This window comes from Podarcis vaucheri, assembly GCF_965113315.1.
Source record: "Podarcis vaucheri genome assembly, chromosome: 10".
In the NCBI taxonomy this organism is placed as follows: Eukaryota; Metazoa; Chordata; class Lepidosauria; order Squamata; family Lacertidae; genus Podarcis; species Podarcis vaucheri.
Genome location: NC_138748.1, coordinates 16314395 through 16458573, shown reverse-complemented (window position 1 = coordinate 16458573; position 144179 = coordinate 16314395). Strand labels below are relative to the sequence as shown.

Here is a 144179-nt window from a genome sequence, read left to right as displayed (position 1 = left end):
ACGGATTTATTAATCATAAATCAGGACAAAGAAACATGTTGTCTCTTTGTCTTCTCAGAGAGACAGAGAAAAACAAAAGTTATATACACAACGGAAGTTCCCAGCAGACTGTGCTGGAATGTAAACAGACATGTGACACGTAACAGTTCCATGTCTGCTCCTTAAGGTGGAATGGAAATTTTCAACGGATGCAGCCTTCATCGGCCCTAGGAAGGATCCAGAGTGAGAGGCTAGAGGGGAGAGGGATACCTAGAGCTTCATTTCAGCAACACCTTTGCTGAGTTAAGACGACCCATGGACATTGCTGTACTGTTGCTTTTCTGCAAATAAAGAGCTAATTGCCTTCCATGCCTTCCATGTGCGTTCCTGTGGGTGACCTGGCTCCTTGACAGCTCCTTGACAGTCTGTTAGGATTGCCCTACCACCCTCAGCCTGACCTCAGCTTGTACCCACCTGCCTGCCTTGTCACATCCAGACCAGGTGATGGTAAGATTGGCTGTCAACATCCTTCTCCTTAGTCTTGTTGTTGCCATGGCACAACTCAATATGGAAGAGGATGGGCACAAAACTAGAATCAGTTGGCTCTCTCTCCACCTACTGTCATTCTCTCTGCCTTCTGCCCCACCAGTTTGAGTGAAGTCACGTTGCCCCTGGGGGGCTCGCTAAGATCTCGTCCCAGTCCTTGGCCCCTCCCACAAACCCTGCCTTCCTCCATGCTCTACCTGAAGCCCAGCACCTTTCCGCTCTGCATGTAAGCTGAAGGAAGTTGAATAGTTCCTGAAGGTTCTATTTTGTAATACCCGATCAGCCAAAACATGGGCTTCATAACCTCCATGCAATATAGATAAAGACATACGTCTCCTAAAATGCTTACAAGATAGTGAGAACTGCAGGCACACAGCCCTTCCTGAAACAGAAATTTCAGAAGCTTTATAATGAAGGAATGCCTTAATAGAAATGGCAAGACCATACTTTCGCTTAACAGTGAGCAACAGATGCATGCTAATCTTATCGGTCTGGATAAGTAAACACAGGTTTCTTTCCTATTATTGCTGTTTTATTGCTAAGGCTGAAGCCCCTACGGCCCCTAGGAGTTGGCTCCTGTGTGCAACAAAATGCAGATACCTTGCAAAATTCACAGTTTTGTAATACAGTTCTCCAACCACAATATGTATACCCAAAACACCATGCATTAGGGGAAACACACACACAAAATGTGTGTTGCAATGCACACAAAATGTGCATTGTATTGAAAATGAAATAGAAAATGCATTGCATTAGGGGAAACGGTTTGCAAAAAAGCATTGAATATACAAAATTATGTACCACAAAATGTACACAAAAATTTATGAATATTCATGCAGACTTTAAATAATAATAAAAAAAACCACGAACACATTTGGAAATGCAGCAGACTGAACTTAATCCTGGAGAAAGAGAAACCAAGAGCAACTGAAATTGAAATATTCACACATCCCTGGTGAGAGGCAGATGCAGTAACTTTATCCTTACAGCAATGCAGTGGAGAATTGCTATTTAAAACAATTTTAAAGGAGATGGTCAGGGGAAAGGTATATATTCAAAAGTAAGGTGGGATTGAAACCTAAGAGAAATATGGATTGTGAATACCAAGTGGCAAATGTAGGACATTTACTCATCTTCAGGATGTTAGTCAGTGTTCAATTACTCCAGCTCTCTCCATTCCAGTAAGAATGTGAAAATAACAGGATTTCCAAACACACTGCAGACATAGGAGAGCAGGAAAGGCACAATGTGGAACTCTGGATTCTGTTCCTTTTGGCCAAATGAGAAGTACATGAATAATTCCGTAAGTGTGAAATCAAAACAGAGCTTTGTAGCCTTTGGATATGACCGGCATTCATGTTTAAGGACCTCCACATATCCAGACATAACTGTAAGCAAGGAGAGGCCTAGCATGGCACATCACAGAGGCACAGCAAGATATTACAATTTCACAAATTCAAAGAGAACAGTTCGGATAGATAGTTAGGCATGTGTCACTGGATTCTTCTAGACTTCAGTTCCTTTTGCGTGTTCAGATCTTTAAACCTCCCCCTCAAATAAATTCAGACAAGACTAAAATTTTGGTTTGGTTTTTGGCAGAATTTAGGCCACAACTTTATTGATTACAGCAAGTGAGTGGTTGCATAGGCTCTGGTTAGACTAGCTCCCTGCACCGTTGCAGGTAGCGCTGACCCAGGGCACCAGCATAGGTCAGCCTAGGGTGAACACCAGGATAGGCGGAAAGCCAGGAACATGCTATGTCCAGATGTCCCCCTGGACTCAGGCACAGGCACAACCCCCTCACAGGGTTGACCAAACCATTGAATCCCTGGATTCTTTAATGGAATACCCTTCACATAGGGATGGCAAGAGCATTCTCCCATCCCTATCACCTGAACCAGAGCCTATCCACAACCTTGCAAGTTGTGATGATTTGCTACGCGGCAGGCAAAACCCAAGTGGCACCAGCCAATCAGCCATGTGGGGAAAATTCCTGCCGTGCCCCTGTCCCAACAACAGACGACACACGACGGCATAGCAAGGTCAAGCACACAAGCCCTAAATATAGGGAGAGGTGGGCGGGTGTTTTGATTCACGCACTGAAAGAGGAAGCTCTGGGTCACCGAAAGAGGAAGCTCTGCATAGGTATATATAGGTCCCTTGATCTGTTTAGCCTGCGTCCCATTGGCCTGATTAAACCCTGCATCAAGGGACCTACCAATCGGGTGTTGTGGCTATCCAATCTTACCCACCCACAACACAGGGTTTGGTTGCCAGGTCTCACCGCAACACGCACCCTCTTTAAGGGAGGACCCGATTTCCCATAATTTACATAAAACCCCAGACAGATACATAATCTGTTTGAGCTGGGATGTATTTGTGTTTCATGAGATTTAGGCTGCCCAATCCTCTATTAGGAACCTTCTCTCCCTTATGCTCCAAGACTGCTTCACCTGAATTTTGTGTTAGGAGCTGATGAGTTATTCCTTTGTAGCCTTCTGCAGCCTGAAGGAGAGAGAATGAATGAATACTATAAGTGTAATTGATCATTATTCATACTGTATCCCACCTGAGTGCTTGAAATAAGGCAGAAAACTCAAGTGGATGCATAGTGAATAATAGAAATAATTTACACCTCAGTTTAAGACTACATAACCATTTCATACGCGGTGACACAGGGCCAACAGCTGCTGTTATGGCCTGGTTCAGAGCTGTCAGTTAGGTCCACATATTGATTTGTTACTATAATGGTTCTGCCCTAGTGTCACTCACCTCTATTCCCGAATGTATTTATACAAGCCTAATTGAGAATGAGAGTTTGTTTAGGTTGGAGGGGGAGAAAGAAAGAAAGAAAGAAAGAAAGAAAGAAAGAAAGAAAGAAAGAAAGAAAGAAAGAAAGAAAGATGTGTGTGTGAATTAATGTGAGGAGAGAGAGGCATCTGAACTAGACAAGTGTGGGGATCTTTTTATTTTCCACCTCATAAGGCCAAGGAATTGCCAGTTCCTTCCTTCCTTCCTTCCTTCCTTCCTTCCTTCCTTCCTTCCTTCCTTCCTTCCTTCCTTCCTTCCTTCCTGTAACTGTGATCCCTGTGTTGTTGTTTTTTTAAAGCAAAAATTGGCACTCAGTGTGGTTTAGAGTGAAAATGCACACAAAAATACCATGATAAAATTAGCTACCAAGGTCTTGGTAGCAGCATAGAAAGCTCTGTACGGCTTGAGAGCAAAATAGCTAAAAGACCCTGTTGCCCCTTATATAGCCAACTGATTGCTGAGCTCTGTGGGATAGGGCCTCCTGCAGATACCATCTCACCAGGACCTCCATTCCATACAATGCAGGAAAGAGGCCTTGAGTGCTGAGCATCTGCCCTTTAGAATTCCCTACCGTATAAGATAGATGCTTCATCTATTATCTTGCACCTTCCTTTCCCAACAAGTCTCTTAAGCAGAGATTTTTATTCCGGTCTTATTTGAAATTGTTTTTATACATATTATTTTGCTGGTTCTTCTTTCTTGTTCAATTGCTCCCGGATGTTTAATGGGAAGAAATTCATGAGTGAAATAAATCATAGAATTGTAGAGCTGGAAGGGAATCCCAGGGGTCATCTGGTTCAACTCTCTGCAATGCAGGAATCTCAGCGACAGCATCCATGACAGATGGCCATCCAACCACTGCTTAAAAACCTCTAATGAAAGAGAGTCCACTATGTTCCAAGGGAGACCGTTCCTATGTCGAACAGCTCTTACTGAACAATTCAAAGTTATGCATGGGAGTTATGGATAGGAAATGTCTCCTGGCAATTGATGATACATGAAGGAGCGTCTCCACCCCTATTGTGGAATTTATAATAATTCGAGTTATTGTGAGTTACCATGCATATGCAGGTCATCGTTTCAATAATTCATTTGCAGTTTATGAAGCATTTCTGTATCCTTCTGCTGTGCTGAAGAAGAATTCCACGAAACAGTGGGTATATCCGGAATCACTGTTCCCTACGTCTGTTTGCGGACTACTTCGGCCGCGTTGGACGTCATAAAACAAAGCTTTACGGCTTGTTTTCACCAGATAAGAATCTGACCCACTGCTTCTTTCAAAGACTTACATAGTCTACAAAGACTTTCAGTGACTTATAAGACTTTCATTTGGTTCTATGTTTTCAAGAGAATCCATCAAGAGTGCATATTTTATGGCTTTCAGAGATTTATAAGATTTCTGTTTATTTGGTTTTGCAGAGAGTGCATTTCATATATTTCATACTGTTCAATGTTCTGAATAGATTATATAGAGTTTATATTGACATCGCATTGTTGTACTTGGTCATCATGTTGCCTTGGATATTACTGATAATTGATTGCAACACAGGGGTTTAAGTGTTTGGTTGCCTTTGAGAAGCGGCACTTTAATATTATTTGAGCTGCCTTCTCCTTCTTTGCATCCTGAGCATCTCCCACAGGACTGGACTATGAAACAACAAAAAGCATGCTTTTGGTTGTTTTGTTCTGCTGGTCAGATAACCTGAATGTGTGAACTGCAGAGGGAAATGAAGACAAAACCGAAAGGTGCTGTGACATTGTGCCGCAGCAATGAAACAGTGAAATTGCCTGTGGCACAGGGCAGCAGGAGGAATGACAGAGTTGGCTGGTTTCATGTCAGGATGTACAGTATTTGTGTGCCTTAAATTATTCTACACTAACAAGCATCTTGATATAGCATTGCAAGCAGAATTTTTTTTTGGGGGGGAGAAATGAGATAGGTGGCTTTTTAGAAATGGGGTGAGGGGGTTGGGGAGGACAACTCAAAATCAAAATAATCTACGGATAACCCAGCAGGTTGAATCGGCTGGAAGAGAACCAAACTTTCATCACTGCTTATTGCAGGATCAAAAATTTAATCATCAATAACTTCCACGACAGTGTCTCGTATATCTCACGGAGTTCACGTTCGTAGTTTGAGGGGGTCGAAGAGGCAAGCAGAGAAATCAGCTGTGGCAAATGAATGCAAAGTAAGGAGCCCAGTAGTTTAGCTCAAGGAAGATATAGATTTATGGCAAGGCAATGGTGAGCTGTGCAATAGCCTCAGAAATATCATTTAAAATTAATCTGATAGACAGTTTGACGGCTGTAGCAGCCGGTGCCATATTAACTAAATGAGGGGCACTATGCTGAATACTTTGGCTACCTCATGAGAAGAGAAGACTCCCTGGGAAAGACCCTAATGCTGGGAAAGATTGAGAGGACAAGGAGAAGAGGACAACAGAGGATGAGATAGTTGGACAGTGTTCTCAAATCTACCAGCATGAGTTTGACCAAACTGCGGGAGGCAGTGGAAGACAGGAGTGCCTGGCGTGCTCTGGTCCATGGGGTCACAAAGAGTCGGACATGACTAAATGACTAAACAACAATGCTGAACTACCTTCCCCCAGCAGGACTATTTAGTCAGAGAAGATGAGAACAGAGGCCAAGCGGAAGAAGAATGAGGAACAGAATGCAGAGGAGCAAAGGAAGATAGAGGAACGCATTGGGAGATGCAGCCAGAAGTGAGGAAGAGAATGTCAGAGAAAGGGGCAGGGAAATGAAACGAGAAATGAGTTAGTGAGAGGTTATAAAAGGAGACCAGCACATTTTGTTATGGTTTCTACAAGCAATAATAATCATAGCAGTAATGTAGTAGCATTGATACGCACCCATCAACTGCAGTTGTGCAATCACTCTGGCTGAATCCTGAATCAAATCAGGCGAATTCAGTTTGACCCACGATTCAGTTGGAGTGGGTTGAGGCCCGGATCCAGGCTGGCCCTGGAATTTGATTGGGGAGGCCCATGCGAAGCCCTACTATCAACCACATTTGTTCTCATTAGTAGATCTCAAGCAAGATTCCTTTCCAAGACAACAAAAGAGCAGATAACATTGACTTGTGTGGCTGATGGGTTTTTTTTGTGGGCTGTGGCTTTCTTTGGGGGGGGGTAAGTGTATAAGGGACCCGGGTGGCGCTGTGGGTTAAACCACAGAGCCTAGGACTTGCCAATCAGAAGGTCGACGGTTCAAATCCCCGCAACGGGGTGAGCTCCCGTTGCTCTGTCCCAGGTCCTGCCAACCTAGCAGTTCGAAAGCAAATCAGAGTGTAAGTGGATAAACAGGTACCACTCCAGTGGGAAGGTAAATGGCATTTCCGTGTGTTGCTCTGGTTTGCCAGAAGCAGCTTAGTCATGCTTTCCACATGACCTGGAAGCTGTATGCTGGCTCCCTTGGCCAATAAAGCAAGATGAGCGCTGCAACCCCAGAGTCGGTCACAACTGGACCTAATGATCAGGGATCCCTTTACTTTATGTGTATTCTGCCAGATGTCATTGACATAATAATGGTGGATTTATCCTGGACCGTTCATATCATTCCACTTTATTAGTTGTTCTGTGCTGCTTCCTCGTCATCGCAAGACATCCTTGCACCACGAAATCACCACCAACCCTGCTCTCCAACATTTGTGGTATGAAAAGCTGCAGGATTTCAGCAGGAAGCTAGAGGACATAAGATAACTGGTCCATCCTGAAAACTTTGCAGATGCAAAAGAAAACAGATCGCATATAACCACCCTGATTCAATCATGAGCACAAATCATCATAAATGCACAAATGATGTCTGGAGGGACTCTAGATAAAGGTTTGCAGCTAATACACTACCAACTTAAAGTCTTATTGTCTAGATTATCTGCAAAATAAACTTTGATGGCATAATTACAGATGCGATCTGAAGGCACTTAGGAGGCCACTATTAGAAGCAAAATTAACCCTGAGCTAACAAGAGGTTTAATATATGAACAATGAAAAGTAGTGATGTATGATAGCTACTCAAAATTGTAAAATACTTTACAGATGCAGTACACCATCCTTTTTTCAAGAAAAAACAGGCTGGAGAAAATAGAATGATTGGCTACAGGATTCCAGATTAGAAATAGTTATTACTAGATAGTCCTTTTAAGTTACGCGGGTGGTCCTGTGGGTTAAACCACAGAGCCTAGGACTTGCCGATCAGAAGGTTGGCCGTTCGAATCCCCGCGACGGGGTGAGCTCCCGTTGCTCGGTCCCTGCCCCTGCCAACCTAGCAGTTTGAAAGCACATCAAAGTGCAAGTAGATAAATAGGTACCGCTCTGGCGGGAAGGTAAACGGCATTTCTGTGCGCTGCTCTGGTTAGCCAGAAGCGGCTTAGTCATGCTGGCCACATGACCAGGAAGCTGTACGCCGGCTCCCTTGGCCAATAAAGTGAGATGAGTGCTGCAACCCCAGAGTCGGCCACGACTGGACCTAATGGTCAGGAGTCCCTTTACCTTTACTTTAAGTTGGGGTTCTCCAGATGTTGCCAGACTACAGCTCTATCGTCCCTGTTCAATGATCATGCTGGTCATATATAATGGAAATCCAATATCCGGAAGGCCAAAGGTTTACTACCACTGTTTTAAGATGATAAGGAATCAAACACTTACGAGATGGCATCTATTGATTACTAAAATTCTTGGGATGGCAAGATGTGCCTATGGTCGAGTAGTGTAAAAGGTGCCTCAGAAATCACAAGGTGCTGCTCAGAGGAGTGCCCAGGTTGTTGTTGTTGTTTAGTCGTTTAGTCGTGTCCGACTCTTCGTGACCCCATGGACCAGAGCACGCCAGGCACTTCTGTCTTCCACTGCCTCCCGCAGTTTGATCAAACTCATGCTGGTAGCTTCAAGAACACTGTCCAACCATCTCATTCTCTGTCGTCCCCTTCTCCTTGTGCCCTCCATCTTTCCCAACATCAGGGTCTTTTCCAGGGAGTCTTCTCTTCTCATGAGGTGGCCAAAGTATTGGAGCCTCAGCTTCACGATCTGTCCTTCCAGTGAGCGCTCAGGGCTGATTTCCTTCAGAATGGAGAGGTTTGATCTTCTTGCAGTCCATGGGACTCTCAAGAGTCTCCTCCAGCACCATAATTCAAAAGCATCCATTCTTCGGCGATCAGCCTTCTTTATGGTCCAGCTCTCACTTCCATACATCACTACTGGGAAAACCATGGCTTTTACTATACGGACCTTTGTTGGCAAGGTGATGTCTCTGCTTTTTAAGATGTTGTCTAGGTTTGCCATCGCCTTTCTCCCAAGGAGCAGGCGTCTTTTAATTTCGTGACTGCTGTCACCATCTGCACTGATCATGGAGCCCAAGAAAGTAAAATCTCTCACTGCCTCCATTTCTTCCCCTTCTATTTGCCAGGAGGTGATGGGCCCAGTGGCCATGATCTTCGGTTTTTTGATGTTGAGCTTCAGACCATATTTTGCGCTCTCCTCTTTCACCCTCATTAAAAGGTTCTTTAATTCCTCTTCACTTTCTGCCATCAAGGTTGTGTCATCTGCATATCTGAGGTTGTTGATATTTCTTCCGGCAATCTTAATTCCGGCTTGGGATTCATCCAGCCCAGCCTTTCGCATGATGAATTCTGCATATAAGTTAAATAAGCAGGGAGACAATATACAGCCTTGCCGTACTCCTTTCCCAATTTGGAACCAATCAGTTGTTCCATATCCAGTTCTAACTGTAGCTTCTTGTCCCACATAGAGATTTCTCAGGAGACAGATGAGGTGATCAGGCACTCCCATTTCTTTAAGAACTTGCCATAGTTTGCTGTGGTCAACACAGTCAAAGGCTTTTGCATAGTCAATGAAGCAGAAGTAGATGTCTTTCTGGAACTCTCTAGCTTTCTCCATAATCCAGCGCATGTTTGCAATTTGGTCTCTGGTTCCTCTGCCTCTTCTAAATCCAGCTTGCACTTCTGGGAGTTCTCGGTCCACATACTGCTTGAGCCTTCCTTGTAGAATTTTAAGCATAACCTTGCTAGCATGTGAAATGAGTGAAATTGTGCGGTAGTTGGAGCATTCTTTGGCACTGCCTTTCTTTGGGATTGGGATGTAGACTGATCTTCTCCAATCCTCTGGCCACTGCTGAGTTTTCCAAACTTGCTGGCATATTGAGTGTAGCACCTTAACAGCATCATCTTTTAAAATTTTAAACAGTTCAGCTGGAATACCATCACTTCCACTGGCCTTGTTATTTGCAGTGCTTTCTAAGGCCCATTTGACTTCACTCTCCAGGATGTCTGGCTCAAGGTCAACAACCACACTACCTGGGGTGTACGAGACATCCATATCTTTCTGGTATAATTCCTCTGTGTATTCTTGCCACCTCTTCTTGATGTCTTCTGCTTCAGTTAGGTCTTTACCACTTTTGTCCTTTATTATGGTAATCTTTGTACGAAATTTTCCTTTCATATTTCCGATTTTCTTGAACAGATCTCTGGTTCTTCCCATTCTGTTGCTTTCCTCTATTTCTTTGCATTGCTCGTTTAAGAAGGCCTTCTTGTCTCTCCTTGCTATTCTTTGGAAATCTGCATTCAATTTCCTGTATCTTTCACTATCTCCCTCGCATTTTGCTTGCCTTCTCTCCCCCGCTATTTGTAAGGCCTCGTTGGACAGCCACTTTGCTTTCTTGCATTTCTTTTTCATTGGGATGGTTTTAGTTGCTGCCTCCTGTGTAATGTTGTGAGCCTCCACCCATAGTTCTTCAGGCACTCTGTCCAGCAAATCTAAATCCTTAAACCTGTTCCTCACTTCCACTGTGTATTCATAAGGGATTTGGTTTGCATTGTATCTTACCTGTCCAGTGGTTTTTCCTACTTTCTTCAGTTTAAGCTTGAATTTTGCTATAAGAAGCTGATGATCTGAGCCACAGTCAGCTCCAGGTCTTGTTTTTGCTGACTGTATAGAGCTTCTCCATCTTTGGCTGCAGAGAATATAATCAATCTGATTTCGATGTTGCCCATCTGGGGATGTCCATGTGTAGAGTCGTCTCTTGTGTTGTTGGAAAAGCTTCCCCAGTAGCATGTTGGACACCTTCCGACCTGAGGGGCTCATCTTCCAGCGTCATAACTTTTATATGTCTGTTGTCTTTGTCCATGGAGTTTTCTTGGCAGGGATACTGGAGTGGCTTGCCGGTTCCTACTCCAGGTGGATCACGTTTGGTCAAAACTCTCCACTATGACCTGTCCATCTTGGGTGCCCTGCTTGGCATAGTTCATAGCTTCTCTGAGTTCTTCAAGCCCCTTCGCCACGGCAAGGCAGTGATCCATGAAGGGGTGCCCAGGTTAGTGTCTTTTAAAATTATTTATCTTATTTTATTTATTAAATTTCTATACCACCCTTTATCCAACAATCACAGGGTGGTTTACAATAGAAAAACACAAAAATACATAACATGGGAACAAAAGAAAACAATGACTTTTCCCCTTACCCCAGTGTAAAAGGCCATAGATTGGCTGATTAGCCAATGGGCTGGGAGAAGAAGATGTTTTTGTCTGGTGCCTAAAGATATGTAACCAAATCACCAGGGGATCCTACCTAGGAAGAGCATTCCACAAGCAGGGAGCCACCACAGAAAAGGCCTGTTCTTGTGTTGCCACCCTCTGGACCTCTTGTAGAGGAGGCACATGAAGAAGGGCCTCAGATGATGATTGTAGGGTGGGAGGAGGCCCACTCAGCACAACGGACCCTCTGAGTAAACCCATATAATATACCCACTCCTAGCTACGTGAAGATGAACAGAATCACGCCCAGTTTTCCAAGGTTCATTTCCTAAGCTCAGCATACACTTCAGATGAGGACAATTCCATAGGCCTCCATAGGCTGGATACATTTTCATGTGGTTTTCAGACGTGTAGAATGCGAATATATGTTTTAATCTGTTTTTCTATTGCTGTTTTTATGTTTTGATTGATTTACAGAGTTGTTTATGGTTCTTCACTGATAATTTTATTGTTCTCTTTGTAAACTGTTTTGAGGTTGTTGGTTTTTTTAAAAAAAACACAATCAAGTAGTGCAATTTTTTATGAAATAAATAAAATAAATAAACAAGTAACACTGTCGCCCATCTTTTTTCTTTGGCCAATTTACAAAGCGAAAGAGGCACCTTTAATAGCTGTGATCAAAGGGATTAAATGTGGTTTCTGTCTGACTGAGTCTGCTGACTTTAAGCTTTGTAGTACAGTATGGATAGGATCCAGAAATACGACACAACTTGGGGGTCACTTTGCCCAGTGAAAAACAGCAGTGTAACCGCTCTGGGTTAGTTTTAACAGAGAGCAGATTTCCTAAACAAATTAAGTGGCCACAGGATTAAAATGAACTGATGATATTGATGAAAACCCGCATATTTTACATAGAAAGTTTCCCCGGGGAGGAAAAAGCTCCCCCTTCTCCCTGCAAAAATTCAATTCTCAAGGCTCTGCGCCGATCACAATGTTGCCTTGAGCCTGGAAAAGCAGAACAATAGGACTGAAAGAGTCATGAATTACACTCATTCATCTATAAATGTCAGTGGTACCAGAATTAAATGCTAGCATTGTTAACTACTTTGTTGCCAGTAATCACCAAGGAAGCAATTATTTGTAATTATTTATATGTTTCTTTCAAAGACTTTTTTCTTCTTCTTCCAAGGACCAACCAAAGTGTTATTTGTTTATTGCATTTCCACCCCAATCTTCTCCTGACTGCCTTGCTCTCCCCCCTCATGGGTTTTTTGTTTGTTTGTTTTGTATTCTTTGCTGATACAGTGGAACCTCAGTTTTCAAGCGTCTCGGAAGCTGAACAATTCAGAACCTGAATGTCAAGACCCCAGAATTGCTTCCATTTTCGAACACACATAGTAAGTTGAATGCCTTCTGCTGCATATTTTCCCATTTTTTCAATGGATTTTGCCGACCACCCATTGTCAAACGACCTTCTGGAACAGAATACTTTCAAAAACCGAGGTTCTACTGTGAAATTAAGAAATACCTAGGCCATTTTACCGTGGAACCTCGGTTTTTGAAAGTATTCCATTCCGGCACGGCAGCAGCGGGAGGCTCCATTAGCTAAAGTGGTACCTCAGGTTAAGAACAGTTTCAGGTTAAGAACGGATCTCCAGAACAAATTAAGTTCTTAACCTGAGGTACCACTGTATGCCAAAATCCTAAATCAGCTCTCTTCCCACATTCAAAAGTTTAAAGCTGTCCTGGGTTGTTGTTGCTTTTTGCCAATCTGAGGCTGCACAAAGCAGTCTTGAGTCCTCAACTATCTAGGACAATAGTAGCCAATATCATTCCAGATGTTGTCAGATGGCAAGTCCCCTCAGCTACAGCCAGCATGGCCAATTGTCAGGGATGATGGGAATTATGATCCAACATCTAGAGAGCCCCACTTTAACTACTCTGAGTAAGTAAGGCTGAAGCAACTTGTGATATCCATCCGCAGCATTCATTTCCCCTCCTGGATGGACAGCCCTCGCTGAATTAAGGGACAGCTTGGTTCAGCAATATTCAACTGTTTTAAACTTTCCCTGTTTACTAAGGTGGAAACAATTTGGCTACTGATGTACTTGTAACTAAATTGGATAATGAGCAGAAGTTCTTAGCTTTGTGCACTTTCTAATTAATGGAGTGTGCAAAAGTGGGAAGGTTTCTCGTTTCATTTTTAAAAAAAGCATCATGCGTTAAGGGGGGGGGGAGTAATAGAAAATCTTTTCACCCAGAACAAATCAAAGGTGCTCAAGGAGGCAAGAAAAACAAGCCCTGCATAGACTCCCAACACAAATATTTTTAGCTGAGGAAACATTAGTATTAACAGTTCACAGCAGTTTGGTAATTTACCTTCTCACTTGTTGAAACTGTTGTCTCATTATCAAGCTTAAAAAGTAACCAAATTTAATTTGGGGTAAAATAATTTTATGGACTAAACCAGGTAATCACACATATTAAGTGCTAACACACCTTAGAAACAACCAATTCTCACAGATTGTAGTGGCGATAATATATCCCACCCATATTAAAATAATAATAATAATTCTAACAACATCAGCGGACAATAGCAGGATTATGATTAGGAAAAGGTGACAGGTTCGCCTTCTCCTTTTTAAAGAATTCTTTCCAAATGTGATTCAAATAGCACTGGGGGACCTAAACAATCCCAGGACATATAGGACTTAAAGTAAAAGCATCATTGAACTTCATAAAGGACAACAGGAAATAAGAAATGGTGTGTGACATATATGTTTCATCTAAGTACAGACCTGCCCTAAAGATATCTCTCCTGGGTGAAGTGTTTATAGCTATATGTACTAGGTGAAGTGTTTATAGATATATGTACTATGTACGATGGCTTCTACATATCATAGCCCCCAATGCTAGGGGCCTCTAATACCCATAGAGATTCAGAGGTTGAGGTTTAGGCTGCTCCACTGAGGGGGGAACCTCCTGTACTTTCTCCCATTCCCTATCTGCCAGAGGATATGGTTCTAACCTTGGACTCATAATATGGGTCCCAAAGAGCATCTCCAACCCAATAACCTCACAGAAGCCAATGGATACAGGCAAATACAGTGGAACCTCAGGTTACAGACGCTTCAGGTTACAGACTCTGCTAACCCAGAAATAGTACCTCGGGTTAAGAGCTTTGATTCAGGATGAGAACAGAAATCGTGCTTGCAATGACAGCAGCAAGAATATTATTGGCACAAAATTGGAAGCAAGAAGAATTACCAACAAAAGAAGAATGGAGGATGAAAATGATGGACTATGCAGAATTAGATAAACTTACAGGAAGAATTCGAAACCCGAGGGACCAGAGATTCTCAGAAGCCTGGAGTAAATTTATGGGCTATTTGAAAAGTAATTGTGATGAACAGATTACGCTAGTAGGTTTGCAAGAAGTTTTGTAAGATGAATTATTTGAAATATTGCAAAAAAGATAATGAGAATTTTTAGTTAAAGATAATTAAAGGTAATATGAAATTAAGAAATGCATAATAAGTGATAAGAATGGAAAATCATCAGAGGTGTTGACGGAAGTCCAAAAATTATAAGATGAGAAATTTTGTTGTATGAATGATAATTGGTATGTTAAAAATTAATAAAAATGTATATATATATATAAAGAGAACAGAAATCGTGCTCTAACGGCACGGTGGCAGTGGGAGGCCCCCATTAGCTAAAGTGGTACCTCAGGTTAAGAACAGTTTCAGGTTAAGAACAGAATGAATTAAGTTCTTAACCTGAGGTACCACTGTACCCTTTAGTAAACAGAGCCAGCACCTCCCTCAAAAGATAGGGCCAGTTACAGAACAGGCTTCCAAAAGCCTACAAAATATTTCAGATAGCTTCAGATGTCTGCAGAGGCAACATTCCTCTGTTAGTTGCAATAGGACCCAGAGCTCCAGCTGGCAGGACCCACCAAGAGCTGTCCGTGGTCCTGAAATCCCTCTGCTAAAGAGACATGACATGGGAACATAGGATGCTACTTTATATGGAGCCAGTGTTGTCTACAATGACAAGAAGTGGCTCTCAAGTTTCAGACAGTGAGCATTCCAGTCCTACCTGGAGATGCCTTGAACCTTCTATATGCAAAGCAGGTGCTCTACCATTTAGCTATGGCCTGACTTGGCTTGCCCAGAAGAAAGTCAGACTGACCGTATTCACCACCTCCCCGAGCCCCAAGCTTCATGAAACATGATACTATGCTTTAGAGTACCTCTTGCTGACTGTGCAACCTCACCCATTTTTATCTTGTTCCACTACCAACTGAATTCAACAATAAGTGGCCTTTATTTTTTTGCTCTTAATGGCGAAGCGACACAAAAAAGCCTTTTCCGGCATGGATTTAAGGTGTAAAAGTTACACCAGTTTATTTGTTGTGTGCCTGGTTGTCCTTTAAGAGGCTGCAGGGGAAAAAAACTGGCAATCTTTTGTAAAACTTTGTCCTAGTTTTGCCTAATTTTGAGTCACATTATTCTGGCTTCCTTGCTGCTGTTAAGTCATGTCCTTTTAGTTATTTTTTAGCACACCTGGAAGTGATTGAATAACAAATCTATGAATGAAGTGCATCAGGAACATAAATAGTTCAAAAAAACCTTGCATTTTTAATCTTAAGGACCAAGGGCAATGACACCACCACCCCATTCCTTGCCAGGTGAACATTAAATGCATCTTATGGAAACGATAGGTGTATTGTTCACAAATTCAATTAAGTTCTCTCTCTCTCTCTCTCTCTCTCTATATATATATATATATATATATATATATACTTCAAGATGGCCCAAATATAAAAGGTGGAATTCAGCCAACAAGCGTCATCAGAAGTCTTGTGTAATGGGTCTCACCTCCCCGCATGCCCCCCAAATTGGATTAGAGGGGCTGGAAGAACTTTCAGAATAGCACACAGAAGAGTGGAGAGGGAATCTTTCTGTCTGCCACACTATTCCTCCACAGGTGGAATGCTTGTATTCCACTCAAGTTGTATCCAGTTACTGAATGAAAAAACCCCTGACTTTTTCCACTTCTCTTCACTGTAGTAGTAAATAGATGGTGCCAGCTTAGTAGAGATTTCGCATAATACATGAGACAGCCAGCAAAACAGTCTATCAAATTTTCTGAAATTTGACTCAATTTATGTTTTTAATGAAAACCAGGAGTGAAGGGCGGAAATTATGCACCACACATTGCAAGCCTTCAAATTTATTGTCACTAATTCTGTAGCAAATTCTTACATCTCACCCCCTACAACAGCACCATCACTTACAGCAGGAATTATACACACAGACTGAGGACATACCCTTAGTGTAAAAAAAAAAAACATTGTAAAAAGAAAATAATGGAATTACAGGCAATACACCCTGACGTGAGTGGAAATTCCATGGATTGAACAGAACATAATAACTTAGTCTACATCTATGTGTTAGAAAGGAAATACCCATTGTAGAAATATCAAATCTTCTGACTGTACATTGTACATTGAAAAATTATGGGATTCATTTTAATAACGCAGGTTATTTCCTTTAGATATACAAGATTGAGAAGCCACTGTGCAGATATCTCTTGACTTCCAATTCAGTGCAATAATGTGCAACTAGAGGTATACAAAGAAGGACAGGCACCAAGAAGCCAGGCATACATTTGTAAATATAGTCTGCACTAGTGCTGTTTAAAAATAAAAATAAACAATTGCTACTCATATAGGAAGAGAGAATCAGCCTTCTGCTATCAAGACAAGTTATCGCCAAGAGTGCTATGCAATTATGACTCATTCAGTTTTGCAGTTAATGCAAAGAAACAAATGACGGCTTTCCTCATTGTGGAAGTAATTTGGTAGAGCCGTTAAAAAGCTGCTCAGCAAAGTATGAAACTCAAGTATTTTATACTATTTTTAAAATAACCAATTAATGTCCCATAAAAGGGGCTTCAAACTATTCTTAAATACTTCAAACCATATATTTCCATAAAACTTTTTTTTGGGGGGGGGGATAGGGAAAACAGTGTGCCTGGTTCAGCCTACGTTAAACAATTTCAAGTCCCGAAGGAGATTTAAGAATATGCTTCAACTTTTTCCCATTGAAATCAATGGGATTATTCGTATTTGTCGACCACTAATTGCTACAGGGGAACCGATGGCACAACTGCAGAATCATATGCACATTTACTCACAAGCAACTTCACTGTGTTCAGTGAAAGTTCTTAGGTTAACTGTGATTAGGATTCAGGCATTATTTCTTCCTCTCCTTCATTTACTTCCCATCTTTTTTCTAACACAGAACTGAAGGCAACATAAGTATGGCTCCCACACGGCCACTTATCCAGGAACTGACTAGAATCAGACCTCCATAGCTTCACCAAGGTGATGGCTTCATGGGCCATTCCCTGGGACAACAGAAACGCCTACCATAAGCTGGATCATTCTCAATGTAGTTTTTTTGTTTTAGCAGCCAAAATAATATCTAGCAGAAAATTAAATTAAATGATACATAGGAGTGGCTTCTGCCTTCCCTTCAGACACAGAGTGCTAGCACCATATATGAAATGATTTATAACTCCACATTGGCAGTACGTCTTTGTTTTTAGTGACTAAAACTTATTTCTCAAAGCAAATATGTTAATATGCAAACCAGTTTACAGTTGGCCTTACAGGACTTCCATTTGCTTCTCGTTTCTCAACATAAACTATGTTGAAATCAAATCAAATCGCAAAACCCGGGATCCCACTGAAGTCGACAGAGCAACCCCGACAGATTTTTGCAAGCTGGACCTGCATGTTGATCAAAAGGATGAGCTAACAGTGAGTCCCAACAGAGGCAAATGTGGACATCTCACGTCGTATAGTACTGAAAGGGGAGAGTTCAAGCTCTGTTGTATATTCATTGTCATTATCATCACTTGTCACGGTGGAGGACTTCTGGATGCACTCGTCACAGCAGCAACAGCAACACTCCATAAAGGCTCGGCTGAATGGTTTACAAAGACAGAAAAGGAGAACCGGAGTCACACAGGATTTGAAGAACAACAGAAACTGGCTAATAAGGTGCAGGAGGTCCATAGTCTGCTGAGAGACCCCCGTGGACATGTAGGCGGTGACAATATTGCAGATGTTTTCAGGAATGATGCAGAAACCATATAAAATGGTCAGAGCCACGACTGTGCAGTTCATCTGGCTTTCCAGCTGAATTTGTCGCTTGTTTCCCCTCGTACAGGCCTTCTCCACCTTTCGGATTTTCCTTGCCGTAACCAAAGAGCAAGTAATGGTAAAGAGCGTAGGCAAGCAGAAGTAACAGCCAAAATACCACCAGAGCCTCGCGCCGTCGTACGTGAGGGCTAAAACGTAGATGGTGTCAGGCAAGTGGGGAGAGATCTTCACCACGCACCTTTCCACAGGAGGGCTCCCACTGACTTCCGAGTTCTCCTTAGTCAATTGGCGCAGAACCACCTCAGGGAGAGCCAGCAACAGAGCCCCGACCCATATAACAGCCAGCTTGGCAGTTGTGGACGCACAGTTTTCAATCATCTCGTAATACATCTGCACGTTCGTGGCAGCACGGAAACGGTCTATGCAGAGGGCACATAACGTGAAGGTAGTTACTCCAAGGGACGCCACCTGGATAGGGAGAAATACAAAAGTGAGTTTAAATACGAACGAGGACTTGAAATATGCACCTTAATAGAGAGCAGAGACAGCCAATACGATGCGCTCCAGACTTCAACTCCCATCAGTCTCAACTCGCAGGGCCTTCTCGGTAGTGGCGCCCGCCCTGTGGAATGCCCTCCCATCAGATGTCAAGGAAATAAACAACTATCTGACTTTTAGAAGACATCTGAAGGCAGCCCTGTTTAGGGAAGTTTTTCATGTCTGATGTTTTATTGTGCTTTTAATTCTGTTGGAAGCCGCCCAGAGTGGCTGGGGAAACCCAGCCAGATGGGTGGGGTACACATAGTAAGATCATCATCATCATCATCATAGCATGGCCAAGAGAGTATGGTATAATGGGAGTTGTAGTCCACTAACATTGGGAGGGCTCCACTTTGGCTACCCCTCACTTAAAGGCATACAATATTCAGTACTAGATTTCAAGATGGCTGCTAGCCTGACCCGCAAGCCAATTATTTCTCTACTGTAGGAATATCTACCCTATTCTTCAACAGGCATAATTAACATACAAACTATGACAGACTAACACCAGCATCATCTAAGAGATCATGGCAGAGGGCATTGGCCGGGGCACCGCATGGTGGGGCACCGTGGAGCCTCTGGCCGCCCTGAAACAGCCAGCCATGGCTCGTTGCGACAATCTCTCAGCATGCAAGCGGCAGCACCGAGAGCCACAGTTCCATCCATGAGTGTGCCACTTCCTGCCCTCCACTCTGGAGATTTCTCAGGTTGGCGCTCTTTGTATTTGTCCCTGGCAGGTAAATAGAAACACGCTGCCCAAACATCACTGCTAGCCTATGGTTACCAGATTATTTTTTAAAGCTGAGTAGCAACAGGGAGTCAGTAGTGGGGATGGTGAGGCAAAAGACCCTGGGCCCAAGCACACATGCATATGGTATAAAGGTGTGAAGCCCTTCTTTCGCAGCCTGTGAAACATAAATGCCCAGAGTTTTTAAGAAACTGGGCAACGGCTGGCCAGCCTCCACTCCCGAGCCTCCCCCTATCAGTCAAAACAAAAGGGGAAGGGAACAGGAGATCACGCAAGACACATAATATGCGCAAAAGACACTTCATATGGGGACTTCCGGTGAGGAAAAATGGCGGGCACCACAGCAGCGAGCAGCTCCTGAAGCCAGCCAGAGCCAACTACGCTACCAGGCTGGCTCCGGGCTGCTGAGGCTGACACTGCCACGTTTCCCAGGGACAGATTTGCAAATCTGGGGACTGTCCCCTGGAACTGGGGACGTCTGGTAACCCTATGCTAGCCTGAACTTTTAGGCTTGGGAGACGCAAGCTACCTTTGCAGACTGCCAGGTGGGCACTGCGCCGTGCTGGGGATTTTTGATACATTGCATGACCAGAAGTTCTAAAACCGCTCTCGCAATTCGGTTTCAAGCGATATACTGATACACCACCCAGGCCTAGACCTTTTGCATGTGCTCTTATTGTTTACTCTATGCAAATTTCCCATTGGTTTTAATACTGAAAGGTGGCTCTTCCGAAGGTTGTTTTTTAAAAATAAATCTCTGTCAAGATGCACTGGAGCTTTGAAGGAATACAAACAGGAACTGCTAAAGATTTTTCTTCTCCCCCTATCCCAGAGGCTTGCATTTATTATAAATTAGCCCAGCATCCACATAGTACATCATTTTTTAAAAGAGAACACCCTTAAAATACTGGGCAGCTGACTGTAATTTTTTGCTTATTTAATGTTTGCTGAGATAATTAAGATTCCATAGCAGGCACATTTCAAAAGGAAGGCAGATTCCCATCATAATTTTGAAATATTCTTGTTTATGTACATCTCATAAAAAGTTCCGCAAGGACAGAGTGTGTAATTATATGCAATTATAGAAATGTATCCCACACATTGGCCTTCAGCATTTAATGGGCATATCTGATTGCTAAAAGTCAATATCCCTGCGAAATATGAGGCACTTAGGATAAAACCTGGTAAACTCTAGCTCAGCTGAGCAATTCTGATATTTCTTCTTGAGAATCATGGAGCCCTGCAATGAGAGACATGCTTAATTATGCCATAGCTGAAGAACGGTAAATATTTTTTTTTTGGTAGGCAAATCTATTAATTTGGTGAGTTAAACTGTCAGGGATACAGTCGGAGGAAAAAGCTTAGCAAACACAAACCAAATATGTAGTTTAATTGAGAAGGGGAAAACATATGCCCTCATTCTGAGGTAGTAAAACTTAGGTCAAAAGGATGGGCCAGTGCTAAGATAGCTAACAAATAAGTTGGTTGTGGGGGGTTTTTTACAACATCACGGAGCTACTAAAACAGAAAAAATTAAGTCTTGTAACCTTGGCTTCAAAACCAGTAAATTCTTAATAGCATATTCCCATACATTTAACTATTAGCTCAATTGACATCAAGGCCAAGTTGATTGACTCAGAGATGATTGAATCTCTCAGTTTCAGTCTCTGGGCTCTGAAACAGAAATTGCACAATTGCTTAAAACCTCACCGAGTAGTTCTTATGACAGAATGAGATTAATTTTTTTAACCCACTTCAAAAGACACGTTGCGAGTGATATACCAGTGAGCTGATGTAAATGCTGAAGTATATACCTACTATTGCTGTGCCCCTTATTAAAGTTTTGTGTGAAAGAAAGTCTTATCAACTGCAGTTTTTTTTTAAAAAAACCCTGTATTAATAATTGTCATCATTTCATTATATTGCATTCCTTTTTACAGTGGTACCTTGGGTTACATACGCTTCAGGTTACATACGCTTCTGGTTACAGACTCCGCTAACCCAGAAATAATACCTTGGATTAAGAAGTTTGCTTCAGGATGAGAACAGAAATCGTGCTCCGGCAGTGTGGCGGCAGCAGGAGGCCACATTAGCTAAAGTGGTGCTTCAGGTTAAGAACAGTTTCAGGTTAAGAACGGACCTCCGGAATGAATTAAGTACTTAACTCGAGGTACCACTGTATTGCTAAAGCAACAGAATCCAGCACCTTTGAATGCCTTATGTGCAGTGACTCCACCCACCTGCCTCAAACACAGCCTTGTAAATAAGTCCACAGAAATTACTAGCCTGCTGGCAGAAGAGGCAAGTTAGATGCTACTCTCTTCTGCAGTAGCCTGCTAAATTTCTAGGCTGGGAATAGAGAAAGCGCTCCCTCTCTTCTCTGCCAGCCCAACGTCCTGTATGGAATTCTTTCTTGCCTGTAACTCCTAAGATCACCCTTGAAGACAAAGCTGCCCTAATATAGTCAGGATTCTGAAATGTCTAGCACTGGATGAGAGCAAGGGAAATGTTTCATTAGAACACCCCTGACTCCCTTTGTTACAGGGACAGAGGAATGGGGCAGAAAAGGTCTAGGACAGGGGTAGGCAACTAAGGCCCGTGGGCCGGATGCAGCCCAATCACCTTCTCAATCTGGCCCACAGACGGTCCGGGAATCAGTGTTTTTACATGAGTAGAATGTGTCCTTTTAAATGCATCTCTGGGATATTTGTGGGGCTTGCCTGGTGTTTTTACATGAGTAGAATGTGTGCTTTTATTTAAAATGCATCTCTGGGTTATTTGTGGGGCATAGGAATTCCTTCATTTCCACCCAAAAAATATAGTCCGGGTACCACATGGTCTGAGGGATGGTTGAAAAAGGTTGCTGACCCCCGGTCTAGGAATCCCCAAAGTTCCATATTTTTTTACAAAAACAAGAAAGACCGGTTTGCATCCAGTTGATAACTACGGAGCTGTTACCTTGGCAGAATATAGTACAAGATTAGCACTCATTCCCATATTATTTGCAAACATTCTTTTGTGGAAGCAACAAATGAACACTAAACTTGCCCTATCTTCCATCAGAGTCCCTACAGTTAGGGAAACACCATGAAAATGGAATAAACTGCCGTGTGAATGCAGCCTGGGTTCTTCAATAAAGTTCACATCAACCATAAAATATCAACAAAATAAAACTGTGAATGCGCGCGCACACACACACACACACACGAATGAGATAGATTGGTCCACTCTTAAATTAGCACTTGTTCCAATGGTTTATTTGGGAACTGACTATAGGCCAAGTGAAAGTAGGAGACAGTTTATGAAAAGACAGAGTGGTTCGTAATTTAAACAAACAAAATAAATTGATTTAAACCTGGTTATTTTCAACCTTTTCAGACCTAGGACAAACATGTGTTTGGGGACCCATTTCTTAATTTTTTACCATATATTTACATGGTGACAAGCCAATGCCAACACCAGAACCCCCCTGCATGCTGAGTGAAGGTGTCTGGGAGGCAGAGAAATTCAGGGAGGAAGGACAGAAAGGAAGGTCTTCCTCCTCTGAGGGAAAAGAGTCAGTGGAGGTGTTGAAGAAAACTGGCAAGTGAGATGAAATGGCCCTTGTTATTTTTATTATTATACTACTAGCAACAACAAGAATGATAAATACATTGGGAATTGGAAGGAAGGAGATAAGGGAGGAAGGGTGCTAGAGGAGGAATAAGTGAATGTGAAAAGAACGGGGAGGAGGAATGAAAGAATCTGGCAGTTTGAGGGTGGGAATAAGGTGCAAGCTGAGTGCGAAAGGAGAACAGGAGACGAAATTACAGGATATTGGTAAGAAGCATGTGAGGAAGGGAAAATATAAAAGAAAAAGCTCTCTCTGCTTATAGTTTATGGATCAGCAGCTTCTGACTAAAATGGAGTGTCTGAGTCACATTAGCTCCAGGGTCTGCAGTTAAGGCTGAGGAAAGCTGCACTATGGAACACCTTGCCTGTAAGGAAAACGCTGTGGCAAATTTTAAAGTAAATTTCCAAAGGTGGATTAGATATCAGTAGAAAGTGAAGTCAGTAACTGCCAACTGATTTTGCCAAAATCTACCTCCGTGCCAGTATTCTGTGACTGTGACCATTTTGTGAGCTGTGGGTCTTTTCAGCCATCTCAACTTGGCCCTAGGGATAGAAGGGTTGAGGACCCCCAGTCTGCACTATGAATTGCCCCTTCCCAGTTCATTCGATATCGCATTTGTGTTAGACGTGGCCTCAAGAGCCAGTGTGGTGTAGTGGTTAAGAGCGGTGGACTCGTAATCTGGGGGCCCGGGTTCACATCTCCGCTCCTCCACATGCAGCTGCTGGGTGACCTTGGGCCAGTCACACTTCTTTGAAGTCTCTCAGCCCCACTCACCTCACAGACTGTTTGTTGTGGGGGGAGGAAGGGAAAGGAGAATGTTAGCCGCTTTGAGACTCCTTCGGATAGTGATAAAGCGGGATATCAAATCCAAACTCTTCTTCTTCAAGAGCGTTGGAGCTGCTTTCCCATTAACAGAGACGTGCTGCAACTTGCAGCTGTGTCTGTATGATACAACTATGTGGGGCGGGCCATCTTTTCCACAGAATTGGCACGTAGCTTACACACAGCTGGAGTGACATCTACAGGGCACCTAAGACCAGGGATTCTGTTGGTGGACTGGCTGCACGTAGATGCTTTGACCAACTTGCCAAGTTGGCGTCAGAAGTGGTACTGAGGTCTTGCAAGCTGTTGGCATACAAGCTCCTTCAAACTAGCATCATGATGCTATTGGTACTGTTGCCTTGCTGTTTCTGTGCTACAGGAAAGGCAGTGGTACAGGATCTGCTCTGCGTGTCAGAATGTGCCAGGTTCAATTCCCAGAATCGCCAGGTAAGGCTGGGAAAAGACCACCGTCTGAAACCCTAGAGAGATAACACTGAGCTAGAAAGTTGGACTCCTATGTACAGCTTCCGATGTTCCTTCTCAAATTTAAAGAGCAATCCTGCCATCCTCTACTGTGTAAACTCAGAAGGGAGCTTAATGCCAAGGCTAGCACAGGCAGAACTAATTCTGTAGCACAGAGATAACAAATGTAGCTTTTTTACTCCCCAAAAATTGCTGACCTCTGTTTTCTGCCAAGTCTAAGACAAATCCCTTTCTGTTTTGAAATCTCAACATTCAGAGTTTAAGCCCGATACAAGTATCTGTGGATCACGAAGAGCCAGCTCCGCTGTTACTTTTTCCGCACTCACATCTTTTATGATGCAGGGAGGGAACTGGGAAGTGAACAGTGAGAGACACAAGCCTTTCTAATATCTGAATGATCAAAAACAAATCTTACCAGCTGGTCAAAAGCTTGGCTGGCAGAACACTGGAATGCTTGCCAGGAAGCAAGGATTTAAATGGAACTTCAGGCTTTTTAAGAAAAGAAAATGTGCGACGTAGTATTAGCCAACTACATTAGCCGTGTACCTATCGATCTTATGACACACACAACTTGCCGACCTGTGCTGGAAGCCCAATCCAATTTTCTCTGCCAAATTCACTTTGAACCACTTCAACAAATACTTTAGTATTGTGGAGCACTGAGTAACTATGCTCCAGTCCTCCCCACATTGCAAAGGTGCCATGAGTAGGAAGTCGCCCAGAGTGGCTGGGGAAACCCAGCCAGATGGGCAAGGTATAAATAATAAATTAGTAGTAGTAGTAGAAGAAGAAGAAGACACAAAGCAATTTAAGTTAGAAGGTGGACTAAGGAAGTACACTGCTTCTGTTTGTATAACTGGTTGCAAGGAATTGTCTGGAGGCGGTTGGAGGATGGATGGCAGCTAACAGATTGAGGTTGAATCCTGACAAGACAGAAGTACTGTTTTTGGGAGACAGGAGGTGGGCGGGTGTGGAGGACTCCCTGGTCCTGAATGGGGTAACTGTGCCCCTGAAGGACCAGGTGCGCAGCCTGGGACTCATTCTGGACTCACAGCTGTCCATGGAGGTGCAGGTCAATTCTGTGTCCAGGGCGGCTGTCTACCAGCTCCACCTGGTACGCAGGCTAAGACCCTACCTGCCCGCAGCCTGTCTCGCCAGAGTGGTGCATGCTCTAGTTATCTCTTGCTTGGACTACTGCAATGCGCTCTATGTGGGGCTACCTTTGAAGGTGATCTGGAAACTACAACTAATCCAGAATGCGGCAGCTAGACTGGTGACTGGGAGTGGCTGCCGAGACCACGTAACACCAGTCTTGAAAGACCTACACTGGCTCGCAGTACGTTTCTCAGCACAATTCAAAGTGTTCGTGCTGACCTTTAAAGACCTAAACGGCCTCGGCCCAGTATACCTGAAGGAGCGTCTCCACCCCCATCGTTCTGCCTGGACACCGAGGTCCAGCTCCGAGGCCCTTCTGGTGGTTCCCTCACTGCGAGAAGCCAAGTTACAAGGAACCAGGCAGAGGGCCTTCTCGGTAGTGGCACCCGCCCTGTGGAATGCCCTCCCACCAAATGTCAAAGAGAAAAACAACTACCAGACATCTGAAGGCAGCCCTGTTTAAGGAAGCTTTTAATGTTTAATAAGTTATTGTATTTTAATGTTCTGTTGGAAGCCGTCCAGAGTGGCTGGGGAGGCTCAGCCAGATGGGGAAGGGGTATAAATAAATTATTATTATTATTATTATTATTATTATTATTATTATTATTATTATTATTACTATTGCTGCTGCTGCTGCTGCTGCTTCAGATCCAAGAATAAGCATGCCTTTATAACTATCGTTATTTACCAGTAAAACAAATGGCCATTTTGTGACAGCCCAGGTGTGTGGAGGGAAGGCCTGTTTGTTGCAGAATTCTCTCCTCAAAACCCACTTGGACAAATCCATTTGGCCCTATCCAAGCAGTTCTAGCCCTTATCTTATAATGGGGCAATGGGATGTACAAGCTGATCTTGCCCCCCTCTGGAGTGTCGTAGGCTCCACCTCTCTGGAAGAGCTGGTTAGTGAACCGAAGGTGCCTTACCTTTGCTTAAATTTCTGTGCAGCTAGGGAGACAGGCATGGAAGGGGACTCACCACTGAGCTAGAGGAAGGTGGCAGGCCTGTGTCATTTGACCAGCAGGGCTCTCAGTAAGATACTGTGTATCTCTCCATGAAAAGAAGCAGTCTGACCCTTAGCCATCTCAGAGTCTTCTGCCATCCACTGTAAGTCCCCCAGGTCATAGTTCTCAATATCTCTGCATATCACAGAGGGAATGACCACACCCTCCAGACACACACAAAAATGTGAATAATCCCTCAAAATGCATCGTACACCATGTGCATTTGTTCATGTGGCATAGGGACATTGAGGAGCCCTGGAAAGATAACAAGGAATGTACAGGGTTAAAGGTAAAGGGACCCCTGACCATTAGGTCCAGTCGTGACCGACTCTGGGGTTGCGGCGCTCATCTCGCTTTATTGGCTGAGGGAGCCGGCGTACAGCTTCCGAGTCATGTGGCCAGCATGACTAAGCCGCTTCTGGCAAACCAGAGCAGCGCACGGAAACGCTGTTTACCTTCCCGCTGCAGCGGTACCTATTTATCTACTTGCACTTTGACGTGTTTTTGAACTGCTAGTTTGGCAGGAGCAGGGACCGAGCAACGGGAGCTCACCCCGTCGCGGGGATTCGAACCGCCGACCTTCCAATCAGTAAGTCCTAGGCTTTGTGGTTTAACCCACAGCGCCACCCGCGCGTCCCTATGTACAGAGGTAACCCTTTACCTCGGGTTAAAAACTTAATTTGTTCTGGAGGTCTGTTCTTAACCTGAAACTGTTCTTAACCTGAGATACCACTTTAGCTAATGGGGCCTGCCGCTGCAAAATTTCTGTTCTCATCCTGAAGCAAAGTTCTTAATCCGAGGTACTATTTCTGGGTTAGCAGAGTCTGTAACCTGAAGCGTCTGTAACCTGAAGCATCTGTAACCCGAGGTAACACTGTATTACAAAATCAAAGGGAAGGTGGGGAAAGAGTTTAATATAGATAGGACATTTTTGATTACTTCTTCTACTATCAATTAAAATTTCCATGTGGCCAAGCCGAGAGTGTACTTTACACAGAGGTAAAACACTTAACTCGCAAAGGCAGTCTATACTTTAAATTTAAAAATGCAGATTCAGAAAACAATACAGGCAGCGACCGTTTTAGGCGCTTCTGATATGTGCGTCCCACCAAACCTGGAAGTGACCCCAAAATGTCATAAAAGGGGCGGAAGACAGAGGGGGCAGGGTGAGGGCAGAATGGGGTGTCCGCAGGCTTTTTCAGTGGCGTTTCAAATATACACACTTTCCCATAAAAATGTGGTCCATTGCAATGTAAACCCCGTGTAAATTGGGAGTTGCCTGCAATTGCAAAGAACATTTTAACAATATATAGCGCAGAAAGATATATAAAATTTTGTACTTTTTTTGCATGTTTTCATTACTAATTTTCTGCATAATTAGCGCCTACTCAGCTGTACTGATGGGTAATTAAAACACAAATAGCTGCACTGGGGAAAACGCAGTATTGTTAATTTGGATTAGTGAAGACCGCCCTAAGTAAAATACTGCACACCTGCTTATGGTGCAATTGGTTGGTTAACTTGCAGGCTCATAATCTGATCAACCTACTAGCAGATGTGTCTCTTAACAAGTACTGTTATGTATTCAGCATCAATAAAACTCTCACCAAAGGAGTCATTTATAGATCACTTAAGTTTGTGTGAGTGTGAGCCAAGGGGCCTTTATCAGTGGAAGTGGCCTGTAAATAACTACCTTACCAAACACTATCAGAATAGCATAATACCTTTAGAGTGAAAACATGCCACAACCATTTGTACCTGTTTGCAATCTATAATATGAATTCTTCCATGGATCTACTCTACAACAATTGATTGCAGCTTAAATGTTGCATGTTGTTGTTATTTTTTGGTTCTATTTAAGGCTGCAAATTTCATTCCACAGGAAAACTCCCAATGAAATCAAGGGCACACCTACATAGAAAATGCATCAAGGCTGCAGCTATGAAAAGCAATTTCTTGCAGTCTCTTACTAATTTACAATATATGCAAACTGTCTGAAGAACACAAACAATACATTTTCCAAACAGCATGGTCATTTTACTTGGTATACACAATTTAAACTGTATACAATTTTCAGTTGTTTTGTTTTTAAGCAGACTTCCCATTACACCACTAACAAAAGAGATTTCAAATGCAAAATGAAAATGCAGTATATGAATAATACTGTTTCCATAGTAAATTAAAGTTTGGGAATAAATTCAGGAGAAAACACTAGAAATTAAATAGCTGCTTTCCATTGTGTGTGGTTTTTTTTATTAGCTAAAGGCAAATTAACATAAAATTGGATTTTAAGTCTTTAAAGAGAACTCCTCTCACAGCAAAATGCTTTTGTTTATGGTCCAGAGACTTGACGAAACTAATGCAACAGAACAGACCACACCCAAATATTCCTAACAACTTGTCCCAAGTGGAGCCTAGAGATTCATACTGGAAACATGCCAGAAGCCCAAGGCCTTAATAAATCTTCATGATTTTGTGGCATGAAACGAACATGAAATCCATAATTTATTTGGCATGAATACTGCAGAGGTTGGGACAAGCTTGGTTAAACTCTTCATAAATCTTTGTTTAGACCTTCAAAAACATTGCATGGCTGTATTTTAGTAGTCTACTCCTTAATAAGAACTGACTCGGGCAGACTGATATAAAGATTTGAGTGTGGCTCTCACCACAAAGCTTCACCCCTTCAGCCAGCACCCATGACATACTGGTAATGAATGGATCTTTTGAGCATATAGGTAAGATGAGAGTTCAGGTGACCATGCCTACCAGCCTTCTTTTTCCTTCAAGGCTACCGGTGATGCTTGGGTGGGAAGCATTCAGGTGACTGAGCCTACCTACATGATAAAAATATCCATATATTACTGATGACATGGGAACTAGCCGGAAGGGAGAAATGGCAATCATACCTCAAAGACGAAATATGGGTTGGACTTCAGAGAACAACTCTTTTAACACAGCAGGATGAGAAGTGCTTGGCTCAACAGTTAAATTGCCAGTGATAACCCAATTGCTTCACCAGCACAGGAGCATGCAGCAACAGGAGCATGGGTTGAGCAATAGTGTGCTAGGTTACTGCCTTTGTACACTCTGGAGGCTATAGAACATAGGTCATTCATGGGAGTTTTCTCTGAATGAACACTGATCTCTCCCACAAAGCAGGATGGGAACCTCGCTTACTTAAGAGAGTCAAAGCTGGCAATTTGTCCAGCCTCTATTCACTTATAACATCAGACAGTCTCTTAAATCGGGTGGCTCAGAAACACTGCTCCAAGTACACCAGATTCATGGGGAAACTCCAATACAGGCTTCCTCAACCTCGCCCCTCCAGCTGTTTTGGGACTACAACTCCCATGATCCCTAGCTATCAGGACCAGTGGTCAGGGATGATGGGAATTGTCGTCTCAAAACATCTGGAGGGCCGAGGTTGAGGAAGCCTGTTCTAATACCTAAATGGGGCACAGTAAGCCCAGTTCTGCTTTAGCATGGGGTTTCCCCCAAAAAACCAGTTTTAGAAAAACAGAGGACAAAGAGGGATATGTTGTAATTAAGAATGATACAGAGGAAGTGAATGGGAAAAGATAGTTTACTCTCTTCTGTAATGTCAATCATCCAATAAATATTTATTGGCAGTAGGGTCAGGACAGGTAAATAAGGTACTTGTCATCCAACATACACAGTTGGCTTCATATCCATTGGTTTCCTGGAAATAATTGGTTGGACATGGTTGGAAACAGGATGATATGATATGAGTCCTCAGCATGATCCATTGGGACTTTTCTTAGAGGTGGAAAACTTGCAACTCTCCAGACACTGCTCAGCTACAGCTCCCATCATCCTTCACCATTGGTCTTGTTGGCTGGGTTGATGGGAGCTGGAATTCAGTAACATCTGAAGGGCTACAGGTTCCCCCATCCATATCTTACAATCTTAATAACCTAAACGCACCTTTAAAATATAAAAAGCAAAACACTGACCTTGTAAGGAACGGGGAGAGTTCGCCCACATCGTTGCAGGTTTACAATTTCATGCCACTTATTTAAACAATCTCTATACTGCTTTTCAGGATCCCAGATCCTCCCAGAATTGGCTTATGATGAAGAAACCACAACAAAACCAAACGTAGCAACTACACAGTTTAAATCCAGATATGGATTTCATTGACGATTGCCTGACAATGACTAGACCTACAATAAAGGAACACTGGCAGTTGTTATTGGGACATCTAACTTTATAAACAGCTCTGGTTCCACAGTGAAAAGGGATACATTTATTCAATACAGCTGTGTTGTATGAGGAGCGATGCAGTTTAGGGCTATACCCTAAAGGAGAGCATTTATACGTCACAAATCAAAGCTGTGACAGTTACAAGTTGTTGGGCAATGCATTTTCATGCCAGTGCGCCTCCCAGTACAACACGATTGGGAAGAAAGAGAGAAAGTTCACACCCACTCTTCCATCCCCATGCCAGTCAGATTTAAATACAATTCAATGAATAGTTTCATGCTTAACAAACAGGACCTCCTTCTTAAAATATAATGAGAAGTGTGTGTTTTTTATCTTTACTTACCCCACTGCTGTTAGTTAAATGGATATTGTCTTTCTCTCTCACACAGAGCAGTATAGCCTGCCAGAATTACTCTACAGCACTATCGGCCAGCTTTAGAGTGTGTGTGGTTTTTGTGTGTGCACACCCCAGTAAATAAATAAAACAGACAACCTGAATGGTGGCAGGATTCTGGCCAGCTGGCTGAAGGCCTGGCAGAGTATCTGTGCTCTTGCCAAGAAGCAAGGATTTAAGTGGAACCTGAGGCATTTAAAGAAAAGAAGACAGAAGCGTGGGATTTGGAACTAACCAGTTACATTAATAATGCATCCATCAGTTTGATGGTTTTCTGACTATCAAGCCACATCCTTCAGTCCATTACTTTCCAACTCGAGAATGAAAATATTTTTCATCTTCTGCAGTAAATCTGGCAAGAGCAAGAGTTATAGGCAACTTCTCTCCCCACATTATGTGTGGCTTCTTGAACATCAAGTACTTTCATATATAGTTGATGCACACATGTGAATACATGCATGTATTTGAATAAGATGTACCCTGATTCTATGTTCCTTTTTATTGTGAGTGCAGGATTGGCATCCTTTAACCGTGTGGTTTGTTTTGGTAGCCCGGTCCATCAATTAAAGTGGAATATTTGGATTTAAGCCTATTAAATACCAATCTAAATGTATTTATGTGGGGAGTCAGTTCAACTTAAAGCCGTATAACATATATTTCCAAGTAAGGTTTATTCAAACCACTTCGAATCTGCTTTTGAAATCAAATTGCAGGGGGTGCACAGTCCAAAAATTGTTATCCCATATTCCAAACACAGCTTGGCTTACTAAATGCCCTAAGCGAGTACAGGTAGCAATCCTTACATGCAGCGGAGAAGGAAGCCCCCATGCATGAGGATCAGAGCCAACTTCAATCGACTTACATTCACATCATGAGCTTACAATCAAGGTGCTGATCTCACTGAAGTCAACAGGACTACAGCAACTCAAAACATAAATACTCTCGCTGAACTAGTCAAAGGTGGGCGGAAGAATTATGAAGCCGCTAAGCACCACCTGAGTCAAATAAATAAGCAAGCGGAAATATTTCACGTCTCCAAATGAACATGACAACATCCAACCATTAGGTTATGAAGAACAACTGATGGGAGTGAACAGAACGTTCTTGGAAGAAGTCTCACCCCAGGAGAGGGATAATTCTTAACTAACTGTCAGCAAAAATGGGAGATCAAAGAGCAACAGGACAAGTGATTCCAGTCCGCGAAAGCCATTATGAGATTACAGGTTATTGCATTCATTGTGCTTACCTCGATGTACGGTACAATTTTGCAGGAGAAATCGTCCAGCAGCCACTTTTTGGTGAGCTCTTGAAAGATTACCAAAGGCAAGCAGAAAAAAATGATGAGAAAATCCCAGAAGGCTAGGTTGGCCAGCAAGGAGTTGGAGATGCTTCTCATGTAGTAGTTGTGGCACACGATGCACATCACTGCCATGTTGCCCATTATCCCAATGCCAAAGATCACTATCGACAGGCACATGACTGCGTAGGCACCATATGATTCCTCAGTCAGCGGGTAGAAAGGGTTCTTGACCCGGGCTGGTCGGAATGTACCATTCCTGAAAGAGCCAGCTGTGGATCCATTCAAAGGCAACGCCTGGGGGAAATCATTTTCTGGCCCAGGAGAAGGAGTCATCTGGCTGTCTAATGAGTCACTGAAGTTCCTTACAAGACTGTCTGTGAGAGCCTTGACTTCTCCTGATCTCCCTCCGTCCTGGGGCTGCCCAGCTCCCCTTTTGCTTCTTACATGCCTTTTGGAACGAATGCTTCCTGGGTCTCTACTGCTTTCCTTCTTCTGTACCTGTGCCCCAGGGAGATCAGAGTATCTCCCAACCTCCAAGACTACAGAAAGGTCTTTATTCAGCTGGCTCTCGCCACCTCCTTCCAAAGGGCCATCGGAACGATGTGTGGCTTTCCGCGGGTGAGTTCTTTGTTGGCCAGTTTGTGCTGCAGTCCAGCCCCTGGCACGATCATAATTCTCCAAGGGACCCCAGTCCCCCAAATCTCTAGCTGTAGCCTTGGATCTGGCTAAATGCCCTTTCTGCAGGGAAGCCCGAGCAACACTCCCTAAAGGGAAGCCCCCCATAGTCCTGGGTGCCACCACTCGCCAGGGCAGTGGAGTGGCCGCCTGGCACCACAATCCACACTCCCTGCCCTTTCTGCCAACATCAAGGCTATCTCCCTTCACTGGCACCTGGGGCGATGCTCCATGGGCAAAGGCAGACAGGGCGCCTAGAAGCCAAGCCAAGACAAGGGATGTCGTCTTGACAAGCTGCATGGTTTAGGGTCGGAGCTGGGTGCCCTCCAGTGCTCCTCTAGTAATACCCACTGCCCAAGCTGGTGGCGCTGCCAGTCACTCCCATTTCACCCATAACCTGGACCCAGGACTCCTTTCCAGTCCCAGCAACGCTCAGATGGGCACCACTGCCATGGTAAGAGAACAAGGGTCTAGAAAAACAGCACTGAGCTGACCTGAAAAAAATGATCCGGAGAATGATGGATAATAAACCATACGGTTCCTTCGTTTGCACAGGCTTCAAGTTCGACTCATGTCCTCAGCAAACGTATCCACGATTTGGAGACAGAGAAGAGCCCAACCTCACCCAGAAAAATAAAAGAAAGAAATCTCCTTGCCCAAGAGAGAGGGGTGTGTGTGTGTGTGTGTGTGTGTTTTCCACCCCCTCCTGCAGCCTCTCGGGACAGGTCTTCAAAAGTTGCATCAACCCCGATCGCGAATGGAGACTGCAAGCGCAGACAGTCCTGCTGGACGCGCGCACGGAAAGCCACCCGGCGCTCCGCCTTTCCCAGCGACGGTTGCCTGGGGGCGTTTTGCTCGCGCCCTCCCGAGATCGCCCTCAGCCGCTGGCCCGCCGTCGGGGCGCGATCCCCGGGGGGAAGCAGCGAGCCAAGCGCTCCATCGTCGCCGCTCCCAGCGGATGGCACACACGAGCGGGTGGGTCGCCGGCGCGCGCGCGATCAAGGCGCTCCGTGCGCCTCGGAAGGAGGAGAAGCCCAAAGGCTGCGCCGGGGAAGGAGCTGAGTTGGAGCTGCGGCGGCCACCGAACGAAGCATTTCAGAATCAGAAGAAGAACAACGAAACGAGAGCGGCTTCCCGCCCCACCGGCGCCCGCAAAGTTGCCTCGGGTAGCGGCGCCAAGTTGGCTGGCAGCGGCGCCCACAGCAACGTGTTGCTGCTGCTGCCTGCAGTCTAAGCGGCTGGGCGGATGGAGAGGAAGAGACCCGCCGCCGCTGCTGCTGTCCGTGCGCGGCTCTGGGAAGACGCTGCTCGGCTCGGCTTTCTTAGCTTGGGCTCTTCCCTCTCTCTCTCTCTCTCCCCGCCTCCGGGCTACCAGGCGCGAGCGCACGGCTTCCCCTGGCGGCTTACGCTCTCCTCCGCCGAGCGCTCACGCGAGCTCCCCTGCCTTGTGCGCTTTGTGGCGGCTTCTGTAGCGAGAAGAGAGGGGGGGCGGGAAGAGAGGCGGGCGGCAGTGCGCACGCGCCGCTCCCCCCCCCCCGTCCGGGGCGAGCGGTGCTTATCCCTCTCGCCCCAGATCCTAAGAGGAGCGAGCCAGAGGCGCCTCGCGGGCGTTTCTCTTCATGGTGCCTATTTCTCTCCCTGTCTCTCTCTCGGGCGGATGCTCTCCTGGGAACAGGGATGAAGGTGACATGTAGACATAGGGCATTCGACCCCCTCCCCCATAAAATATTTGAGGAGGCTGCCCATGGGCTTAGCCAGGGGGCAGGTGCCCCCCCAAATCAAGTAAATAAATACAAATACTTAACTAACTGACCAATTGTGTCACAGATAACTCAGTTCTACTCCCCCCCCCATACACATACCCCTAAACATTTTGTGAATCTAGGTTTGGCCTCATTGCAGGGCAGTATTTCAATATGAGTAGGAAAATGTAAAATGTAAAGGGACCCCTGACCATTAGGTCCAGTCATGGCCGACTCTGGGGTTGCGGCGCTCATCTCGCTTTATTGGCCAAGGGAGCCAGCGTACAGCTTCCAGGTCATGTGGCCAGCATGACTAAGCCGCTTCTGGTGAACCAGAGCAGTGCACAGAAATGCCGTTTACCTTCCCGCCAGAGTGGTACCTATTTATCTGCTTGCACTTTGATGTGCTTTCAAACTGCTAGGTTGGCAGGAGCCGGGACTGAGCAACGGGAGCTCACCTCGTCGCGGGGATTTGAACCGCCAACCTTCTGATCGGCAAGTCCTAGGCTCTGTGGTTTAACCCACAGCACCACCCGCGTCCTGTTAGTAGGAAAAAGAGAGTACCCCTAAACATTTTTTAATAAAAAAAAGCACTGGGTATGGCCTATTTTGGATAGCAGTACTGAGCAACGGGAGCTAACCCCATCACGGGGATTCAAACCGCCAACCTTCTGATCAGCAAGTCCTAGGCTCTGTGGTTTAACCCACAGCGCCACCTGCGTCCCCTTTGTATGGGGACTGATTTGTAAATCCAGGGACTGTCCCTGGGAAACGGCGATGTCTGGTAACTTTATTCCAACTGCAATCCTAACTTCCACCTCTATTTGTTCATAAGTTGGCTTCCTGAGTTGCATAGCGTTTATGTTTCAGTAGTTGCGATCCTGTAGTCACTTCAATGGAAGTAGGGACTTGCTGCTGTGTAAACCAGGTCGCAAACTAAGGCCAGGTCAGGCCCAATTGCCTTCTAAATCCGGCCCACGGATGGTCCGGGAATCACTGTGTGGATCACCAGCGCGTGGATCGCCAGTGTGCATGTTCTTTCCCTCTCACACGGTGGCAGCGCAGGTGGCGCCTCCTCCCTCCCTCCTCCTGGCTTCTCCCCACCCTGCCTAGAGGAGGAAGGGGACTGGGCTTTTGTGCACCGCTCGTTGTCCTTCTGCTGCCACCACCCCTGCCATTCGCAAGACACAGGAGCCATGGTTGACTGAGTGCCCATCTCAAGCGGCCGCCATTTAAAGCAGCCCCTCTCCAGAGCCCTTTCGCTCATCGTCCCTCGTTCATTTTTTGCCCTTCAAAATATAGTCCGGCCCCCCACAAGGTCTGAGGGACAGTGGATCAGCCCCCTGCTAAAAAAGTTTGAGGACCCCTGTTGTAAACACTCTAAAGATTGGGCAGATACAGTAAGATTTCCACTTCAAGGACATTTCAAACCCAGCTATTACAAATATTTCCTTTTTGAGAACACATTTCCTCCATAAATCATCGCCTAGCCTTCCTATTTACCATGGCTGTATTATATTGCCCCTCTCCAGTCCCATGACTAGATATTAAATACCCCCAAAATGTATCAGTTACTCCAGTTTCCTTAACAAGGCAGTGCCAATGCTGTACACAGGATGACTCATAGACCAGAGCATCACCTCTGGTGCCACATGACCCAGAAGTGCCATTTCCAGTTCCTCTCATCACGACCATGTTTTGTCTGTACAACGGGCTCAGGGCTGAGATACAGCAGAGAACGCAGCTATACGTAAGATAAATATAGAACAGCTTTGATCACTTTTCTGTCAGAAGGGGATCAGTGACGAAAACATAACATTTTGTCAAGACTTCCAGAGTTACACCAATGTTCTAATATTCTGCAGTACCGTGCTTTCTTGGAGACAGCAAAATCTATGGGATTGACTATGGAACAGGGGATACAGGGAACCAGGCAGAGGGCCTTCTTGGTAGTGGCACCCGCCCTGTGGAATGCCCTCCCACCAGATGTCAACTACCAGACTTTTAGAAGACATCTGAAGGCAGCCCTGCCCTGTTTAGGGAAGCTTTTAATGTTTGATGGATTACTGTATTTTAATATTCTGTTGGAAGCCGCCCAGAGTGGCTGGGGAAAACCCAGCCAGATGGGCGGGGTATAAATAATAAATTATTATTATTATTATTATTATTATTATTATTATTATTATTAATCTGAGAAAGGATTTTGCCCTTGAGAACTCATTCCTCAATAAGGCGCCAGTCTTATGCACTTTTACCTGGTATTGTGTTCAATGGGGCTTACTTCTGAGCAATGTGTTTTTCAGATTAAAGTTTTTTGATCGCATATCCAACGTACAACATAAAAACAAGATTCTAAAGAATCTCCTGGACTCCCCTCCTCCCCTTTGTTAGTCATTTCCTCCTGCATCTTTTATAATTATCCAAACCTTTTACATCTCCATTGCATCCAAAATTCACCGTTAAATTACAAGTGTTATTCCATCTGAGTAATGTGTTTAGGCTTGCACTATAAATGGGTTAGTCTGTGGGTGCCGTGTGACTCCTTTCTGTGCGTACAATGCACACTTTAACCCCCACCTCTGTTTGCATTAAAAAAAAACCCCACAACCCAGCAAGAAGGAAGCAGACAGAAATATACAGAGTGTGATGTGTGCTGCCTCCGATTTCTCTGTGCTCAGCTGGCATGAAAAGAGGTAATGATCATAATGAGCTTATGATGCTGCCTTTCCTCCAGGCTCCCAAAGGGGCTTTGCAAATACATATGATAAATGTGTGACTCTTTCCGAAAGGGTGCTGCCCTGATCAGCAAGACAGATCTCAGATGTATACAGCCTCCCCCCTGTACTGCTAATGTGAATGTACATCTAGATGTGCACCCCTGCTTTCAATGTGTTGTTCACCCAAGCCCCATGGAGGCTGGGTGATCCTTTTGATATGAATGGATATGCAACTCTGGCACCAGCCATTGTATTGCACAAATAGTTTTCTATGACTATAGCAGAATCATTGATATCAAGACAGTGGGCTTCCGGTTAACGGATGCAGGGTACAGTTTTATAGGGTGCAGTTTTGAAGGGAGGTATGGATTCATCCATTCCCTTTTGGTAAATATAATTTCACACTTTCCTATGCACAAGTATCCCACCTGTTTTTGCAACACCTGACGCAGAACTAATGTGAGCTATGCGATCAGCGTAGGAGGGAATCACATGACCATTGGGTTTTCCTGCACTAGTGAATTATTGCACAAACACCAAGAAAACAATGGAAGCTGCTTTCTCAAAGCAACATTGAAAGAAGCAGCAGGTACTAGTCTCTGGCTCTTATGCTTGTTTTAAGTAATCTAAAATCCCTACAGTTTTGATTCAGAGAAAGTCCATCTGCTAGGGTCAGAGGCACTTTTCATTCTATCTGGGAGAGAGAAGAAACATCAGCATAAATTATAAACTTCATTTCAAAGGAGCTGCTATTCCATCCCTTACAGGAGAGCTGGTTAACAAATTTCAAATTTAGGGAGCAAAATCTTGGCCAAGAGGGTTGTTTAGACAGGTAGAAAATCCCGTGGTTGATCAGAATAGTACCCTTCCTTCATCCCCACCATTCGCAGCTAGGAGATAATTCCAACAGAAACAGGTGTGGCGATTGTCAATGTTTACTTTTTCATCCCAAGTCCAGAATGGAAATCAATCCCTTGACTACAACCTGTATTCACTGTTGTTGTTGTTGTTGTTTTCTTCATTCTGCTAATGATATGCAGTTGATGACATTTCTCCCTCCTGTTTGCATTGTTTTCTTTGCATTGAAATGAATGGTGCAGAATAATGTAATAATTACATAATGCATTACACAATTAATTATGAAAAATTCTGCCACAGGGGACAGTGAGATGATTAATGCAGCTTTTCCCGGAAGTCAAACTGCAGTGAAAAAGAAACAGCACTGCATGCAATCAGCATGAGTCAGAACAGAAATCAGCATTAAGTACAGTGGTGCCCCGCAAGACGAATGCCTCACAAGACGGAAAACTCGCTAGACGAAAGAGTTTTCCGTTTTGGAGGTGCTTCGCAAAACGAATTTCCTATGGGCTTGCTTTGCAAGACGACAATGTCTTGCGAGTTCCTGCTGGTTCCCCCCCTTTTCTAAACCGCTAAGCCGCTTATCAGCTGATCTGATCAGCAGATAAGCCGCTAAAAGCCACTAAAAGCCGCTAATAGCGCTAATCCACTAATATTTCAATGGGCTTCTTCGCAAGACGAAAAAACCGCTAGACGAAGAGAATCACAGAACGGATTCTTTTCGTCTTGCAAGGCACCACTGTATGTTTTAGAAGGAATAACATGTTACTTATTGCCGATCACAGGAGTCGACTTATATGATGATCAAAGTCAGAATATGCTTCCATTATTCTCTGGGAGTTCCACTCATTGTGACAGACTCTCAGCCACACTTCCGGTAGTCTGACAGGGTACTGTGTTAAAATTGTAACATGGATATGTTTTTACAGGCAGCTATTGAGAAAAAGAGAGAGAGAGAGATTATTATTTATTAAATTTCTATACTGCCTTTCATCTGAGGAACACAAGATGTTTTATAATTTATAATACAAAAACACAAAAATACACACCATGATAACAAACAAAAGCAACAGTTTAAAAAGCCATAGATTGTTTAATTAGCCAAAGGCTTGGAAGAAGAGAAATGTTTTTGCCTGGCACCTAAAAATATGTAACAAAGGGATGAGGCGATCCTCCCTGGGGAGAGCATTCCACAAGCAGGGAGCCACCACAGAAAAGGCCCCTTCTCATGTTGCCACCTTCTGGAACTGTTGTGGAGGAAGCACACAAAGAAGGACCTCAGATGATGATCCCAGGGTCTGAGTCAGTACAAATGGGGAGAGGCGGTCCTGTTTTGTTTCCATGTAAGAACTAAATGGCAAGGAGATAAATGAAGGGAAGCAAATTTTATCTAGCAAAATCATCCCTTCTGACCTTGCTAGCATTGTTTACTAGATCCCTTCTTGTTCACATCTGTGTGTCACCCCTTTTCTGTGTTGTATAAATCACATTATATCAGAAATCACCCTGTTGTCTTTCCAGAACTGATATTTAAAACCTACCATCCTGCAATGTAATTTCACTGATTTCCATAGGGTTGGTTCAAACTAAGTTGATTGGCACTTGGTCTTGATGATATCAGTGGGTTGATCATCTCATTTATCTTGATTAAACTGAGTAGTTTATCCTTAACACAGATCTGCGGGTAAAATCTCCACAAACAATGTCTTCTTAGGATCTAACTGTAGATCTCAAGATGTATTTTTTCATAGGAAAACTCTTAATATATTTCAAACTTGAGTGCTTGAGATCTGTGAGAGAAAAATTCTCCCAAATACATACCCAAATAGGTTAATAATAAATCATACCTGAAACTAAAATTCATTTCTCTTTCTGCATGAAGTATGCTGTAATTCAGACTACATATACTGATTCGGAAAAAAGAGCATAGATTTCATAGATTTATTGAGCGGATGGTCCTGCTTATTGAGGCTTCAAATTCAGATTACCTTAGAAAAACCCACTAGTAATTTTGTTCATATAAAACTGGCAATTGGTCTTTGAGACAATCAAGATTTTACTGGTTCCAACTGGAGTGAAAGTCAAATCCACATTGTTTATATTTCCAGTTCTTACTGACCCTCCACCCAACAATTCCATCAATGATAGGGTTTTCTCAAAACCTGTTTTGAAAAGTATGGCCAAATGATCAGGGTTCCACATTCATAGTATGCACTTCTGTGATTCAGGTACAGATTGGGTTGCCATTTTCGAACTCCCAAATCCATTTAATCCATGCAAATTAAGGGCATGAATTTGGTCATTTCTCCCAATTGCTTAATATTTTACAGGAGCACAAGAGAAGAGCATTCTTTAGAACTACAGTATTTCCTCATGTTCAAAACTAACCACCTAATTAAAGTAATACAAATAATTAATACTTATTTAACCAATGTACTTCTCTGGGAATTGCTATGGTGTGGTGTTGCTTGTGAGATCTACTGTACTTGGTCCGAGTGGAAGAACTAATGGAATCTGGATGAGCAATTAATGTTCTCTATACTGTTTTTGAAATATACTCAGAGTCGCAAAGTGATTTCATGCTCTTTATTCAGCTCATAGTGGTGAGGAGGAATGAATCAAAGTCCCCTCACAGTATCTGCTTTATATACATTATTTACACAATGGGCTGCACATGATTGGCTAATTCCGGAATTCTACTGTAAGCCAATCAGGTTGTGGATTCACTTCTATCTGGAGCAGGATTGGGTGGTTCCTGCCAACCAATCATACTGCTGCATTGTTCTAGGACCAATCAGACTGCTGCATTCTGAATCCTATTGTTCTAGGACTAATCAGACTGCTGCAATTTGGATCCTATTGTTCTAGGACCAATCAGACTGCTTCAGTTTGGATCCTATTCAACTCAGTACATAACAGTTTTACTTCAGTATAGTGTGGAAAGCAGAAAATTAATGCTGCAGTCGTAGACACTCCTAACCTGGGAGTAAGTTTCCTCCCAAATCTTCCCTTTGCCTCTTCACAGTCCACCAGGGCTCAACTTCTGCATCTTACCTACATTTTGATTACTTGGAAACCAGCAAGGATTAGACAGGCTCCTAACATCTCGTGACCTCCCCTTTTTGCTATTTGTGTGATAAACAGCACAACTAGGCTACCTACAGTGGAGGGGGCGAGGGATGAATAATAATAATAATAAAATTATTTATACCCGGTTCAAAAACTGGGCTCAGGGTGGCTAACAACAAATTTAAAACACTTAATTGTAAAAACAACATAAAATACAGTATAAAAACATGAATAACAATAAAATGCAAAGTTCAGAAATCAATTCAGAAATCCATCTAATAAGCATTAGATAGTCACCAGGGCTAGCTGGCTGAATTGGTCCTACTTGGGCCAGCGAGAAGGCCCGGGGAGAATTAGCTGTGGGGTGTCAGAGTGGGTAATCTTCATAAAAGGGGAGGGAGAGGGAAGGGAAGGGAAATAAAAATCAGGCTGAATTCAAATTAAAGGCCAGGCAGAATAGCTCTGTTTTACAGGCCCAATGGAAGGAGGTTAAATCCTGAAGGGCCCTAGTCTCATGGGACAGAGCATTCCACCAGGTTGGAGCCATCACTGAAAAGGCTGTGGCCCTTGTGGGGGATAGTCTGACTTCCTTAGGGCCCGGGACCTCTAAACTATGGTTATTCATGGGCCTTAAGGTCCTCTGTGGGACATACCAGGAGAGGCGGTCCTGTAAATACGAGGGCCCTACCTAAGCTACAAAAATAGTAATGTCTGCTGGGGTAATAACCAACAGGTGATGGCTAGCAGCCAAGCAAGCAAACCAGGTTCAGATGTATGCTTGTGTGGCTCCTCCACACAGGGGGGTAGCTTGAGCCAACCAGGGTTCAGCCACATGTGGAGAACCCCTGCTTGTGTATATCAGTAAAGGTAAAAGGGTAAAGGTAAAGGACCCCTGGATGGTTAAGTCCAGTCAAAGGCGACAATGGGGTTGTGGTGCTCATCTTGCCTTCAGGTCTAGGGAGCCAGAGTTTGTCCACAGACAGCTTTCCGGGTCATGTGGCCAGCATGACAAAACCGCTCTTGGCGCAACAGAACACCGTGATGGAAGCCAGAGCACATGAAAATGCCGTTTACCTTCACGCCACAGTGGTACCTATTTATCTACTTGCACTGATGTGCTTTCAAACTGCTAGGTTGGCAGGAGTTGGGACAGAGCAACAGGAGCTCACCCCGTTGTGCAGATTCGAACCGCCAACCAAGAGGCTCAGTGGTTTAGACCACAGGACTACCTGCGTATACACATACAGCCCTGTCATAGTGATGCCAAATGCACATCACTAGCGGTCATGCGTATCATTCCAGCAGATGCGATTCTGCCCACTTTGGGCATTTGTGTATGTGTGTGGACGCTTGTGGGAGCCTTCCTAGTAGCTTCTACAGAGTGGGTATAATGCTTGATGGCAGGAACAGGTTCACTTATTTACTGAATAGTTGCTCAGAGGAATACTGCATGCATATTCCCCCCACTCTCCGATATCTCTGGAACTACACAACCCAAATCTAGGAAGCTTTTTCCTTTTCCTAATAGTCCAGCAAATGGACATGGGTGGCATGCCTGGAATCAGCAAAACCCCGCTGTCTAGGCAGCATGGCAAACATAGGAACATTTCCATGCCTTTCCACAAGCGTTTGGAACCACAAAGCTTTTTGAGCAGGCGTTATGCAGTGCTTGCACACATGTCAATTTATCTCATATCATTGAATGATGAGTCTCCTCTGATAACAGAGTTCTCAGGTGTAGATTATTCACTGCCTGCTGTCTTCTGTTTTTTTAATCTACATGGGATATTTTGTTCTGATTTTCCCATGTTACCAATTGATATTTTAGCATTGTTTACTTATTTCAAGACTCAGTTATACTGTTACCTTTTTAACACCACATTACTTCCCTCCCACCTGCTCCTTTTCCTTTCTTCCAGACCCGCTGGGGAACCGCACACCAATGCACCATAAAAATCTTTCCAAAAATGCACATACAGCGTTCTTATTTATCAACACCTCTTGTTTATGATATCCTTATCTGCCTACATGATAGCTCTCATGTGCAATTTGTATTCATTTTGTGAAGTGCTGCATCAAATCCTATATTAAAATCACACAGTGCTTTTTCTCATTTGTTGTTTCTGGGACTTTTTTATTTTTTAAAAGGCATTTACACTTATCTGCCACATATACTCTATCAATCCCTGCTGCCTTGACTCATTGATCCATTGTCCTCTAGATGGATAAAAGCAGCTTCATTCTCTTCCTGACTTCACCATTCATTCCAAGGTGGCTAAAAGTAGGGATTGGTTTTTTTAACACATCCCTATTTTCTTAGCATTTTCTAATTGATATTTATGTGTCCGGACCTTCTTTCTGCTGGTGAAGGCAAATCTTTAAAAGATGTCTGTTTTGTTTTCAACTGTTACTATGTCTCCTTGCTTCTCCTCATCCCAATATCCCTGATTGGTTTGTCTTTCAGGCCCTTGGCCAGGTTATGATTGTGGTACATATAGGTGTCCTCCTATCTACACACTCCCCTTCATGGGTCACTGCCTTGCCGTGGCGAAGGGGCTTGAATAACTCAGAGAAGCTATGAACTATGGCGAGCTGGGCACCCAAGATGGACAGGTCATAGTGGAGAGTTTTGACAAACCTAGACAGCATCTAAAAAAGCAGAGACATCACCTTGCCAACAAAGGTCCGTATAGTAAAAACTATGGTTTCCCCAGGAGTGATGTATGGAAGTGAGAGCCGGACCATAAAGAAGGCTGATCGCCAAAGAATGGGTGCTTTTGAATTATGGTGCTGGAGGAGACTCTTGGGAGTCTCATGGACTGCAAGAAGATCAAACCTATCCATTCTGAAGGAAATCAGCCCTGAGTGCTCACTGGAAGGACAGATCCTGAAGCTGAGACTCCAATACTTTGGCCACCTCATGAGAAGAGAAGACTCCCTGGAAAAGACCCTGATGTTGGGAAAGATGGAGGGCATAAGGAGAAGGGGACGACAGAGGGCGAGATGGTTGGACAGTGTTCTCAAAGCTACCAGCATGAGTTTGAGCAAACTGCGGGAGGCAGTGGAAGACAGGAGTGCCTGGCATGCTCTGGTCCATGGGGTCAAGATGAGTCGGACATGACTAAACGACTAAACAACAACAACAACAACATAGATTGCCAGATTGTTCTGATTTAAACAGGGTGTGCCAGGTTCATGCAGTGCTTCTTAGCCTTGCTTTCTGCAGATCTACCCCATGAGAAACTTGCACAGAGATCTGTTACAGTAAGAAGCCCTCTGCCCCAACCCAGAGGATGGGGAAAGACCGAAGCAGGGAAGATAACTCTCTCATTACTGGTAATGAAGCAGCTACATAGGAGTCTGCGAAACCCTTCCAGCTGTCTTTAATCATCATGTTTTTTGCAAAGAGGACTGAAATACATTGCATGAGCAACATGCTCTTCTGTGGCAGAAAATGACATTAAGCAGACCATTATCTCCTGTGGGGCATCAGCCGGATTTAACAAGCAGAAGGAAAACAAACATTAGATGTATACATTTAATTTATTGGTAAAGATGAATGTCCTGACTTTGCTAAAGGTCTATTGATTAATGACTTCCGACAGGCAGAGGCTAAATACCCAGGGCGTGTGTTGGGGAAGGTCTCCCTTATCGGAAGGGCTGTTGCAACGAACAGCTTTTCTTGGAAAACGGAAAGGCCGTAGCTGGGGTGGGGGTGGGGAATACTGAATATAGTAAGATACCAAAATTCATATTAATATTCCCAGTTTGCATCTTTGTAGCATATACTATGATAACGTTTAAAATAGAAATAAAAGTCATTTCTAAATTAAATGTCTGTGTTTGCAAATGTTGTCAGTGCGTGGTTGCTAATGGCGATGATCTCAGTATCCCATGAGCCAGCACTGCAGGAGAGCTGATTTCTTGGGGATAAGGCATTGTGCGCACTGCCTAATCTGTCAGAGCAAATCCATCAAGTTTATCCCCTGAGCACTAGATATTCTACCCATTATATATTGACGTAAATTACATATATGGGTATCCAATGCATTTCCCTCTTTCCCACTCCACAAATGTGCGCCATGCAGATTACATGGTGCACAGAACGTTCAAGAAAAGTGTCTAGGTCAATAAAATATATTGCATACAGTGATAGCACTCACAGATTTTCCTTTGGGCCCCTGAGGTACATAGGCTACCATGCATAAGTACCTGGGAGTAAGCCCCATTGAACACAGTATAACTTATTTCTGAGTATGCATGTGTGACAGAACAACTGCAACATATGAAGCCGTGCCACCCACACTGGCCAACAACACCGGCAGAGTCTGTGTGTGGGAAAAACTCCTGGCTGGCACAGCAAAGAGGCCAAAATTGGGCCTGTCTTCAGTAGTTTGGCTGGCTTAGGATCCAGATGTCAGGAATAAGCCAGCTCCAAGTGAAGGTTGGCAGCCAACTGCAGAAAGCAGCCAGGAACAGAGAGGCTTTGATTTTAGTCAGGCAGGGGAGAGCCGGCAGCTACAGACTTCGGCTCTTCCTGACCTTGACGGAGAGGCTGATAAGGCAGTTGCTGAGAGCAGGCTAGAACACAGCCAAAGCTTGCCAGAAGCACAGTCAGGTGCCAACAAACTCAGAGACAGCCTCTCAGACCCGGAAGAAGTTGGAGCTGATCCAACAAGTCCGAGTAGTTTGGGAATGGGAGGGTTGCTAGATAGGAAGCAAAACAAGAGACGTCAGGTTCATAAGTTCAATATCTGCTGGAGATGCCGGAAGGAGTCTTCAGAAGGGTCATCTTGCGTAATGATGCCGAATGCTTTGTTAGAGCCGTCTGGAGCTATCTGTTTGTTTTTGCAACAAATCCTCCTTTTTAATTAGCTACGCTTACTGTGTTATCAAGCTGGTAACCTGGACTCCTGAGACCAGAGGACCCTGGGCTGGTCTAACTCTGCCACCTTCCTTCCTCCATTTCGGAGGTGTCTGCTGGCTACAGCTGGCAGTGTATAGAGCTGGTGGTAGCTTCTCCCCACATGTACTTGCAGTGGGCTCCACTGGTGCTGTTCAACCGTATCTTAACCCCTCCCAGTGGAGTAGATCAGGGATTAGGATTATTAAATTGGGAGCAGGTGCACCAACTCCATGGGGCTGAGGTGTCTTTGGCCCCCTCAATATTTGTGGGCATGGGGTCGAGCCTTCTGAATGTTGGGGTGAAAAGGGGGTGTACCAGGGTGAAGCGCCATGGCCCTGTGCCTCCCCTTGTGATCACCAGCACTCCTTCCCAATTGTCAAAGGAATGCGCAGGACAAAGGTTAGACTTCCCAATGATTCGCCTCCTCTCATCTCATGCGTGAGACATCACATCCACATGACGGGCCACCTCAATGCTGGGCGCAACTCGGCATCTCTGGATGGGAGAAGCATGGGCTAAAGCAGCACTGGGGAGTGTCCTGCCTGCAGATCAAATTAAGCCCAGTGGCATCCTAACATGGACCATGAGGCTCTTTCCCTCAAACCGCACCCACCTGCCTCCCATCATCCATTTGTGACATCAGGAGCAGGGCAGGTAAACACTTGATTGAAAAGGAACAATTGATGGCTGAAAGCACATGATGCAGTAACTTTGCCAAAGACATCCTGCTCCACATCTGGTCAGTTTTTGAATGGGATCCCTGGGATCCCTATACAGTGCTACCTCGAGTTACAGATGCTTCAGGTTACAGACACTTCAGGTTACAGTCTCCGCTAACCCAGAAATAGTACTTCAGGTTAAGAACTTTGCTTCAGGATGAGAACAGAAATTGTGCGGCAGCAGTGGGAGGCCCCATTAGCTAAAGTGGTACCTCAGGTTAAGAACAGTTTCAGATTAAGAACAGACCTCCAGAACTAATTAAGTTCTTAACTCGAGGTACCACTGTACATACTATTGGAGTTATACCACGGAAGAAAGGTTTTCACCTTTTTGCCACAAGCTAATCAAGGGAGCTTAAGGATGAGGACTGTATTGAGAACAGGTATCCTAAGTTTGAATGTAACCCTCTATACTACACAAGTGGAACTGTGTCTCTGCCATTGGTTCAGGCGAAGTTTCTATCTCTCGTTCTTATCCCCTCCATCTACCATTTCAGGATAATAATACTTGCCTACCCTAGGATTGTTACAAGGAGTTCTGAGATAATACTGTTATTAGTATATGATGCATTCTCAAGGACAGATGAATCGCAAACTCCGTCAGTATTCTCTGTTGTACAGAATATCAATGAGCAGAGGGGAAATTACACGAACACGACAATGCTGTTGAAATCCTGACATCCAACTCCCGGTGTCTGGCCCACTGTCTTATATTTATAGTGTTATTATATTAAAAAACCATGAGGGCTCTTTGCTACCGTAGTAACAATTTTCTCCCATTGTTCCTTTCCCAGGCTTATCTCCCCTCCAAGTCTCTAACCATGCCAGCAGTCTTTAGATCATTTTCTTATTTTAGATCATTTTATTTATTTATTTCAGAGGACAAATCTGCTTTCTCAATGCACTGAGTTCTTGCAGCATACATGGTCAGGGACCTCCAGCTCTCTCCCATCTATCCATAGGACTGGTTGTGGGGTTAGTAACAACTGTGCTGCATTGCAAAGCTGGTTGCTCAATGTCAGCACTTGTCAGAACTAAGATTGAGTGAATTGCTGTTTCTCTCGCTTTCCCGTTTGTTCAGCCTCCAGTCAGAAATCTGCAATGTCTTGACAACATTCTCCATGAAAATTCTTCATAATTTTAGTGTGAATTTCTCCTGGTATACACTTTTGTATAGAATTTTACCTATTACAGTGGTACCTCGGGTTACAAACACCTCGGGTTACAAACACTTCAGGTTACAGACTCCGCTAACCCGGAAGTAGTACTTTGGGTTAAGAACTTTGACCCAGGATGAGAACAGAAATCATGTGGCGGCGGCAGCGCAGCGGCAGCCCCATTAGCTAAAGAGGTTAAGAACGGTTTCAGGTTAAGAATGGACCTCCAGAACAAATTAAGTTCATAACCAGAGGTACCACTGTATGCACCTTTTTGTAAATCAATTTACCCATATATAATGCGTTTTGTATATTATTTTCACCAATATAAGCATTCATATGCATACCTTACATGCAGTGCAAATTTCAAAGACTGACTGTGTTTTGGTTCACATCGTTGTTCCAGAAAGCTTGCATTTAAATGAAAACTGTTTTGAATTTCTCCTCCGTCCCTGGGCAGCACTTACCTTCTTCAGGAATGTTTAGTATTGCTTGGCTTTTAAATTGCAGTCCTCAACCCAGTGCTTCATCATTCGTCAACTTTTTCGTACTCTGAATTCTCATTCTGAGAAGGTGTGGGCTGCAACTTCCTTTCCCTGTCTTCTCCTCTCTATTACAGCCACACCATAAGACATTTTGCTTCAAGGAAGTGCCTTGGACAAACACAACTGCCCAATTCCCTCGGCAATGTCCTCTCACTGCATGCAGCAGTGACTCTAAAGGTAAAAGTAAAGGGACCCCTGACCATTAGGTCCAGTCACGGACGACTCTGGAGTTCCGGCGCTCATCTCGCTTTATTGGCCGAGGGAGCTGGCGTACAGCTTCCAGGTCATGTGGCCAGCATGACTAAGCCGCTTCTGGCGAATCAGAGCAGCGCACGGAAACGCCGTTTACCTTCCCGCCGGAGCGGTACCTATTTATCTACTTGCACTTGGACGTGCTTTTGAACTGCTAGGTTGGCAGGAGCAGGGACCGAGCAACAGGAGCTCACCCCGCCACGGGGATTCGAACCACCGACCTTCTGATCGGCAAGTCCTAGGCTCTGTGGTTTAGACCACAGTGCCACCTGCGTCCCACACATTCTCACCAAGAATCCTGGGAACTGTAGTTTGCCCCAACAGTGCTACACTTCCCAGAATCCTTGACAGAGTGCAGTTCTCAGAATCATTTTATGTGTTTAAAATGTATGGTGTGTGTACACAGACTTAAGCATATCCTTTATCCCTGACCTAGTTTTAAAGTGATGTAGTGCTTATGTCAAAACAAAACAAAAAACCACTCATCCTTTCCTACTCTACTTTCCACAGGGCAGCAGCCCATAATATTCCTAACCAAACCAAGAAAGCAGCCTTCCTGCAGCAGCAAGGGGAAGGGACACAGTGCAGACAATCTTTTTTGCAGGGTAACTTGCAGAAGATCAGAGAAATGTCATCTCCACTCCAGCCAACCAGGGTCCTTTTTTCTTGAGACGCACTAACTTGCTAGGATCTTATACTATCAGCCTCCCCTCCCCCCAGAAATGGCCAGAAATTCTGCCCAGAGCAAGCCAGAATTCTTGCATAGTTGCCTATGACAGAATCACAGGGAGATTATGGGTTCTTGTGCTTGAAAAATAAATATACAGTGGTACCTTGGGTTAAGAACTTTAATTTGTTCTGGAGGTCCGTTCTTAACCTGAAACTGTTCTTAACCTGAGGTACCACTTTAGCTAATGGGGCCTCCCGCTGCTGCTCCCTCCGTGCGATTTCTGTTCTCATCCTGAAACAAAGTTCTTAACCCAAGGTACTATTTCTGGGTTAGCAGAGTCTGTAACTTGAAGCGTCTGTAACCCGAGGTACCACTGTAAATAGATAAGAATATTCAACCAAAATAATGTTTACATTTCAATCTAAGCAATACATTTCAATGATGATTTCAGTTTTAGAACAGTGTCCTAAAAGAAAAGGGGAAGAAGAACAGCAACAAAGCAGATTTTAAAATAAGATCCAAGCCATTGACTGAGTTTATTGTTGTCGTACATCTGGAGTTCTTGACAAAAACCTCCTGTTGGATTCTCATTTTTATATAGGGGTTTTTGCCTCTTTAGCAAGATATTCTCTGTGCTCCTGCTAAGAGCATTTGGAGCTGAAATGTGTCCATGTGAAACGGTCTTGTGGACTTACAGTTAGAAACTGTGCTCAGCAAAAAAGAGGCTGCAAATCCCACTTGCATGGACTTGACCACTTCTGTCTAAGTGGATTCCTCTAAACGCCTGTGCCTCTTCAGTCTAGCTCTGTTTCAGAGCTGCAGCAAAGCATGTAATAACCACAGCAAGAGTTCATAACTAGGCTATGAGTGGCCACAATTTTATGTGCTGTGGTTGCAAAGTCACCCGTAGATAAGGTTTTATCTATTAATCAGGAATATTAACAAGGCATACTTCCGTTTGTAGGCGGTTCTGCATTTTAAATGCATTTTGAAGTTCTGTGAGTACATTTTGTGTGGCGTAGCAGAGCTTAGCAGCTGCAGAGGGATCTGGTTGTGTGGGAAAGATATATCATAAGGAATGTCCCACTCTGGGTTACAAAATACACGGGTCCTGGGAACACATTCTCAGATTATGGGGAATTTTAGAATTATTCAGCTCAGGACTGTCTGTGGTTGGTGCTAAAAAGCCCCACCTGTCATTGAGGGGAAGAAGAAGACTCATACATGTTTGAATATATTTGTTTAATCTTTGTGCTTTAGTCTGGCATTAGCATTTGAGGATAGTATATGTCACTTTTAGAATCTCATGCAGTGACTAAGAGCTGTTCGAGACCATAAAGTAATAGAAAATGTGTTCTCTTATAAGTCTTTATGGATCCCTATGCAGCCAAAACACTGTTATCCACTCACAAGAGGGATATATCACTAGCCTTGGGGAAAACACCTTGGTTTTCAGATGGAGTCTGAGGGAAAATTTCAAGAGGAAGGGCTTCAAAACAACCTAATGAGGAGTAATCATATTCAGTGGTCACAGTACTCTGTGTGTGTTTGTAATATAAAATGGGGTGGGAATGGAATGGAGTATTCTGGTGAAGGACTTGAGAGGAGCCTTGAACAAGAGCACACCACACTGCAATGATGTGTTGCAGGCCCCATTTGTGTATATCTCCAAATGCCCATTCCACTTGAAATCCTTTCATAGAATTGAGGACATTTTTCATGGCTTGCCTCTGCTTCATCTTTGCCATCCATGATGGAGCAGACTCAAGCACCTTTATCAACAAATGAAGTGGTTTTTTTGTAAACTTGTGGAGGAGGCTATACAGTCGTACCTTGGAAGCTGAACAGAATCTGTTCCGGAAGTCCATTCAACTTCCAAAATGTTCAGAAACCAAGGCGCGGCCTCCAATTGGCTGTAGGAAGCTCCTGAAGCCAACCAGAAGCCGCGCTGGATGTTCAGGTTCCAAAGAACATTTGCAAACCGGGACACTCACTTCTGGAGCCAAAACGTTCAACTTGCAAGGCGTTCGTCAACCAAGGTATGACTGTACATAGTTCTCTTTATGGAATCAATGGTGAACAGCTTTCTCCCTAACTGGAAAAAATCCAGATAGTACAATACTATGTGGATACAGTGGTAGCAAAGGAGAAGGACATTGCTGTCACCATCATCACCATTTCCAACGGGCTTCATAGGAATTTTGGGCACAGATCACTACCACCAGCCCTCTGTCTTTCTTACTGCAGTCACACTGGGTGAACTGCATCCGAAGGCAGCCTCTGACATTGTTCTCATTATTCTTAATACATCTAATGCTAGGAGGAGTCGTATCTGTGGTCAGAACACATGAACAATGAGCTTTGCCAGTTACAGTGTTACCTCGGGTTACAGACGCTTCAGGTTACAGACACTTCAGGTTACAAACTCCGCTAACCCAGAAGTAGTACCTTGGGTTATGAACTTTGCTTCAGGATGAGAACATGAAATCATGCGGCGGTGCAACAGCAGTGGGAGGCCCCATTAGCTAAAGCAGTAGCTCAATTAAGAACAGTTTCAAGTTGAAAACGGACCTCCAGAACGAATTAAGTTCTTAACCAGAGGTACCACAGTATTCATTTTTGCAAGAATATTTCTATTAATTCATTCTTCTCCTAACAAAATACATGGAATTTCAATTTTTTGGGGGAAAGGAAAAAATGGTCAATGTGTTCACATCACATTTCTCGGACTCCTTATGGACACTCAAGGTCTTTCTGTTTTGGTACCTGGCTAGCAATTTGGCAGAAGCCATCTGTTTCCATGGAGACTGGGCACACACCTTGCTATTCTTATCTCTATGTGTGGCTGAATAGTTCACCTTGACTATTTCATTGGAACAGCAAAAATAATAATGCACACGCACGCACACACACACAAACAAACACCATTCTCTCCTGCAAAGCCTTTTCTGCAACATCTGAGGTTATGCATCTCTGCTTTCACATTTATAACCTTTCTTTACCATCAGCGAACTGCTATGTTGTACAGAATGAAGACAGGAGCCAGGGCTGGTTTGCATGAGTCTTGCTGCTTGGATTTCATTCTGCTGTATATATGACTCCTATGTGTCATGATATATTTTGATAGTAAAGTGTGTGGGGCTATGAGATTTTTCTTGGCCAAGGGGATAGTCTTTCCATTCAAGCCAATAGCACTTTATTACCCATTGTTTGCAAATGCAACTAATTAACATTTCAAGAAACAGTTTGACAAGTTCTTACTTGTTGCATCCTGATAACAGAGCTTTTTTGTGTCTCCCAAATAAGCTGTTAAGTTCCAGCTTGTCCATGTGAGGGATAAGTCAATTTTTTAACAGAAAACCCTTAGGAATCATCCTCCTCATATGTACACTGAATGCATGGCTGATGGGCTGTGTAGCCAGTGTTACGGTGCTCATCTCACTTTACTGGCCGAGGGAGCCGGCGTACAGCTTCCGGGTCATGTGGCCAGCATGACTAAGCCGCTTCTGGCGAACCAGAGCAGCGCACAGAAATGCCGTTTACCTCCCTGCCGGAGCGGTACCTATTTATCTACTTGCACTTTGACTTTCAAACTGCTAGGTTGGCAGGAGCAGGGACCGGACAATGGGAACTCACCCCGTCGCGGGGATTCAAACTGCTGACCTTCTGATCAGCAAGCCCTAGGCTCTGTGGTTTAGGCCACAGCGCCACCCACATCCCTACACTAGACATGTATTAAACATTTATTTGCAAGACTAAGGAGTGTATTTAATTTTCTGACTCTTACAGTCTTAGAAACTGAATCTTGAAAATGGGATTGAAGAGCAGTAGAGTTCGCTCCATAACTTCTATGCAGTACCAATAATCAGAAAACATCATTAAGCCAGTTGTTCAAATAAAGCTTTAAAAACAAGGACAACCAGGGAACACATATTGAGTTGAAAAATCTCCATCCTTTTAAAACAGATTTAACTTATTGAAGAATCGAAAGTGGCTCTTTGCTCCTCTCTAGTGACCAAGGGTATTGATCTGCAAAAATTATGAAAGTTTTGATCTGCAAAAATTGTGAAAGTTTTGCCAGTAGTTTCAAGTTACAATCCCAAGCCTCAAAATAAAAATAAACAAGAAACAAACCTTAAAAAAACGATCCTTTGTGGGTCTGTGATTCTAGAATATATTCTAGAACATAGTGAAAACACGGGCTAACCAAGACATTATGTCACTCATTCTTAAGAGCTGGGATTTATTCAATTTTCACCTGTTGCTGTTGTTTAGTCGCTTAGTCGTGTCCGACTCTTCGTGACCCCATGAACCAGAGCACGCCAGGCACTCCTGTCTACCACTGCCTCCCGCAGTTTGGTCAAACTCATGCTGGTAGCTTCAAGAACACTGTCCAATCATCTTGTCCTCTGCTGTCCCCTTCTCCTTGTGCCTTCCATCTTTCCCAACATCAGGGTCTTTTCCAGGGAGTCTTCTCTTCTCATGAGGTGGCCAAAGTATTGGAGCCTCAGCTTCATGATCTTTGGCCACCTCATGAGAAGAGAAGACTCCCTGGAAAACTCCCTGGAAAAGACCCTGATGTTGGACCCTGAATTTTCACCTACTCGGTAAAAAAGGTACATTGAAATGAAATGTGCATGACATCACTAATAAGCTATGAATGAAAAAGTGGCACATACTTTCTAATGACTTTATAACTTACCGTTCATTCATAAGGACTTCTGAAAATCACACAGAAGCTTAGTCAGGCTTTTCTGATGAGATAAAGTGTTGTAAAATAAAGGGTGTCTCACAAAATATACATATTAATAATATTCCTTAATACCTATATAGATCTAGATAACCTCCCCGTGAAGGAATGACTGCTTTTCAGTAACATTATCAGTAACCTTCTCATACTGACCTAAAAAAAGCAGTGCCCCCAGTTGAAAAGGCATCTCTCCTGCTCTAGCAGCTTAACAAATGAAATAGGAAGCTTCAGCATAACTGCCATGCCATGGGATCTTTGCCTCACTTCTGAAAATAGGTTAGATATTAGGGATTTGTAGGTATTGCGAAGAAAACTTGACATTAGCAACAATCTGCCAAAGCCTGGGGCAAGATAACAAACTCGCGACCCACACATTCCACAAGCAAAATGGCTACTTTTCTGAATGATGTGCATGTTAAGGCAGTTGTGTGGTGAGTTCCCGCCTCCCCCCAGTAGGAATAAAGACACAAGACACCGTTAATGGGCTAAAATTGGCCACAACTTTATTGGTTACAGGTGATGACTATCTGGCTTCAGCCTGTTTGCTTGAAGACCGGGAAGGGTTAATACCGCAGGGGGAACCCTGCTGATGCACATCAACTAGGAACTCCCCCAGGGTCACCGCTCGGGGGCGTGCCTTAGGCCCACACCTCCATAGGCTTCAGACAGGGCCACGCCCTCCCGGAATCCTTTATCGGACTACCGTTCAATATCTGGGGGAGGTGATGGCACTTCCTTCCCCCCTTCCATCTACATAACAATACCCAAACCGAAGCAGCTGAGTGGCCAAAGAGGGAGATCCCCGGCTGCGCCTGCCTTAAATGGCACAGGCCACACACACCCCGGGCCAGCCAATTGGCTGGCCAGGGGATGACGTGGCCGAGGATTCCCCTAATCGCATGGAGGCTGAGAGCCAGCCTCCACACGCATGTCGGGGGCGTGAAGCCCGCAGCACCACCTCCTCCTTAGGTTGGAAGTGGCTATGTTAAAATATATCCAACAGAAGAAGTAGCTGCCTATCACTGTCTCTCTCTGTCTCTCTGACTTTCGCACCCCCCTGGGCCTGCTCCTTTGATGGGGGCCAACGTGGCCAAGGTCTAGGTATGCCTCTGAGCAGTGGCATAGCATGGGTTGCCAGGGCCCAGGGGGCTATGCGAAGGGGGTGGGTGGCAGGAAAATGTACAGAGTAACATTCTATTGCCTAACAGTGTCCACATCACCCAGGAGATTGCAGCAGCAGAGATAAAGAAAAGAAGAGTTTTCTGTTGTCTGGAGAGGCCATTTCCTGGTTCTCATGGAGAAACCATTTTCAATGGAGCCCAGTTATGGAAGTCCACAACTGAATTGAGGCAGCACTGGGTGTTGAAATATAATAATAATAATAATAATAATAATAATAATAATAATAATAATAGGTTTCTCCAGCCACTCTGGGCGGCTTCCAACAGCTTCCCTAAACAGGGCTACCTTCAGATGTCTTCTAAAAGTCTGGTAGTTGTTCTTCTCTTTGATATCTGGTGGGAGGGCATTCCACAGGGCGGATGCCACTATCAAGAAGGCCCTCTGCCTGGTTCCCTGTAACTTGGCTTCTCACAGTGAGGGAACTGCCAGAAAGCCCTCGGCACTGGACCTCAGCGTCTGGGCAGAACGATAGGGGTGGAGATTCTTCTTCAGGTATACTGGGCCGAGGCTGTTTAGGGCTTTAAAGGTAAGGACCAACTCGGAAACATACTGGGAGCCAGTGTAGGTCTTTCAAGACCGGTGTTATGTGGTCTTGGCAGCCGCTCCCAGTCACCAGTCTAGCTGCCGCATTCTGGATTAGTTGTAGTTTCCGGGTCACCTTCAAAGGTAGCCCCACATAGAGAGCATTGCAGTAGTCCAAGCGAGAGATAACTAGAGCATGCACCACTCTGGCGAGACAGTCTGAGGGCAAGTAGGGTCTCAGCCTGCAGACCAGATGGAGCTAGTAGACAACTGCCCTGGACACAGAACTGCCCTGCACCTCCATGGACAGCTGTGAGTCCAGAATGACTCCCAGGCTGTGGACCTGGTCCTTCAGGGTCACAGTTACCCCATTCAGGACCAGGGAGTTCTCCACACCCGCCCGCCTCCTGTCCCCCCCAAAACAGTACTTCTGTCTTGTCAAGATTCAACCTCAATCTGTTAGCCACCATCTATCCTCCAGCTGTGTCCCTAACAATTTTGTGCCTGGGGCAACCACCCCTGTGGTTCGCCCATGCTGCACCCCTGCCCCTGTGTGTACAGCTACAGTTTTTGTGGTTGGCCCAGAAACTCTACTTATTCAGCTTCTTGCTTAGGCTTTGCTGCCAGCTCGGGTTTTTCCACAGGTAAATCTGCACACACTGACCAAACTGTTTCCGCTGATGCTAAATTTTGTTATGATGGCCATTTTATACTTTCTCAGTCAAAGCTCTCTGACTAATGACCTTCCACCATCTCTCTATATCTGCCAGACCATTAGCCTATATTTATAAGTCAGTGAGAGCTAATAATGAATAATAATGTTAATTAGCTGGCCTATCAAAACATGGCCTTTTGAGTCCTCCTTCCTGTCCAGCATTTAAACTAGCAGGTCTAACTGTGAAGTAGTAAGGCCTATGGACAACTTGGAGATAACTGTAGGAGTCTACCTGACAGTTGCCAGTGTTTCTGAACTTTGTCATTGTTATCTGCCATTACGGGGCACCTTTGTCCATGGAGTTTTCTTGGCAGGGATACTGGAGTGGCTTGCCGGTTCCTGCTCCAGGTGGATCACATTTGGTCAAAACTCTCCACTATGACCTATCCATCTTGGGTGGCCCTGCACGGCAAAGCTCATAGCTTCTCTGAGTTATTCAAGCCCCTTGAAGCTGAGGCTCCAATACTTTGGCCACCTCATGAGAAGAGAAGACTCCCTGGAAAAGACACTGATGTTGGGAAAAATGGAGGGCACAAGGGGATGACAGAGAACGAGATGGTTGGACAGTGTTCTCAAAGTTACCAGCATGAATTTGACCAAACTGCGGGAGGCAGTGGAAGACAGGAGTGCCTGGAGTGCTCTGGTCTATGGGGTCACGAAGAGTCAGACATGACTAAACGACTAAATAACAACAACATTACGGGGCACCATCTTGAATCCAATTCCATACAAGCCCTGCTTTCACTGGAAAATGATACCAATACAAATTTAAAGCATAAAAAATTGGTCTTCTTTCTTGTGACAGCAGTGAGACATATGGTTGCTTCCAACTGGGAGGAGAAAAACGCTCTCCCACCACAGAAACTTTGACCCAGTACAATATAGCACTTATGGAATGCTTAACTCACCATTGGAGGGTGATAAGAGGAATAACAAAGAAATATGGGTTTTGGCTCTGTATGGGCTTGATTTAGATCGTTTATCAGCAAGAGTACAGTAATCTCCTTTCTGTCTCAGTTGCTGCAGCCACTATGGAGAAATTATCTTAATGCTTTAGATTGAAGTATAGCCTGCGGTTGTGAGCTGAATCTGTAATGTAAAAAGATTTTCCAAGTTTGCTTTGATGCCATGCAGAGGACTACATGCAAGCTTTAACATCTGTACAGGTATTTGTCTTGGAAGACAACTGTGTTTGGTAATTGTTTTTAAACATTTCAGTAAAGTTTGTAAAGAGAAAAAATAATAATAACTGACATTTGGCAGACTGCCCACCTCAAGGCTGGAATGCAAAGTAACAGGCTTCACTTTGAGATAAACTTTTAGCCTCTCGCTGTCGCACATTTCTTGCTCAACCTCGCCAGGGCAGGTTACAGCAGTACAAAAATGCAAAATTAAAATACTTTAGAACTATTTACAATTAAAGAACATCGAAGGTGCAACACACACACACACCCATATAAAGGCCAAGGTAAACATATTCAGAGTGTGATGAAAGCTATGCAATGGTGCCAGATGTACCTCTGGGGAGAGGTAATTTCACAGCTTACGGATTGCCACAGAGAATGCTCTATATTGAACCACCACTCCCTGAATTTCTGAGGTACTGCTAAATTAAAATGAAATATTTGTCAGGAAGCACAAGAAGCTCCACAGGTGGGTATTGGAAAACAGGTGGGTAGGGAGATATAGGTAAGAAAAATATATACAGTGGTTCCTCAGGTTAAGAACTTAATTCATTCCAGAGGTCCGTTCTTAACCTGAAACGGTTCTTAACCTGAGGCATGCTTTCGCTAATGGGGTCTCCTGTTGCCCCTGCGCTGCTGGCGTGCGATTTCCATTCTTATCCTGGGGCAAAGTTCTTAACCTGGAGCAACCACTTCCTGGTTAGTGGAGTTTGTAACCCAAAGCGTCTGTAACCCGAGGTACCACTGTATGAGGAAAGGGAAACTTTTTTGGGGGGGTGTCTTCCTTAAGACTGTAGAATTTGAGAACTCTCAGTGAGATCTTGACCTTCACCGTACTGAAATCAAATGCTCATTTCTAATAAAATATACTTGTACAATGTTTTCAGACAAGATGCAGCACGTAGGTTATGTAAATAGTTGAGCCCTGAAGGAAGGGAGGAGAAAGAACATAATGAGCAAACATTCAGGAATAAAATATATTTGAATTTTCTTCCCAGAAAAGAGCTGTACTCATATGCCTGTGGCTTTTTCTTCCTGAACAGAAAGCTGGTGCGATTTGATTAATCACATTTCTATCCTGTCCTTCCAGGAGGCAATGGAAGGTGATTTGCATAGGATTGCCAGAGCCTTGTGAGATGGGCTAGGATGAGCAAGAATCTGACTTGCTCAAAGGCTCTGGTGCTTTTCACAGCTGATGGGAGATTTGGTTTCACATATGCAGACCAACAATCCAGGCAAAACACTACCCTGATTCTCAGTGTCAAACTAGAGTCAAATAGCGTCAAAACAGCCATTAATTGATATGAGCAATTAATGTGTATTAAGAAAAAGGCATTGTGGGATGGCCAAGTAGGATTGGGACCAAAGTGGAGAGGCTTGAAGGAAGAAGAGTTTGGATTTGATATCCCGCTTTATCACTATCTGAAGGAGTCTCAAAGCGGCTAACATTCTCCTTTCCCTTCCTCCACCACAACAAACAGTCTGTGAGGTGAGTAGGGCTGAGAGACTTCAGAGAAGTGTGACTAGCCCAAGGTCACCCAGCAGCTGCATGTGGAGGAGCGGAGCTGTGAACCCTGTTCTCCAGATTACGAATCTACCACTCTTAACCACTACACCACACTGGCTCTCTTCTGGACTCACATCACCTGATGAAATTCACTTGATGAAATGTCCTGAACTGGCAGGACTTTGGGGAGGAGGAAGAGGATCCCATTGAGGGGTGTAGCTGGGAGTGGGTCACACTGGAGCAAGCTGGGGATGGAGAAGGAGAGGTTGGTGTAGATAGTAAAAAGGTAAAGTAAAGGATCCCTGGATAGTTAAGTCTTGTCAAAGGCAACTATGGGGTTGTCGCACTCATCTCGCTTTCAGGCCGAGGGAGCCGGCGTTTGTCCACAGACAGCTTTCCGGGTCATGTGGCCAACATGACTAAACCACTTCTGGCACAACAAAACACCATGATGGAAACCAGAGTACACAGAAACGCTGTTTACCTTCCCGCCGCAGTGGTACCTATTTATCTACTTGCACTGGTGTGCTTTCGAACTGCTAGGTTGGTAGAAGCTGGGACAGAGCAACAGGAGCTCACTGCATCGCAGGGATTTGAACCACCGACCTTCCGATCAGCAAGCCCAAGATGCCCAGTGGTTTAGACCACAGCGCCACCCTCATCCAGCGTAGATAGTACTCATGGGAAGAAAGAGGACGATGAGGGGCTAGGGGATAGTGCACAAGAAGACGAGCAGCAGCACCCTTTGCCAGAACCAGAGAGGCCCCCATCCCCATGAACATGGCGGGTCCTAAGACATAGCGAACAGTGGGTGGGGCACTCCAGGAAGCAGAGGCAGGCTGGGACCTGCAGCCTAGTTCTCTAGCTGGCCAGGTGGGGAAGGAGACATGTGATTCCTCAGCTGCGGCAAGCTGAGAGCAGGTGAGGGTCACCTGCCCAACCAGGCCAGATGCAGCAATCAGCAGGCACAGCATCAGAAGGCAACAGAGCTGAGATGCTGGGTCTGCTCAACTGCCCACATTGAGGGACCTCACCTGGGATTCTCCTTGGACCTTCATGGATTTCTACTTCAGGATTGACTCTGGTTTGCTGAACTTCTATCTTGGCTTACTTGGACTGACCCCAGACTACATTTCCTGATCTTTGGACTTTGCTTGTATGGATTGGCCTCTGGACTTGGAATTTCGTCTTGGCACACTGTCTGTCTGCCAGGTAGTCCAGGGGATCAGGACATGAAATTCACCCCCCAATTTACCTCCAGGGTGGAAGCTCTCACTAGACCCATTGAAAGCCTTTCTCCCAGGTCTAAGAACAGCATTGTGGTGTCAGGAGGTTTTCATCAGCACCATAAAAGGGTTAACTTCCCTCCCCCTATACTCCTGGTCTTGCTTGGAGCCCTGCCTGCCCCTCCATGGCAGCTATTTAACCTTCAAAAATGTGCATGTTAATTGCTTGCACACAATTAACATCACTTCTAGTATAGTTCTCAGTTGGAGTATCATAACACATATTGTTATTGAGAGATAATGTCTTCTTGCTCCACTCAGTGCTGTAATACTACGCATCTTCTCACTAAACATGGTTGTTGATCAGGCGTGTTCACACAGAGAGGCCCTTTCAGAAGTGCCTTGGGAGAGCATGAAAGCTGTTGTACAACCACAGAATTTCTACTACATTATTTCCCAGGAATTAACTGCCTCGGAGGAACAACTTGTCCATTACTCAATTGTCATAGGATTTTTGATTTAGGAGATGACATTTTCCACCTCTTTCCCACAATTACAGCTGCTCTGCTGGCTGGTTGGGCAGCAAGCGTGATAACAGCTATGAGGGGAAAATATAAAGAACGACTGAGCAACACAATAAATTCTGAAGCACAGACATAGGGTTGCTTGGTCCTTGCAAGCCCACAGGCTCTGCCTGTCACTAAGAGATCGGAGGCCATGTTTGAATGTGTGGCCTGTTTCTTTGATTCCTACTGTAAGGGTGGCACAGAAACAGGATTTCCCCTGTTCCCCAAATCACAGATGGGAAAAACCACCCCTGGCAGAAATTTTCATTTGATGGGACTCGATAACCCTACCTGCTACCTGCCAGAGGATATTGGCAGGATAGGGCCATAATTACTAACAATGGAAAGGGGGGAGGGAAAGTAGCTCAGTGGCCAGCCAGCACCGGCTTTGCCTGCCAAGCTTCTAGGAGGGTCATCATTAAGAGTTGCGCCTGGGAGAATCCAAGTCCTGAATTTTGGGTCCTGATGCCTTTATCTCTACAGATCAGCTGTGTGGTCTGCGCAAGTGTGTCTCAAGCAGCTGAACTGTTGTGCAATGGAGAGCACAGCCTTGTAAGTCTGAAAGAAGACCTTAACATGAAAGGAGAGGTCCAAAAAAGTGTGAGATGTAATATAAGCAGTCAAATACAACATTTCCTGTTTGCCTAGAGTGGACATGCAGGGGAATGTTGGTCCAGCCAGTTGAACTTCCTGTTACACCTGCTCTGAAGCATCCTTCCTTTGCATGTGACCAGGCAGGTGGGCGTGGCCCTTCCAGACCTAACAAAAGGGCCAGTCACGCAGCCATCATCCTCTTTCTTGTCTCTTCTTCCTCGTGATGTCATGTTCTCTTGATACTGATGTATTTTGCTGTCTGCTGGCTCTCAGCCACCAGGACATAGGCTCATTCCATTATAGGATGAACTCAAACCCTCTTCTGTAACTCTAAACTGAAGAACGCCTTCAGGGACCCAACTGTGAACTGAATGTGAGTAAACTTCTTATTACTTTTAAAAGAAGCTTCTTGTGTCTTTATTCTCTTTAGGAGGGATAAAAGGGGATTTACCAGGAACCAAACCCAATCTGAACAAAGCCAGATTGGATTGCTTAAGTAAAGCGATTCAAACAAATCTGCAACTAGCTTCCTGCTGTGTAAAAGGGGGAAAATGTACTCGGCTGTATGAATACACTCACTAGTGTGAGTTAGGAAGGATAATATTTAATCAATATATCCTCTCCAGCCACCCACAACATTCCCCAAAAAGGCACCATGTGGCAGCTGTAACACCATCTTAAGGAGATGAGAGAGATGGTCAGGCCAGGCTGGGCCATGAATAACCACCATGGGACCACTGTTCCCTTGCTCAATTCTTGTTCTCTCTCTCTCTCTCTCTCTCTCTCTCTCTCTCTCTCTCTCTCTCTCAGCTGAAACTTCCTAATGCTCAAAACAAAAGGCTGAGGCTCCTTTTTGGGAATTGTAGAGAGCAGAAGGGAGACAGCTTTCCATAAGCAGCTGCTCTTGATTAAACAGCAAGAAGTGAATTTTAACAGCACTTTTGTCAAAACACTGCCCATGCCACCCTATGCCTGCTTACTCAGAAATAAGTCTCGTTACATTCAGTGGGGCTGACTCCCATGTAAATGTGCATCAGACGTCTTATAGCAACATTAGCCACACAGGACAACCTTCCCCTGCACCTTATTTTTAAGATGTAAAAAGGGAATCTGTACCTAATGCTTGCTTTCCTTTGAGTACGGTGCATAGGATTGCATTCCTAACTACATTTCTATGGGTCTGTGTTTCAATTCCTGCTAGATCTGGTTGCTGATGGACAGATAATGAATATCCAGTATTTCCTGTAGAGAAATCTGTGCACATTTCTGTTGGTCTATTTTGGGTCTGCATGTGTGATGAACAAAAACAAACAAATAAACAAACCACTCTTCTTTGCTGTGAATCCAAACAGGTGGCTAACCGTTTGCAGAAGAAGGTGCGTGAATATTTAATATTTCATTAATCTCTTGTTGTTGAATGCATACTAGTCTTGTGTGTTGCAGTGTGTACCTTCTGCTAGTGCTTTTTGTCCACTCACTACTAATCTGAGCTGGAAATAATCTATCTTTTCTGATTTCCCCTTTCTGTTACTCTGAATCCTTTCTCTTCATCTGTCAGTATATACAGCCATTCTCTTTAACCTATCGCATACATACACACACACTTGTTACATGCTTATCTGCCTTTTGTAGCCAAAGGCCTTCCACCTTCAGCTAACACCCCATCTTAAATCCCTACCCCTCTACCTCAGCTCTTGTCTCTCTATTCGCATCTTCCATCTCCAAATCCACCCTCCACAATCTTCCATCGTTTCTCAATCATGCGTTTAAATCTGCTCTAGCATCTTATCTGTGTGTGCAGCATCATGTCTTATTGTTACAAAAGGAAGCACACACTTCTCTTGCAGCAAAATGTCATCCTACCTTATTCATAGGGGTGGCCTGATGGGTAAGAGCCTCAAATCTTTTAAGTACTGTACCTAACAGCATCACTGATTTCCAGGTTCAGTTCTGGCACCTCCAGTTAATAGGATGTGAATGTAGTAGGACCAGAATTCAGGAGTGACTCTTCTTTACTGGGGTCCCTGCAGAGCCATGGCCAGTCAGAAAAGACAGTACTAGGCAAACTGGACAGGCAGCCTGAACTGATATTAGGCAATATGAGAGCTTCCACCCTCCCACTGTTTATCTTGCTTTCAGAAAAAAGCCTGGTGAGCTCTTCGCTCAGATAAATTTAGAGCCCTTCTCATCCTCAGATCCCTTCTGAGATCAGTTTATTTAAACAGTCTTGCTTGCGTGTCAAGGCCCTGGGCCCCACAGTTCCCTTATATAATAAACACACGGACAGGAATATTTCAGGTTAATAGGATAAAATAGGCCACAACTTTATTGGTTACAGGTGTGAGCAGTTTGGCTTAGGCATTGGGTGAAACCAAACTACACCCTGACTCCGGCCCATCCGCAGGAAGTCTCACTAAGGGTAAACCACCAGTAGGGGGCGCCCTATGACATAGGTCAAATCGGGGCACCCCCAGGGTCCTGGGGTTGTGGCATGGCCATAGCTCATGTCCAGGCTTCGGACAGGATCCACACCTCCAGATCCCTTTAACAGGATACCCTTATCAAGGAGGGGCAGGCGGAAGCTACAACTTCCCCTTCCATAAACAAAGGCTTACCAAATGCCTGACCTCACAATTGCTACAAGGTAGGTGAAAAGCAAATGGCTGGAGCCAATTTGCCGAGTGGAAAAATTCCTACCCGGCCCCATCAATTGTTGGGAATTCCATTTCTCCCTTGCTGCAGATGTGGAGGATTGTTACATGTCACATGTCTGTTTATATTCCAGCACAGATTGTTGGAGTCTTGTGAGTGGAACATCCGCTCTTTATTGCTTTTGTGTTTTTTTCTGTTTCCGAGAAGAACGGCAAGGAGAGAAGCCATGTTTTCTTTGTTCTGATCTATGTATAATAAACATAGCTTAGACAGAGCCTAGGACTTGCCAATCGGAAAGTCGGCGGTTTGAATCCCCGCGATGGGGTGAGCTCCCATTGCTCGGTCCCAGCTCCTGCCCACCTAGCAGTTCAAAAGCATGTCAAAAGTGCAAGTAGATAAATAGGTACCACTCCAGTGGGAAGGTAAACGGCGTTTCCGTGCGCTGCTCTGGTTCGCCAGAAGTGGCTTAGTCATGCTGGCCACATGACCCGGAAGCTGTATGCCGGCTCCCTCAGCCAATAAAGTGAGATGAGCGCCGCAACCCAAGAGTCGGTTACGACTGGACCTAATGGTCAGGGGTCCCTTTACCTTTACCTAGTATCCACGCCTTGAGCCAGATCTGTTGTGTGTTTACTCTCCTGAGTAACATGTGCTCATGAGTGACTGATGGATCTCCGCAGCGGCAAGTCTGAGAAGGGGGACGCGCCAGCTGGGTCTTGTCCAGCTGGCTTTCCATCTGACGGTTCCAACATCAATATGGTGACCAACATATGTCCATAGCAAGGTCACTGTCATAGCAATGCATAAAAAGAGGGCGGGTGGGCTGGGAGATCCGGCAAGGAGGTGAAAGGAAGATGCCCCTAGCTGCGCCATAGCTTAAACAGACCGCAGCCATGCCCCTAGCCATGTCGATTGGACAGCCGGGGGCGTGACGCGGCTGGGAGTCCCCATGAAGCATCCATTCAACCTCCAGCAGGGTCACTGGGAGATCCTGGGTGCCTGGCCGCAACACCGCCCACCAGGGAAGGTGAGTAGACTTTCCCAATAACCCTTCTATCAGGTGTGTAAGCAACACCTCTCTTCCTTCAGTTAACCCTTCCCCTTCTCGACTCACAACTGAAGTAGCTAATCCCAGAAATTCTGGCTTTCCCTTTCTCCACACTGTGTTCTTTTTCTAAATATATTTTTTATTAAACAATTTCAATAGAACAAATTATCAATCCAAATAATCAATTACATTATTCCCCCCTTTTTATCCCCCCGTCCCTCCCTCTCCCCCCCACCAAAGACTTCCCTCAGCTCTCCTCTCTGATTTATTTGCACATATCATTCTCTGCAAGTTAAAAATTGTACACATCATTACCTTATCTGTCATGTATTCTATTAATAAATTTGTGGATGTTTATTCAAAACCTGCCAAGGAGTCCAAGTCATTTTGTTGTTTTTTTAAGTAGTTTGTAAAAAGTTCCTAGTCTTCCTTGAAGTCACGATTGTCCTTCTCATGTAGTTTATGTGTCAACTTTGCCAACTCTGCATAACTCATCAGTTTTTCTTGCCATTGTTCTTTCATTGAGATTTCCTCCTTCTTCCATCCTTGTGCTAACAAGACTCTTGCCGCTGTTGTGTTGTTGTTGTTTAGTCATTTAGTCGTGTCCGACTCTTCGTGACCCCATGGACCAGAGCACGCCAGGCACTCCTGTCTTCCACTGCCTCCCGCAGTTTGGTCAAACTCATGCTGGTAGCTTCGAGAACACTGTCCAACCATCTCATCCTCTGTTGTCCCCTTCTCCTTGTGCCCTCCATCTTTCCCAACATCAGGGTCTTTTCCAGGGAGTCTTCTCTTCTCATGAGATGGCCAAAGTATTGGAGCCTCAGCTTCAGGATCTGTCCTTCCAGTGAGCACTCAGGGCTGATTTCCTTCAGAATGGATAGGTTTGATCTTCTTGCAGTCCATAGGACTCTCAAGAGTCTCCTCCAGCACCATAATTCAAAAGCATCAATTCTTTGGTGATCAGCCTTCTTTATGGTCCAGCTCTCACTTCCATACATCACTACTGGGAAAACCATAGCTTTAACTACCATATATGGACTTTTGTTGGCAAGGTGATGTCTCTGCTTTTTAAGATGCTGTCTAGGTTGCCACTGTTGTAGCATACATAAAGAGATTCTTTATTTTTCTTGGCGGGTCTCGTCCTAAAATCCCTAGCAAAAATGCTTCTGTTTTCTTTACAAATGTCATTTGAAACATTTTTTTCAATTCATTGTATATCATTTCCCAATTTTTTTTAACTTCTCTACATTCCCACCACATATGATACATAGTACCTTCTTTTTCTTTACATTTCCAACATATATTGGACCCGGTCTCCACACTGTGTTCTTAGCCAGTGTGCCATAGCCTAGCTCTCTAGTCTTTAATTTTTCTGCTACTTCTTCCTCATCCTTGCTTCCTCCCTGCTTAGAACCCTCTCTAGTGCCACACCCTTTATCCTCCAAACAGCTAAGTTGCTGTGATGGCCTGGGAATCTGCTTCAGAGGCTGAACCTGAAGAATCCCAGCCTGCACAGGAGTCCCTGCCTCCAGAACCAGCTGAGCCGGGGCTGGGGCCTGAGCCTGAAGGGTTCTCGCCTGTGCTGGATCCTCAGGAGCAGACACCAGCTGAATCCGCTCTGGCTCCGGAGGTGATGGAGGACCCATTGCCTGCAGATGCTCCACTCTCAGCCCTGTCAGGGGAAGGTGAGGTTGCCTCTGGGTCCGGTAACCCTCCAGCCTCTCCGGAGCTGCAGAGGCTCAGGGCAGAGAGGGGGAGGGAACTAAGTTCCCGCAGGTAGAGTGCTCGCCTCCAGGCCAGGAGAGGCGAGTCACCTGTGGACCGGGGCTACCCTATGCCTCAGAGGAGATAAAGGCCAGCCCGCCCAGTCCCAGGTTGCGGGAGCAACATCACTGGTTACCTGTTCCTGCTGGCACCCTGTCCTGCTTTCTGCCAGAGTTCCTGACCACACCCAACTCCCTGCCTTGGACCCCGCTTCAGCCTCAGACATGGACCACGCCGCACGGTAACCTCCCCCGGGACCAGCACAGTTGCTTTCCTTCTCCAGTGGGGCTGTCCTAACCACCCCTTTTCTTTTTGACTGACCTCTGCAGCTGAGAGTGTAAGTGGAATGCAGCTCCAGTTCCTCCTGCAAAGGTAGAGCCAGTGTGGTGTAGTGGTTAAGAGTGGTAGTCTCGTAATCTGGGGAACCGGGTTCGCGTCTCCGCTCCTCAACATGCAGCTGCTGGGTGACCTTGGGCTAGTCACACTTCTCTGAAGTCTCTCAGCCCCACTCACCTCACAGAGTGTTTGTTGTGGGGGAGGAAGGGAAAGGAGAATGTTAGCCGCTTTGAGACTCCTTCGGGTAGTGGTAAAGCGGGATATCAAATCCAAACTCTTCTTCTTATGTTCGCTCAACCTTTCTGGAGAGTGACTTTTCAATCATTCCTCCGTGTATTCTGGGCTTGCTGCAGCAAACGAACCATCAATATTCACCCAGCCTCAGCCAGATAAATATTCGTTTAGTGCAGACTCCTTAATAGAGAAGAAAAAAGAAAAAAGGAAGGTTTGTAGTGGAAGACAGCACCTGCTTTATGCCACTGTAATCCCAGCTGGCTCCAGTTATTTTATGTCTGGTTTTAAAGTGGAACGGTGTAGAGAGGGAGGTTTGAAAGTAAATCAGATTTATATAGTTTGAGACAATGGAAACACATGGACAATTCGCACCGCCACTTCTGATGGAATAAATTCCTCACAGGAAAACTTTTAACTTCGTTTTCATTTCGGGGAAGAGAAGCGGAACAAATTGAGTGGGATCTCACCTAAAAATTGTCAAGACGAAATGTTAGCTTGGATAGGCTTTCTCCTCTATTGTAGCTTTAGCAATTTCTTACCTTGGGGGGGCAATGGTGGATTTCATTCAAATGCTTACCCCAAGGGAAAGGAGGCAGCAAGTCAATGTGCCTTTCAACAGAAACACAAATATGCTCTCAGAATTCCTGTTTAGGCATTCTAATGCTGTGTAGCGCACCTAGCTGTAGACTGAGCTGATAAGGCTCAACATTTTACTACTTGAGGCTGCAATTGTGTGCACATTTCCAACACAATCCTACAGTCCCTCAGGGAACATAACATCCCCAGAGACCTCCCTGGTTTCAGAAGCCTTCTGGCTACTGTGGGAAGGCCCACTGTTGTGGGTGGGGCATTCCTAGAGTGGATCAGGGGAGGTTTCAGATCTCTGGGATCCAAACCCATCCTACTCACAACACACACACACCCCATGAAAACCCCAAAAGCTCCCCACCCCATTCCCCATGAACAAGAGAAAATACACCTTAAAGCTCTAGCATTTCATGTGAGCAGAACAGACCCTCCCAGTGCCCCTACTTTCCAGGGGCAGTCCTGGATTTACAGAAGCTGTCCCGGTTTCTGATTTGATCCTGGAAGTTCCCACTTTTCCTTAAAAGGTAAAGGTACCCCTGACCATTAGGTCCAGTCGTGACCGACTCTTGGATTGTGGCGCTCATCTCGCTTTATTGGCCAAGGGAGCCGGCGTACAGCTTCCGGGTCATGTGGCCAGCATGACTAAACCACTTCTGGCGAACCAAAGCAGCGCACAGAAATGCCGTTTACCTTCCCACTGGAGTGGTAACTATTTATCTACTTGCACTTTGACATGCTTTCGAACTGCTAGGTTGGCAGGAGCAGGGACAGAGCAATGGGAGCTCACCCCATTGTGGGGATTCGAACTGCCGAACTTTTGATCGGCAAGTCCTAGGCTCTGTGGTTTAACCCACAGTGCCACCTGTGTCCTTTAGGATGTTCCTATTTTCATCTGAGAAATGTTGGAGCGCATGGAGTTATTTGACCTGTGAACCAAGGAGATAAGTAACTACACAACCTGAAGGCAGTAACTACACAACCTGTAAAGTAACTACACCTGTAAGTAACTACACAACCTGAAATCTGAAGGCAGCCCTGAGTAGGGAAGCTTTTTTTAAAAAAACATTTTCATTTGATTTTACAAATATAAATTTATAACCATACCTAATACACATGCATATAAAGGGATTACTCTGAATCTCGAGACTTCCTCCCACCCCCTTCCATGGCTCTTATTGTCAACAATTCCAACTGCATATTATTTCGTAATCTATATTTTATATCTCTCCATATTGTCCTTAGTATTTGTTACATTTACCAGTGAGATCAAAACCCTGCTAATATTTTCATCTGCTGACAGTGGTCTCCTTCATAAATTATAAACTTTCCCCATACTTTCAAGAATTTCTTGTCTCCTTAGTCCCTGAGCTTTCTGGTCAGTTTTGCCATTACAGCATAGGCCAACGGCTTGGTTTGCCATTCTTCTCTGCTAGGAAACTTTTTAAAGTTTAGTGCTTAATTATGTATTTCTATATGTTGGAAGCCATCCAGAGTGGCTGGGGCAACCGAGTCAGATGGGTGGGATATAATAATAATAATAATAATAATAATAATAATAATAATAATAGAAAAGGACATCCCTATTTTCATCAGAGAAATGACAGGGTAGAAAGTACACTGGACCTGAGATGGGTGTGCAGTGGTACCTTCAGGTTACATACGCTTCAGGTTACAGACTTCGCTAACCCAGAAATAATACCTTGGGTTAAGAACTTTGCTTCAGGATGAGAACAGAAATCGCGTGGTGGCAGCGAGAGGCCCCATTAGCTAAAGTGGTGCTTCAGGTTAAGAACAGTTTCAGGTTAAGAACGGACCTCCAGAATGAATTAAGTACTTAACCCGAGGTACCACTGTACTTATTTTTCCTCCTCACTGATGGTGTTGGGTGCAGGGATAGATACAGCCTATACTGTGCTATACTAAAGGTAAAGGTAAAGGACCCCAGGATGGTTAAGTCCAGTCAAAGACGACTATGGGGTTGTGGCGCTCATCTCGCTTTCAGGCCGAGGGAGCCGGCATTTGTCCACAGACAGCTTTCCGAGTCATGTGGCCAAACCATGACTAAACCACTTCTGGCGCAACAGAACACTGTGACCGAAACCAGAGCGCATGGAAACACCGTTTACCTTGCCGCCACAGCGGTACCTATTTATCTACTTGCACTTTGACATGCTTTCGAACTGCTAGGTTGGCAGGAGCTGGGACAGAGCAACGGGAGCTCACCCCGTCATGGGAATTCGAACCACCAACCTTCTGATCGGCAAGCCCAAGAAGCTCAGTGGTTTAGACAACAGTGTCACCCACCTCCCTGTGCTATACTATGTTGGTACCAGCAGAGCTGGGGAGCAGCCAAGTACATTTGCCATGGGCTTTGGAGGGCTGAGCTGGCCAGGCATGGGTCCCCAGGGACTGGCAGCTTTTCGGATTGAGTTTAAAATTTTATTCCAACAAGACTCTCGCCACAGGCCTCAGACAAGCTCTGCATGGGCCAGCCTATGAGCCCAAGCCCTACAGGGCTTTGGATTGGGCAATTTGCCCATCACAACTGCTCCCTACTCCAGTCTTGTAGGATTACTCTGTTACACCATAGAAGTAAGCTCTGCTGAACTCAGCACATCCGTGAGATTGTGTTGTCTGTCTACCACCTCATGCAGTCCAATTTGCTCCAAAACCTAAGCGATCATTTCCCATCGTGGTCCCATTCATCATCTTACAGTCACAGGGCTGACAGACAATTTGATGTGGTAAAATTACTATGAAGCCATTTTGTCCTCTCTGTTCTGTAACAGAACTGTCTCAGAAACAAACATGTTTATTATCATGAGTTGCCTGACATAGAGAGCAAAAGTCAGTACGATTAGCAAGGAAGATTTCTCTCCCCCTTCTCTAGTACCAGCCTCACTTATTTTACCACAACAGGGGGAAATATTTTGGCTTGCCCCGCAGACTGGCATTTTTCTTTTTTAACCAAAATGCAAAAGGAAGTAAATAAATATATAAACAAAATCAAAACATTGCTATGATGCACTCCTCATAAAACTCAGTGACTTACTGCAGCCCTCGCAGAAAAACAACGCCATGTCAGGCACTGTACATAAATACAATTTTACAACAGCAAAAACTGAGCATTAATCTGTTCCACAAGGCCATAACACTTTTTTCCTCAGCCGGTAAAGGCTTTAAATTGTAGAATGATATCGGAGTTATTTGTATGTAGATAATAAATAGCATTTGCTTCCATATAACATTTGGTGCTCAGGGAAAAGCAGAGAGAGCGCGAGTGAGTGAGAGAGACATATTTCTAGCTTAAAAACACTTTTAGCACTAACACATTTCTGATGTTTTCCCACAAAATTCAATATGCTCAATAGAGAAGCCAATTGAGCTTTAAAGAGGGTTTTGAAGACAATTTAGACTGGCGCTCAGATGTAGCAGGAAATTGCCCTGAAATAAAAAACCTATTTACATTGGCTTCAACAAGGGGGCCAGCGAAGAAAAAGCATTTTATATATATATAAAGAAATCACCTATCAACGTGATTGTCTTCATCTTCATTTCTGTTGCCCCTAACAACCACCAGACAACATGAACATGACCTATATTTTCTTATCGAAATTGCTTCCCTCTGTTTGTTGCTCCCAGATTGTCCATGTGTGCTGGGTTGTGGCCGCGGTTTTCTGAAGTGGAACGGCTTGCCAACAAGCAAAAAAATGAAAGTAGACCATTTGCAGAGGGGGGTGGGCAGGGAAAGGTACATATGATAGTAGCATAGAATCATAAAATCACAGGATTGTAGAGTTGGGAGGCACCAATGCAGGAATCTCAACAAGATTATACACAACAGATGGCCAGCCAACCTCTACTTAAAAACCTCTAAGGAAGTAGAGTCCATCACCTCTTTGCTGTTCCAATGTTGAACAGTTCTTACTGTCGGCAAGTTATTCCTGATGTTTAGTCAGAACCTCCTTTTTTCGTAACTTGAATCATTTGGTTTGAGTCCTAGCCTCTAGTACAGGAGAAAACAAGCTTGCTCCATATTCCGTGTGACAACCCTCCAGATATTTGAAGATGGCTATCATATCTCCTCTTTACCCGGCTAAACATACCCAAGTCCTTCAACCATTCCTCATAAGGCTTGGTTTCCAGATCCTCGACCACCATAGTCACCCTCTTCTGCACAAAGATTATAGACAGAGGTTCTGAGATTACACCCACAAGCTCCTTTAGTCCCAATTGTCACTTGTTGGACAGCACAAAAAGGAGTCTCTTTAATTTTGCTATTGAACATCAAAGCTTTAAATTAGGCTAACATTCTGTTGATGGTCATCTGTGGAATGCGAAAGCTTACTTGCATTTTGATTTGAAGGAATTATCCTACAACTTGGCTCCTACACTCGCTAAAAGGGTTTTTATGTACTTCTAATTAAATACTTCAGTATTTTGAAAGATGGAGGGAACTTTATTTGACAAGTGGATAATTAAAACAAGTAAAAGAAGTAAATTATTTGTTTGACAGTAGTTTCTGCTAGTTTGAAGGGCTGCACCAGATCTATTTTAATAACAATAATTTTAATAATGATGTTATTATTTATACCATACCAAGCCCATCTTTCTGGAGATTTGAATTCATTTAAAGTACCGTATTTTTTGCACCATAACACTCACTTTTTTCCTCCTAGAAAGTAAGGGGAAATGTTTGTGCGTGTTATGGAGGAAATGCCTACGGGTGGCATGCCTACGGATTTTCCTCCTCTAAAAACTACGTGCGTGTTATGGTCGGGTGCGTGTTATAGAGCGAAAAATACGGTAGGTATGTGTCCCCCTACCATCCCTTTTCTAGCTTTGGTTTAGCACCCTCCTTGCATCATTCATTTCTGTTATCAACAGGTTGAGCACTGCTTTCCTTTGGGGTGAAGACAGAGGCAAAGTAGGCGTTGAACAGTTCTGCCTTTTCTCTGTCACCCAATAGCATTTCTCCATCTTCTCCATGCAAGGGATCTACTACTCGCTCGATCTTCCTCTTGCTTTCAACATAGCCGAATAAACTTTTCTTATTATTTTCAACCTCTCTTGCAAGATTTGAAAAAGTGCATGTCCAACTACACTCAGCTATCCCTTAACTCTGTATAATGAAACCCAAGAGGACATGAACACTTCCTCCAAAGGTTCCATGTATAGTGGTACCTTGGTTTACGAACTTAATCCATTCCAGAAGTCTGTTCTTAAACTAAAGCATCCTTAAACCAAGGCGTGCTTTCCAATAGCAGTGGGGGACTCAATTTACAAATGGAACACACTCAGCAGGAAGCGGAACATGTTCTTATTCCAAGGCAAAGGTCACAAACCAAAACACCTACTTCCGGGTTTGCAGCATTCTTAATCCAAGTTGTTCATAAACTAAGCTGTTCTTAGACCAAGGTACCACTGTACTTTCATTTCATCAATAAGCTCCTCCCTGTTGGTGAGGCCCAGGTCTAAGAGAGATGACCTCCCTTGTTGTTTCTTCCACTGCCTTGGAAATGAATTTTTCAGCGAGGCAACTGAGGAATTTGATGGACTTTTAACATTCTCAGCAGAGTTTGAGTGCCAACATATATTGGGGTAGCATATGAAAGGAATGATTCGTTTTCAAGCAGCCATTTTTTGATAGAAGTGCTTACCTTTCATTTACATTTCAGATGATTGCTTATGTAAATATTTTGCCATCCCTCAATTTTCAGTTACTTGTGTGTGTGTCGATACTCAAGGTGAAGTGACTGTTCATTTCCAAGGCTGCCTAATTGATTGCATCTTATAAAGCACAGGAAATCTCTGATTATAAGCTTTTTTCGCATTTCTCTGAGGATTTGAATGAGAACTTTCAGTCCAGATTCACTGGAGTCAGTTGCCAGGATCCAAAAACCATGAAACTAGTTATGCGAGCCCACAGGGAGCTTTACATCTTGCTTTTCCTGAACAGTATCCTTGGCAAGCTGCTTTTGAAACTGAGAATATCAAAAACAAGTTTGCAATGTGGCACAGTGGTGGCCTATTAAATAATTCTACAGGGCTGGAGGACGCTCGTGTGAATCTAGAGTAGCTCTTTGGATCCCAGCCAATATGAAATATGATTAATGTGCTCCTTTATAGTCCAACACGGCCGTGTGGGTTTGGAAGCTTATATGCAGAGATTACTTTTACATCAATCAGTTCCAGGCCAAAAGAGCTTTGGGGCTACTTTTGGATGTGAAGTTATTATAGTTATGTTTACCTGACCTACTGGTGAGCTTTGAGCTCACTTAAATGTTGATGCCCAGTAGTGATGTATGGAAGTGAGAGCTGGACCATAAAGAAGGCTGATCGCCGAAGAATTGATGCTTTTGAATTATGGTGCTGGAGGAGATTCTTGAGAGTCCCATGGACTGCAAGAAGATCAAACCTATCCATTCTGAAGGCAATCAGCCCTGAGTGCTCACTGGAAGGACAGATCCTGAAGCTGAGGCTCCAATACTTTGGCCACCTCATGAGAAGAGAAGACTCCCTGGAAAAGACCCTGATGTTGGGAAAGATGGAGGGCACAAGGAGAAGGGGACGACAGAGGATGAGATGGTTGGACAGTGTTCTCGAAGCTACCAGCATGAGTCTGACCAAACTGCGGGAGGCAGTGGAAGACAGAAGTGCCTTGCATGCTCTGGTCCAGGGGGTCACGAAGAGTCGGACACGACTAAACAACAACAAATGTTGATGTATGCAGAATGAACTGTTGTCTTTATTGTTTTGTTGTAGTGACATGATACTTCCTATTACATATTGTTATGGGACACGTCTAGAAATGTCACAAGGAGCCATTGTATTGAAGGCCGCAATGAGCGATCACTGTGGTCCTGGAAGGAATCAATTTGTTGTCACTGAGCCATGAACATCCTCACCAAAATTGCCCTTCCTGCTGCCTCTGCCATTTGAATTAGAAGAAATTTACCATTAAAGCTGATGGCAATTCCCCCCCTCATTTGGAAACTGCAGGCCCAAGACCCAGTCTGGATCGCAACTACAGGAAAGGCAAAGAGTTAAAGCCCGCCCCCATCCTACGCCAGGGTCCCAATTCAGATTTCTGTTTCCTTTCCTTCTCCCCACCACAGCCCACACTGGCAATTTGCTGAAGGAAAAGCTTGCACTCAGGAGAAAACTATGACTATGTACACATAACAACAACAACTTGTTGGACTGTTGTTGTTGTTAATACCCCGTCCATCTGGCTGGGTTTCCCCAGCCACTCTGGGCGGCTTCCAACAAAATATTAAAAATACATTAAAACATCAGTCATTAAAAACTTCCCTAAACAGGGCTCCTTCCAGATGTCGTCTAAATGTCAAGATAGTTGTTTATTTCTTTGACATCTGATGGGAGGGTGTTCCACAGGGAGGGCGCCACTACCGACAAGGTCCTCTGCCTGGTTCCCTGTAGCTTCACTTCTCAAAGTGAGGGAACTGCCAGAAGGCCCTCGGAGCTGGACCTCAGTGTCCGGGCTGAACGATGGGGGTGGAGATGCTCCTTCAGGTATACTGGGCAGAGGCCGTTTAGGGCTTTAAAGGTCAGCACCAACACTTTGAATTGTGCTCGGAAACGTACTGGGAGCCAGGGTAGGTCTTTCAAGACCGGTGTTATGTGGTCTCGGCGGCTGCTCCCAATACATTTATATTTAAAGCACTTTTAAGCACCCCCTGAACCCTGGGAACTGTCAATTTCTTCTCACAGAGCTGTAATTCCCAGCACCCTTAACAAACGACCATTCCTGGGATTCTGTAGAGGGGGGAATTACTGTTTTGGCTGTATGCTAGATGTGCAGGCTATGTGGGGAACGCCACATACAGCTTTTGAGAGGTTTTGGTATCTAGCACAAACCTGGAAGTTATATACATATTTTCCTTTAGAGCAATTTCCCCTGCTGCTTCGGAGCTACAGGTGTGAAGGTGTCAAGACCAGAAGCTCTGTAAACAGAGAACTGAGAGGATCTTTTTGAAAGGCATTCCCTGTGGCAAGACGTGACTGGACTTACAGAATGATCACGCATGCTCGACAGTTCTGCCACTGTGTCTTCGCAAGTAAATAAAGAAATCTCTCTCGCAATGGATCGGTATTTTACAATTTCCACGCAAGGCAAACACCTAGAGAAATGATGCTAAGGCAGCTTCTGCTTCCATCTTGCAAGCATCACTTGGCAATAAATAGCAACAGGTTTTTCTCATTTCTGGAACTGTGATTTGGCATTCAGATTCTTCTTTTATGTTCCATTCTGTACGTCAGGTGGATTATTTGTGGAATGCTAAATTCTCTTCCTGATGAAAATGTCTAAATCCCATTAAAGCCAGCTGCCCACTAGGTGAAATTATGTGCAGGTATTAAAAGGACAAACATGCTCTTTAAGCTTTCGGTAATGTGTTGGTGCCCGAAAGCCCATCAAAAGGAAAATGCTCTGCATTTAGGCTGGCTGCCGTTCATAATATTTGTAGTCGTAATCAAATGTCCTTTACTGTGTGGTTATTTAAACATGGCACTGACGTTGTACACGGAAGCAGATACAGGTGTGCATTCAGAGAACCATTCTGGCTTCATTTGAGCATTTTTCTTCCTTTACACTACTGCTCAGTGTTGCATTTTGAATTACCCAATTCATCATTAGCTATATTAGCTGTTCAGACATCTTGAAATTTGCTGATAAGGTATACTTTTGCTCAGTGCTCTTTTTCTAAAAAATTGTTTAGGTGTACTCTCATTTTGAGTCAAGAAAATCACCATATTTTACTTCAAATCGAGGAAAATAAATACAGTAAATGGACAAAAGTTCAAAGATTCATAAAATGCTGAGGGATATGTATACCCCTGCATCCTCCCAGAAAAAAGCACTGCTTTTGCTTTTGACTTTGGGGTCCAAGTATCAGAAAGTTTGCTATTAACTGGCAATACCAAACACACATAGTTACTATTCACGTGAAAATTTCAGGTGTGGTAAGGATGCTTATCATATCACAAGGGATTCTTAGCCGAAGCTGCCCAGTTTCTCAGCATCCCAAAGCCAAAGACTCATGGTACAGGGGCACAGTGTTATTTTGCTGCAAGGCATGATGCCATTAAGAGACGTCAAAAGCAATTGTCCCCAAGGATGTGGTTGAGTGGTAAAGGGGTGGAACTTGTGCAAAAGTCCAGGAAATTTGAAATTTTGCCTTTGGATGGTAACCTCTCCCCCTTTTCTACAGTAGAAAAATGGGAATTTTCCAACTTTTTAAAATCATACAATAATGTTTTAGGACTGTGTAACTTTTTATAAAATGAGAATTACTAGAGTCTACTGACGTGGGTGGCGCTGTGGGTTAAACCACAGAGCCTAGGACCTGCCAATAAGAAGGTCGGTGGTTCGAATCCCCGCAATGGGGTGAGCTCCCGTTCCTTGGTCCCTACTCCTGCCAACCTAGCAGTTCAAAAGCACATCAAAGTGCAAGTAGATAAATAGGTACAACTCAGGCAGGAAGGTAAATGGCATTTCCGTGCACTGCTCTGGTTCACTAGAAGCTGCTTAGTCATGCTGGCCACATGACCCGGAAGCTGTACGCCGGCTCCCTCGGCCAATAAAGCGAGATGAGTGCCACAACCCCAGAGTTAGTCACGACTGGACCTAATGGTCAGGGGTCCCTTTACCTTTACTGAACATTATTTTCATTGCTTTCAAAGGCTGTGCCTATCGATGGTTGATAGTGTCACCATAACACATTAGATTTTTTTTAGATTATTTCCAGCCTGCTTGACTCAGGGTCCTGCAACCCTATTGTAGGCATGCTTGTTCGTCACTAAATCCAACTATATCCTGCAGGGTTTACATCAGGGATGGGGAAACTGCGGCCTGCCAGGTATTGCTGAACTACAACTTCCATAGTCCCTGCCCACTGACCATGTTGGCCGGGGCTGATGGGAACTGGAATCCAATGAATGGAGGTCCACAGCTTCCCTATCTCTGCTTTACAGTACAGAAATGCCATGCCACTTTTACTTATCAGGTCTCCAAATAAACAGTGTCTTTTTCTCCAAATTTCCCCCCTCCCTGGCCTTTGCACACTCCTCCCAAAGTGGTTGTTACTAAGGTACAACACTGGCTACGTGCGGAGTTTTTCCTGCAGCCAGGAAAGTGAGGAGGTGGCTGTTTCCCTTCTTTTACTGTGTTCTTCCTTCTCTCCCTTCCATCCTGTCCCATAATGCCTTACTGGCTCCAATTTTGCTGTGGTTTTTGCTAAACTAATCCATTTCAGAATACATTACTACACTGCTACTCATTGATTCTGGATTGTCTTAAAGTGAGATGACATGTAAACACACAATCTTCCCCTTTACAGGCAAATAGATGTTCAAATGACATTGATTCAAATAGAGTTTGCAGAGAATTGGCAAAGAGGGAGAGCTTCGTTTTTCTTTTTTTAAAAAGCTGAACACTGTCATGACGGAAGGAAAATATTGAATGAAGCTCCCACAGCCCAAGGCAAATCAGCCTATCTAAGGTGTTTTTTGAAAAACGTTGGCATGCATTTGCTTAGAGGCAAGTTTCTTTGAATGCCCCAAAGCAACAGGCTCCACAAGGAATATAGTCAGTAATGCCCTCTGTGTGAACTTGTCAATTGGAAGTGTAGGACACTGTGAAATACTAATACTAATAATGACCTTTCAGGCAGTATGTCTACATCAGCAACACAAAAATATTCAGCACAGATTAAAAAAACAGTTTTAACACAGTTAAAATCACAATCAACAGTATTTAATATAGGGACAAAAGCAAAGCGCTTGTGCAGAGGAGACAGAGCTCAGCAAAAGGTCTGGGTGAAAATATATGTTTTTTAATCTGTGCTGAAAATGAGGGTCAACAATGATCACAGTTGAAGGGGGGAGCTCCACAAATGGGGGAGAAGGCATTCCACCGGATATGTGGGTCATAAGCCACATAAGGCTTTGTATGTACGTTGAATTTGGCCCAACAGCATATACTATGCAGCAGAAGCGTTTTTTTGTCTCTACACTTGAGAAACCCATATGCCAGAATATAGCCCATAAGCCAGTTTTCTTCACAGGTGTGAAGCTGGTTTATGTCCTACTTCCCCCAGTTATTAATACATGTGTTGATAACAGCATGATTTTAGCGGGTGAACAGGGATTTGAGTGCCTATTTCAGTCTGGGCCCATGTAGTGATCTGGGTTTTCACTTCCCAGTGCATGCATTCAGAAGGAAAAACAGGCATTTGCAGATTGACAGAAGGATTGATGAACAAAGTTAGTTCTCAAATAGCCCCTCTATCTGGCATATAAGAATATGAAATATTATTAGTCCACCCGTCTACACATTTCTACATCAATAGCCTAGAGGAAAAAGAACCAACTTTCTTCCATTTACATGAACTTCCCCTTTTGGAGACCATTTTCATTTGCCAAGAACAACGAGATTACAAATCTAAGGTGAACATTAAAAAGGACATTAATTTTTTTTAATGAAATATGTTTATTAAACACATGCATATTTACAATATTGAACATCCCGACATACCCAAATCTTGTATTACACAAACATAAATCTGAAAAGGTTTAACAAAGTCAACACAAAACACACTGAATTGTATGCCAAATGATGCTTTTAAATAATCCATATAATAAAACACAAGAGGAAATAAGGTTGCACGCACACAAAACGTTTGCAACAGAAGGTAGCTTGCCTTGACAAGCTACGGTTGCTGTACTGAAATCCACTTAAGCTATTAAGCACAAGTACAAAGGAATAAATATTTTGAAATGAGCTTTTTGGACCTGATTCCATAGACATAAATTGTGCACAATTGATTTTTACTCCACTGATTCCACTGCAGCTCTGACCTACATTGGAGCTCTATGGTCTGTCCCATTTTCTTCCAACTTTCAGGAATGTTAGGTTTAGTCAGGTGCACAGATAATCTATAATAAATAGGACAGTCTGCTTGCATGGAGTTTGGGATTGTGGCCCTTGACTAATCCAAGCATTAAATCCCATTGAAATCAATAGGATTAAAGTGCTTGCAACAGGGCTAGATTTTAAGACCCCTCCGTTGCAAGAATTAATTTCCACCGATTAATTTTTCCTATTTCTCATTGCTTTTACAGTGCTGAGTAACAGATGCCTTGAGAAATATTGCCAGTCATACATTCCTAGGCAAAGAACTAAGCTCAAAGCCCTTATATTCAGTAGATTTGCAGTTAAGTGCTTTGGGGGATCAGAAATAATGTCCATTATAGAAAAAGTCCACAAACAACTGCAAGAACCATCTATTCTTAATTACCTAATAATAATAATAATAATAATAATAATAAAATAAGCCACATGATATGCATCAAGACAATTTTACAATGAAGACTATATTAAATATTTTACATGGCTCGGAATACAGTGTTGTAGCTGCCAGCATGTAATACATTTTAATAAGATACAAATCTTGCCCACTGGATGAAAACTTTGTGTGTTAAAGTCTTGCATGAGCATATGTATACCGAAGGTATACTGCAGATAGAGAAACCCAGAGCAATTTGTTTCACTCTAAGAGCCAATTAGTACAGTGACTTACTAGCCTGAAACTCCATGGCTCTAAAACTGGTTCCCAAATCAGATTATGCAAAAGAGAAAAGAAGATCAGCTGGAGTGTGTAGCCAACACCAAATTTAGCTGCCTGGGTCACGTGCAACATGATCTGAGAGGCAAACACAATTGAAAGTGCCATCACAAAACAGCACTTAGCTGCTAGGTATTTTGTGCTCATTTTGTATGTACAGAATAGTCCAGATTCAAATACTATTACTGTACTGTATGCATGCATGTGCCTGATATTTTTGATATTTTCTTATCTGTCTGAACGCGATGGCATTGTATTGTATGTTTCAACAGTGATAAGAAGCTAATCAAATCCTATCTGTATTGTGGCATAACCCAAAGCTTTTTGCACATGGACTATTGCACTGCAACAGTATTTTCTAATCAAAGACAGCCTGCTCCATTTTAGAGAATGGCCCCACACTGTGGCTTTTAAGATTGGCTCAAGAGTTTCTTTAAGGACTTTTCAGTTTCTTTAAGGACTTTCGTTTGACTCTGAAAGTCATGCTAGATTAGAGGATAGCAAACTAATAAGCTTTTTTTGAGGGGTCGGGAATTGTGAATTATGACTCGTGTGTGTTACCTGGAAAACTGCAAAGAATGTATGTGAATTTTCCATGACAAACAACAGTATATAAAAAAAAAAATCATTTTAAGTTATATGTTGATTCAGAACAAAGTACTTCTTTACACATTTAATAAAAAAGCAAACACCTTACAACATCCCCTGGATCGTTTATATATTCAAATGAAATCGGCAAACGTTACAAACCCTTAAATATTCCAAGTAGCTGGATATCAGACATCTTCAGCAATCGTAGTGTCAAAAACCCGATAGCAAATTTGCTGCTCTCTTCCATCCGTGACATAGTAGGATTTGATAAAACAGTCCAGCCATGGCAGGTTGTCTACAATCAAAAGCAAATGACTGGTTTTAATGGGCATTTTCTGTATTCAAGAATTGTGATCAAAAAAACAAAAGTTGTATAGATCTCGAAACATTAAGCATAAATCAGAATTACAGCAGTGGGACAGAAACAGTGGCACATATAATGGCACATACAATGTGGCTATAATCACAAGGGTATTCATGTAGCGTAGAAGGGAACAGCACCACGGACTGCAATGTCTTAACCAAGACACTACAGTCCACCTTGGAAGTTGCACGAAATCCATTCCAGAAGTTCATTTGACTTCCAAAACGCTTGGAAACCAATGTGCGGCTTCTGATTGGCTGCAGGAAGCTCCTGCAGCCAATCAGAAGTCATGTCGGACGTTCGGGTTCCAAAGAAAGCTCGCAAGCTGGAACACTCACTTCCGGGTTTGCAGCGTTCAGGAGCCAAAATGTTCAACTCACAAGGCGTTCGGGATCCAAGGTACGGCTGTATACATATTTAAGATGCCAAAGAAAGCACTTATCCTACTTCACGTGAAACAAAAACTTGTTTAGGCGAGTCATGAAAAATTCAGCTGGGCTTCTGTTTGAAGCACTCTGCATCGAAAAGATGTCCCTTATACATGAACCGCTGCCAAGTGAAATCAATGTTCCTGTGTTTGCTAGCATGGCAGATATTACTTTTCTCATTTCTCCCCCCCCCCCAAATTCGGCATAAAATCAATAAAGTGTCATGGTTGTTGCTGAGTCTATCAGATATTTGCACTATGCACAGTTAAATTCTGAAGGCCAGAATGTATTTCTCAAGTTCTATTAGGGAGGAAAAAAATCTCAAAACAATCCACAATATTCTCATACAATGAAACTGGGTTCAGTAATACACAGGCACAAGAAGCTAGCATTTGTCATCAACAAACACAAACAGTTTTAATTCAGAAGTATATACAGGCAGTCACATTCTCGAACGGGAAAAGGCAACTTTAAATTACTCTGGCAACCAATTGGACTAAATGTGGCTGGCAAATGTACAGAGGTCCTTAAGGCTTTATAGATAGTTTCATGAGGTTTCAGCATATATAAGAGAACAGAAGGGCCACTGAAGTATACCATCTGTGACTTCATTTGAAGACACCTTTCAGTGCTGCTAAAATGCCAGGCTGCTTTTTAAGGATACAGTTTAAACCTACCATGCTGTACAGAATAGTTATCCATTGTACCAAATTCTCTGTTTGGACTATTGCAGCCAATGGAGAAATTATACATCTATATCTTTAAAAAGAACAGAGCTACAAACCAGTGTAGTTTTGTTTAATTCTCTTTCCTACAGAGTGTAAAAATCAAAAAGATAAACTTATGTAGATTTTAATCATGCTTCCAAATTTATGATAAGTATCTCACCTAGATTTGTGCCTGAAGGGCAAAGTTTGTTCATGATCCTTTCTATGTTCTCTTGAAAAATATTATTGGTCAGGACTTCAGAAGCTGGAATTTGGAAGAAATCTTTCTGGAGAACAGGAAAAATATGCAGATATAATTAAATTAGTCAATAGATATTTGGCAAAGAAATGAAAATTACATGTAACAAAAACATGTTTTACACTTCATGTTTTTAACACAATGCAAATAATGAAAAACAGAAGGGAGTAGCATTGTTTATTCACATAAGCAGTCTAATATCTAAATCTGTGTTTAACGTTCTGGTATAACAAGAAGGAGCACCTTTTAAAAAACATCTTCACTTTAATCCAATTCATAAGTGAATCTAAATTCACCCTCTCAAAGGAATTCATGCCAGCCTTAGCTTTATTAAAATTCATAGCTAAAATAGAAATAATCTACCACATTTGTACAGGCTAGATCTTAATAAAACATGAATGTATGTCTCAAGTGTATGTTGAGCAATTTCTACCACCAATATGCCGTTAACTCACAGAATATTCTGTGGTCTCATCTACTACACTATAAACCCGCATATCAACACTTAGTTAAAAATAACAGAAATTACAGGTGCCAATTAGGAATATTTGGTATGAGTAGATGTAATCACATTATCTCTGCTTTATAGCTTCTATGTAATTAAAGAGTTCAGATTCTACATATTTTCAGAAGTTATACTGCTGTACCTTGCTGCAACACTTCAGCATATAAAGAACTGGTAAGTTAAAGAGAAATGAAAACATTTCCCCCTATAATTTTCATGTCCATCTATATGTAATAACCTTACTTTTGCATTTTTGTTCAAGCATGTCAGACTGACAAGTTTTTACATGTTTCCCACATTCCTCTGTGAGCGGGTTGACTGCCATTCTATCATTTTTTTATAGAACAAGAACATTTTTTCATCTTGTTTCTGATTTGGCTTTGCTTAAATTCCAACTAGGTAAAGGTAAAGGGACCCCTGACCATTAGGTCCAGCTGCGAACGACTCTGGGGTTGTGGCGCTCATCTCACTTTATTGGCTGAGGGAGCCGGCGTACAGCTTCCGGGTCATGTGGCCAGCATGACTAAGCCGCTTCTGGCAAACCAGAGCAGCGCACAGAAACACCGTTTACCTTCCCGCCAGAGCGGTACCTATTTATCTACTTGCACTTCGTGCTTTTGAACTGCTAGGTTGGCAGGAGCAGGGACCAAGCAACGGGAGCTCACCCCGTCGTGGGGATTTGAACTGCCAGCCTTCTGACTGGCAATTCCCAGGCACTATGGTTTAACCCACAGCGCCACCCGCGTCCCTCTTAAATTCTAACTAGTGATGGGCAAACTGTCCCCAAGTAGAAAGGGGCCACAAATTATTATTCCCCCCCCCCCGAGAATTTTAAATTAACACAAGAAGAGTCTGCTGGTTCATGCAATAGACCTATCTAGCCCAACATCCTGTTCTCATCGTAGCCAATCAAATGCTTGTAGGTTTACTGAGCGCAAGGACACACTCTCTTCTCCTGTGGCTTCTAGCAGCTGATATTCAGAAGGCTCTACTGCCTGTGACCATGGAGGCAGAACACAGAAACCATGGCTAGTAGCTATCAATAGCCCTTTCCCCCATGAATTTGTCTAATTTCTCTTTTAAAGCCATCCAAGTCTTTTAAAGGCCACCACTGTATCCCATGGCAGCTTCCCAAAGTACTTTTTTAAAGTAACTCTTTCTAGCCCTTTCCTTCAGCTGGAAAGGAAGGGAGGAGAGAGAAACTAAGAGAAAGAGAAAGGGGGATGAGAGAAGGATACATAAGGAATCAAGTACAGTGTGTGTCGCACTGTAGTTCCAGAATGGTGGCATGTCATAGCACCAGAGAGAGACACTGGGGGGAACTAAAATGACATCTGCTCCAAAATGTTTCAAATCGTGGGAAAGAAAAGTTAGCAGTCTTCCAGTGTCAAGAAGAACAATTGCTCAATTGCTTGTGTCCAGTATTTAGCGTTGGGGTCAGGCCCTCTCAATGTTGGGCCTGGTACGTCTGTTGCTGCTGCTGTATTTAATCTAAAAATCAAGGTTTGAAAGGGGCTATTTTCATCCAATTTCACATGAGCTTAACTAAAGCATTTTAAAACTAGATCATAGTTCTTACTGCTTCTACTGCAACTCTGCCCTCTCTCCATGTCGCTTGAGAGAACAGCCATATGCAAGCACACACTTATATTCAAACTGAACATTTTCAGAGTACAATGCTTTGGTCTCTTACGCAATCCATGAGATACACATTCAGGGTTCCTGTTCCATCGTCCAGCATAAACTTCATCACAAAGACATATTCAAGGGGCACAAGTCCTAAAGCTAAGCAGGAGGAAAATAAGTAGTTGTGTTTAGAGATTACTCAACACAAGAGAGGAATAAAAAGCTAAAAATATATTATCAGTGAGATACAGACAACTTAAACACCACTGTCATCCGCTGATTTATTTCTGCTGCAGAGGATTCCAGTGTGAATGAACGGCTCCCAACTAAACCGCTCCTTCTATTGAAGTGAATTGCGCAGTCATGTGCACACAAGCTATCTATACTGCACCTTCGTAACATAGTAACACGGCTGTGGAAGATGCTCAATAGCATTTATACACACAATTGCATCCATTGAAAGTTTTAATTTCATGTAGGCTTTATAAGCTATTTCCCAATAGCCAGTAGACATCTTGGGAGTGTCATTGTGGATTCATTTTGTTCTGCCCAGTTCCATTCCTAAGGAAATCTGAAAGGGAAAGCGCTACTGATTCTTTGGTAGAAGAATGGTCCCCTGCAGAGAACTGCTCTGCTACGTATCCCATTAAAATAACCCACCAATTTATTTTGTATAGCTTAAATACAGAGTCCAATGAAGATATGAACAGCCACTGAATTAAGTTTTCTGGTTCCATGTTAGTGTTTTAACACACAATTCTGGTTTCATATTTGTCACTGTTGTTGCTTAGGTAGATTACAGTGGGGCGGGAGAACAGAAAGCTGCTGGTTGTGTTTCGCCATTATGTCTTCTGCTAGGACAAGACTCGTACGAGTGAATATAGTGCAGGCATGGAGCAAGACAGAGCAATTGAGCTCCTCTTGCCTGCTCAAATGCAGATCTTTTGAAAGGTGACTGCTATGCAACAGAGAAACCAGGATTTGTTCTTATTTACATAAATCAGCATCAAGGTCATTTCTCGAGAACAAAAGCCACCCTAAATGGAACTTGTGATAATTTGTGAATAATTACATAAATCAACTATCAAAATCAGCTTCCCCTGCATTTATTCCTTGTGATGAAGCTAATCGTGCTTTATTTTACTTCCAGAAATTCGCGAATTCACATAACACACTTCCATGGGGGCGCAGCTCTACGCACAGAGACCGCAGCACGAAATGTGGGTTTGGAACCTAACCATTCCTGGAAGTCCCTTACAAAATAATAATAATAATGCTTACACGCCATTGCACTCTGCTATGGGGCTAACAGAAAAGCCCTATTACTTAATTCAGATCAAATTATTCTGCAGGATCTTTTTTGGAAGCATGCGTATAATAATAGCACTGGACTCTGTAGAACTTAAAAGCTACCTATTTTATTTCCTATGCATCAGGTGTCAGACTAATATGTATCAGATTGAGATTCAGCTAGGGACGTTCCTGCTCTTTTCCAGGAAAGCTCTGTACGCTAAACTCAAATTGCCTCTTGCAGGCGTAGAATTGTAGAGTTGGAAGGGACCATGAGGATCATATCGTCTGGTCCAACCCTCTGAAAGGCAGGAATCTCTTACCCAATGTAGGGCTCAAACATAGGACCCTAATTAAGAGTCTCATGCTCTACCAACTCAGCCATTTATTACATCTCAATGATGCCCTTATTTAAGCAACAAGAAGAGGCCTGTTCACAAAGGGGAGCAGGCTTTGAGCCCTGCCTAATATGCTGCTTTGAGTACCCTGAGTCAATCTAATTTGAGATTAATGTCAGAGACTCTTTATTCAACTTAATATAACTTTGCTCTCCTATGTGAACAAGGCACAAATGATGAGAGAAGCATCTTCAAAATAACCATTATTTTGGAATGAGCTGCAAGTCTTTCTCTTTCTCCTGGACTCAATAACTTTTTTAATCTTCAGATTTATGCAGCTTTCTCCTTACTCGGACATTACTGGGTGGTTTTATTTACACTCAGGACTTCTGAATAAAAAATAAGGATAATAGCATAATCTAACCTTGTGCTATGGTAGTGGGCTCCCACAATGGATCTTTCTGTGCAGCAAGGGGACTCAAGCTTGCTATCGCCTTCGGATCTGAACAGTGTTTGCACCTAATGTTTGAAACAAAACAATAGCATTAACTGTTCTGTATATTTAGCTTTTCTCAAAACTTGTCAGAAGAACATTTTCCTGCTGTTTTATAGACAGATATTTTATATGGCCTAGAAAAGCAGTAAACTTTAATGCCTTTTATAAGATACTGTCAACAAAAATAAATTCCTTGGTCAGTTGAACTGAAGAATGTCAGGCAAATTGATACATTGCTAAGCATATATTTTCCAAACACTGCTCTTTGTTGTTTAATGACACAAAACGGCTTCACACGATATAAGTAATAAATCTGGTATGGTACAATATGCTAAAACACGACTGAATTAATAATTTAACCACACCCTAACAAGTAAATAATTTTATTCTTTAGTACGTTGGCAATGTTAAAAAAAGAACTTAGAACATTTTTATAGCCATAAAAATCATCAACATAAAAATGGTGTTTGTACGTCTTAAAAAGAGAGCTGCAACAAAACTATTTTTCCAGGTAGGAAAAGTATGCAAATGCTTGTATAGCATGCTTTAAAAGACATCTTTTAACTTTTGATGACTGCAGAAAATAAACCAAGTGTTGTTAGTGTAGAGAAAGTAAATGTTATTGTCCAATATAATTGGGTCTAAGTCAAGATGAATTAAGACCGTGATTTAAGTTTCATTAGTTCCACTGACTTCTTCCCTTGTAGCAAGGAAGAATTTCTTCCCTCAAGAAATTGGCTCCATTGTTACCGTTTCTAATGTCTGACCAAATTCTACCCTCCTGTAACTGAAACCCATTACGTAGATCGAACCCTCTGAGGTAGCAGCAGCAAGCAAGACTTGGCGCCCTTTCCATATATTTCAAGTATTTGAACAGTGCTATTATGTCCATCCATTGTCTTCTCTTCTGGAAGTTAAATATATCCAGTTCCCACAACTTTTTCCTCATAGGACTTGCTTTCCATATGGATTTCACTGCCATCCTGAACTTCTTCTTCAAATGGTTTTGCCCAGAGGTGGACACAATATTACAGATTACCTTTTGTGGCTTAGAAATGACTCCATAAAAAGGCCTTTACCATCTTTGCAGGTTTTGTTGCCACGGATTAAATCCTGCCCCAGTGATCTAGTGGCACGTGGCACATCTGAGAGTATTGGTGACGCATGCACAACTCTAGTGTATGAAACAACTTCCCAATCTAATTCAAAGGAGGCAGAAGTTGTGCACTTTGCACAGTTAAGATTGCTATCCTGCCCATAGCACAGATGTAAAAATAATACCAGTGTGTAAATTTGGACCCAGCTAGGAACTTAGCATCCTGTCTTCTTCAATTTTATTATCTGCTATAAGGACAGATAAAGTAACTAATTTTCCAAAGGTCTAACAACCGATCAAAGGTTTTGGCATCAGAACTGGAGTTAAGAAGCCAGATTTAATATTGGGGTGTGTGTGTTTTAGATTTACCCATAGTGTGGTATATTCCCTTGCCAAAGAAATGGAGCTGAAAGATCCAGCAACTCAAGATCGTCTTCCATGGCTCTTACGGGTATAATTCCTTTAAATTTTTTTGAGAGCTTCAAGATTTCCTCCAGTGTGCCTCCTATAAATAAACAGAAATAACTATATTTAGGTTACTTTAATATTCTGATAACACGTTAAATAACAGCAGTGAGCCAAGTTATCAAATTTATCCCTGACCATCCTTGTGTATATAATGTGTGTACATATATATTTGGATCCCAAGAGAGACAGACAATCATACAATTCTAGAATCGGAAGGGACCTTAAGGATCATCTAGTTTAATCTGCTGCAATGCAGGAATATGCACCGTACGGGGATTGAACCTGTAACCTTGGCTTTATCAGCACCATGCTCTAACCAACTGAGCTATCCAGCCAATAAGCAGGCAGGTGGGCAAAGTCCACCTGAAAGTCTGTTCCAGCTGGACAAAGGATTCCAGGAGCCAGAAGGAGCCAGGTTAAGATGACCCCAGGACCTGCTCCTGCTGGTCTGTACCCCACTACCAGCACCAGGGCTCCTACCACCAACTACTCTGTAGAAAGGATCCTGGGGGAAAAATCACAATCGTCTTCTTAAACCACAATTCTATTGCCTCGGCCCAGTATACCTGAAAGAGCGTCTCCACCCCCAGTGTTCTGCCCGGACGCTGAGGTCCAGCGCCGAGGACTTTCTGGCGGTTCCCTCACTGTGAGAAGCCATGTTACAGGGAACCAGGCAGAGGGCCTTCTCGGTAGTGGCACCTGCCCTGTGGAACGCCCTCCCACCAGATGTCAAAGAGATAAACAACTACCTGACATTCAGAAGACATCTTAAGGCAGCCCTGTTCAGGGAAGTTTTTAATGTGTGACATCTTAGTGTATTTTTTGTCTTTGCGGAAGCCGCCCAGAGTGGCTGGGGAAACCCAGCCAGATGGGCGGGGTACAAATAATATATTTTTAAAGAAATTTATTATTATTATTATTATTATTATTATTATTATTATTAGAATAACCAGGAATCTGTTCTCACAGTGGGTGGCAAAATGCCTATGGGAAGTCCGCAAATAGGACCCGAGTGCAACAGCGGTTTCCAGCAACTTCCTGTGGTTTCCAGCAACTGGTGTTCAGACAGCAGAAGTAGAACACAGTCGTATTACTTGTAAGCCACCTTAGGACGATTGGTATCCTGAAGGCGGTATAGAAATAACTGAAATAAATGTGCTCTACACCATGCATGAAATGCAAGCTTAAAAATATAAGATACACAAACGTCTGATATGGTTCATTAGGATTTCATAAAGTGGCAAACGTGATGAAATGTATTTCATGGAAGATACCAGTGGACGGTATGTTGCAAATTCAATACTCGGCAGCCGAGGACCAATTAATTAATCCAGCTGAACCAAGAGAGACATACCGTATTTTTCTGTGTATAAGACTAGGTTTTCCCCCTAATGTCGAAAATTAGGGGGCGCCTTATACATGGATACATTCCCCCCCTTTTAAAATCTGAGCCCCCCCCCCCCAAATAGGGGACGGGCGTCTTATACATGGGGGCATCTTATAGACAGAAAAATATGGTACTTCTTCTGTCTATCTTCCAGCATAGGTCAATTTGCTTAGTCCAGTTGTGAAGAAAGCCGATAAGAGTTGTTGATTTCACGTGTTTTGTTTTATATTGTATTTTGAATACCACCTTAGAAGGCGATTCATAAATTATTATACAAATTAATATCAAATCTGTTTCAATCATTGTGACTTGCATTTTTCACGCAAAAATATAGAGCTCCTGGAACAAACAACTGTTATTTGAAAAGCTATAATAGAAACACATGGGCACAGCCCACTAGGAGGTTCTTTCGCAAAAGCCCACAAAATGAATGGCAGCTGAGTAATTCCTTTTCTTGGGGTGATGCCATTCATTTAAGAGACTCGTGTGCCCCAAATACATGAGATATGGCTCGTGAATAAAAACAAAACATAGCTTGCCTACTGCTTTTCTCACAGTAGCACAGCTTTATCTCTGTGAAAACACTGACATCCAGAGGATGATTAAGCACAGTACGTTTGCAACAGGAAAGGCTTTTGGGCTTGTATATTATCCAGCTACTAGAAGAAGTAAAATACTTTCTTAGAGGGCACAATATGAATTCCAACTAAAATGGAACCACAGGTAAATTGTACAAAGACATTTGTAAAAAAAAGAAAAGAAATAAAGCTTTGGATTTATTATTCAGTGTCTCATTCACAATTCACTACATAGCAATTCTCTCCTAAGATTATTCTTGTCCTCCCCATTTCTCTTCTCATGTTTAAATGTATTTCACAGATTCACATCAAAAAGTGCTACCTAAATTTCCTGCTTAGTTTCCGGTTTTCTATTTTACTCCTATATACAAACACCATTAAGTATTTTGCAGAACTATGAGAAAGAAAGCAGATTTATTTGGGGGCAAAATTCCAGGTAAGATTTTGAAGAGGCAAGAGACTTCATGGGAATAATTCGTGCAATGTATTTTATGCACGAGTCCTTTATATATACGGGGCTTGCCAATTAACAACTATTCCATAGTGCATGAAGTTTGCTCACAAATAGATTTTTTTTAAGTGAACAAATCAATTTGAAAAGAAAACTTGTGTGTGTGTGTGTGTGTGTGTATATGCGCGCTGCAAACATTTTCTCTTGTGAAGTTTTTCTGGTTTAGTGGAATCTCATGAGGGTAACAGCAAGAGACAGATACTTTTTATCAGGATCAAAACTTTTTAAAATAGTTAAATATTTCTTAAACTTATTTTTTTAAAAGACTAAGATATTTTGTAGCATACCATCTAATCTCTTACATACAGCTGTATTAACTAACCTTCTATCATAATCAAACTGTCTTCTGGGTCTTGTAGTAGTTCATCATGCTTTACAAAATGAATAACCACACGCCGCTGTCCCTGGTTTTCAGTATCCCAAACAACAGATTCGCAGAAGGATGTATTTTGTAAATCGGGCCTTGGACATGTAGCAGAAGCCTCCTGTAAAATTAGATCACGCTCACTCCCATCCGGAACCTCTTGCCTGGGAAAAATAATAATAATTACAGCCTGAAGCAAACTACGGAAGCCTGCTCAAAATGATGTTGTGGAATATATTAGATATTTTACCGGAACGTGCAATTCAGGAGTAGCTTGCCCCAGGGGACTCACTGCCTGTTACTGGAAGGGGTTCAGTGGCAATGAAGTGAGGGCTTTGTGGGCACACTGGCTGAAGAGCTGAGTTGGCTCTGCTTGGCACATCAATACAGCCCTGACCTTGCCAAGTTGCCCCTCCTGGTAAGTGGCACCGACTCCGCTGCTGGGAGAATCTTGCTGCGGCTCTGTCAGCCCTGACAGAAATCCTACAATAGCTAGACTCACTGGCAAAGGAAGAGGGGGGCAGGGGGAGCGCACCGCCATCGTGGCTGCCCCCCCCCCGGGACATGTGCCAGCCATGCTCCCGCCTGTTATCTGCCCCCCAGTGTCGGAGCATGAAGCTCCGCCACTGGCTAGACTTTTCCGCGTGCATGTTTGGACACAAGGTAATTGGCGAAAGCAGGCTGTGGTCCTTTAAGAAAGCGGAGAACAGGCTCAGAAACACCTTGTTCTGAAAATCTGAGCTTAAAAACAATCTTTTAAACAAGCTTTAAGACTCCATTTTATTTTATTTTCTCCACATCTCCGCAGTGAATAGTTGTACTGAGAGTGGGTAAAGGAATAGTTCGGATTTTCATTAAAAAGTGTTTCTAAATTTAAAGAACTTGTAAGCATTTCATGTTCCTGAAGGAGTATTGAAGTCCAAAATATGTAGAGGTAAAATAAAAGCCTTGTACCACTAAGCGCTGGAACCTGATCTGTTCTTTGTTTTGCTGCTTTGTGGTGCTTTGCAACCCTCTTTCTGCACACTGCTGGAATTTTACGGTCCTTATATTACTCAGTACTGGAGCATTCCACATTAAGAAGGAAGTTAGGACTAAACATGAATCAAAGTGATCACCCCAGCTTCTTTTGCTTTTGGTTATAAAAATGAGATCAAAGACTGCTACTTAATAGGGTAGAGTAATTAAGAAGCCAAGCTAATATTAGGGATGGAGGAATCATTCTCTGCCTTCTATACGGAAGTCTCTCAATAAAAAAATGGGGGAAGGGAACACACTGAAATACTCGCAAGCTTCTCCTGTCTGTCAGTCAATTTGCCTGATACCATAAATGTCACCCACCACACAATGAAGCAAAAACACCTTACCCAGTAAAAAAAAAAGTAATACAGTGGACCCTCTGGATACAAACTTAATTCATTCCGGGGGTCCGTTCACACTCCAAAAATAACGTAAATAGAAGCGCGCTTCTGTGCACGGCGTGATTGAGCACTTCTGCGCATGCGGCGAAACCTGGAAGTATACACTTCCAGGTTTGCTGTGGCCGTAACCCAAAGATTCCGTATCCAGAGGGATACATAAGTAGAGGTCCGACTGTATTTGCTATTTGTGCAAGGTCAAATTAAACATTTGTTAATAATAAACAAATCTCTACTGTGCACGTTATATTTTAACAGCAGTGAATTTTTAAGGGGCTAATATCATGTTCCTTTATCTAGACAGGCATTTTAGCACATTTTTAGGGTGGAATATATAATGACAAAGGGATATGATAACCAGCCCTTGATATTGCTGTACATCCAAGTTCCACTGATCCAAAAATCTAGGAAACTATGTAAGCAACATCTCCAAAGCAGCATGAGAGAAAAATGTACCATGGCACTTACAACAAATTGCACTGGGGACAATGAAGTTTAACAGACTGATGAAGCTTTTCAGGTTCAAATTGTCTCAGCTTAGCTCTGATGCGATACGGCTGAGGACTCCTGCTGTTCAAAATAGTACTCAGTGCAGTCACTTCAAAATGCTGGTGATCTCTCAGCACTGTAAAACACAAAGGTATCAAGGCTTGTACTTGTGAACAAACATAAAATGAGAGGAAAATACCAGCTTGGAAGTAAATTTAAACAAAGCTTTATTAAATTGCAGCAAGTTCTGGATTCATTCTGTGGTCTAGATGTGACAATTCTGAATATGCACTTATGTGAACAGACACGTCATGTTTTGAAATTAAAAATACACACATCTGTTGTGTCCAGCTCTTTACCAAACTAAGAGTGGGCACACCCTTGGTCTGCACAACTGATGGCCTAACAGGCAGAAATATGAAGTGTTTCGATGGGTAAAAACAATTTATTTCTGATCCATGTCAGTTGTGCATGTCTTCACTCATACGTCTGGATATGCAATCTCATCTGCTACTTTTTAAATCCACCCTAAATAAGGGTTTAAAACTTTTCGCATCTCAAAATGTGGATTTTAAAACATATTTTCACGTGCGTTTTGAAAACGTATTGTGATACGTTTTGAGCAGAGGACAGTGCTGGGTTATTTGGAAAGTGTAAATCTGATGGATATTACGTTTCGATCAGCATGTTAGTCAGGGAGATGTGGATCAGGTCAGTACCTATCAAAATTTGCAAAGTTCAAATATCTCAGGCCTCCCTACTATCAATACAAAAGATGCCTTAGCTGAGCAGAATGTTAGTTCTATTGATTTTCTATTCTGCTGCAGTTTCCCATCCCACACTCTGAGCCATTCTAGAGGGGGTACAACCTGGAAAAGTGGGCTTGGTGAAGCACAGAGTGCTTCAGGGGAGAACACTTTGCAAGAAACAACACTGTGCAAGAAGAACTTCTTTGGATCAAAGGTATACTGCATCTGTGAGCCCTACCTGTAACGGATAACTCCTGGCATCCTTCTGAACAAGATCCTACTTTGAAAAAGAAAAGAAAGGGGGAATTAATTTTGTCCCACTTACATCTCCCTGTAAACTGCAAGAGACATTAATATGCCACAACAAATTTCAACACAGATCAAAACATCTTGTTTTAAGATGACAAGAAGCCGTATGTTTGAGCAACAGCATCCATGAGCTTTGACTACTTACAGCATTATCACTTAATTTTTATTTATAAGAGGATTTCTAAAATTCCAACTCATTAAATTATTCCTGCATTGAAGGGTTGGACTAGATGATGCTTGGAGTCTCTTGCAATGGTACAATTCTATGGTTCTTAAAAAGTATGATACGCTTCAGGTTACATACGCTTCAGGTTACAGCCTCCGCTAACCCAGAAATAGTGCTTCAGGTTAAGAACTTTGCTTCAGGATGAGAACTGAAATTGTGCTCCGGTGGCACAGCAGCAGCAGGAGGCCCCATTAGCTAAAGTGGTGCTTCAGGTTAAGAACAGTTTCAGGTTAAGTACGGACCTCCAGAATGAATTAAGTACTTAACCCGAGGTACCACTGTACAATGAAATCATTAACATTATAAAATCTTAAAACATGGAAAAAAAGATCTTTTTAGACATGATCAATCATGCTTCACACATAGATTGCATATTCCATTTGGTAGAAAATGCAAGGTGGTCCCAAATATCCTGATATGAGGTGCAAAATGTTGCCACCTGCTTGTCACTTAAACTTTCTATAATCTTAGGATGTATTTTCTTACCTGAGATGACAGAGAAAACAATTTTGCACATAAACAAAGAAAGCAAAACTATCTTATGTAATTCAGCTACTTTTAATCAGCTGTTGAGATCAAAGAAGTCAGTGATGGACCACAGCTCACGTCCACACATTTTTAGGGTTTCCTGAATATTTTTGTCTTGCGTTAAAAGAAACGGTAGGCAACTCCATAAAAAGAACATGGAAGTACTATACTATAAAGCAAGGAAGGCAGAGCGGAGTGTTGTTGTCAAGTTTATTTACATGTAAAGTAAGCATTCTCGGGTTCTGAAGGACTTTCTGAAGACTCATCTCCCATCAAGTCTACAGAGTTCAGGAATCTGAAAATGAAAAAGGTTTTGAAGAAAATAATCAAAACACAGAAGTAAACAAATAAATGGCCTTGTAGATGGGATTTTGTTTAACTCAGATGGAATCTACTTTGCGCTTCTCATTCCATTGCGGTGGGACCATGTTCAATAACAGAATCTGAACATGCTGCAATGACTCCCTGAATTCACATGCTAATACAGCCAGATTGTTAGCGCTGCTGGACTTGAGTTTTATAAATACAAAGTAGTACTGGCATGCGCTGGTAAAATGATAGTATCCCCCTAAAAGACAGGGCCTTGAAACACAGTTATTTTTCTGTGGTTCCTTAATGCTGCTTGATTTTTATTCTATGCACGATCATACCACAACAGTGACTCTTATGCATATTGATTCTTTAGAATAACATGCGTATAGAATTTAAAAGTAACCATCACTCAGATTACTCGGAAGCAAAGGCTGACCATTAGTAACATGAAGGACTTCTCTCATTCCCTACTCTTCTTCCAAATGACAGCCAAAGTTGTTGAGCAATTTAGGGAAATCGTCAAAAGCAACATGGGTTGCCATACGTCCAGATTTCCTGGGACCCTTTTGTGATTTCTGCCTGGACACTGCTTCCGACTGCAGTATTCCAGCTATGTCCGGGAAATTCTAGGCATATGGCACAACCCTATCTTGATTCTATGTACTTACTTCTTTAAATCCTCAACATCAGCGTGGCCTTCTGGCAGGCTTGTAATCCCACGGCCGTACGTGGTACCACCATGAAGATGAAATTGTAGATATGAAACATCAGGCTCATCTTCCGGACTTTGGAATTTTGCATGCAAACTGTACAATCTAATAAAGCTTCCAACCTTGAAATATATAAAACAGTTATTTCAGAAGGCAAAGCAAGACTCGTTGTTTTCATCTATAAAAGAGAGTTAAGGAAGATGATGCCGTGCAACTAGATCGCACTGTGCCAGAGACAACTTTTCTGAACATGTTGTCTCCTTTTTAGCATACAAATTGCTTTCAGAACTTTTTGTTCAAAACCAGCACATCAATAAAATAGAATACCACATGAGTTTATATCGCACCACCCTTTAGAAAATAAACTCAGAATAGCTTACAAAAAAAAAAAAAGAAACGTAAAATACATTAGCACACCATAAAACAGTTCAAATTACTAGAATTGATTTTGCATGTCAAAACCAGAAGCGGGATAAACTCAGTATAAAAACAGGGGTGCAGAATTTTCAACCCACATTAGACGGCCAGTTAAACAAAATAAAAGCTCACCTAAAACTTAAAGGAGAAAGGACCAACCAAATCTCTATGGTTGTGGATAAGAATCACAGCCAGGGTAAAACAATAGAAAGGGCCCTGCCTCTTTTATGTATCAAGCAGCAGTGTGCTAATTTTTCATTCAATTTTCATTCAACATCCTTCTCTCAAGTCAGCTTCCAACAGTTCCTATAGGAACCCATGGTCCTCTAGTTGTTGTTGGACAAGCAAGGCCAATGGTAATGGATGGTGTCTAGTGAACATTTATTTACTCAAAATTGCATCAATTAACTGGAGATGTTTATTTATTGTTGTGGTGGATTCTTAGTCACCTAAATAAAGGTGAATATCCCCCTTTTTCTTTTAGCACCATGCCAAGGGATCTCTCTCAAAGCTACTGCTGCTTCCTTTAACATCCATTAGATGGTGTTAATGTATCACAGACACTGCATTTCACTGAGAGCAGAACGCCCTGCCTCGCAGAGATAAAACCACATAAAAATTAGGATGCTTGGATTTTGAGCAACTGGCCTTTTTTACTCCAAAATCCTACTTTATGGACAATTCCTGCGGTAGAACAAAATAAATATCCTTAAAGGGTGATCTTTATAGCTACTGGGCAGGCCTTGAAAATGGAAGTTTGCAGCAATGTTATTAAAGCACATCTTATGGCAGCATAACTCAAAGAGAGAGGTTTGCCTCTATCGAAATCTATGTCTCCAAGGCAAAGAACCATGCAATTAGTTCCATGTGTATAAGGGGATGCAAACTAAATGTAGCATTTTCCCCTTGTGGCATGCAAACATCTCTAGAAGCCAAGGGGGATTTCTTAAGCAGTTTGGCATAGGTTTCTGTCACTCAATAGGGCGAGGGAGGTTGAAGTCCTACTGGTGCATGCAAAGTGGAGATAATCTCCCTGAAACTTTTGGGCAGGCATAGGCAAACTCCGGCCCTCCAGATGTTTGGGAGGGCCGGAGTTTGCCTATGCCTGCTTTCGGGCTTTGAGGGTAAGCTGCTGGAGCTGGAGCTCAGCAACATCTGATCATCCTCAGACAACAGGTCCAACGGTCAGGATGGGCACTGTAATTCAACAAAACCGGTGGTGGTAGGGGACACCATGTTTGCTACCCTGGCAAAGTAATCCTCTGGACCCTAGCCTATAAAACTTCATTCATTCAAAGCATTTATATTGGACTCTTTAGCCAGAAAGGCTCCCCAAACAGCTTACACATCAATTTAACTGGCAACCACCAACTAGTGCAATCTAAAAAAGGGGGGAGAGAAGGGTAGATTAAATCAAGCAAACTTATGTTACCAGGTTCTCATATTAATCAACCGAGGTGGAAGCAGATGCTCACAGTTCTAAGAACAAGCCTGGTTGGGCCCTTGAGAAAAGGCTTGGTTGCTCTGCCCTCCTTTAGGGGTCTGCAGAAGGAGGTTGTTGCTCTTACAGGGTGGGGACTTGGCCTTCTGTAGCCTAACTGGAATCTGCTGGCCTGGCTGCTCTTTACTTTTTCCAGGAGATGGATAAGTAATTGAAGAGCTTCTTTAATCACACCCAGCACACCATTTTAATGCCTCCCCGTTTTTAAATAGTAGAGGCCCCACAACAAAAACTGCTTTTGAAGCTCCACTCAGTTTCGGAAGATACTTGCTGTGCAACATTGAGAATTCACAATTATTAAAGAATAATAGTTCAAACTATAAAATAATAAAATTATATTCTATTTCTAATAGAAATAAATGTTCTGTATGTAACTTTTTTGCTATTTCTTGTTTACATCTAATTAAGCAAAGCTGATGCAATCAGAATTAAAAAAAAATATGTTCACAATCTCATAACACAGCCGAGCAAATCAGCAGAGGCTGTAGTCATGCAACAGTATGTGCAATATAAGTATTTTCCGTTGGAGGGCAGCATTGTATACTTCTGGTTTGTAAAGAGTAAATTCTTAACATGAGTCTCCATACACCCACCCACACAAAATCAAGCTAGTTTTATGTTTAAAAATCCATATAAAAATTGGGTTGGATGCAAAGACAATAACCACCAGTGCTATTCTGTACAAATGCCAGGCAGAAGAGTTAGCTCAGGTTGTTACTACAGTTACATTAAGTGGGATGTCAAACAAAATTTGGCAGTGTGGAGTATACTTGGCAGGATCGCTGCTCCAGCCAGCCAGCCATGTTCTCTTTGGCAGAAACCAAAAAGGGGGAACTCATGCACGCAAAACAGCTGAAGGACTGAGCGCACTCAGTGGGCATGGAATGGCTACAGACCGTTGCAGGGTGGGTGAGGAATGGATGCTTTAGTTGAGATTCCTGCCTTTCAGGAAGTTGGCCCAGATGGCCATTCCAACCCTATAATTCTATGATAATATTGTACGATCTCCACATTTAGAACCAGCAGGACACAGATGAATTCCCATGGAGGTTGTCTGGTGCCTTCTCCTCTCATTTTGTACTATGCCATGCCCCATGTTGCATCAGGGCCACATCCCTACTGCAGCTATTTTGTGAGTGGAGCCCACAACATTTTCTGAAAACTCAAAATGGGCCTGCTGGGCCAAAAAGACTGGAGAGGTCTTCCAGATGTAATGGACCACAAATCTAATCACCCTTGACTATTGGCCTTGCTGTCTGGGATAGGACTGGGAGGGTGTTGGCTACAACTGGCCTTTATCAACGATGAATAAATACTAACATCTGTATTCAGTATGAGCATATGCTGATGCATGGTCTACAAATACTGAAACAAATAAGTATTATTCTGGTGCACAGCATATCCGGGTGCCATGCAACATGAGGCTGGAAAACATACAAGGCCTGAAATGTAAATATAGTCATCAATACCACTAACCTATTTTCATCAGTAGCAAATAAAAAGCAGCAACATAATTTACCATTCAAGTAGCATGCAATTTAGTGAAATTAAAGTTTTGTATTGCATTCAAGGGAAAAAATATGCAGTGTTTTAAGACAAACTGCTGTTGGCAGGAACACAGCGATATAAATTTCACACTGTGCTGTTATTAAGTGAAACATAATGTACTTCCACCACCCAGTTTTCCCATGTTTTATGCTTCTTATGTGCCTTCACACTGAGCACCGAGTTTTCAAATATGTATAATTTAAAAATAAAATTAAACATGTCATTTTCATACAGACGTCGCTATTGTCTTTGTGGCAGCACGAAAGCACAAAGCAGATTTATACGTTAAACCACCATTTCCAAACTCCAGCTGTTACTGCAAAAATGAACATGATGCTATTGAATAGAGTCACCTGCCATTTGACCAACAATTTACACAGCAACTCAATCCTGAAGAAATTTCAAATGCAGAAAAGAGGTTAAAAACCACCCTTATGGCTGTGGCCTTTGTTCAGGAAAACAGTTTAACATGTATATTCCAGTTTGGAAAAAGCAACACAAGAGTATGACGGAGGCTTGCTACCATGCAAGAACCATGTCCTGTTCCGAGAAGAAGCAGAAAAGGCTGGAGGGAGCAGAAACACTACCTCCTGCTAAATGAAGCAATAAGTAGAGCAAGACATCTAGCATAAGCAACTGATATAGCTCACTGGTGCTGATGCACACATCCTGTACTGAACATTAGATTCTGGCACTGGAAAGGGAAGTAAAGTAAGACCTTGGTTCTTGAACTTAATCTGTTCCAGAAGTCCGTTCCAACTCCCGAAACCATTTGAAAACGAAGGCGCAGCTTCTGATTGGCTGCAGGAGCTTCCTGCACTTCCTGCACTCAAGCTGCGTCGGACATTTCGCTTCTGAAAAACGTTTGCAAACCAGAACACTTACTTCTGGGTTTGCGGCGTTCGGCAACTAAGCCGTTCGAGAACCAAGGTATTACTGTACTGAGCTTGGCAGCTGCAAATGTTTGCTATCTTTATGCCCGCCTGCCCCACTATGAAAATTCTAGTACTGCTTTTACAAAAAGGTTTAAAAACAGGGTGCTAACTAAATAGTTCAGTGAAACGAGGTTTCTAGCCGGCATCCCGTTAAGGTTTTGTTCTATTTTAGGTTCTTCTAATTTTTTCCCTTAAGCTTGTTGATTTTTATTATTTAGTTGATTTCCACAAGATAATATTTCTAGTCGATTACTTCTCGTTTCAGGGATTTTTACAGTATTTCATTTGTTTTGTGCAATTTCTCAGTTCCGTGACTGCCTTTTTTCTATTGATTATTATTCGCCTGCCCCACTATGGCTTGAGCCCTGTTCCCTAACAGTGACATTGTGTCAGGGCCCTGAGGAGTTGCGGACAAATGAAAAAGGCAGCGCTGCAGCCCTCTGGTTCTTTTCAGCAACGGGCTCTAAAGTTCTTGCTTGCTCCTGCCCAGTAACCCTAATGGGGGTGATGCAGTTGCCAAGATGATGCCCGGGGATTTTTTTGGCAAGGTGGCACTGTCAGAGCCTACTGGGGCAGCTTGCCTAAGGCCCTGAGAGAAGAGAGGACAGAGAAAGGAAGCAAATGGCTTTTCTTTGGGCTGTATAATTTCTATCCCTTCCAGCGTTCTCTGTCCATGTTTGGAATTATTACTGTAGTAGTAGTGATGATGATGATGATGATGATGATAATAATAATAATAATAATAATAATAATAATAATAATAATAGAATTTATATACCGCCCTATACCTCCAGGTCTCGGGGAGTTCTTAATACAGAGCTCTCACACGGTGAGCACAATGTATAATTAGAAGCATCTGACCATTAAGTTGTAAGGAAAGTCTGTACATAGGAAGTATTTATATGGAATAACCAGTTGGGGAACCCATTCAAATATCGATGAGACTTCTGAGGCTCATCCAAAAACTGCATCGAGCGGACCTCATGCAAGTGAGACTGGGCCTTCAAGGCGCCCTCTCACAGGCAATTCCAACTAACAGAGGTGTCAAACAAGGATGTATACTGGCACCCTTCCAATTTAATTACTATACAGTAGTACCTCTGGATGCGAACGGGATCCGTTCCAGAGCTCCATTCGCATCCTGAAGCGAACGCAACCCACGCCCACGAGTTGCTGCTTCCGTGCATGGGCGTGACGTCATTTTGAGTGTCTGACTTCCGGGTCACCGCGGAGCGCAACCTGAAAATATTCATCCCGAAGCTACTTCAACCCGAGTTATGACTGTATAAATAATCCCTGATATGGCATCCCCTCCTATTTCCCCCCCCACCCTTGGGAATCATAAAGTGCCATATCTGCTCTACACCGACGACTTAAGTTTTGTTATCTCAGAACAAAATCAGATTTAAAAGGATGCTAGTTAAATTTGGACAGTTGTGTAAAAAAGAGCATCTACTAAAAATTAACTACAATAAACCAAAGTGGTATTTGGCAAAAGGACTACCATGTCCAGGTGCACTGGTCACACCCTAGAACAAGTACCCAGATATAAATATATAGGATTACTTATTGATGGGAAGTCATCATGGAAACCACATCTGGAAGCAATTAAACTAATATATGGCCATTCTACTGGGCAGCTATATAGGTTCTTCCATTCAAATGGCGGGCAGCTAATCAACCCAGCTATTAAGAGCTTTGTCTCTAAAATCATGGCCCAAATGCTCTATGGGGCTGAGATATGGGGAACTGGTGTTAAATCTGAAAGAGAGATCCCACAAAATAAATTTATGAGGCAGATTTGGGGGCTTCCCTGCGGGACACCAGCAGCCCACCTCAGAGCCGAGTTGGGCCTCCCCTCGCTTGCAGCCAGAATTGATCTAGCCTATCTGACATACTGGCACAGGCTAAATGCCTTCGAGGAGTATATTAAGCTCTGCAGGTTAGAGCAACTAAGGACAGGGGGCTGAGCACAAAATTGCCAAGATACACTTCAGCAACGTTAGTTAAAACTGTTCTCATTCCTTGAAAATTATCAATATTGCAAAGCCACTTAAGAAATGGTGGACTGCACATTCAAACAGTTATTAATGGCAGTTTTAATGAGCAATAGGCTCTTAAAGAGTATAAAAATATTGCTTATAATGGGGACTACAAATTAAACTATGTTTTATCTCATTTACAAGAAATAATTTAAAGTCACGGAAGACATTTCGCATATGTTCACAACTGCATGATACCACAATATCTGGAATAAAGCTGCTTAATTAGGAGACCACTTATTTGTGGCATATTAAAGCAATTAGTCTTTTTCAGGCGGGGGGTGAGTTAGGTGGTTTGACTTGCTAGGAGGATTAAACAGGATAAAAGTACACAATTTAAATAAATATAGAGCTGGGTAGCTAGCTTCTGGTAAGATCACACACATAATGTAAAGCACTGCCGAGGACTTACCTTCAGTGATTTTGCCAACTGGACATGATTATCGTAAACGACAACATCCACTGTCAGGTTTCTTAGTCGATGAATGAGAACACTGTCGCCTTCAAAGTCATCTTCCTTAACAACCACCTTCCAATACAGAAAGGGACATTTTGTGCCATCCCATACCTGGTATGAAACAAAATTCATTCTCCTTTTAAAACTGGCACTTTTTTAATTTTTCCAGATTAAGGCTGCAATTCTAAGAACATTTGCTTTAAAAGGGTCGACCAAAGCCAATTGGGTTCACTTTGAACTAACTGTGCTTAGAATCACAGAATTGTGGAGAAGTAGGTTTTATTGGCTCTTCTGATCTCACTATCTTTTGTGAAGGTCACGAGGAGCTTTGAGATTCTGGCTTCACCAGATCTCACCCCAACTCACTGTGCTGAGGGTTGAAACAGTGTTGGCAACAGGGTGGAATCAGAGAAGGCTGCTGGCGTGTCTAGCAGAGATCTAAAAATGCTGGTGCAAGACTGGCCCCAAATGATACATCTGGCACTTTCCTGGTTTTTCTGGACCAAGATTACACAAAGACTTGGCTGGCTGACTAATTGATCGTTTTTCTTTAGTTTGAAAGTGAAATATAAATGGTTTTAAATAGTGAATGAATCACCTATTCAAGTAGCATTTCTCAAAATGTGATAAACTCCTAAAATATTAATATTCCTGGGAAACACAGCCAGATGGGTGGGGTATAAATAAAATAACAACAACAAAAATAATTGCTATTATTGCTATTGTAACATTCCTCATACAATAAATACATTTTTTGGAAAGACTGGCTTTATGTAATCCCCTTACTACAATCTGGATCTTCTGAGTCATAAAGTCATGAAGACCAACAATCCAAATAATGGACATCATCTGGTTATGATACCACACTTGATCTTAGCCCAAAGGCAAAGAAACAGTGTCATGATGTGAACATTGTGCCCATGATCAAAAAGATGCGTGTATGTGCTGTCTGTGAACACAGACCTTAAGTGCTCCCTTCCATGCGTGTGTGGGAAATCTCCCTATTTTCAACTTCTGACTGAAGGCCCTTGTGTGGTTCCTGAGGGTCTTATTTCTAGGTTAAAAGATGATTGTACAGGAAAGAATTTTGGTGGTGAGAACTTCCAGTGAACACATGGAAGGAAACACTTGGCCCTTAGGATCTCACCTTGAAAATGAAGCCAAAGAGATAACTAGAACATGCATAATATATACACAGAAAGGACCTGCAAAATATTTTTTCAACCACTTTTTTTATCTTGCTAGTGATAATTCCAGTTTTTAATAGGTTGCATTTTCAAAGGGAAGGGAAGGTCATCTCTTACCTAAGCATTACAATATTTCAATTTACCAGTTCAAACAAAGTGTGATAGGACTATCCAGCACTGTGATGTGACCAGACACAAGGAAAAATAAGCTTTTAATCACATTACCTTCAGTTTGTTTGTGAAGTAAAAATTAACTAATCGGGTTTCATGGGTTTCTCGGTCTCCCTGCCTCCAAAATTATTACCTCTTTTAGATAACTGTATTTATTTTCTGCTGTTTGTTCCTATGAATTTATTTACTTTAAAAAGTACATAAACCCCAGCAGTTAATAAATCCCTGGTTGCATCTTGTTTGATTTCCCCCCATATTCATTGGAATGGTCATTTGTGAATTTCAGAATAAAAATATCCATTGACACAAATGTAATAGTACCCTAATAATCTAATCAATAGTAATCACTCAGCAAAGCAAAATTTCGGCCTCCCCTCCTTTGTACTTTACAATTTTTGGTTTGAAGAGCCAAGCGCTGGATTCCTTTTTTAATTTATCTTTTACAGTGGTACCTCTGGTTGCGGACATGATCCATTCTGGGGTGCCATTTGCACCCTGAAAAGTCCGCAACCAGAGCAGTGCTTCTGCACACGTGCGAAGTGTGATAGAGCGCTTCTGCACATACACAAACCGCACAGAACGCTTCTGCGCATGTGTGAACCACGCAGAATGCTTCTGTGCATGAGGCAAAATCTGGAAGTAAACATTTCCGGGTTTGCCGTGTTCTTAACCCCAAAAAATGAAACATGAAGTGTTCGTAAGAAGAGGTATGACTGTACTGAAATTTTCAAATGTATGCCCAAATAATGAGGCTATCACCACTGAAAATGCTGAAATTTCTGCATGTATCTGGTTATTGTTCCAAAATACAGAAACAGAGCACTGAATGTGGTCATTCACCCATGGTGTAGCATGCATCTGATTTTTTGTGGCATCTTATGGGAAAACTACATGTTACACCAGTCACGTGGCCTTCAAGTGCAATTTTAACTGCATGATCCAGTCTGCACTGGAAGAAAAAGGGTTACTCCTATGTACCTCTCCTTACGCCAGGGTTTCAATCTGGATCAATGCTTGCCCGCCCTACGAACGATTTGAAGAAGGGTGGTGGATGGGAGAATGAATTGTTCTGCTCAAATACTTCACACATTAAGCTAAAGGAGAGTGATAGGCTCAGTGGCAGAGCACATGTGTTCCCTGCAGTAGATCTCAGGTTCAATTCCTACCATTTCCTTGCAGCACCAGGTAGGAGTCCTTACTGAAAACCTGGAGAGCTGCTGCCAGTCAGTGCAAACAAATACTACGGCTTCTTATATTTGTGTGTAAAGCATGGCTGGCTGAACCATTCCTCTTAGGGTAGGGTTTGGGGAACCTTTTCTCAGTCCAAGGGTTGGATGAGGAACTGGCCATCCCTCTTCAGGTTCATTAGGTTGTCAGGCGATACCTTCAACAGGGGCTTGCTGTCAAAGCCAATCAGCTGACTTGCACCAAAGCAAGGCCCTCTGAAGTTGTCTGTTTGCAGGTAAGGTTTGGATTCCAGGCCAAATTAGGCCTACAAGACAGAGGTTCACCACCATTTTCTTAGGGGCCAAGAATACACTCTCTAGAGGTCAGCTGAATCTCCATGCTCTTTCCCTTATTCCCTCTGCTCCTTGCCAAACATTCCCAGGACAGTTTGAAGGCATGAACCTGAAAGTAAAATGTGCAAAAACCAGCAGATAGATATAAATTTCCCATAGCAATCTAACAACAGAGTTTCAACGTCAAGATTTGAATATAGCTCTAGGAGTGTTAAGTAAGTATTGTTTGGTTCTTGGCAGTGCTGCTAAGAAGGGAGAAAACTTACTGTGCATTAGTTATAACATACTACCTTTATACTAACATGAAAGAACTTTTGAATTAACACATTTTGGGGGGAGCGAGGAAAGCAGCAAACCTTGAGAAGGTAGGAAGATCCGTCGAGTTTTGCTTTTCCTACAAGCTGGCAAGTGAGATCAAAATACATAGGCGGCTGGATGCCAGACAATTTTGCTACGACTGCAGAGTTTAAAAGATTAGATGCCACCCAAATGCGCAAGTCTTCTATTGTTTTTCTGTCTTCATCTGTAAATGTGAATAATTTGCTGGACGTTCGAGGAACCACTGGTGTTCCTACAGTGCCATCAAAGGTAAGTGCTGCAAATCCACTGCTGCTAATCCCTTGCAACTGCCCGCTGAACTCTTTGATCTAGGCAACAAGAACAAAAAGGCAACGCCGTAAGGAAAAATAAAAGTGTACTGCTTTTTGAACTCAGTGGGGGGAAAGCCAATATGTAGGATGATTATCACATGCATTTGAACTAATTATTGCAAATTACAAGATGAAAGACATGTACCGGCTTAGAAAGCAATGAACACCAGCCCATCCTTCTTTGAACACATTGTTTTGTAACAGGCATGTATTTGAAAAGTGTGACTCTCAACTTTCAAGATATGAGATTGGCAAAGCGCTCTGCTGCCCAACATTCTTGGGGTGCACCAAGTGGAATCCAACCCATGCAAACCGGAGGTTAGTCCCAAACGGGTGGGGACATAGGTGGCGCTGTGGTCTAAACCACTGAGTGTCTTGGGCTTGCAGATCAGAAGGTCGGCGGTTTGAATTCCCGTGGCAGAGTGAGCTCCCACTGCTCTGTCCCAGCTCCTGCCAACCTAGCAGTTCGAAAGCACATCAGTGCAAGTAGAGAAATAGGTACCACCGTGAAGGAAAGGTAAATGGCATTTCCATGCACTCTGGCGTCCGTCACGATGTCCCGTTGTGCCAGAAGTGGTTTGGCCACATGACCCAGAAAGCTGTCTGTGGACCAACACCGGCTCCCTCGGCCTGAAAGCGAGATGAGCGCCGCAACCCCATAGTTGCCTTTGACTGGACTTAACATTTACTTTTTTACCTAGTCCCAACCTTAATTTGAACATATGTGACTCTAATGAAAACACTGCTAACTTATTTGGTGTGAACTCGTTGCAGTTTATTCAAGCTTCAAATGCATGGTAAGGAGTATTTTATGAAGGTCATTTGATGGATAGTACAGAATGGTTGGGTGAGCTGGTCCCAAGCAAATGTGTGTCAGTTACTAGGGGTGCCCATGCTTCAGAAGGCTGACATTCCTGACTCAAACATGACCACTCTAATAAACAAATGATCAGAATATTTTAATTTCTTTTTTAAAAAAAGTATCAAAGATGATATTCAAAGAAACATAGCAGTTTTAAAATTAATTAACTCCTAGGTAAAGTAAACTAGGTAAACTCTCTCCCTTACTCCCAATCTCTGACATAGTTAAAGAAAGAAAACAAAAAGCAGCTTCTCTAACAAATATTGTGAAGCTGTGATAAATGGGTAGCTTCTGATTCTTCAGCTGACTTCAGCAATATATTCTATTACCGCTCAGGAGTGTATACTGTCCAAGAAAAAGCAAAGTCTTGTTTCATCAGCTTTATGTATTTATTTGCGACAATAAGATTTGAAATAAATTGTCCCCTTCTGCTGCCTCCTGGTTCGAACTGACTCGCTAGACACGTGTGTAGTGCTACATCTCTTCTCCTCTCAAGACGCTTGTCAAAACCCACTCAGAGTTTGCACAATTCCCTTATTGTAATTTTCTGTCCTGCCCTCCGTACCCAAAGGAGCCCAGTGCCCTACTGAAATTAATAAGCATGACAGGGAAAGGTCATAGCTTAGTAAAATAGCAGCTGCCTTGCATGTAGACGGTCCCAATTTATTTTTTCTTTATTAAATTTGTATACTGCCCTTCATCCATAGTTCTCAGGGCGTTTCACAGCATAGAAATGCAATATAAAAAACAGAAAATACATAATAAAAACAAGAACAAGACAAAACAATACCACCCCCCAACACATTTAAGAGGGTAGCGGATGTTAAGTTTTTGCCTGGCACCTAAAGATGTATAATGAAAGTGCCAGCCAAATTTCAGGGAGAGCATTCCACAAACGGGGAGCCACTGCAGAAAAGGCCAGTTCTTGTGTTGCCATTCACAGGATCTCCTGTGCAGGAGGCACACGAAGAAGAGCCTCAGAGGATGATTGCAAGGTCCAGATCAGTTCCTATGGAGAGAAGTGGTCCTTGAGGTATTGTAGTCCTGAGCCATCTAAGGCTTCATAGGTCAGAACCAGCACTTTGAATTGGGCCCGGGAACTAATTAGCAGCCAGTGCAGTTGAGCCAGGAACAGTGTATACCATCTTGCCCTGGTGAGCAATGTCGTTGCTGAATTCTGCACTGGCTGAAGTTTCCGAACTGTCTTCAGTGGCAGCCCTACATATAATGCATTGCAGTAATATAACCTAGTGGTTGGGACACGGGTGGCGCTGTGGGTTAAACCACAGAGCCTAGGACTTGATGATCAGAAGGTTGGCGGTTTGAATCCCCACGACAGGGTGAGCTCCCGTTGCCCGGTCCCTGCTCCTGCCAACCTAGCAGTTCGAAAGCACGTCGAAGTGCAAGTAGATAAATAGGTACCACTCTGGCGGGAAGGTAAACGGTATTTCCGTGTGCTGCTCTGGTTCGCCAGAAGCGGTTTAGTCATGCTGGCCACATGACCCCGGATGAGCGCGAGATGAGCGCCGCAACCCCAGAGTCGGTCATGACTGGACCTAATGGTCAAGGGTCCCTTTACCTTTACCCTAGCGATTACTGCGGCACAGATGGCAGACAATCCCTGGCATCTTCAGCTTGGGCTGGGAGAGACCCCTGTCTGAGAATTTGGAGAGCTACTACTAGTCAGTGCAGAGCAAGATGGACCAACACTGAACAAGATGGACCAATGGCCACACTGGCAACCCCTAGCCTAATAAGCTCTTGTCCCTGAACCCCCCCCCCCATTGCACATAAGAAATCAGTGCAGCAAATTTGCAGCGGCAAAATACTAACTCATGCATCAAGGTAAAGAAACCTGGAGCAGAATTAAACCCATAAGGTAAAATTTACTTCTGGGGTATAATAGACGCCCTGCAGTGCTTTGTGATTGATTTGCTTTTGGTACAGGCCAGAACGTATGTTTGTTTGTTTTGATATAGCAGCAAAAAACCCCACAAAACTACTGTGGTGCTTTTAAAGTGGAATATCCACACACAAACACTAAAACTTAATTTATTATACAGGTGAAAATGCTAAGTTATATTTTGAGAAGTTGATGGGGCCAGAACAGAACCCTGTTAGCTTTGAAAGAGAAATAATTATAGGTTCAGAGAGCACGGTTTCCCTAAGGCTAGCAAGGTCAGAGCTGAGGCAGTATTTTAACCAAGGACTTTGCAGCTTGCAATTTTCGCCGCTATGCCACCTCAATTACATGTGCCTTATGAACGTAACAGAAAGAAACATAGCTCAGAGATTTGCATGCAAAAGGTCCCAGCTCCAGGTAGGGTTGGAAGAGACTTTGGTCCATGAGACCATGGGAAACTGTTGCCAGTGTAGACCCTATTGAGCAAGCTGGGCCAATGGTCTACCAATCTATGGTGCTACTGTTAAGCATTTTACAGAATTTACCGACACGAAGGGACAACTCATGCAGTCAAACCCACAACCTAGCCAGCACAGCTAATACAGTTGTACCTTGTTTGCCAAACGCCTTTGAAGTAGTACGTTTCGGCTCCCGAATGACTGAAAACCAGAAGGGAGTGTTCCAGTTTTCGAACTATTTTTCGGAGGCTGAACATCTGGCATAGCTTCCACGGCTTCCAATTGGCTGCAGGATGCTCCTGCAGCCAATCGGAAGCTGCGTCTTGGTTTCTGAACAGTTCCGGAAGTCGAACGGACTCCCAGAACGCATTCTGTTCGAGAACCAAGGTACAACTGTACAGGCTTTTTTAAAAAAAATTATTACAAGACATTCCAAAATATATGTACTAAAGACAAAGTAAACCTTTTATTCTTCATTGCAAGAAGAATGTTCTGAATCCAAGAAAATGAAACTTTGTCAATAGATTGGGATTAACATATTTAAAGCTATACATTTAAAAACATACTAAATAACACTCCAATCTAGGTACCTTTAAAAATGGAACGTTTGACTCTAATTGCGATTTACGATCATGTGTGATAATGGGATAAGAAGAAATTCTATTACAGAAAAAAAGATTTTGCCTTGGAAGCACATTAATTAACTGAAATAATGGGCAGATATTTTACGTGTAACTTTCAGGCACTGAAAAGAAGGAAAATTATAATTTACTTAGGCAGCTTAAAACTATAATATTTAAGTAGCTTAATTAAACTTTTACTATTCTAAATTTGGCTGCCAGTTGAACCCTGACCGCAGCTAAATTGTACTCTCAGATAAATGGCTGCAAGATACTTACCCAGATACAACTGCCTTGAAGTGACCAAAGCTACACATTTAGAAACACAGCAGGAAAGCTGGCAAATATTTTTCTGCTTTCCACATGCTCTTATTCAAACAATTGTGGTTGAGCTAATGGGTGGAACTCAATTTATTGTAAATGTTTTGCTTCTCTTATAAAGAACACACAATATGTGAACAGTAATGGAACAGAAAAATGAAGTGTAGCACCCAGCTTTAAAAGTGTTCAACATTTGTTGCCATTTAAAAGCAACAAAACAAAGTTGCGTTTTCTTTCATTGTGCCTTAAATTCTGGGTTATATCCAATGTTATGGGAATGGAAGGGTTAGGGTTGGTGCAATTATTATTTTCCTCCCCCACTTCCCTCCAAGTTTTTCTTTTTCTAAAGTGGATTTTTTATTATTATTATGAAATACTTTATTTTAGAATGATGAGAAAAGGGATTTCTTAAACTGCATACACGCATCCCCCACACTTTCGCGCCATTGGCTTGTGCGTTGGGAAATAAATCAATAGATAGGAATTCATACCAGGAAATGACGGGAGAGTGCTGGAGTCATGAGAAGACCCACCGCAGAGCCTGAAGAGGGCACCAGTGAAAGTGGAAGAAGCCCCAAAGTGGAAGCCCCTGAGGTGCAGTGGAGCTTTGTTTAGGCTGCTCAGCTTCCCCGCCTAACAGCTGGCGTATGGGGTAGCACAGCAGCTGCCACAGCCACTTTCCTACACATCCTCCAGCCAGCCCTAGAACTTCAACTCTAGCTATTTTGGTCTGGATTAGAGAGAGAGAGCAGGAGAGAGAGAGTTGGAGAGCAGGAAAAATGGGTGTTTACAGGCTTTTTAGAGGGCGCTCCCCACTTATGCGATTGTCGCTTATGCGCACAGGGGCCCGGAACATAACCACAGCATAAGTGGGGACTTAAGACTCTGCACTCTATCGGCTCATTATAATTCCTCTATTATAACGCTACACACAGTACAACTCTAAATTGCAAAAGCAAGATGTACCTTTACAGCTTGGGAGGGCGTTGTCACAAGAGAAGGAAGAAGGGTTCAATGCCTTCCTTGCTTGCGGCTTTCCTCTCATTGGCCTATTTGTCGTATCTGTTTCTGAACCTAAAGGACTGGGAGATTATACAGACCAACCTAATTTTGCTGCCATCCAATTCAAACTGTTGCAAATCTGTTGGATCCAAGATTCCAAGGCAGAAATGCAACTGATAGTAGCACTGCTTCTGCATTTGATCGGATTACAAAACAAACAGGATACTCAGGACTTGATACTGGGAAGGTACCTTCATATATTTTAGAATACAGAATATATTTGGGTATCTGACCAAGGAATACAGACTGGGATTCCCTGACAAGCATTCCTGAAACATGGTTGCAAAGACCTCTTTGTACAAGAAATCCTAGCTCCTCTTGCTTCTTACCTACCTAGTCTCCTCCATCTTCCGAAGCATGTAAAAGAACCTGGCCTGTGTTTGGAAATGCACCAAATAATCTGATATGTGAAAGGACTAACCTTCAGTTTTAGAAGTCCATAATAAATATGATGACAAATATTGCATAAACAGAAACAGATATTGATAATCAGAAAAAGGCTGAACATAGTGTTCACTGAGTTCTAATAAGGCTGGTCTCAAGAGCTAGAGAGAAATTTCTCCATTACTGTCAATTGGATGCAAAAGAGACATTTGCATCAACTTCTCCCATAAACAACAGTGGGAGTCCCACATTTATGTGGAATTGCAACGCATCAATTTGGATGTAAAAGAATGGCCTGCTTTGTTCACAAAGGGTAACAGCCCAGCTTCGTCTCTACAATGAATGACAAATACAGCAAAGGTACCTTTATTCTGTGAAATCGAACAATGTCACCATTTTTGTAGATTTGTGGAAGGGCATCTCTGTTTACATTAAAAAGTGAACATATCAGCTTGGCATCCGATTGGTCCACAATGGTTATCACTGAGCAATAATCTGTAAAGGAGAAAATACAGATGTAAAAAAGTTGGCACCATATTTCTAAAAGCATAGATTAATACATAAAGGATCATGATGTCAGGTAACATCATGAGAATAAATACAGGGATGAGATTATAGGATTCCATATGCTTTTAAGAAAGCAATACAATTTCCTAAGAATAGCCATGCCAGAAATTCTACACCTACCTCTGTTTAAAAAGTGCATGCATTTTCAGTAATCTTGACATGTCGACAGATGTGAATGGGTTTGAAGCTTTCATAAAATTACTAACAAATCTTAACACTGAAGAGAAAGTATTTTATTTAAATTCAAGGTATAAAGTACAATGGTCAGCCAGCCCTTTAACTGGCCAAGGGTGACAACGACACTTTCTTCTGTGACACGAGGCAAGGAGGAATGATTGCCTAGCATGCAGTCTAATTTTCAGTACTGCTCCATTTCTTCAAATCTAGCTTAGGTGTTAGTCTCCGGAGAGCTAATAATTGCCAGTTGTGTGGCAAGTCTCTTTTTGCTTAGCTTTGCCCTCACTTAAAACAGCCATATTAAAAGGACAAATGGCTTAAACCACTTCCTGTTCATGCAGAGTAAGAAGCAACAGACTGTTTAGACTTTAGAGAAAGGCATTGCAGGGGGTTGAATTAAGATGACCCACGGGGTCCCTTTCGACTCTGATTCTATCCGCACTCAAATCTACAAGTTCAGAGCACACCCTCATTGATACATATCTTCAACCCTCTTAAGAATACCAAACAGCCGGGACAAACATGTATGTTCTGCAAAATTCTTATAACTTTAATACACTAATATCCTGCATTTCCTTTCAAAGGAGCACACAGCAGCAAAGATATCAATGATTAAAAAAACTAATTAAAATACAATAAAAACTTATTTAATACATCTAAAAATATCTTACTATTATAACATTTATATTCCACGTTTCCTTCAAGGTGCCCCTCTCTCCAAGTTATTCTCACAACAATCCTGTGAGTTAGGTTAGGCTGAGAGATGATGACTGGCTGAAGGTCACCCAGTGAGTTTCAAGGCAGATTGAAGATTTGAAGGTGTTCCAGGTCATGGGTAGGCAAACTAAGGTCCGGGGGCCGGATCCGGCCCAATCACCTTCTAAATCCGGCCTGCGGACAGTCCGGGAATCAGCGTGTTTTTACGTGAGTAGAATGTGTGCTTTTATTTAAAACGCATCTCTGGGTTATTTGTGGGGCATAAGAATTTGTTCTTCTTTTTTCAAAATATAGTCCGCCCCCCACCCAAGGTCTGAGGGACAGTGGACTGGCCCCCTGCTGAAAAAGTTCGCTGACCCCTGTTCCAGGTTTTAGTCTAATAGTCTAACCCAGAGTGGTCCAACATGGCTCTCAGACTGCATGCAGCCCTCAAGGCCTTTTCTGGCGGCCCTCAGCAGCTTTTGATGCCCCAGCCCTCACGGTTCCTTCCCAAAGCTGGGTAAGTGAGGCACTGGGCTTTGGGAAGGAAGCTTGAGGACTCTACCAGGTTCCTAGAGTTCTCCCGCCTCCTTCCTAAAGCCTAGTTAGTGCTTGCCCAGTCATTGATCCTCTAAGCACTACATTCCATAACAGTATTGGGTATCAATGCCAATTTTCATATTCAGGACATCATCCTTTAAAAAATGAATTTCTAATGCAAAGGACAAATCTATTATTTCTACAGGCTCTGGCAGAAACAACATATAACTTTTGGGCTAAAACAACACCACGTTTTGATATACCGTATTTTTCGCCCCATAAGATGCACTTTTCCCCCTCCAAAAATGAAGGGGAAATCGGGGTCCGTCTTATGGGGCGAATGCCTGCAAGCCTCGCGCGCCCGGCAGGAGGTCCCACCGGGTGCGCGAGGCTTGGGACGGCAGCCTGTCGCCCGAAGCACGGGGAGCCCTCTGGAGGGCTCCCCCTGCTTCGTGCGAGTGTCTGCAAGCCTCGCGCACCCGGCAGGAGGTCCCACCGGGTGCGCGAGGCTTGGGGCAGCAGCGGACTGCTTGCCGGCATGCAGAAGCTTGGGGCGCGCTGAGCTCAGCACGCCCCAAGCTTCTAGGTGCGCGCAAGCAGTCCGCTGCTGCCCCAAGCCTCGCGCACCTGGTGGGACCTCCTGCCGGGTGCGGGAGGCTTGGGGCAGCAGCGGACTGCTTGCCGACATGCAGAAGCTTGGGGCGCGCTGAGCTCAGCACGCCCCAAGCTTCTAGGTGCGCGCAAGCAGTCCGCTGCCGCCCCAAGCCTCGCGCACCCGGTGGGACCTCCTGCCGGGTGCGCGAGGCTTGGGGCAGCAGCGGACTGCTTGCCGACATGCAGAAGCTTGGGGCGCGCTGAGCTCAGCACACCCCAAGCTTCTAGGTGCGCGCAAGCAGTCCGCTGCCGCCCCAAGCCTCGCGCACCCGGTGGGACCTCCTGCCGGGTGCGCGAGGCTTGGGGCAGCAGCGGACTGCTTGCCGGCATGCAGAAGCTTGGGGCGCGCTGAGCTCAGCACGCCCCAAGCTTCTAGGTGCGCGCAAGCAGTCCGCTGCCGCCCCAAGCCTCGCGCACCCGGTGGGACCTCCTGCCGGGTGCGGGAGGCTTGGGGCAGCAGCGGACTGCTTGCCGACATGCAGAAGCTTGGGGCGCGCTGAGCTCAGCACGCCCCAAGCTTCTAGGTGCGCGCAAGCAGTCCGCTGCCGCCCCAAGCCTCGCGCACCCGGTGGGACCTCCTGCCGGGTGCGCGAGGCTTGGGGCAGCAGCGGACTGCTTGCCGACATGCAGAAGCTTGGGGCGCGCTGAGCTCAGCACGCCCCAAGCTTCTAGGTGCGCGCAAGCAGTCCGCTGCCGCCCCAAGCCTCGCGCACCCGGTGGGACCTCCTGCCGGGTGCGCGAGGCTTGGGGCAGCAGCGGACTGCTTGCCGGCATGCAGAAGCTTGGGGCGCGCTGAGCTCTGCACGCCCCAAGCTTCTAGGTGCACGCAAGCAGTCCGCTGCCGCCCCAAGCCTCGCGCACCTGGTGGGACCTCCTGCCGGGTGCGGGAGGCTTGGGGCAGCAGCGGACTGCTTGCCGACATGCAGAAGCTTGGGGCGCGCTGAGCTCAGCACGCCCCAAGCTTCTAGGTGCGCGCAAGCAGTCCGCTGCCGCCCCAAGCCTCGCGCACCCGGTGGGACCTCCTGCCGGGTGCGCGAGGCTTGGGGCAGCAGCGGACTGCTTGCCGACATGCAGAAGCTTGGGGCGCGCTGAGCTCAGCATGCCCCAAGCTTCTAGGTGCGCGCAAGCAGTCCGCTGCCGCCCCAAGCCTCGCGCACCCGGTGGGACCTCCTGCCGGGTGCGGGAGGCTTGGGGCAGCAGCGGACTGCTTGCTGGCATGCAGAAGCTTGGGGCGCGCTGAGCTCAGCACGCCCCAAGCTTCTAGTTGCGCGCAAGCAGTCTGCTGCCGCCCCAAGCCTTGCGCACCCAGCGGGACCTCCTGCCGGGTGCGGGAGGCTTGGGGCGGCAGCGGACTGCTTGCCGGCATGCAGAAGCTTGGGGGGCGGTGAGCTCAGCAGGCCCCAAGCTTCTAGGTGCGCGCAAGCAGTCCGCTGCCGCCCCAAGCCTCGCGCACCCGGTGGGACCCCCTGCCGGGTGCGCGAGGCTTGGGGTGGCAGTGGACTGCTTGCCGGCACGCAGAAGCTTGGGGCGCGCTGACCTCAGCTTGCCCCAAGCTCCTGGATTAGCGCAGGGGTCCGCTAGCCCTGGGAGAGGCGCCCGGCTCTCCCACGCAAGCAGAGACCTTGCCTGCACACAGAAGCTTGGGGTGCGCTGAGCTCCGCATGCCCCAAGCTCCTGGTGTAGCGCAGCGCACCAGGGGGGGAAATAAATTTTTTTCCCTTTATTTCCCCCCCTAAAATCTAGGTGCGTCTTATGGGCCGGTGCATCTTATGGGGCGAAAAATACGGTAGTTTACTAGATTTGGCCATCATATTGGAAACCATTAACATTTTTAGATTAAATAGTGCTAACTAGATCTTAATGTGTAAGAGATGAAAAATTAAACTTCCTGTTAGGTATTAGAAACAATCTTGAGCAATTCACCTAATTTCCTCTGTAAGATTAAGTGCAAATTGCTTTGTAGTTTTATTGCAAGGCCTGCTAGTATCTCTAAGCCAAGCCTTTAATCAAAGAAGCCATGGATATAATAGTCTACAGTGTATATTACAAATACTTATTTGTAATTCTCTGCCACCATTGCACAACACACTCTAGGATTACAGTATAAATGAGTTAACCTTGAGACAGGAATGTCATGTTCAACAAATAGTTAGGGAATAGTTCCAATGAGGTGCTTTAAGCCAACATCTAATACTACAAAAAATATTTTAGTTTAATTTTTTACTTACTGTAAAGCAACTATTCTCAAAGGATTAGTCCTGAGAAACAAGGCCTAAGAAGTATGATACTGAATTAGCTGTTTGTTTAACTTTGCAAATTATCTTCAGGAAATAGCATCAAAGTACAGTTAAGTGTGCCACAGAGGTGTAAAAAGCAAGTAGGAACAATACATTTTAGCAAGCTCATTAAAATCTGACAGCTTGTTTTAAACCTATATACTGTGTACCTCACTTTAATTAAAAAGGTGAAAAATTGCATGCTGGCAAGATATACAAGTTCTAAGGTAACTCAAATTTAAATCTAATATTTTCAAAACTCGACAAATATACAGGCTGCTTCAAGTTACAGCTCTGTGCGTCACTACAGGGTTATCTCAGTTCAGACAAGCAATACAGTACACAGTGTAAAATACTTTCACAAAACATGGGATCTCGCCATCGCTTAAGGAGAGAAACCGTGTCAGTTCAACAGTGCAAAACTAATGCTGATACATCCTCATGGATTACCAAAATCTGGCACTGAAGTACAACAAATGCTTATAAGAATTCACTCTACCATATTCTTTTATAATGTGTTGGATAAAATGCATCTCCAAGGTGACTTTCTTTCCATAGCCTGAAGGCTCTTCCTGGCACTCTAATAATCTCACCTTACATTTTTGTTTCAAAACATGCGAGATTGCAGAAAAAAACAACAACTTGAAAGCAAACAGCTTGCATGGCTCACAGACCTAAAGCCAAATGAAGATTATTATTATTATTAAATTTGTATACTGCTCTCCATCTGTAGATCATGTTCTCATGCCTTAATTGTTAGTTTAAAAAATCTATCTCATGATTTGGAATATAGGGAGTTAGCCTGTCCCAGGTACCTATCACATCAGGTGGCTGGAATAGTTATATCCACTTAGGCTTGTTACTGCACATGAAATTGTATTTTTAAAGTCCTACACTTCTGTGATGATGTGCCAAATGTTAAGATAAAAAAGGTAAAGGACTCCTGGATGGTCAAGGTCCAATCAAAGGTGACTATGGGGTGCGACACTCATATCAACTTCAGGTTGAGGGAGCCGGTGGTTTGTCCACCAACAGATTCCCGGGTCATGTGGCCAGCATGACTAAAATGCTTCTGGCACAGTGGGACACTGTGACAGAAACCAGAGCGCACAGAAGCACCGTTTACCTTCCGACCGCAGCAGTACCTATTAATCTACTTGCACTGGCGTGCTTTTGAACTGCTAGGTTGGCGGAAGCTGAGACAAAGCAACAGGAGCTCACCCTGTCATGCGGATGTGAACCGCTGACCTTCCAATCAGTAGTCCAAAGAGGCTCAGTGGTTTTGAGCGCAGCGCCACCTGTGTCCTGGTTCTAAATGTTGAAAGTATCCTGGCATGTTGTATGGAAAGTAAGTGAAACCCACCAGCACTGGGAGTCTAGTTCATACACTTACTAGAATAGCTCTTCCATATATGTGGGTGGGAGACACTGAACTCTCTAATACACCCATCACACGCATACAATATAAGGCAAGATGTATGTCATAGGTACACGATTCTCAAAACACTTCTTCCTAAGACAGCACATATTCTAGGAAAGACAGTCTAAAGTGCGTGAAATGGCCCCTAGCACAAGATAGATTGAAAGCCCAAAATGCTATTTCAGTATGGAAGTATTTTAGTGGCTAAAGAAGCTTTGAATAACACACCGGGTGCAGTTTTTCCATTTCGGAAACATCCAGAATGGATTTCAGGGTAGACAAGCTCACCAAAAACAGAGAAACTTTAATAGTTTTGCTATAGCAGTTTGAAAATACATGCATACATATATGCAAAGATGAAAATACATGTTCTATTTCCAACCTCTATGGGCCTTTCCACTGAGACCAACAGACATCTACAGTTTTACATGTATGCCAGAAGCAGCTTCCCAACTGGGATCGATCTGCAATGCTAGCTTTCGAGCAAGTGGATCACAGTTGCTTACCAGCATGAGCAAGGTGACAGGATGGGTTCTGCTGGTCATGCCAACTTTCCTATTACATCGCCCTTCCAGTAAGCAGCAGCGACTCAGCTGCCAGGAAGTCAGTGTAACAGCTCCACACCAATTTGCAAGCCATTGCTGATCTATGTATTTTTACCAATCAATTCAATGGAAGTGAGTGTTCATCTTTATTTGATATCTCAACTCTCTGTTCAGGCCACTGAACAGTGTACTTCCCGCCGATAACAAGTTTGGGCTTTTGTAGAGTTCCAGGTTGATCAATTGGGTTAAGTTAGTTTATTCTGTAGTAAGTCGCAAATTTATGCTACCATGAAATAATTTAATTGTATTAGCATTGTTTAAGAATGGCAAAAAAATAAACAACAACCAAACTATGGAAATGACTTTAAGCAGTAAGCTGTAACACCTGACAAAATTACTTAACAGCTACTGTAAGCTTGCTTGGCTTAACTGCAAAAGAAGGAACAGGGAAATATTAAGCCCTCACAGCAGTAGTTGGAGCTACAGTTACTTCTATGTCATTAGAGACCCTAGCCTGGATCCAATTGCCATTTCATGGATTAAATTTTCTACTATCAGCTGTGAAGTCTTCAGATAGCTTAATAGGGGGTTGCCAACTTTAAATTTCCATTTGATATCTTCAGTCGAGAAGTGCCCTTTCTGCAAGTGATTGTCTACATGCCCTTTTGGTTTTGACCATTTTACATTTAAAAGCTACAAGTGGTGAGGAAAGAGAAATAAGAGGAAATCTGCCTATCCAGAAATAACATTTTAAAAATCAGCAACACCTTCTGCAATATCCTAAAGGATAGAAAATCATAATCTTTTCAGCTCTCTGCAGCTCTCCAGAAGGGAAAAAAATATCCCTATTAAAATTAAAGACTGAAAATCTCACAGTGAATGCAGTTTTCTCAGACATACAGACCTCACATAACTAAGCATCAAAAGATGCTGAAGTATAAGAATCTAAAAGTTTCATCTTGGCTACAGGAAGACAATTTCTATACAGAAAGAACTAGTAAATGTTAACCATATTGATATAACTTGTACACCAGAATTGTATTTGGCTTTACGCTGTGGGTTAAACTACAGAGCCTAGGACTTGCCAATCAGAAGGTCGGCGGTTCGAATCCCCATGACGGGGTGAGCTCCCGTTGCTCGGTCCCTGCTCCTGCCAACCTAGCAGTTCGAAAGCACGTCAAAGTGCAAGTAGATAAATAGGTACCGCTCCGGCGGGAAGGTAAACGGCATTTCCGTGTGCTGCTCTGGTTCGCCAGAAGCGGCTTAGTCATGCTGGCCACGTGACCCGGAAGCTGTACGCCGGCTCCCTCGGCCAATAAAGCGAGATGAGCGCCGCAACCCCCGAGTCGGCCACGACTGGACCTAATGGTCAGGGGTGCCTTTTACTTATTTCTTAATCTTCTACAAACTACATAGGAGAACAGCACAGAAACAATATAAGATATGGAGGCCTTGTTCACACATAACACTAAGCCATGGTTTGCTTAACAAACCATGAGTGAAACCAGTTGTCCCACAAACAGGCAAGTATGCTTATTTCTCCAAAATTTAGTTTGTTTTCCAATTACTAAACTCATTCCTTTATAGATTGACCACCTGAGACGCTCGCCAAACAAACATGGTTAAGGAAGAGTGCCGGATTCACACATAGCACCGGATCATAATTCACACAAACTAAAGTTTGCAAATAATCAGCAAACCATGGCTTCAGATTGTTGTCAGGAAACAAACCATAGTTAAGCTGCTAGGTAGGGTTCACACAGTGCTAAAGCTATGGTTTAGCATTATGTTTGAAGCAGATCATTGTGTCCTAATAATGGCAACACTATTTTTCAAACATCTATTTTAAATCTATTTCTATTCCTAAATTTAATTCAAGAAGAGATAGATGGCAATAGCTGATGTGCTTTATGAGTACCCTAGTGATCCAATGATGTCGGAACAGATAAGTGGGCTTTTTACGAAATTTACAAGCTACAACGCAACTCATTCCAGTTTTAGCCTAAACAAGATCTTGAATCATTCTAAAGAAATCCGTTAAAGAAAGGATTACCATCACAAGAAGATAGTCAGCCTTAAAAAAAAAAAGAACAAAACAAAACCCAGCACAACTATTTCCCCAAATGGTCAAACTTAACAAATTGTTTGTAAAACGTATCACCTACAGAAGTATTGCTTTTGTTCCCCAAAAGGAATAAGATGGGTTCACTTAAAAAAAAAAAAAAGAAGTTTCCTGGGAATTCGGGATAAAAATAATTTTCATTACTGCCACAGTCTGCCTTGCCAGGATACAAGATCACCATTATGAAAGAAGTTGACCAGTTTAGAAAGTTCTTTCTATGACAGAAAGCCTTCTATCATCAGCTCAAATTATCACAAAACTAACGACCAATATGCAAATCGCTCCATTCCCTCCAAAATTAGAGCAGACACATTATTTTCCAGGTTCATGCCTGCAATATAATTTTAGTTTATAAGTGAATATGAGATGAAACTAATGATATTCATTTTAATTTCATTTTGTGGAAAAATAGACAAAGCATATGGTGTAATATCTGTAATAACAGATGGACCATTACCAGTTCTTGATACCAAATTTAATTACCCCATCCATTTTTTAAAGGTCTGACATATAAATTATTGTACCTCATGGTGCTTTATTCATATTTTTTTTCTTAAGTGGGATGTGAAAACACTTATCTTTCAATATTTCCAACAGTTTTATGTTTAAATACCATTACCACAAACTATGTTGGGTTTTTGTGCGACTAAAGTCATGTTCATTTTTAAACAAAAGAAGTGAAGGAAGCAGATCCATTTTCAAACACCATGACCAAAGACTATGTTCCTCTATTTGTCAACCCCAAAGAGCAAAGAAATCCCTCTTGAGTTTCTCACCGTTGCATCAAATGGTGTGCAATGAATAGGGAGGTTTCCACAGCTTCTCCACGAATGAATAAAACTTTCAACTATTGCCGAAGACATTGGGCTGCCTAATCTCCTAGCCACGCTAGCATTAATTTCTTTCCTTTTCAAAGCTAATCATGGTCAGGGTTTCATCTGCCCTAACCACTATAAACTCCAAGTTACGATACAACAAACTCCCATTTCCAAACTTTAATTTGGAGTTAGTGATACTACTGAGCACAACAGGCAACCCCCATTTTAGGCGCGACCAATATGTGCCCAATTGCACACAGCACTGAACCCAAAAGTTGACGCGGGAATGTCATAAAAGAAGTCACTGAAAGGGTGGAACAGACCAAGGTGGCTCACCAAGGTGAATCTGAGCAAGCATTCTTTACAGCAGCCTTTCTCAACCTGTGGGTCCCCAGATGTTGTTGAATTACAACTCCCATCACCCCTAGCTAGCAAGGCTAGAGCACAGGGATGATGGGAGTTGTAGTTCAACAACATCTAGGGACCCACAGGTTGAGAACCGTTGCTTTACAGGAATCCAAGCATCCAGGAAGCATTGAGCAGTTTATCAGAAATCATAAAGGTAAAGGGACCCCTGACCATTAGGTCCAGTCGTGGCTGACTCTGGGGTTGCAGCGCTCATCTTGCTTTACTGGCCGAGGGAGCCGGCGTACAGCTTCCGGGTCATATGGCCAGCATGACTAAGCCGCTTCTGGTGAACCAGAGGAGCGCATGGAAACACCATTTACCTTCCCGCCAGAGCAATCTACTTGCACTTTGATGTGCTTTCGAACTGCTAGGTTGGCAGGAGCAGGGACCGAGCAACGGGAGCCCACCCCGTCGTGGGGATTCGAACCGCCGACCTTCGGCAAGCCGATCAGAAATCCTACAATGACCCATAATCGACTTCTTGCTCATATTTGCTATGAGATTTTTTTTTAAAGCAGAACACCTTGTGAGTTTTATATATTTAATAATACATACCCGTTCCTTTGCATTTATATGGAGGCTTGAAGAATTTCACAGCACCATAGAGGTTGACAATAGTCCCGCCTTTAACAAGATTCAGAGGGGTGTATGTGTAGCTGGGGGCAACAGGCTAACAAGACAAAACAGAAAGTGATCACATTCAAGAAAAATTCTGTAGCTATTTTAAAACGGCAAGCTTCTTCTTCTCTCTCTTCTTTTCTTTTGCCAAAACTTACTTTAGATACAGGGCCTAGATATCAGGTCCATTATGAACATCAAACAAAACATTTTTCTTTGCTACTGGTCATTCCATCAGAATACTCCTTCCTCCTTTGGAAGAATTCCCCTATAAGGAAAGGTTATAACAATTTGGGGTGGGTTTTTTTTTTTTTTTACTGTACAGAAAAGGTGAGCGGGGAGTAGATATGCTTTGTGATGTATAAAATGATGTTGGGGTGTGTGTGACTATTTTCATACTAGAATCTGGATCCATCCAATGAAGCCGAATGCTAGGAAATTCAGCTCAGAAAAAAGAAAGTGCTTCTTTATACAGTACATAATTAAACTATGGGATTTGCTCCCACAAGAGGCAGACAGCCACCAGTTTGGGTGGTTTTAAAGGGGGATTGGACAGATTCATGGAATATAAGGCTATCAATTGCTGCAAGCTATGACTTATATATGTTGCGAGGCTGATCCTGCAGGACTCTTCTTATGAGACAGCCAAGTGTTATTTCCTGGCAAACGGAAAATATCAGACCATTCCAGAAACACTAGCTTTTTTTGCTTTTCTAATTTAAATAGTACATCTGCAGAGTTAAAGCTATAAAACGTTTGCAGATACAAATTTGTTTATTATTTCAAAAGGCATTAATCTAAGTGAAGGAAAGAAAGAGACAAGAACCTATATCATAACCTACAAGAATAGATTAAATAATTTGTTTAATTATCCTCAACAAACCAAACTTCAAAACAGGGTAAAACCACAACATGTTTTGATTAAATCCTTACTATATTTAATAAGCACCTACTCATTTGTTGCAAATTCATCTTGTTACGTTCTCTGACATAACAAGCTAGCTTGGCCATTGAAGCAAACTCCTACATTTTCTCTCTGTATTTATTAATGGTTGGTATCGTTGCTGATCTCCATTTTTCTGCCAACAAAATTATTGTTGCCAACACCATACAATGACACAGATTCCTTATGTTGCTGTATAACTAAACCATCTGTATAGTTTAACAGAAAAAAAACCACCGGGTCCAATTGTAAGTTAAATGTTTCTAGTACAATAGCCCTGATTAATTTCCATAGTTTTAATAGTTATCACACATGTCAATTGATCATTTCACAGGATGTTTAAAAAACCCATTTGCTGTACATTCTGTGGTTGGAATATGTGTGTAAGCTACTTACCATGAGAAGAGAAAACACATGGGTCCAACATATAGAATGAGAAAGCCAACTGATTTTTGATCTATGCCAATTGATTTTTGACACACTAGAATTTCAGTCTGGCCCTAGTGAGTATAGAATCTTGCCAACCAGTTGTACACATGTCAAAAAATCTGCATGGTTTGCCCTCTCCTGATACAGCATATTTGCTTTAATAAAGTTTTGGAAAGGCTGTTGGAACGCATGAATTTTTGTACTTTCTCCAGCAACCAGCAGAAGGTGCCACAGGCATTTTAATTATTTCTGTCATCGCCTTGTTCTGCTGGCTAGCCTAATAACAGTCTTAATACTTGCAGACCACCTCCAAGATGTTCAGGAAATTAGCACACTTGCCAGAGTTTCTGAGCCTCTACAGCCGGGTGTATTTTTTATTTAGCGGAGCTGCTTGAAAAGAATTTTTCTATATACGTAAGACAAATTAAAGTAGCTGGAAAACACATTCATAAAGCATTCCCAGCCTCACCAGCATGTGTTTGGATTTATTCAAAATTTCTGGACATCTATTCTCTGCCTTATTCCTTTTGTAATTGTGTTCCCTACAGCAGCTAATGCAAAATTATTTTATCTATAGCCATTTCTACAGTCCATCTTAAAGTTGCTGTAAAACTTGTTTCAGGCACCGAACTCGTGATGCCGTCTGCAATTTAAAACAAAAATAAAAGAAACATCAAAACAAAACTTACCATGGCTACAGTTTCTGAACCAGTATTTGTACTGGATGACCTAGTACAAACCTGTGGAGAAAAACAGAATTGAAGATTGTTAGAACAAACTGGAAGACAATAAGGACAATTTCAGATTTCTTATTCCAATATTTTAAGATGTTCTTTGTTCTTTGAACAAATATATGCTGGAAGTTAATCTATTATGTATAGGTAACTTAAAAGATAGAAATAATAAATGTATGCATTTTTATTACATTGTAATTTAAGTGAATTGTCTTATGTCAAACATATAGCAAATGCTACCTAAATATTTATGTAAACCAACAATTCTAATCAACAAACATTTATATTTTTATAGACTACTTTATCTCAAATATTTGGGGTTAAGTATTAAAAAAACACACAAACTAACAGAACAGAATAGTTTAATAATGCATAATTCTATTATGGCCAATATCAAAATAAAATTGAAGTAAAGAAAATTCACTAAAACCCCTCCATCCTTTCACAACTTAGCCCTGAGCTCAAAAGGGCAGATCAAATGGGTAGGACTTAAAATATTCCTAAAGGTTCCAGGGCTGTACTGGGATAGATTGAGGGATAATTCTTCCCTTGGTAATTTAAATTTCTGTATTTTATAAAACATACTGCACAAATGTACTCTATGGCTTCCTAGGACCTAGTCGGCATGTCATGACAAGCCAGTTTACCTGACTTCGTTTATGAGTTAATAATGGGTGTGCCTTTATTCTGCCATGCCGGCCCCAGAATGAATTCTTCCCATCCACAGAGTTCAAACAAGCCATACTATGGCTTGTCATGTGATACAAACCCAGACAGTGATTTGTTTGAAAACAAACCATGGTCAAGGTTTGGATGACACAACAAACCATAGCATTTTTTTTTTACACTGCCGTGTGGATCCAAAAAAGAACTTCACTCAAAGTAGCTCTTTCAATTTAAAACAAGTCTTTAAGAAATAATATGAATTAATTTATTATCAGCATTTTAACACTCAATGCTACAAAGATATAGAAACAGAATACCTACTTGGTGGGTGCTTTCTCTGGTTTTAATTTTCCTCTTCATTTTTATCTACAAAAGCAACAACAAAGTGTCTTCAAAACTACCCCAGCCTACAATGGCACAAATGAGAATCCCTCAAGAATTTCAAATTTAAATTTTATACAAAATGTGTGCATCTCATTTTTCATCTTTCAGTTGCATTTGTCAAAACCACTTACCCTTGGGTACTTAGAGCTGCCTCTTTTTTTACTGGCCCTTCTCCTGATCTTAAGAAAAGTTTTATTTACTCAAAATTGTTTCAAGCTGCTCCAATAGATGCGAGGGCAAGGCCAGAAAAGAGGTGGCAACACTATCAGTAGTCAATGGAATTCTGCCCAGGGTTTTCACTCCTCGCTAAACACATTTCATAAAGATAATACACGAGTATTCATACTGGACTCATACGTTTTATAGCATTTAAGATTTGTGCAAGTTATGGTATTGATTTTACATTGGTGCCAATTTAATCACTATCGTATTAGAGATGGGCATGTCTTACCAGCTGCCTGAATGATTACTGTGCTTTAGGGACTTCACTGAACTTCACAGATGCCTACATTCCCCAAACTATATTTTGTGCTTTGTGAATTGTAAAACAGCAAACTGGATCTTGTGGGCACACATGAATGTGAAGCCAAATCCTTCAACAGAGAGAGAGAATCCCTTTTCCAAATCCTTTCTGCTTTTGAACAGGCAGTTTACTTTGGGCAGCAGACATTTATCTGGACATCTGGGATGCATCCACTTAAGTACATGCCTAAACTCTGGTCAGCTTGACTGTAGCTGTAGTATTCCCTTGTTATTTCCCCGCACCTTGCAAACTGTAACCTGCTTCCCTTAACTCTCCATCCCACCCTTACTGTATCTGTATTGTTTAGAAACAAAAACTACCTTAAGGGCTCCTGTTACCTGTCTGTCAGGCAGGCAAAGGGCCAAAACAGGCTTCACACTGCTATTGGTGGTCTTCCAACTCCCCCAGTATTCATGGTTTTATCTTATGAAAAGATAACATGTGGCTTCTCTAACCAACATCAACAATTCCCAAAGTAAGAGGCGCTAGAATTCTGGACTCCCTTTATATCAGACTATTTGTTTATGGGGGCCTTCAGGTATATGTAAGCTGGTTGTGGTCACACACTGGAGATTCTGCATACACTTAGGGCTGATCCACACTTACCTTTCCCTGGAAAGAGCGAAGCAAAGGGTAAATGTGGATAAGCCCTTAAACTCACTTCACGTGTTAACTGTTCCATGGCTGAACCCTGGCACTGAAAATAGCTTAGCCCTGGTGAATGAATCCTGGTTTAAATGAAATAATGTTTGTAAGAACAGACTTGTACAAGTGCCTTTTTAAAACAATGAAATGATTAAAATCTGGCTGCTTTCATTAAGTTACACATTACTGTTGTAGAAAACATCACAGGGTGCTCCAGGAAATTAAAGATGCAAACCCCAGGAATACATGCAACTGTAAGAATCATTTTAAAAATAAAGGTTCTCCTAATGTCCATACTGCTAAGCTAATACAGCATGATTAGGTCTTTAATTCCAATCTAAAATGAACTTTTCATTAGTGGAAGCAAACAGCACATGTGCCTTTCGTTTTTCTCAAAAAGGGTTTGTGAGAAGTTCCATGTTAATAAAAATAAAATATGACTAATAGCCTTCTCTAACCTTGCACCCACAAAACTTTTTGGACCACAACTACCATCATCCTTGACCACTGATTGTGATGGCTGGGGATGATGAGGGCAGTAGTCCAAAATATATGGAAGGCACCAGGTTGGGGAAGGAATTTCAACCTAGTTATCCAACACCCAACCTGGTGAAGCTCAACAGGTGGAGAGGAAATGTTGAGGGAGCTTCACCATTCTGACATTCTGGTTGTCATATAGCTGATAAAGGCATGCTGCAACCATATCCTAATTATAATTAACTACACAGCAAATAATGAACTAAACATTAGGTTCAAGAGAGTACATGACGAATTGAAGAGAAATTTGTCTCCCTTTGGGCATACAGAATTAGTTGCATAGCTGCAATATCAGAGTTGCCTTTCAGTTTGGCAAATATTCTACACAAATTACAAAAACCATCCCTCCAAGTACTATAAGACGGGCTTACGGTAACATGACTTTTTGAGATCAGAGCTAAAATCCATTGACTCTATAGAAATATTAGTTCTCTTATCCATTCTCCAAAACAAAGCTATCACTATGTAAATATATTTACAGCATATCTGCTATCCAAGAGAAACGACACAAAGCATTGAAAAGATATGCTGCACTCTGCCAACTCAGCACAATCTCAAACATTCCAAGTCTATGTCAATTCAAGGCTAATACTATTGGAAATCTGGCAAGGGGCCTTTCCCCATTAACTAAAGCAGCAACACTATAGATTGCTACTACTGTATTGGCTTGAATATAAGCCTCACTTTTTCCCCAAATTCCAACCGTGAAAAGTTAAAGTGCAGCTTATATTCGCAACCTTATGGTATGCAGCCAGGAGTGCGGGGCAAACAGCGCCAGGAGTGCGACAAAGCGGCACCCGCCCCGTGCGTCGTCCCCCATCCTCTCCCCCAAAGCCAGGAAGGGAGAAAGCGGGGAAGAAGAAAGGCCGCCGGCAACGCAGCGTTGCTCCCACCCAGTACGCAGCCAGAAGCAGCAAGGAATGGAGCGAATTATATTTGGATGGTTTTTCTTTTTTCCTTTCCCCCCTCCAATTTTAAAGGTGCAGCTTATATTCAGGTTTGGGTTATATTCGAGTCAATACGGTACTTCAATACAGCACAACTGGATTTATAGGCCCAAGCCATAACAGTTAGGGTTCCCACAGCAACATCCAATACTCTCCCAGGGGTGTGTGTATATACGGTAAAGGACCCCTGGACAGTTAAGTCCAGTCAAAGGCAACTAAGGGGTTGTGGCGCTCATCTCACTTTCAGGCCAGTTACCTCAAGTTGAGAACTTTGCCCCAGAATTAGAATGGAAATCATGTGCCGGCCGTGCAGCGGCAGCAAGAGGCCCCATTAGCGAAAACACGCCTCTAGTTAAGAACAGTTTCAGGTTAAGAACGGACCTCCGGAACGAATTGAGCTCGTAACTAGAGGTACCGCTGTAAATATATATGCTTCTGCCCCTGCTCACATTGCTTACCAAGCTCCCTGCTGCCGTCACCCTCCTTGCTAGTCCCATCCCTCCCTTCACGCCTCACCCAAATCCGCCATCACCTCCTTCAGCCTCCCCATTCCTACAAAGCAAGTCCGGCCTCTCTATCTCTGCAGCTCCGCTCCCTCAAGCCCTGCACTCCCTCACAGCCCCTTCAAGCCCCTTACCTGCCCCAGCTCCTCTGTGTCCCTCTATTTCTGCTTTACGCAAACTTTTTGCTGTTCTTTAAAACTCCATCTTAAATCCTGCCTCATGTTTGCTCCCCTGCCCCAACATCATGCAAATCCAGGATTGTGATGTGGCTCTACAAATCCTCCAATGGAGGCCCAGCAATGGCAGCCTTACATTTTTATGTAGAGAAAGAGAAGTAATAGGACTTTACACCTTTCTAAAACTGTGAGAGCTGGACCATAAAGAAGGCTGATCGCCGAAGAATGGATGCTTTTGAATTATGGTGCTGGAGGAGACTCTGGAGAGTCCCATGGACTGCAAGAAGATCAAGCCTATCCAATCTGAAGGAAATCAGCCCTGAGCGCTTACTGGAAGGCCAGATCGTGAAGCTGAGACTCCAATATTTTGGCCACCTCATGAGAAGAAAAGACTCCCTGGAAAAGACCCTGATGTTGAGAAAGATGGAGGGCACAAGGAGAAGGGGACGACAGAGGATGTGATGGTTGGATGGTGTTCTCGAAGCTACCAGCATGAGTCTGACCAAACTGCGGGAGGCAGTGGAAGACAGAAGTGCCTGGCGTGCTCTGGTCCATGGGGTCACGAAGAGTCGGACACAACTAAACGACTAAACAACAACAACAACAAAACTACCCTATAAACACTGCTAAGAGACAGAGCTGTATGAGTTACACACATTTCAAAGCATTTGAGTAATGCTAACTTTCTTCCCTTTGGGCAGCAGCGGCCCGCATAGTGTGTCAGATTGCTTAGAAACCCTGTTCAGTATCAAAAATAGTTTTCCACATGGCACAAACTCTGTGATTGCTGCCATCTGAGTCTTTATCACCAGAGATAGCTCAGTTGGTAAAGCATGAGACTCTTAATCTCAAGGTTGTGGGTTTGAGCCCCACATTGTGCAAAATATTTCTGCGTTGTAGGGAGTAGCACTAGATGACCCTTGTGGTCCATTTCCAATTCTAAGATATCTGGTGGGTTGCTGTTTGATACACAAATGCAAGTCTAAAGCCCCCTTAGACACTCAGCTGTAGCCAAGGGTTTTCTCTGAATCTCAGTTGTTAGTATGCTGAAGGGTAAAGTTCTTCTATCTTTTTAAAGTAGACCTTGATGTGCTTTTTAGTAATCCACAGCCTCTCCGACTCTCTTATTAAGAAAGTTTTGGAGTGAAGGGAGAGAAGAAAAGCTTGAAAAACATACATAAATAGTTGACCCAGCTTCGTCAGAGACTTCTAGCCGACAGCAATGCCCATCAGCATCACTGGTGGACTTAGCTATGCTGAATCCAGCTACCACTATGATGTCCTATAGAGAGAGAGAGAGAGAAAATGCATCATTATTGCTATTTGTTATCATATTTTTGGAGTCCTTAGTGATCAGATCATTTGATGAAACATTTCTCTGGATCTTCAGAAAATATGACAAATCCCTGCTGAGTAGGAAAGCCTCTGGAAAAGAAAAATGTAAAGGTATGATGCAACCAAAGTTTCAATATGAAATATTTATGTACAGGTCTAAAATTTCCACTGAAATGTGTCATTAACTTTACCTGGGATAGTGTTTGGGGAAAACAAAGGCCTTCAGTGATCTCCATCGAAATAGTTTAAATCAAGAATTGCATGGAGGAATATTCAATGTTAGTCATATTTGGAGCAGACCCACTAAAATCAATGGACATATCTATAGATTTCAATGAATCTACCCTGAGAATTAGCTATTACCCACTGTCAAAAATCAAATGGTATCAATCTTTTTAAAATTCATTCTTGAGATTCCTGCATTTGCAGGGGGCTGGACTAAATGACTCTTGCGGTCCCTTCCAACTCTACAATTCTATGATTCAAATTACATATTTTAGCATACACAGGTGTTCCAATGATCTGCAGGTCATCAGTGAACTTAGATGTTACATTACGAAAACTTACAATTCATCTTTCATAAGACTAGAGCAATGGAGCAAAGCTTCATGGTCTGAATGTTGCCAGTATTTAAATAACAAAAGAGTAGCTAAATATTTTATCTGTGACAAATAAGAAGTTGATAAATCAAGAGAATCGATTATATGGAACTTAAATGGCACTTTTTGAAAAATGCACGGAAGAACTGGTTTCTGATATCTGACTACTGGAGTGAGCAAAATGACCTTTTCGGTACTGTGAAGATTAGGGTAAAAAACAACAACAACTCTTCCAACAAAACAATATTAGCAAGCTGAAAAATTCAAATAGCTTGAAAGGTGATGGACAATCTAAGTCACTTATGGAAGACATTTGTTATAAAAATTCTGAGATGAGTGCAAAACTCAATTCTAAAAGGTCTCTTTGCCAGTTGTATAAATCAGAAAGAAAAATAATTTCTGCAGTCCCTCTGCTTCCTCCTACACAAATAAGGTATTTGCTCAATAGCCAAACTGACGTTAACGTCAAAGGATGCCATTTTATGGAGACTGACTTTTGTAATGGCACTTTCCATTATAGCATTTTTAAGTAGTGTGGGTTTGTTTGTTTTGTTGTTTTTTTAAAAAAAGTCAGTGATTTGAAATCTAAGCTGAAGCAATAATGGAATAACACTAGCATAAAATAGTCCCAGATTGGGGGTGGAGGTTATGTACCAGTTTGCAAGAATAAGTAGTATAGAAAGTTATTATGCAAACAGGAAAAGTAAAATACATACACACATTTTCTGATTTCTACAGGAAAGTGACAAAGGATAAACTCTTTCTGTGCATTTTTTTTTTTGAAGCTAATGTCAAAAAGGGGATGTAATCTACATGAAGTTAGGTAAATGCATCCCACTAAAATCAATATAAGTTCTACACTGAAATCTGATTCATTTCAGTACAATATACCGTAGTCAAACTTCACTCTCTCCGATTAGTGGCCCAAATCAGAAAGAATAGTTAGCAAATACTTGATTCTGTTATTATGAGGTCCCTATCTGATACATCCAACATGGCAAATGGAGACTCGGGAGGGTTGTGTACCATTTGCAGATTTTTAGATTAAAATAAAAATGGGGGGATATGATAGAGCAGTGGTCCCCGATGGGGGGTCTGTGGACCCCAATGGCTCTGCGAAACCCACCCAGGGGGTCCGTGGCACCATTCACAAAACAAAAACTACCACAGAGGGATAGTGGTATACACAAAATTCAATATATACTTATACCACAGAGGCTCGGTCCCAGCGCCTGCCAACCTAGCAGTTCGAAAGCACCCCCGGGGGCAAGTAGATAAATAGGTACCGCTTACCAGCGGGAAGGTAAACGGCGTTCCGTGTGCGGCTCTGGCTCGCCAGAGCAGCGTTGTCACGCTGGCCACGTGACCCGGAAGTGTCTCCGGACAGCGCTGGCCCCCGGCCAATAGATGTGAGATGGGCGCACAAACCCCAGAGTCTGGCAAGACTGGCCCGTTCGGGCAGGGGTACCTTTACCTTTACCTTACCACAGAGGGCTTAAACACAACACTTCATATTTGTTTTTCCAGTAAAAAAATTAGCTAGGCACATTTAGCACCTATTGGCCACTTGCAACCGAGTGAAGATGCCTGGGTGAAAGGATGGTGCCTGACAGCTCCACCATCTGGAGGTACATGCTTGGGGATCACTGCATCTTGACTGTTTTGACACACTAATACCACATCCTCCAGAATTCCATCACTTACATTTTATCTGCACAATCATAATGAATTTCAGGAACCAAAATGGCAACTAGGCATTCTGCTTTGGCAACTGTAACCTTGGTTTAAGGAGCCATTTGGCACCTAGCTTATATATCTGAATTTCTAACACTAACTGGGGAGTACATGGTATTTAAAGCTCACTTTTAACAAGAACAGGAAAGAGAAACCCATTATCCAAAGCAAGTGTGAAAACCTGTAGCTTGGCAGATGTTTTTGGATGCCCAACTACAGTCAGCGCCAGATAGCATCCTCTTGCCAAATGTTAACGATCTATCACTCTCAAAGACTGGCGTGTTGAATAATCAAAATCAAATGTAGTAACGTATCATTTATATTGATGATTTTGGGGAATGAATAACAAACTGCAGAACTGGTAGGTAGCCGTGTTGGTCTGCCATAGTCAAAATAAAAAAATTCCTTCCAGTAGCACCTTAAAGACCAACTAACTTAGTTGGTCTTTAAGGTGCTACTGGAAGGATTTTTTTTATTTAAACTGCAGAACTGTTAAATTAACACATCATTCAAATAGATTGTTGACTATGCAGATCAGGGAGAGGAATCTGTGGTCCTTCAAATGTTCTTGGACTCCACCTCCAATCATCCCAGAGAGCATGAGAGGGGATGAAAAGAACTGTAGTTCAGTAACAGCCAGAGGGGCCACAGGTTCCCAGCCTGCAAACATAAACAGAAAATGTGTAGAGAATAAAAGAGAATACATTTACATTCTGTAATTGTATTCCCAAGTTACTAAGAAACATGGACATAACTTTCAAAAGGCAAGCGCCAAAATTTAATTACTGCTTGAAGATCTTAGTTTCTTAGCTCAGGATCTCCCAGAAAATTACCTTGCACCAGCACCAACTGCAACTTTTGGAAAAGTACACTTGCAAGTTTTGCCCAGCTATATTCATTTCAGCTTGCCTTGCACAGGTAAAATTATTGACGGGACAGGCTTTGTTTAGAAAACCGTATGTGAACTGTGGCTTTCTCAGGGTCAGCCTTCTTTAGTAGAAAAGCAATTAAGAAGCAGGGCATCAAACTACTGAAATACTGTTTCACTGCTTTCTTGTTATGTCCAAACATAGCACCTTGTTTATCCCTATTGACTCAAAGGAGTTACAGCAACAATGCTGTTTCTAGTTAAGTCAAGCCAAGCTGGTGGCTAGATTTAAGTGCTCTCTCTCTCTTTCTGAGAGTCAAATGCCCTGTATATTAACATCTTCAGTGCTAGCCCAGATCCACCTGCTTGCTCTGAGTGAGCAGCTGGATATCTTTCAGCAGTGAAGAAGTTAAAGGTACTGGATTTTCTGCATGCACTTGCCATCTAAGATTGCAGATGCCAGCAGTTATTGGACCATTAGCAGTCAGGTTAAAGAGAAAGAAAGAGGAAAAGAGAGCTATCCACGTTGCCTCTCATCCCTCAGCTTATTACCTGGCAAACTCCAATGGAAGCAGGGAGGGGGTGAAAGAGAAGGTTGATAGACTGCACTACTGACAGGCAGGGAAACTAAGCTAGATACCTGAGAAAATGAAACTGAGCACAGGGAATTGCAATGCAAGTTAAAGGCTCCTTTGCCTTAGTTATTTCTGGCATTGTCTGAGTTTTAAAGTGCCGTCTCAATTTTGCCTGTGCCCCCTAAGTACTTCCAGATGGATGTGCTCTTCCTGAGAAGCATTTTAGCCTCAGCGCTTCATCTTTTGCATTCAATCTTGTACCAACAACACTCCCGTTAGCTTTTACTGCATGTCTTTTGTCCGTGTGTTTACTTGATTACAATAAATAAAAGAGCTTTCCGATTAAGGCTGAGTTTTTAGCAAACTGCGGTGCTATGATTGCTCTTTTTGCTACTTCAGCAGTCTCTGATGATATTCTTTTAAATGACTGAAAACCCCAAACCTTAATGTTTTTCCAGGGTGGGTGGGAGACTGCTAACTTAAGTGATACAGACAGATTCAATTGTTTTAAAAGGATTAGAACAAATTCCAACAAAGCTTAATGTGCAATGGAATTACCGGGGTGCAATGAATTTTATTCTGTACCACCATTTTGGGAGGGGGGCAGGGGAGTTAGTTATGCCACTGCTCCATCTTCCTTTCAATAAAAAATGAGAAATAACTCTGTAACAAAATAACTAAAAAATCCATGGGTAAAGTTTCTTACCACAACCTGCCTTTAAGAAATGGGGAGGGGAAACCTTAAGCATTTGTGGACAATCTTACTTAGTTATCAAAAAGGCACCTAACTCAGGCACAATATCTGCTTGATATTTCAAAGAAGCGATTTTAAACTGTCTTTTATTGAGCCTTTGGCTAATTAAACAATCTGGCCGTTTAAACTGGGGGGGGGGGTGTATTTGCTTGTTACCATGGTTTGTATTTTTGTGTTTTTATACTGTAAACCACCCTGTGATCCTCGGATGATGGGCAGTATAGAAATTGAAAGAATGAGTGGAGGAATTTCCAATGAACTCAACATGGCATATATTCCAAAGAGCCACACACAGGACTGCAATGTATATTTCTAAAATTGGTGTAAAGTAAGTCATAAACCAAAAGAGCTATGCTCCTGGATATTTCATTCCCATTCCAGCATTTTCAGATGTTACTGCATGCATAAGTTATTTTGGAGCTTGGTTGCCAAGTAAGGGTTGGACAGCTGACTAGACTAAATTTTATATTGGTGCAGAATGAAGTAGTTCAGAATGTAATCTAATTTTTTTAAAGTTTTACACCAGAATGGCTCCGCAACTTGAGTGTATAGTTCACGAAGAATGGTGCTTTTGCTCTTAGCACTAAATTATGAAATGCACCCATTACCAATACAGAAATTCATAACACCAGCATATCTTCTATATATGCTTAATATGCAAGCATCAAGCACATTTGGTGCCATATACAGTAATTTTTTTCAAAATAGTGGTATTCATAGGAGCAACATAATATGCATATACCCTTTTCTGTTACCGTTTACGTCTCCCATTGGGGAACCCCAAATTCCTTGCATCACAATTTACTATTTAAATCAATGACTTTTTAAAAGAAAGTTCAACAGGCTTGCTAAAATGGCCTGATCACTACATTTTGTGTTTTTTTTTAAAGGAACTGAGATTATCCTCCCTCTATCATATTCATAGTAAGCCTCTTAAAAACAACACGCACAAGTCCACATAACCACGGCTCAAGACACAAGGGAGGTGTGAATACTCTGATGCTAGTTCAACTCTGTTTGAAGTTTCCAGCTCAAGGGCTGTAGTTTCCAGTACAGGTCCTCAGTACTGATCTCTGTGATCTCCTAATTGGTGCTTTGGGCCTTGTTTTACTACTTCTCCTTTTATCAAGAAGGGTGCAAAGCGCTAATTAAGTTTCAGACACTTTAAACGATGTGGTAGAAGAGTTAACTTGAAATCATTTCTCAGTGCCCAATCTATACTATAATACTGGCAGGTAGACCACCACTACCACAGGGCCTCCCCCCTCCCTTTCCTTTTTTCCTTTTACACATCTTCTGCTGTGCTGGGATAAAAGTCTGCAAGCAAAGCTGCTCATTACAAATGGGGGAGGGAAACTAAATAGAAAGACAGAGGCATGACCGGTAATTACCATAACTTTCAACTGGGCAGATAACTAGTCTTAAGATGTTTACTTAAAAAGGGCATTTAGGGGGGGAAAGGGGGTGTTCAGCTATTCAATACCGTTTTGAAATGTGGCTCTATTTGGGGGGGTTGTTATTGGGTTATTGTTCTTATTTTGATTTTATATATTATGACCTTTTCTGTGAACCACCCTGAGACCTCTGGGTATAGGGCGGTATATAAATTCAGTAAGTAAGTAAGTAAAGTTTTCTTGGGGTTGACCTACTGAAATTAATAGACCTAACTTCGTCATGGACATTAATTTCAGTGGGTCTACTTTGAAAAGAACTTAGTTGAAGACTACCCATGGCTCATACTGGACTTCAGAAAGAGAGGCTAAATAGATAGTCAGGCAGTTAAAGCTGGAAAACAGTTTTAAAGGCAATCCCAGTTGTTCCAGAAAGTGTAAATAATGGGTGTCTCCTGTATCTCAACAGGAATGCTGTTCCATGGAACAGGCAGCCCCACTAACCAGTGATAGAATCTCAAATACCGTATTTTTTGCACCATAACACTCACTTTTTTCCTCCTAAAAAGTAAGGGGAAATGTCTGTGCGTGTTATGGAGGGAATGCCTATGGGTGGCATGCCTACGGATTTTCCTCCTCTAAAAACTATGTGCGTGTTATGGTCGGGTGCGTGTTATAGAGCGAAAAATACGGTATATAAGCTGGGAGCCAAATGGCTCCTTAAGAGAGAGTTACAGTTGCCAAAACAGAACGTCTAGTTGCCATTTGGGGGGCCAGATGGATCAAAAGTCATGTTTTTCAATACAACTTTTTGGTTCCTGAAATTCATTCCAATTGTGCCATTAGAATATCACAGACAGAATGCTACAGGATGTGTTGCTAGTGTGTGAAAACAGTCAAGATCCCAGGATCCTGAGGCATGCAGCTCCAAATGGTGCAGACATTAAGCAAAATGCACCTGGCGACTTTCAGACGCTGTAAATTCACCTGCTATGCATTACTGTGGAGCAGGCTTCTGAGATCCTTAGGCCTTGAAGGAAAAACTGTCCTGCAGAGCAGATCTCAGTGACCTGTTGGGTATGTAAGTAACTACAGCAAGGGTTGGAAACTTGTGCTCCTCCCCAACCACTGGTCATGTTGGCTGGGGCTGATGGAAGCTGGAATCCGACAACATCTGGTTCCCTGTCACTGAGGTGGAAGACAAGAGTACTATTTTGAAGAGGTGTTTCTTTCTGTTTTGCCATTAGGTGATGCCATAGTGCTGTTCAAGCAAACAGTACTGTATCAGATTCCAGCGACGAAAAGGAACACAAATACAGCTTTAATACACGAAATACGTGGGTGAATAGCACCCAGGGATTTCGGGCCACAGAGGCTACTCATTTGAACACCAGTCAGCACCTTAACCCAGTCAAAAAGGCAGCCGCATGCATTGATCGTGTAAACACACTTAGGTCAACAAGATCAGTAGAAAAACAGTTCACAAGAAGAAATAAACATCTAAGAATGAAAGAAATAAAAGCATTTACCCCTTGATGTACAACGCTGGCACAATCCTCTGCCAACTTCCCAAACAGATAAGTATTGATAGCACCGGCCTTAGAACATGGGTTTTCTGACTCTGAAAGACACACAGGAACAGTGACACCGTAACATTTATCTGAATATACTAAAGGAAAACCTTGCAGCTCTGATTTCACAAGGGTATCGCAAATGCTGAGAGGCCAGGGACATTACAATACACTCACGCCTGTGAGCTATGAAACTGGGGGGGGGAAATCTCTGTACATAAGGCGGCTCCCGAAAGGCCAGAATAAGGACCACAAAATGAGCGGTAGTCCACCAGGCAATCAATGAAGCACACAGCAGCAGGTTGTAGTTGAAAGTCCAGATAACCTTGCTGGCAAGGACCAACATCAAAAGACAAGATAAGGACTGTGAAATTTTTAAAAAGGGTAGAGGAAGGCCTAGCCTCTGTTGTCTATGCTCTGGTAACTTTTAGGATAGATTGCTGCAATGCATTATATGTAGGGCTGCCTTTGAAGATGGTTTGGAAATTACAGCAGGTGCCGAATTCAGCAGTGAGATGGCAAGATGGCAAGCTTCCAATTCATTTCCTGGCTTGATTCAAAGTGCTGGTTTTGACCTATAAAGCCTTCTACAACTCAGGACCCCAGTAACTCCAGGACACCTCTCCTCCTATGAACCAACCCAGAGCAAGAGCTTATCATTCAAGGCCCTTCTTTGTGTGCCCCCTGCAAGGGAGGTATTGACAAAAGAGCAGGCTTCTCAGTCACGACTCCCCAGTTATGGAATGCTCTCCCAAGGGAGCATCCACCATTACTTATTTAGGCCCAGGCAAAAACATTTCTTTTTCAGTAGGCCTTTAGTTTTTGATAATCCATGGTCTCCTTAGTGGGATGGGATGTTTTAGGTCTTCCTTTTTCAAAAATATGAATGCTTCAGATTTTGCTCTCTTAGTGTCATGTTGGTTTTACTGTATTTGCTATTCCTTTTCTGTTGTAAAGTGGTTTGAGGTACTTTGTTTAAAAAGTGAAGTTAAATAAATAATATTATAATTTGGAAAATACTTTTTTAGTTCAGAATTCCAGATGCCTCCTCAAATAAATTATCTCTCCCATTTGTAAAAGCATATGGCACTGGGTTGTTGTTGTTTTTAGATCTTCCACTATATCTGTTATTATCCCCATTATTGCAGTCCCACAACTTTTGCCTGTGGTGCACAACTAACACAACCAATAACTATACGTTAAAATACCTTGAAGTATAATCTTGAAGAAAGATGTCCCGTTTCCCACTTTACTTAATGGATAGGAAGCAGCAACTGTTCCCTGAAATGAGAAATTGGGGGGGGGGGGGGAGTCCTAATTAGCAAGTCGAAAATATTTCCAGTAGAAAATATCAATCATATTCATTACTTGACCCAGACCTTTCGGATATGTGCATGATCTCTGCAACAGAAGCGTCACATCAGGTTTTACAGTGGCAGAACAATTAACAAAGTGCTTCATAAAATATACAAACCTATAATTGCTTTCTTCATCTGTATCTAACAACCTAACTGCAATCCTGAGCCGTCAATCATCAGTCTCATTTTACAAATGGGGAAGCATGGCGGGACCAATTGCTCAATATCTGTCCGCTACTTTCTGCACCAAAGAATGTTGGTAGAACAGAGAGTCCTGTGTCTCTCAAGAGAGTCCTCAATAAGTTCCAAATAAATGGCAACATTGATTTTTATGGTGTGCAGCTGACCAACAAAAGCTAGGCTTCCAACTGCATGATGGGCACTCCTACTCCAACTACATCCCATATTCATTTGTGCTCTGCATAAAACATGACAAACTTAAACCCTCCTCAGGTGTTTAGCCTCCATTCCTAACCCTTGTGCCAGCCCCATGTTCCAATATCCCTGTGGGAAAGTCTGAAGGGACATTTTTAAGCATGTTTGGTTAAACAAGTCTTGAGCAGAGGTGGGGAATCTGTGGCCCTCCAGAGATTGCCAAACTACAGCTTCCATCACCCCCAGCCAATAACTGCCAAGGATAATGGGAGGTGTAGTTTAGTAACATCTGGAGGGCCACAGGTTCTTCACACCTGGCTTAGGAGCTTCCGCACAATCAGGGATCCTGTATTACAGTGTTTCCCAAACACGGGTATCCAGCTGTTGTTGGACTCCCATCATCCCTAGCTAGCAGGTCAGGGATGCTGGGAGTTGTAGTCCAAAAACAGCTGGAGACCCAAGTTTAGGAAACACTGCTGTATTATCAGAGCTCCTGTGTGTAAACAGGCTTTTAACCTGGTCAGCTTAATGCCCTTTGTAGCCCACTCCAGACCTTCCCACTCAAAGCAGGACAATTTGAATGGAATGTACACACCTAGTTGCACACTGTGATGTTAGGATGTGGGTCTAGTGGAGGACCCCCAGCTGTCTACACACTTTTCGCCCAAGAATTTTCAGCCCAAATGCCCAAGAATTTTCAGCTTGAATGCCTGAAATACTGCTCTTTCTTGCTCTGCATATCCCCCTCTCTCAACTAAGGATTAATTCCTGTGCATATGAAAAAAACATGGCCCATCTGAACCTATGCCATGGCAGCCTTTAACTTTTAAGGAGTTTGGTGTTTTAAATTCAGTAAATGTTTATTTACATGAGCAGTTCTCATGTAACCAAATAGTTTGTCAAACTGTGTTATGTTTCAATACTGTTATAAAAATATCTTTAAAAATCATTGGGCTGGATCTAGAGTCATTGTTCTGTGAATGGAAAGGCTCCTTCTATTTGTGGGAGGAACATTTGCCCAGCAATTCCCACTTAACAAAGTCCCAGAAACTTAATTTTTGCTGTTTCACTCTGTAGTGACTAGCAAAACCTAGCTATGCTATTCTGGAGGGTCCCCCAACAATCCAGAGCAGATTTTCGGGGGCAGGAGGAGCAGGAATGTGTAAAAATCACCTCCCCTTTCTTCAGCAGAGCATCACATAAGCATAACAATGCCACAAATTTGGGCTCCAAACCTAGCTTCTGCATTTGGTCTCTCCTTCCTTGGAAGCTTTTAAGCAGAGGTTGGATGGCCAACTGTCATGGATGCTTTAGCTGAGATTCCTGCATTGCAGGGGGTTGGACCAGATGACCCCTGGGGTCCCTTGCAATGGTATGAGTCTATCATTCTTTTAAAAAGAAAAGAAAAAGGTTTTGTATAACTCTAAGATTCTATGATTTCTCAAGATAGACCAACCAAGGTCCACACTTTTAAGCTTGCCATGGCAAATTTTCGACTGCTCTCTGCGGATCATGATGCACCCAACCTTTCATCCCAACCTTGGGGCAGAAGAGTGGACAAATATTGTCCCTGCAGATCTGTTTCACTTTGTACTTGGGAGCAGTGTTCAAAATTCACCAGGCGTGTTTTGCACCTGGCTGTCGGTCACTTGTGACCAATAAAGATGTCTGGGTGCCAGGATGGCACCTGATGTCTGCGCCATCTTGGAGGTGGATGCCTGGGGATCCTTGGATCTTAACTGTTTTCACATACAGTGGTATCTCAGGTTACATATGCTTCAGGTTACATACGCTTCAGGTTACATACACTTCAGGTTACAGGCTCCGCTAACCCAGAAATAGTACCTCTGGTTAAGAACTCTGCTTCAGGATGAGAACAGAAATCGTGCTCTGGCGCCACGGTGGTAGCAGGAGGCCCCATTAGCTAAAGTGGTGCTTCAAGTTAAGAACAGTTTCAGGTTAAGAACGGACCTCCGGAACTAATTAAGTACTTAACTCGAGGTACCACTGTACTAGCAACACATCCTGGAGAATTAAAGTGTCTGTGATACTTTAGCTGCACAACGAATTTCAGGAACCAAAAAGTTGTACTGAAACGACAACTTTCAATCAGTCTGGCTCCAAAACGGCAAATAGGCATTCTGTTTCAGCAACTGTAACCCTGGTTTAAGGAGCCATTAGCACCTAGCTTATATATGAGCTTCCAACAATGCTGGGGAGTACTGCAAAAGAGTAAGGCAACTGTGGGGATGCTCCAAGCTAGCCAATTCAGAATGTGGGCCAGATCCGGAAATAATTTTCCTCCCCTGGCTTGATACATGGCATATTCTTTGTCTCTCTCAAGAATAGTGCAATTTCTTGAATGCTGCACATGTTATACACAGCTGAAGGAGTCAGGAGTAGTTAACAGACCTGTGTATTAAACTGCCTGAATTACAACTTGCCTTTTTTCCTCTGGCATCTCTGCTTGTACACCAAGGATATATTTGTCTGTTCTGAGCCTATGTATTACACGGCAATCACACTTGAACAACAGTAAATATGCAGTACAACCACTGTGATCATCATAATATATTTGAAAGCTGCTTCCAGGTAGAAAGCAGATGTGCGTCCTCCAGAGCAATCCCTGGCACATTAGCAGATGCCCCAATAACTGCTTCTGTCAAATTAACAAGAGCTAGTTTCCTTGTTAACCGTGTTCTTTGTGCCAGCCTTTCACAGTCACCTAGTTTGTTTGCTTCTTCAGGCAGCTTTCAGATGCATTAAATTCTCTCCTCACCATGAGGCAAGTTTCCTCGGAGGAAATTATCTATCACAATCAAATGGAGGACTGAACATATATTTTGCACCAGCGCCAGAATAACGAGAAATGGCCTCTCTTTGAACACAAACCAACTGTGGCAGTGATCTTTAACAACTTTAAACGGCATTCTCCCCCCCATCTCCACCTTGGTGCCCCGTATCTATTTTAGAAATCAGCCATAGATCATATTCCTGTACCGATACATTCCACAGGACTGGGCTGATGACACTAAACACTTGGTTTCTTGTTGTTGTCAGATACGCCTTGACAACTTGGGGGATAAAGAACAACTCTCCTGCAGATGATCTTAGTAAACAAGCTAAGATATAAGGGTTTAGGTGACCCATAAGGTACCCTGGACTTAAGTTGTACAGGGCCTTGTAAATTAACACAAAGACTTTGAACCTGGCTCAGTAGTAGATGGGCAGCCAGTGCAGATGTTTTAATAAGGGTGCCACATGTCATCAGCAGTGTTAGAAACTCAGATATATATAAGCTAGATGCCAAATGGATTCTTAAACCAACGTTACGGTTGCCAAAACGAAATGTCTAGTTACTATTTTGGGGTAAGACAGC

General features: G+C 43.1%; 2 protein-coding genes and 1 long non-coding RNA gene across 5 annotated transcripts; 1 reads left to right on the top strand and 2 right to left on the bottom strand.

The window, feature by feature from the left end:
* Positions 1-16059: 16059 nt before the first annotated feature.
* On the bottom strand, positions 16060-33834 carry GPR37 (G protein-coupled receptor 37). The gene is made up of 2 exons (XM_082239692.1): positions 32244-33834; positions 16060-18482 (listed from the first exon to the last, which is right to left on the bottom strand). The coding sequence occupies exons 1-2, from the start codon at positions 33270-33272 to the stop codon at positions 17664-17666; spliced, it is 1848 nt and encodes a 615-aa protein (XP_082095818.1). The 5' UTR covers positions 33273-33834; the 3' UTR covers positions 16060-17663.
* Positions 33835-61954: 28120 nt separating this feature from the next.
* Positions 61955-76692, top strand: LOC309541780. 2 transcript variants are annotated; one of them, XR_014223924.1, is made up of 3 exons: positions 61955-62226; positions 63055-63229; positions 76389-76692. It is a non-coding gene; the product is annotated as an uncharacterized lncRNA (long non-coding RNA). The 2 variants fall into 2 exon arrangements; XR_014223925.1 differs by lacking the exon at positions 76389-76692 and adding an exon at positions 73366-73427.
* A 5134-nt stretch (positions 76693-81826) lies between these two features.
* On the bottom strand, positions 81827-139054 carry POT1 (protection of telomeres 1). 2 transcript variants are annotated; one of them, XM_082239680.1, is made up of 18 exons: positions 139026-139054; positions 131418-131522; positions 126847-126891; positions 125815-125865; positions 123691-123805; positions 113277-113407; positions 107009-107299; positions 103730-103885; positions 96833-96996; positions 96071-96147; positions 95028-95069; positions 94020-94176; positions 92092-92297; positions 89195-89330; positions 87658-87752; positions 85673-85764; positions 83397-83502; positions 81827-82011 (listed from the first exon to the last, which is right to left on the bottom strand). In XM_082239680.1, exons 3-18 carry the CDS (start codon positions 126883-126885, stop codon positions 81902-81904), a joined length of 1968 nt encoding a protein of 655 aa, XP_082095806.1. In that variant the 5' UTR covers positions 126886-126891; positions 131418-131522; positions 139026-139054; the 3' UTR covers positions 81827-81901. The 2 variants fall into 2 exon arrangements, with proteins under 2 accessions (XP_082095806.1, XP_082095805.1); XM_082239679.1 differs by lacking the exons at positions 131418-131522; positions 139026-139054 and adding an exon at positions 130199-130326.
* Positions 139055-144179: the final 5125 nt, after the last annotated feature.

What these genes read in the sequence shown, in the direction of transcription:
- POT1 (XM_082239680.1), bottom strand. Translation starts at nt 126,885, where the DNA reads ATGAAGAGGAAAATTAAAACCAGAGAAAGCACCCACCAA. An exon ending in GGGAATATACCACACTATGG is followed by an intron (nt 87,753 to 89,194) that starts GTAAATCTAAAA and finishes TTCAAACATTAG; the next exon opens with GTGCAAACACTGTTCAGATC. An exon ending in ATGTGTATCTCATGGATTGC is followed by an intron (nt 83,503 to 85,672) that starts GTAAGAGACCAA and finishes CCTGTTCTCCAG; the next exon opens with AAAGATTTCTTCCAAATTCC.
- GPR37 (XM_082239692.1), bottom strand. Translation starts at nt 33,272, where the DNA reads ATGCAGCTTGTCAAGACGACATCCCTTGTCTTGGCTTGGCTTCTAGGC. An exon ending in AAATTGTACCGTACATCGAG is followed by an intron (nt 18,483 to 32,243) that starts GTAAGCACAATG and finishes CTCCCTATCCAG; the next exon opens with GTGGCGTCCCTTGGAGTAAC.